General features: G+C 49.9%; 1 protein-coding gene across 1 annotated transcript; it reads right to left on the bottom strand.

Annotated features, from left to right (window-relative positions):
* Positions 1 to 42,075: 42,075 nt before the first annotated feature.
* SNTA1 (syntrophin alpha 1) lies at positions 42,076 to 108,825 on the bottom strand. Its single transcript, XM_054045560.1, has 8 exons — positions 108,437 to 108,825; positions 103,122 to 103,307; positions 56,524 to 56,725; positions 53,627 to 53,834; positions 51,083 to 51,213; positions 46,031 to 46,227; positions 44,349 to 44,536; positions 42,076 to 43,016 (listed from the first exon to the last, which is right to left on the bottom strand). The coding sequence occupies exons 1-8, from the start codon at positions 108,702 to 108,704 to the stop codon at positions 42,924 to 42,926; spliced, it is 1,473 nt and encodes a 490-aa protein (XP_053901535.1). The 5' UTR covers positions 108,705 to 108,825; the 3' UTR covers positions 42,076 to 42,923.
* Between the last annotated feature and the right edge of the window lie 35,354 nt (positions 108,826 to 144,179).

Genomic DNA, 144,179 nt, shown 5'->3' with positions numbered 1-144,179 from the left:
CTTTCAGGGCCCCCCTCAGGGCCCCCTTTAATTGCATAGATTTCAGGTGCCTAACACCACCACTGGCTACTGCTACCAGCTAACAGAGATGCTCCTTTAGCTCAAGAGATGGGGGTGGCCTGTGCTTCTGGTGACGATGGTCCCAGGCTCAACATGCACTGATAAGCCTTGGTGGCAGCCATTACAGCCATAAGGTAAGCGGCTCGATGGGGCAGGAACCCCATTTTGTTCAGTGTGGGCACAGTGCCTTGCCCAATGAGGTCCCCGTCCTGCAAGCACTTGCTCCCGAGCATAACGTTCAGTACTGGAAGGCTTCCTGTTGGCGTCAATAGGGTTAATCATGGGAGTAAACTAGGGTTACCATATTTCAACAATCAAAAAAGAGGACGGGAGGAGCCCCGCCCTAGCCCCGCCCCTGTCCTAGCCCCACCCCGGTCCTGTCCTAGCCCCGCCCTTGCCCCTTCCACTCCCTCCCACTTCCTGCCCCCTCAGAACCACCAACCCTCCCCCCCACTCCTTGTCCCCTGACTGCCCCCCAGGACTCCACCCCCTCCCTAAGCCGCCCTGCCTCTTGTCCCCTAACTGCCCCCTCCTGAGACCTTCCCCACATCCTAACTGGCCCCCTAGGACCCTACCCCCTACCTGTCCCCTGACTGCCCCAACCCTTATCCACACCCCCACCCCCTGACAGCCCCCCCCAGAACTCCTGACCCATCTAAACCCCTCTGCTCCCTGTCCCCTGACTGCCCCCTCCTGGGACCCCTGCTCCTAACTGCCCTCCAGAACCCCACCCCCTACCTAAGCCTCCCTGTTCCTTGTCCCTTAACTGCCCCCTCCTGAGACCCCCCCACACCTGTACCCTGACTGCCCAAAACCTTACACCCCCAACCCCCAGACAGCCCCCCCCCGAACTCCTGACCCATCCAACCCTCCCCCCTGCTCCCTGTCTCTTAACTACCCCCCCCCCAGAACCTCCCTGCCGCTTCTCTGGCCCCCGGCCCCCTTACTGTGCTGCAGAGCAGCGCGCTCGGCAGGGGGAGGGGAGCAGGGTCAGAGCTCCAGACGGCGAATGGCCGGTGATCTGTGAATGCAGGGGGGAGGGTGAGGGAGGGAGAGGAGGGGAGTGGTGTCAAGTTTCAGGAGAGAGGAGGGGGAAGTGAAGGAAGGGCTCTGGCTCTGGTTGTGGGAGCCCCAGCTGCTCTGTAAGCCGTGCGCACGCTCTGTATGGGGGGGAGGGAGGGGAAGTCCGGACATTGACAAATTCCCCCCGACGCTATTTTTAATTCAAAAAAGCCGGACATGTCCGGGGGAATCCGGACGAATGGTAACCCTAAGTAAACACAACTGTGGCAGGAAGTATTTGGAGGATTGGGCTCTTATTTTGCATAACGTCTGTCATCCAAAGCACACTCCTGTAATGATCTTGGGGTTCATTATGTAAAGCAGGGAATGAGACGGGAATAAAACTTTAATAAAACAAACAGGAGAGGTCTCTGGGGAACTGTTGCACACAGGCATGCGGTGTTCCCAAACCTTGCCTCCAGGGCAGGTTTCCAAATTCCCACACTCACAACACAGTCCCTTATGAGGGAGCGTCTCCAAATCACAGTCTTTCATAAACATCTCTCTATAACTCCAGCACTCAAACCAGTGACAGGGCTCTGGTGAAATGGCGGAAGGACAATCGAGGAAGGAAGGGAGCGAGGGAGGGCAGCTTTTCACTCACCTGGAGCTGGATAGTGAACAAGGCAGAGAGGCATAGGCCGTTTCTCCTGTCTGGCAGGAGCCGCATGAATAAACTCACTCTCAGCCATGATGGCACAATTATAAGCAGGGTCAGTGAGCAGCCACGGCTCTAGGTAAGCTGAGGGAGTAGTCCCTGGGCTACAGACATAACGAAAGATGCCTTAAGGTCAAATCTTCCTTTGGTCTCCCCGTGCATTTGGGGTAACATTCACCCTGTGCCAGACCCAGGAGAAACCTACGGGCTTCAGTAACACATGGGTTTGTGCTGGCTCTCTACACAGACAGGAACTGTGCCCTTTGGGTGTGTTTAGATTGGAAGCTCCTCAAGGCAGGAACCACGTTTCTCTCTGTGTCACGCCCAGCACCAAGCACAGAACTAGCATTTAACAATCCTTAGTGCCAAGTCCAGGTCTGTGAGAGAGGCTGGATCCAGTCCTCGGAGACTTTCAGCTTGGCTCAGTCGTGGTCATCATCTGGATGCTAACTGTGCAGCTATCCGTCCATCCCTCCACTCTGGATCTCAGCACCTCTGGGCTTTGGCAAAGTGTAGCCCCAGATCTGGACTCTGCAGCCTGGGGCCCTCTCTAGTACCAGTTGGTTCCCTGCCCTGGGCTCATTCTTATCACGGTAGATATCAATTAGCAGCCACTCAGGGCCTAGGCCTCCTCACACTGAACCCACTAATGCTGTGTGTCAGTTGCAATCACATATTTGAAGAGAAACAAAATTCAAGGGCAGCGCCCCAGAGTTTTACGTTTTGGTGACTTTCCCTCAAGCCAGTTCTACCAGCGCAGGAGGGAGCACACTAGGCTATGTGCCATCCTGTATAGAAGTCTCTGTATACACACAACTTGGGCCATTATTAAGTATTTGGGTGGAAGCTTGGCAGCTCCTCCATTTAAGTCACCATTAGGACCCGATATTGCTGAGTTCCTATGGGGATCTGGATGTGTTGTGGGATCTGAGCCTTATTCTCTTTCCCTCCCATCTGCTAACATTCCTCCTCACACAGCCTGTAAAATCCATTTTACCTGAGCTTGCTATTCACTGTGGCCAAATAAAATTACAGTTGCACTGAATGGACTTGATTTAGGAAACCTGTTTTTTATTCAGAGCCCATTACCACTATTGCAGTTATACAAGCCAAGTTGGTCATATTTATTTTAAAGTTGCTTTTAAAAAAATTATGACTAGTGCCATAAAAATGCCCAGAGTAATACAAGTCCCAGTGAGCAAGTATTCCTACCTGCCTCCCAAACAGCTGCACTGTGAAGTCACTAAATGGGATTATAACCATTTCCAGAGGTTACTCTGTATGGTGCTATCACACAGCTGTGGCCAATTCGTACATCCAACTACGTGATGTCATTTCAGGGCACCTGCAGGCTCTAAAAATGGTCTGTTCTTCGGAAAGGAGGAAATGGACTAAGCTGTCAAAACTGCTGAGTGTAGTTCTCTGGAAAGCCTGTCATGGATTGTGCTGGATGCACTGCCTGATTCCTGCCCATGTGAAAGAAGAAGGGAGAGTATTTGGGCTGTTGGAAGCTGATGACATCTGCAGAAGAGGATATCTTCATTAATGATCTGGAGGATGGCGTGACTGCACTCTCAGCAAGTTTGCAGATGACACTAAACTGGGAGGAGTGGTACATACGCTGGAGGGTAGGGATAGGATACAGAGGGACCTAGACAAATTAGAGGATTGGGCCAAAAGAAACCTGATGAGGTTCAACAAGGACAAGTGCAGAGTCCTGCACTTAGGACGGAAGAATCCCATGCACTGCTACAAGCTAGGGACCAAATGGCTAGGCAGCAGTTCTGCAGAAAAGGACCTAGGGGTTACAGTGGACGAGAAGCTGGATATGAGTCAACAGTGTGTCCTTGTCGCCAAGAAGGCTAATGGCATTTTGGGCTGTATAAATAGGGGCATTGCCAGCAGATCGAGGGATGTGATCATTCCCCTCTATTCGACATTGGTGAGGCCTCATCTGGAATACTGTGTCCAGTTTGGGGCCCCACAAGGAGGATGTGGAAAAATTGGAAAGAGTCCAGCGGAGGGCAACAAAAATGATTGGGGGCTGGAGCACATGACTTATGAGGAGAGGCTGAAGGAACTGGGATTGTTTAGTCTGCAGAAGAGTAGAATGAGGGGGGATTTGATAGCTGCTTTCAACTACCTGAAAGGGGGTTTCAAAGAGGATGGATCTAGACAAGATGTCAGAACAAGGAGTAATGGTCCCAAGTTGCAGTGGGGGAGGTTTAGGTTGGATATTAGGAAAAACTTTTTCACTAGGAGGGTGGTGAAGCACTGGAATGGGTTACCTAGGGACGTGGTGGAATCTCCTTCCTTAGAGGTTTTTAAGATCAGGCTTGACAAAGCCCTGGCTGGGATGATTTAATTGGGAATTGGTCCTGCTTTGAGCAGAGGGTTGGACTAGATGACCTCCTGAGGTCCCTTCCAACCCTGATATTCTATGATTCTATTCTATGATTCTATGTAAGCTCAGAGCTGATTTCCAGCTGCAGGTAAAGATCAGAGCATTAGTGATAGAGAGGTCTGGCCTAGGCTGCCCCAGAAACATTTCAAGACATTTGATGAAAATCCCACAATACAGGAACAAAATCTGGAAGCTCTAAAGATTTTTGAATGATACATTAACAGGGTGTTGTTGAGATGAAGATACTGTCCTGAAAGATAAGTACTATCCTGAAAAAGTCCTAATCCAACACTACCTTCAAATTGAAAGAATCACTGTGAGCTCAGCTTACACCTGGGACCATATGCAATCTCCCTGTAGGATAAGAAATAATTAACAATTACCCCTTTTGAAGAGTATGAGGATATGTGCACTGTTTTTTTTTAAAACTGTAGCTGAAGTGAACAGGAAAGGGGCCAGGGAAGGTTTGAGGCAGAAGAATCTCTGCTACGAAGCAGGGCCAGAGACAGAACTGCTTTAGGAATAACAGTTTCCTTTGTTTCCAGTGAAGTTCCTTGTTCAGTGTTAGAAGAAACCAACTCCGTGATATGTTCCCATTGTCACGTGGTTGGGACTTTTGTAATGGACATGGACAGCACACAGAACTCATTGGGTTTTGTTACAACATGGAACTCAGGCTGGGGTCAAAAAAACAATTTCAGGGAGGTTCCTGGAAATAAGAAAAGCTAAACTCTCAAATGTAGCTGCATTCCAAGGCCTTGTCTGCACAGGAAAGTATTTCTAGTATAAGCTAAGATGTGCGTTTAAACTGATATCATCGTACCAGTATAACCCCTGTATGGACACTCTTATTCCAGTAGAAAAGTACATTTTTATGGCTTAACTGATGTCACTTAGGAAGGGGTTTAAGCTAACCTGAAAAAAGTTATTCTTACGCTGGAATAAGAATGCTCACACTGGGGGCTACCCCTTTATAACTATACTGGTATAACTGGTAAAACGTACCCATGCAGACAAGGCCTAACAGCCAAATCCAGGGACTGTATCCAAAAGCCAGCACAGCACGGGCTGTTATGTGCACTCAGGGCTTGTTGACACAGCACGTTACTGCACGGCAAGCCAGAGCGTGCTGTAGATTCACACCCTGGCTGTCTGCGCAGTAACTCGCTGTATAGACAAGCCCTACGACTAACTCAGAGGCATAGCCACTGCATGAGGAAATCCCACCATTGAATGGCAGCAATCCATGCAGCTGTTGTTAAGGAACTAAAATGGAAGAAAATCCCGTGTAACGGGTTAAAAGAATAAATCCGCCGGCTTTTAAAAATTAGCATTATTTCAGGCTCTCTATATATCACAGGCAAAGCTGCCATATTTCGCAGGACAGTTGGAATTACCAACTAATGTTATCATTTCTTTAAAGTACTTTTCATTCTTTTCCATTCATATTATTGCACCAGTCTGTGGGTACGTCTTCACTACCCGCCGTATCGGGTAGCTCAAGCCAAAGGGGCGGAGAAGGTCAAGCAGCGGCTGCCCTTGCTGTATTCCATGCTCTGTCGTCCAGTCAATTTGCTACTGCTGCTTGTTTCTGTGAGAAACCTGCCAGTCTCTCTGTGCAGCATCCCAGGGCTGGCCCAGGTGGTGTGTTATGCCACCATTTCTCCTGCAGTGATGACTGAGGGTCAGGCTGTGGGGAGGTGAGTCAGAAATTAGCAGGTGGCACAGGTGCTGTAAGGTTCTGGCTGTGAGCCCTCTGCTGGCAGTGTCTCCACCAGGCAGTGTATTACAGGGAGCGGGGGGATTATTTCATTTAGAAAGCAAACCCAATGGGTTATTTCAGCCAGTAAAGTGCGAGTGGTGCTCGAAGAGAACTGAGGGAACCTCAGGCAATGGAAACAGACCAGGGCGTGTGTTCAGTCTCTGTGCTAAAGTCCTGCCCATTCTGGTTGAGCAGGTGAGAATAAAGGGAAGGGGCAGCCACAGATCTTTGCACACAAATAGGCCTCCGGAAACTATCGTGCTATGGCACACCCCAGGGTGCCAGCCTGGCTAACGTGAGGCAATGCGCACTGCCATCACAAGGTTTGCGCACAATCCAGCAGCACGTAGCCAAAGCAGGAGCTAGCTGACACATTAACCATGAGAACGTTGCTCCATCAGTGCTAAAGAAAGCATCAGTGTATTGTCCATCTGCTACAGAGAAATACCAGCATAGACTTAGTACAAGACGGACAGTCACCCTCAGATCACTGACATTTCCAGTCTCTTAAAGAGTTAATTCAACATGAAGTTTGTGATTTAACCCAATTAAAATAATATTCACCGTTCCTATTGCTTCCTCAGTGGAGTTCCTCACATGTATAAACACATCGATAATGCTAATCATAAGCACTTAGCTTTTCATCCATAGCTCTCCAAGCACTTTACACAGATGGGCTGTTAGCCAGCCCAAGGGAGCGGGGCCATTCATGACAGTGTGAGGATGGATTGTTAAGGCACAGGACTGGGAGTCAGGAGATCTGAATTCTATTGCTGCCTCTGCTAAAGAGTTACTGTCAGACCTTGGGCAATTCAAGTAGAGGCAAATACAGAGATTGCTCTTGGTGGGGCAGAACTAGGGCAGTTCCCCTGTGCAAGGTTGGAGTTGGATGTGGGGAAGGGGGCAGACTGCAGGGGGCAGGCGCTGGTGGATGTCAGTCCTTCATAGCTTCCGTTTCCATGCAAGTTAACTAACACAACGAAGGGCCTAGAAACGCTCTGATTTTTAAAGAAATAAGAAGAGGCCTATGTGACAGTCTAATTTACAGAGCCCTTTCAAGATGCACTTGTGTGCAAAGCACCCTATAAAACACTGGATGTCGGAGCAAGGATGGAGGCTGTAAATTGTATCCAAAGTGTCAAAACCAACATTTTTTAAAAACAGCCTTAAAATAAAATGAGGAGATGCAAAGGGAAAAGAATTAAAAAAATAAAATAAAAATAAAATAAAATCATCCTACATGTGATACCAAAGAAGCAAATATCTGCTCTCCACCAAACTGACCTGTTTTTCCCATGGCCTGGAATCTTTGATTTGAGCCTGCATTCACTTTCATAGGCACATGTCGGGAAGCCTCTGCCACCTAGACTTGTGATTCCCAGCTCAGGTAGCAGTGCACATCCTTAGCTCTGCTCAAGCTAAAACTAGCAGTATGGCCATGGTGACACAGGTGATGGCTTGGCCTAGCTGCCTGAGGGTCTCGGCCAGGATTGTGCTTGGTGGCTCGCATCAAACTGCCACTCACACCGCCATGCCCACACTGCTATTTGTAGCATGGTAGCTCGAACCCAGCTAGTGCATGTACATCTATCCTATGCAGGGCAGGTGCTACCATTAAGGCGAACTAGGCAGTTGCCTAGGGCACCAAGATTTGGGGGCGACAAAAAGCGGTGCCCCCAATTTTTTTTTTACAGCGTTCCTAAGCCCCCTCCCCGAGTGCGCAGTCGCCGCTCCACTTCTCCCACCTCCCAGGCTTGCAGCGCCAATCAGCTATTTGGCGCCGCAAGCCTGGGAGGGGAGGAGAATTAGAGCAGGGGCGGAGTGCTCGGGGAGGAGGCGGAGCAGAGGTGAGCTGGGGTGGGGAGGTGCCGCATGGCTCCCCAGGCCGGGGGGTTGGGGAGCTGCCGCGGGGGGTGCCTCAGGGTGGGAGCTGCAGCAGGGCTCCCCACCCCAGCTCACCTCTGCTACGCCCCCTCCCTGAGCACGCCATCACTGCTCCACTTCTCCCACCTCCCAGGCTTGCGGCACCAATCAGCTGTTTAGCGCCACAAGTCTGGGAGGGAGGAGAATTAAAGTGGGGGCAGCGTGCTCGGGGAGGAGGCGGAACAGAGGTGAGCTGGGGTGGGGAGCTGCCACACTGCTCCCCGGAGGGGGATCTGCCGTGGGGGGGGACACCTCAGGGTGGGGGAGGGGCGGGGAGCTGCCGCAGGGCTGGGGGGCGGGGGGGCGAGGTGGAAGTTTCGCCTAGGGCGTGAAACTTCCTTGCACCGGCTGTGACCCTGTGCCTGTGAACATGTGCAGCTTGTGGTCTCAAAGATGAATAGGAAATCTGCTCTGAATTGGGAGTGGTTCCATCTTTTATTGAAATAAAACTTAAAGAGTAATGGCAGTAGGACTGTAATGGGAAGCCAAATTACAGTAATCATATTTTTCCTTGTGCAGACATCCTTCTGACCACAAAAAAATACACCATCTGTTTCTAAATTACTTCTTGTATTGATTCGACAGTAACTCTTTTTTTCTGCAAATCCATATTTCAGGACTTCCTGGAAATTTGAAAGACAAGGTGGGTGAGGTAATATCTTTTATTGGGCGAACTTCTATTTGTGAGAGAGACAAGCTTTCGAGCCACTCAGATGGGAGTCAGCTCTGGGAAGCATACTGACACACACACACCTCCTCATCAATTACACTGGTCTACAATTTTTGAGACGTCATCTGCTTCAGAGATAAAATGTGCTATTTATTATGTATTTTGATGTGCTGAATTCAAATATGACAATTAAAACAACTGATTGGCTACTGTTTCTAAGATATTTAAGTTTTTACATTTTATGGCTATGTATATTGTGTAGATAGAGTTTTAATCATAAATTGTAAACCTAGGCCTTTTCATGTGTTTATGGTTGCTTTACATGATAATATTTCACCTGTCCTGTTTATGTAACACTTTAAAAATCAGCAAAAGGGTTATATAAATAAAATGTATTATGAAACAAAAGGCAAAAAACTATTCTGTACATAGTTTAGTCCTATTCGGTGTCTACTTGGCGCTTCTTGGCTTGTCTGTTGTATTCATTAAATGGAGCATCTCTTGTCACTGTCCAGCAATAGTCTGCAAGCATTGATGGGCTCCATTTGCCCTAATAGCGTTTCTCCATGGTTGCAATGTACTGGTGAAATCACTCGCCGTGCTTGTCGCTCACTGCTCTGCAGTTCGGTGGAAAAAAATCTAGATGAGAGTGCAAAAAATGTATCTTTAGTGACATGTTGCAACCAAGGCTTTTTGTATGCCTTGAGGAGGTTTTCCACCAACAACCTGTAGTTGTCTGCCTTGTTGTTTCCGAGAAAATTTATTGCCACTAACTGGAAGGCTTTCCATGCCGTCTTTTCCTTGCCACGCAGTGCATGGTCAAATGCATCATCTCGAAGAAGTTCACGAATCTGAGGACCAACAAAGACACCTTTCTTTATCTTAGCTTCATTTAACCTTGGAAATTTTCCATGGAGGTACTTGAAAGCTGCTTGTGTTTTGTCAATGGCCTTGACAAAGTTCTTCATCAGACCCAGCTTCACGTGTAAGGATGGTAACAAAATCTTCCTTGATTCAACAAGTGGTGGATGCTGAACACTTTTCCTCCCAGGCTCCAATGACTGTCGGAGTGGCCAACCTTTCTTGATGTAGTGGGAATCTCTTGCACGACTATCCCATTCGCAGAGAAAACAGCAGTACTTTGTGTATCCAGTCTGCAGACCAAGCAAGAGAGCAACAACCTTCAAATCGCCACAAAGCTGCCACTGATGTTGTCATAGTTTATGCACCTCAAAAGTTGTTTCATGTTGTCATAGGTTTCCTTCATATGGACTGCATGACCAACTGGAATTGATGGCAAAACATTGTCATTATGCAGTAAAACAGCTTTAAGACTCATCTTCGATGAATCAATGAACAGTCTCCACTCATCTGGATCGTGAACGATGTTGAGGGCTGCCATCACACCATCGATGTTGTTGCAGGCTACAAGATCACCTTCCATGAAGAAGAATGGGACAAGATCCTTTTGACGGTCACGGAACATGGAAACCCTAACATCACCTGCCAGGAGATTCTACTGCTGTAGTCTGGAGCCCAACAGCTCTGCCTTACTCTTGGGTAGTTCCAAATCCCTGACAAGGTCATTCAGTTCACCTTGTGTTATGAGGTGTGGTTCAGAGGAGGAGGATGGGAGAAAATGTGGGTCCTGTGACATTGATGGTTCAGGACCAGAAGTTTCATCCTCTTCCTCGTCTGACTCAAGTGAGAATGATTCTGGTGCATCAGGAACCGGCAGTCCTTCTTCGTGGGGTACTGGGCGTATAGCTGATGGAATGTTTGGATAATGCACAGTTCACTTTTTCTTCTTTGACACACCTTTCCCAACTGGAGACACCATGCAGAAGTAACAATTGCTGGTATGATCTGTTGGCTCTCTCCAAATCATTGGCACTGCAAAAGGCATAGATTTCCTTTTCCTGTTCAACCACTGGCGAAGAATTGTTGCACAAGTGTTGCAGCATATGTGTGGGGCCCACCTCTTGTCCTGATCTCCAATTTTGCAGCCAAAATAAAAGTGATAGGCTTTCTTAACCATAGTGGTTATACTGCGCTTTTGTGATGCAAAAGTCACTTCACCACAAACATAGCAGAAGTTATCTGCACTGTTCACACAAGTATGAGGCATCTCTGCTCACTTTGACTAAACAGAAATGTGTCCCTTTGCAAAATCAAACACTGACAAATAGGAGAGCATGACACTGTATGATTTCTAGAGCTGATATAGGGCAATTAGTTCAGCAGAGTGATGTAAGCTTCGTTATGATTGCATCATCCATGGCTTCTAGGAATAACATGATGCAATTCATATCATGTATGACGCAATACCAGCTTCAGATTGCATCATTCATTGTTTTGCCTAAAAAGCAAGTACTGTCCAAACCCAGTCATAGATTTATTCATAGATCCAGTCAAAGATGTATTTTAGTCATTTCTGGTTTAAATTGAGATCCCTTCCCTTTATAACTCACTTATCCTCCGCCATTCCCAAGTCAAGGGTCGTATATACTGACCCAATAGCATATCTTGAAAACTAGAGCTAGTCAACAATTTTAAGCATCATTTTTGTTCTCAGTGACCCAGAATTAGTAAAGTTTGACTACATTTATTTCAGAAGCATTTTGGCTGTAGAGCAGTGTTATTGGGAGTGGACCACATCCACCCTAATTGAATTAGCCCTGTCAACACTGGTTCTCCACTTGTAAGGTAAGTCTGTTCTCTTCATGTGTCAGTATACATATGCCTGCATCTGTAATTTTCACTCCATGCATCTGAAGAAGTGGGTTTTTTACCTACGAAAGCTTATGCCCAGATAAATCTGTTAGTCTTTAAGGTACCACCAGACTCCTTGTTGTTTTTGTGGATACAGACTAACAGGGCTACCCCTCTGATAAATAGTTAACACATATATGAAGGGACCATTCAAGGTGAAGTGACCCATTAACACCTCTCCATTCATGGGGGAAAGGAAGAGGGGGAAATTTGACATTTATTTGTAATAAAATGGAGGGTCCTATTCATCATGAAATAAGATTGCTGCTGCTGCCATAAGTCATGGAGGCTCGACAGGCTGACAGGACTAATATCCTCTCAAGGGCCATGTCCAGTGTATTCATTTCTCAAGCGCCATCTTGTCTTTGGGTTTCTCTTTGTAGGCCTTAAAGCCTGACATGCAGAAGCATGAAAAACCAACTCACGCTGATGGCTGTAGGTAACATTCACTTCTCGGCCTTTTGGCTAAGATCAAGTATACCCACTTCCTTCCCTGACGAACCAAGGGATACACCCCACCCAGGGCCAGCGCTTCCACTAGGTGACCCTAGGCGGTCGCCTAGGGTGGCAGGATTTGGGGGGCGGCATTTTGCCATCCTCGGTGGAAATTCGGCGGTGGGGGGTCCTTCCGCTCCGGGTCTTCGGTGGAAATTTGGCGGCGGGTCCTTCACTCGCTCCGGGACCCGCCGCCAAAGTGCCCCGAAGATGCGGAGCGGAAGGACCCCAGCCGCCGAATGCTCAGAGGAGGAGCGCTGCCGCCTAGGGCGCCAAAAACCCTGGTGCCACTCTTGACCCCACCCATGTACTTATTCGTGACACTGATACTGACTTGGACTCTTTATACATTCCATGGGTGGCATACCCGAGCCCACTTTTCCACTGATGCTTTAAAAACCCCTGCATCCCAATCTGGGTCTATGCTGGTTATGTGATATGTATGTATCTTGTGATCCTTGTAACTGATACCTGTAATCCCCCATAATTCAAGCCGGACCCCAGATGTACAGTACCTTCCCTCTTAACTTGTGTATATTTAATTTTAAACATTAACTTTCGTAAAAATTTTAAATCTCTTCTACAGAAAGCAATTTGGAGCCATTGGGCCAAATTTACCCTTGGGGTAACTTCACAGAATTTAATGTAGTTACATCAGGAATAGGGCTGTTCACAGAGCTTTGTTGTCTCTGGTAATGGTACAAAGGGGTGCCGCTCAGGGAAATGGGACTGTGGTGTATGTTGCTATGACACACCATTGTCCTTTGTTTTCTGTGTCCATTTCTAAGAGACTTGTCCAAAGTTCAGCAGCCATCTTGCACTCAGAGTTGATGCAGACTGAAGGGAGATACCCACTATGCTCTTTCCTGGAGACCTTACTTTGGTTCTGCTTTCCTTGTGGTAAGAAATAACGGTTGTTCTCACTGAAAAAATGTTTGCATTTTGAGTATGGAGAAAATTAATTGCTGAAAGGGAGTTAATGAACATTTAAGAGGAGTATTAAGGAAAAATCTTAACAATTAGATTTATTCAAGTAAAGAATAATCTCCCAAGGAACATGGTAAAATCCTCACAACCACAGCAGACACTTAAAACATCACAGGACTGCTTTCATTATTTAATTATGTATGGCACACAGGGTGTTAGCTAGTGACGGTTATATCCAGGGGGGTTATTAAGGGATACCTAGAAAGAGCTAGGATGGTCTTATGACTAAAGGACAGGCCCTGGGATCAGGAGAGCTGCATTCTATTCTCATCTCTTCTACCGATTTCCTGTGTGACTTTGAGGAACTCACAACCTCTTTGTTTAAGTTCCTTCATCTGTAAAATGGGCACAGTACCACTGACATGTGGATTTTAAGGGCTGGAGGTCTCTTGAAAAATCAAGCTAAACAAAGCCTGTGCTAACCTTTTGAAAAGTAGAATCCAGAGCAGCTTGTTTAGAGGAAAATCCACATTGATGAGAGTTTGTGGTACTAAGCCCAGGCAGAGGACTCTGGACTCCACCCACACAGCACATGAGACTGTGTGTTTATTCCTGCCCACTGAACAGCAATACATTTGAAGGTCAGATCACATCACACCACAATGCACAAAGGCGGCTCACACTTCATATTGAAAACTCTACCAGGCTGCTGGCTATGGGTGATGGCACAGATTTATTCAAACAGAGGCATTGTCAGCTAGGGGGTTAACAGACTGACTGTGCTAGTCAAAGGTTGTGCAGTGCCCTACTAACCTTACTGGTCAGTTATTCTAGCTGTTGCCTCTTCCAGTAGAAGGGTTCAGCTTCTTGAGTTATCTTTTCTCTTGCAAACTGATGGGGTTTGAATTACAGCTTTGCAGGCTGCTCACCAAAGAAGACTTAGCTGGATGTTCAAGGGAAACATTTAGATGTTTGCTCTAGCTGGATTCTGTGCTTAATGAGGTGAGAGAGTGTGTGCTGTGCTGCTTGTATTTAGTGTTTCCAGGTGCTGGTCATTGGCAGGAGGTAAGTGGCAGCTGCCTGGAGAACCAGGGCTGTCTGTTTCTCTTCTTCTTCTGGTCTGGGGCTCAGGCCTCCCCTCACAATCTGGTCTGCATCTGAGTAGCTTCCCCTTTTGGACAGCATCACTGGCAAAGATTACTTACCATGTAAGTGGAGTTCTTTGAGTTGTGTAGTCCCTATGGGCATTCACTGAGGGTGTACAGTCGCTCCATGTGTCTGGGCTGGAAGATTTCTCAATAGCTGTGCCTGTTGGCCTGTGCCCCCACCTGGCTCCTCCTCAGGCTCTGACTCCAGGGTATAAGGAGTGGAGTGGACCAACCGCCTCTCCAGTTCCTGCTCTACTGCAAATCAAGAGGTAATCTGAGCAGGATCTCTGAAACGAAGGAAGCAAACCCAACAGAAGCCTGAATTAGGGCATAATGCCTAGTGGGAGTGTGAATGGAACTCCAAGATGCTGCCCTACAAATCTCCAAGAGGGGAATTTTTTCTAGAGAAGCCACTGAGGCTGCTTGAGCTCTGGTTGAATGAGCCCTGACTGTCTGAAGAGGAGGGGCTTCCATACATCTGTAACAAAGGAGGATGCAGCTGGAAATCCATTTAAAGAGTCTTTGGGAAGAGATTGCTTCCTCATTCATCCTTTCAGAGATGGAGATGACTAACCTTGGAGACTTCCAAAAGAGTCTTGTCCTGTGCAAACTGAATGGGCTAGAGCCCTTTGTACATCCAATGAGTGGAGCTTTCTGTTCTCTCTGTTATGGTGAGACTTTCAGCATCTCACTGAAAAACCATGTGACTCCTCCATAAGGGTCCGGGTTCACCCACTCTCCTAGCAGAGGTAATAGCTGTCAGGAAGGCCATCTTCATAGATAGATGCAAGAGGGAGCAGGAAGCCAAGGGCTCGAATGGTGGGTTCATAAGTGTCCAAAGGACAAGGTTCAGAAACAGGTAGGAGCAGGTTTAGATACGAGAGGGAATGTCTTGATAATGCCCTTTAAGAACATCACAGTGGTGGGATGGGTGAAAACTGAGCAGTTCTCCACGGGGGAATGAAAGGCATGGATAACTGGCAAATGTACCCATAGGGAACTGAGGGATGAATACAATGTCTTCAAGGAGAAAAGATAGTCCAGGAGAAGAGGGGTTGCAGGCTCCATGGGAAGTAACTGGCACTACTGACCATACATAGAGATTCGATTCCACTTCCTTGTAGAGGGTCTCCTGCTATTGTTCAGGATGGCTTGGACATACTCTGACCATGATCTCAATTTGCTCATTGTCCACTCAAAAAATCCACACCACATGTAGGGATGCTGGGTTGGGGTGGTTGATCCTGTCCCTGTTCTGAGACATTTTTCCACGAACGGTTGTGGGTCAATGGATGGGATAGTGGTGAATCAAATTTGTTTTGGCTGCTATGAAGCTATCAGGATCACTGTGACTCTGTGCAGCTTAATTTTCCTGAGGATACAAGGTAGCAGAGGAAAGGGAGGGAAGATGTACATCAGCGGGTCCGACCATTGCACTAGGAAGGTGTTCCTTGGAGTTGAGTGAGTGGCTCAAGAGCAATAGATCACTTCTTGTGTCCCTGGGTTGTGGAGAGGTCCCAGGATGGGAAGTCCCATTGATGAAAGATGTACTGCAGTACTGAAGAATGGAGCTCCCACTCATGATCCTTGTGGAAATGCATGCTGTCCACTCAGGAGTTCATTACTCGGGAGTTTGGGAAATGAAGCTGTCCACTCTGGAGTTCATTACTCCTGGAGTATATACCGACAAGAGGGTAATCTGATGCTGGGTGCACTGGTTCCAGAGCTGGATTGCTTCCCTGAAGAATGGCGTGGATTCTTGCTCTCCCATTTGTTTATGTAATAGACAGTAATCATAGTCCAATCTGACCTGGACATACATGGACAAAATAAGGGGTAGGAACATCTTGCATGCTTTGTGGACTGCCTGAAACTCAAGAAGATTGATATGCAGCTTGGACTTCTGCGGGGACCAAGAATCCTGAGCAGTCTGGTCACCTAGGTGCGCTCTCTGTCCCAGCAAGGAGACATCAGTAATGAGTGACTTTGTAGGTGGGGTGGGAACAAAGGGAACCTCCACACAGACTTTCTCTCTGGTCTCCCACAAGGTGAACTATGTCAGGACGTTCTGGGGAAGCAAGACTCATTTATCCAGGGAGTCCCTGCTAGAGGCACAGACTGTCTGCAGACTGGCTTGGAGGCACCAAAGATGAAGCATTGTGAAGGGGGTTACGTAGGTGAACGTAGTCCTAGGACCAAGTAGGACCAAGTAGTACTGGACTGTCATCTTAGGGCTGAGTTGAAGCTGGGTGAGAATGTCCATCATGGCAAGGAATCTGTCCTGAGGTAAGTAGGCTCTTGCCTTGATCAAGCTCAGATTCATGCCAATAAATTCTATAACTTCTGTGGGGATTAAAGTGGATTCTTTTGAATTTACCTAAGTCCCAAAGCATGAAAGAGGTCAAGTAAGGAGGTGACTGCTGCTTGTCCTATGAGCAGCCAGATGTCTAGGCAGGGAACTATGGGGCTCCCCTCTCTGTGGAGATACACTGCTACCACTGACAGTACTGTACCTTTGTGATGGGCCGTCGAGAGGCCAAAGGGGAGCACGCTCTATTGACAGTGCTCTGGGACCACAGTGAAGTACGGAAATCTCATGTGTACTAGGTGAATGACTATATGGAAATAAGCAGCTTTCAAATTGAGGGGTGCAAACAAGTCATCTTCATTCAGGGAGGGGATTACTGAGACCAGGGTGATCAACCTGAATCTTGAATGACGTATAAAGACATTAGCTGTATAAGGTCCAAGATAGCTCTCTAGCCCACCTTCTTCTTGGGGATGAGGAAATATTTGGAGTAAAAGTCCAAATACAGAGGGGTTACAAGCTCTATTGCCCCAAGCTGGAGTAGAGAGTCCAACTTTTTTATGAGAATCCTCTCTTGAGAAGGTCCTGGAAGAGAGATGGGGAGAGTGGTCTGGGAGAGGGGGCTGAAGGGCACTACCCGGAGGCTCAGATTGAGTAGGTGGGGAGTGGGAGGGCCCAGGGCTCAAATGGGGCCTCTTGGAGAGCTCCATTAAGTGTTGACAGAGTCTGAACTCCTGAGACTGTCTGGTAGGCGGGGCAAGGAGCAGAAGATGTCACACCACAAAGGGATGTGTGCTTCCCTGAGGAAGCAAAGACAGCTCTTATGAGGGTCAGTCACTGGGAAGACCCAGGGGCAGGCCAGACAGGTCTCAAAGCCTGGAACTTTGGGCATGCTAGGTGCCCCGAACAGTGTGTGGCCTGGGGAGACAACACCCCAAATCAGCTCTGTAAAAATAACGATTTACAAATTATTTACATAGCTGAAGATTGAGCAGGAACCCTGGAAAGGCTATAGTCACAGAAGGGTTCTGTCCCAGACCGTGAATGATAGAAAGGACCTGGAAAGGTGGTTGGTCCATGCCACCCTTTATCCCCTCTGTTCAGAACACGAGGAGGGGAAGAGTGCTGGCACAGACCAATGGACACTGCTATTGAAAAATCTTCCCGTTGCAAATGCATGGAGCACATGCGCATCCACAGTGACTACGCACAGAGCCCAGCACTTGAAAAAGTACCAACAGGAATCAATGAACACTTGAATGTCCAAATTAGGCTCTTAAGGTGTCGAGGTGTCTTTAGGACTGATTCACTGGTGCCCTGCAGCCACTCTGCACTGAAGAGGGCTAAGAGGGGCCTTTATGAGATTCTAGGGAATAACTCAGAAGTTTTGCTGCTCTGGGGCATTGTTTGTAACTATCAAAGGCATTAACACAGTCTTGGCTCTTTTACTGGGCCTCTGTTGGGTGTTTGCTGACCCATCGACATCTCACCCTTATATAAGCAAAGACTCCTTGCACTGACCCTTTTCTCATCTCAGCCTTATTTGCTGCCTGATCTATCTGGTGTGTACTGATGTATCTAAAACCCAACCCCTCCAGAACCTCCCTAGATCCCAGATTCAACATCAATTCTGTGAACAAATGGCCCTCCAGAATGACCAACACCTCTTCCTGTAGCATACTGAGCCTTCCTTGGGAGTCTCCCATTTACCAGGCCCAACCTTAGGTTAGCTTGGGAGATAGACCACTACCCATGGTGCATTTCAGGCTCTCCCAGCTGTGTATATGTGGCTGGTTTTATTCCAGGTAGAATGACAGATTAATCTAATGATAGACATTAGGGGGAAACAGACACTCTTCCAGACCAATACTTACCTGAGTATAGTAATATCAGGCTACATGTCTGGAAAGAAAATGATTTTGTTGGCAAAAATGTCTTTCAGTGTGTATACATTAAAGTCAGTGCACAGCGCAGGCATTCTGAAAGTGCAGAGCGCCGATCATTTTTGGATACACTTTGTAAACAGAAAAAACAATACCATGGGTTATTATTATTATTATTATTCTGTTTAGAGGGATGCTGCAAAATCAACATCATCTAATAGTTTTTCCGAGCACAGAAATGGTATTGCCATGACAACCACTAACCAAAGGTTTGCGTCAGTCAAGGGGAAAGAGAATACATTGTTGAAGGAGCAGAATCAATTTCCTACCATTCCTGAGGAGCACCCTTCCTTATTTATTTAGGATACCTGGCACTTAACAACAAAATAAAACCATCTCTGAATTACCTATTTGCACATGTGAGTTGGAACTCTCCCCATCTCCCCTTCCTCTCCCCAGTAATGGAAATCTCCATCTTGGTACCCTGCTATCTGTCCCTTCATGGATGTTGACTGAGAATGTGGGCGGGAGTCCAGTGGAAATGCACACTGTGACATTTCACCCTATATTTTTCATAATAATATTATTATGATATAAGTATGACATAATTATGTATTTTGTGCAAGATAAGGTATGTGAGATATCATTGGAAAGGTTATGATTTACTGAATATGATTATCCTACTTGTATGCATGTATCATTTTAGTATCTGAAGTTAGGAATATTGTCTATGCATCTATTACAAATTTGTTTACATCTGGTGAATGAACACGAGACAGAATGCAATCAGTCTAGATGGCTGGCTGGGAAGGGCCATTGGGGAGAACAGTAGGTCTTAGAAGATGCTAATCTCCCACTGGGAGGCCTTCCTGGGGATGCTGCAAACAGCCTCTGGGGCCTGGCTGTGGTGGCCCTACAGGGACATGTGACCAAGTCACCTGGTACCAGACTCCATCATAATACTAGTGTTTTTCCACTGACCAGGTGTGAGAATCAAACTGGGAGACAAAGGGTTCCCACCACATGCTAAAGCTATTTAAGGCAGGGGAGTGACATCAGCTGTGGTTCTGGGTTGGATATGTGTTTGTGCTGTGACCTTATATTATTCAGGCAGAGGTGTTCGCGTGGCATTTCGACATTGGCAGGTTTGTCTGGTCTTTCAGGGGAGACATGTCTTTTTCTCATGGCCTGGAAGGTCTCTCTCTTCTTAAAGCTTGGCTATACTTGCAAGTTACAGCACAATAAAGGAGCCCAGGGCGCACTAGCTAACTACCCGTCCACACTGGCAAGGCACGTAGAGCGCTCTGACTCCGCGGCTACAGCGCTGCTGGTACTCCACCTCGGCGAGTGGAATAACGTTTGCTGTGCCCCCGCTGGAGCGCCGCAGCGCCAGTGTGGACGAGGTGTTGCATTACTGAGCTCTGATCAGCCTCCGGAAACATCCCATAATCCCCTTAAGTCAAGTGGCCACTCTTCTCATTGTTTTGAACTCGCTGTAGGAATGCGGATATGCTGTTTGAAAGCTCCGTTTCTGACCGCCAGCTGCTTATCTGCTCTGAGACAGATTAGGTTGGAATGTTGTGTGTGAGAGAAAGAGGCGGGTGGGGGGGTGTCTTCTGCTGTCTGAACTTACAAGACAGCATGCTGACATGCTCTCAGCCCCCCAAATACCCACTCTTTCTCCCTCCACATACACACAACACACTCCCTGTCACACTCCACCCTACCACCATTTTAAAAGCACGTTGCAGTCACTTGCATGCTGGGATAGCTGCCCATAATGCACTGCTCCCAATGCTGCTGCAAGTGCCGCAAATGTGGCCACACCAGTGTGCAAGTAGCTGTCAGTGTAGACAGACTGCAGCGCTTTCCCTACTGCGCTCTCCAAAGGTGGGTTTAACTCACAGTGCTCTACATCTGCAAGTGTAGCCAGGCCCTTATCTTGTGTTCCGAATACTGGATTTGTGGGATGTTCCTCTGCTATACCTTCTGGAAGCGTTGAAAATGCCATAAAATATAAGTTAAAACAAAGAGGACATGGTTCCATGGCCAGCTTACCTGGAAAGCAAAATCATATTCATTTTCTTGCTTAAGCTCCCTGAAAAAAGTGCTATTACTTGTCCACATATGGCACAATAATCTGTTCTGCCCAGGAAACCTATGACCTTGATTTTAGGGGACAGAATTTATAATTCCTATATAGTTTGCATTTTTATTACTTTATTTTTGCAGCTTGTGCATCCCTCCTTCAGGTTTGTCTTGGTCACTCAAGATTACTTTGCCTCTGGACAGTTCGTTCTTTGAGAAATGACGATACCAGTTTTCTGTTGTGAAGAATGAATCGTTTTTAGTTGCTTTATGCAGGTACCTCTTGTTGATTGTAACACAGTACCAATGATACATGGGCCTGAATCCATCTTGATCCAACTCCTTCCCCCTCACAGTGTCAGCCGTTTTTCAAATTTAGATCCTGATCTGAATGAACTTTGTCGTTAAAACTAACACTGTAATAGCCCCAAAGCAGCTCCTCAAAGCTGAACTCACCTTTAGGAAAGGTTGGGTTCAGGTCCCACTTCTGAACTCTTTCTTAGTAACAAAACACATCATAGACTCCAACCTACAATTGCACAACCGCTAAAGATGTGAGTTCCACCCAAGCTGGAAAAGTTACAGGTGCACATGGTCAGATTTGCACCCACAGTTCAACTCTGTTTTGGGACTTGATGTAACTTGATCATCCCATAACAGCAGAAACCCCTGCATCTAACAGCTGTATTGTCCCATAATGCCACCTCAGGTTAAGGAGCCATAGAATCATACAGATTAAGGCCAGAAGGGCCCACTAGATCATAGTCTGTCCGCTTGTATATCACAGGCCACCAACAGCATCAGCCAACTGCACACTAAACCTAACAACCAAAATGAAACCAAAGGAGACTAGATTGTTCTGTGCCACAGGCAGAGACTAGGAGGGACCGAGGTGCAGCACCAGTATCTGAGGCCCCCACAATTGCAGGGAATTGATAAGTGAGATATGCCCAGATACTCCTGGCAAACAACCCATGCCCTCACTACAGAAGAAGGCAAAAAACACCCAAGGCCACTATCAATCTGACTTGAAGGAAAATTCCTTCCCAACCCCACATATGGCGATCAAATAGACCCTGAGTGTGTGAACAAGAACCCACCAACTGAGCACCTGAGAGTGAGAATGCTTGGTGCCACCTCAGAGCTCTGGCCTAACCCACCCAGTGTCCCATCTCCAGCTGTGGCCATCCCTGATGCTTCAGAGGAAAAAGATAAAAAAATCCTCTCAGAATACGTTGGGGGAGAAAAATCCCTTCCTGACTGCTGCTGGTGGCCAGCTGAAGCTGTGAAGCATGAACTTTAGGAACATAAGATATAAACCAGAAGTGAATCCCAGGACTGTTGAGCCCTGCCCCCACCATCAACAAGCAACCCTATCGTATAATCACACTCAAATGTGTTTAGTTCTCTCCTAAAATTAAGTTGTTTTCCCCAAAAAACTCTTACAGGGAGGCTGTTCCAGAGTCTCACCCCTGTGATGGTTAGAAAGCTTCTAATGTACACCCTGAATTTGTTCATGGACAGTTTATATATATTTGTTCTGGTGCCAACATTGTCCTTTAGCTTAAATAGCTCTTCACCCTCCCTCATATTTACCTCCTTAATGTATATTTAGAGAGCAATCAGATCCCATCTCAGCCTTCTTTTTGCAAGACTAAACAAACCAGGCTCTTCCATTCTCCTCTCATAAGATAGGCCTTCCATTCCCCTGATCATCTTAGTTGCTTGTCGCTGCACCTGTTCCAGTTTAAATTCATCTTGGTTGAACATGCGTGACTAGAATTGTACAGAGTATTCCAAACAAGGTCTTACCAGTGCCTTATCCAAAGGCATTAGTACTTCTCTATCTGTACTGGAAATGCCTCGCCTACCATATCCTAGGATCACATTTGCCTTTTTCACAGCCGCATCACATTGGTGGTTCATTTTCACCCTATGATTGACCCACACACCCAGGTCTCGCTCCTCCTCTGTCGCTTCCAACTGATGAGCCCCCAGTTTGTAGCAGAAATTCTTGTTATTGTACCCTAAGTGCATGTCCTTCCACTTCGTACTATTGAAATTTCATCCCATTTCTGTTACTCTAGTCTTCAAGGTCATCCAGATCTTCCTGTATAATGTTCCTATCCTCCTCTGTAGTCATGATACCTCACAGTTTTGTATCATCAGCAAATTTCATTAGCACACCTTCTTTTTGTGCCAAAGTCATTAATACAAATATTGAATAAGATTGGTCCCAGAAGTAATCCTTGAGGAACTCCACTAGTAACCTCCCTCCAGTCCAATAATTCACCTTTGAGCACAACCTGTTACCTTCTTACCCAAACAGAAACAGTTCTATGGTTGGCCAGTAACGCTACCTCAGGTTGATTAGCATGTGCAACACTGACAAGACCCCGATCATCAGCCAGCAGGATTGAACCTGAAACCTCAGGAGTTTAGTGCATAAGCCTCAAGCCATATGGCTGGCACGCACTCTCGCCACACACCCCTTGGTGCCACTAGATGGGACAGAACACCACACCCAGGAGGTGTGGGGTTACAGATGCAAACAGAAACATTTTGCATGTACAAATGATTTGGGAAAATAGGCATCTAATTTTAGAACTAAACTTTTAAAATATTTGAGCATATTGTGGGTTAGACAATGATCCTAATGATCCTGTTGTGATGTGTTAGTGCCACTGCATCAACTTGTATCACATCATGGCAGGGTTAATACAACATAATGGGAAACATGAGCTGTTACCATGGAAATTAAAAACAAAAAAAATAATGATGACTTCTTTATTAATTAACTGATATGCAAGGATTAGTCAGTCTGCAGCCAGAATATTAGTCTTCTAGACTTAATCATTTATGTTCTTCTAGAAGACTCAGCCCCTCCACTCATGTGCAGAGCATTAACCTAATTTATATTGAAGCTAGGGGAACGGGGCATAGACATGCCATGAAGTATCAATAAGACAATGGAGACTTTTACATTACCATGCATGCCCTTGTGTTTGTAATTTGAGTGTTTGTGAAGCACTTCCAGATCCTTGCATGGATGGTGGCCTGCCCAAAGCATCCATAATGTTTCATATTAAGCAGCATTATCATTATTATTATTTAAAGCTATACTTTATATAAAGAATCAACTTGCTTCTGTCAGCGGCAACAGGAATGGTAAAAAAGCTTCACTAACACTTCTCTGTCAGAGAAGTCAGTTCATAGTCTAGCTTTAGCAAATGCAAAGCAACCATCTTTTCTGCTCCATCATGCCACAATGGGCCAAGTCCTGATGTTCTAGGTACTTAAAAGGTAAAAATCCTAACCTTCCTTACATCCCAGAAATGGTGGGTGAGAAGGAAAGAACCCAGCTTGATTTTCAGATCCCAGGTTGAATTTGTAGGGTTGACATTTAAACTCTCCCCTCAAACATCTTCTGATGTGTCAACTGGGGACATCTGATCAAGAAATTGAGATGCAATAAACAACCCAGGATGCCATTTGGACAGCATCACTTTCCAGAGAAGAATCACAGTTTAAAGGCTTGTCTGGATGAACAATTAGTTCACGGAAAGCTGGGTTGTGAAATCTAGCGTGCCAAGCACTACTGTGCACGAAAAGTTCCTTAGTGCTCTTTTATCTACACCAGTGTCAAGGCCTACTGTGGAGTCCAGATTCCTTGGCATTTCTAAGTTATCCAGTTTAACATCTTTGCATCTAGGAAAAAGTTTAGGTAAGAGCTGGTTGAAATTCTTCTCTGAAATTTTCTTTGGATGAAAAGTGGCCTTTTTTAAAAGAAATTTTGCTTTCTAAGGTTTGGGGGGATTGATGAAAAATCAAAATTTTAAAAATCAGTTTTCAGAACCAAAAATTACCAAATCCTCCTTGCCACACACATTTTAAAAATAAAAATTTAAACACTTTTCCCCTCTGCATTTTTTTTTTAACTAGAAGCAGAACTTTCCTTCCTGTAATAACTTGTTTTTGTTCTTACCTCCACCCCAGATAGGTCAGATTCCTGTCTTCCTTACTCCTGAGCCAGTGCCATTCTAAGAGTTAGGCAGCATCTCTTCAATGCAGGTCAGCTACCTGTCTTTGACTCTGCCATGCTCACTAACATGCCCTGAGTCCCCTGTGATGGAAAAGGGATTGGACAGGTGGTCCAATACCCTTGTATTTTATTAGGAGTTACAAGACATTCTAAGTGTAACCACAGAGACTATAATAGAAATTCCAGGAAACTGCAGAAATGTACAAATGTTTGTTTACTTTATTTAATGTAACAACTACTGAGATCAATGTGTCAGCAATTTTGTCTTGTCTTTGGAATTACTGGGTCATTAACCTTTAGCTGCCTTCCCACACAAAGAGTGATTTCATAATTCAGCATTTGTGCCCCACAACAGGCTTTTCATTCTTCATTAGATTATTGAGAGAAAAGAAAAAAATAGTTACAAGGACAAAGTGCAGGCCCTGGGTCTCCATCCTGCCCTTCAGATGGAGTGTTCTGTATTTGGGAATAGAGGTAAGAGAATGGGACACAGGACTCATGGCCCCAGCTGACTGTTTGACATTGGGAAAGTCGCTTCATCTCCTGGGGCCTCAGTTTGCAGCTATAAAATGGGTGTAATAATGTATCATAATTAGCCCATGGAACTCATTGCCACAAAATAGCTGCAGCACCAGAACAACATGGGCAGAAGCAATGCAAGCTTCTCCCACTCTTGGTGTCACCCAATAATAATAATAATGTTTGTGGTGAAAGGGCAGTTCAGTCTCTTGGGCACATCCATTTGCTGGCTTCACTGCTGCCATTGCTTACCAGTGAGCCAGTTAGTGCCAACTGTGGTTGTGTCTACTAGGAACTTGACTAATTCCACCACATCCATCCACATGGGATAACCAACTGGATTTCATCTGACAGCAACAACACTAGTTGCTACTGACTGGGCATGTAGTTGACCTGGCAGCCTGGAGGTAAGAGCATTTATATGTCCCATTACTACTTTTAAACATTAAGTGTAACTATATGGGGTTTTCCCACCAGGGGAGACTATGTCAGTATGACCTTGTGGCAGGGCAGTCAAGAAGCTTGGGATGTTGCCAGGGTTTGGCTTGGTTGCTTCATTTCTGCTTTTTCCTCAAGGTTCACCAGACAGCTTTGGGCCCAAAGACATGACTCTGGAAGCCAATACCTGGTCCTAAGGGCCATTAACTAGTGGGAGGTAGGCGAGGTTCAGCTGCAATGGGTTAGCACTTTAAGGTAACAGGTAACTGAGTTAGTTGGATAAAAAGGAGACCAAAGATCAGTGAAGAGGGAGGAGGCTAGTAAGTACCTACGTATGGTTGTGGAGCTGGCTAGTCTAGCTATGAATGCTGATAACTAGATCTAGTCAGAAACCAGAATTTCTGTTCCATGGGAAATTCCAATATTTTGAAAAATTCATTCCAAGTCCGAATAAAAAGTCCAAATTTCCCATGAAACAAAATCTGTCTGGGACCCTGAAGATGTTTCATGTTGATAATGTTGAGTTGTTACATTTCAGTTATATCTGAATATTTTGCTAATGTCCAAGGGTTTCATGTTGACCATCATTTTGATTAATTTTGTTTTGACTTTTATATTATATTAGCATATTAAATATATGCAACATTAAATCTAATATATAAACATAATTAAAATGTTGATTTTCATCTAATCTCAAAGTTGAAATGACATGAATTGCAAAGACATCAAAATGAAACATTTTTACTTTCTTTAAATGAGAGATTTTGACATTGAAACAAGAAAGTTGAAAGATCATTTCAACTTTTTCCCATTTAAAATTTTGTCAGCATTGACATGTTCCCACAAAATGTTTCAATTTCAACTAAACTGCATTTTCCAATGGAAAACTGTTCCATTAAAAAAAATGTAATGAGCTCCATTGACAACTAGAACTGCTTTGAAAACGCCCCCGGAATATTTTGACTTTTAGACAGAAGACCAGCAGCTTCTTTCCATCACCATTTTGGCTTTGTTGAAAACTGAATTTTCTGTTTAAAAATTTTTTTGATGGAAAATTATTCTGGCCCTTCTCCACGAAGCTGGGGAAGAGCAGAATAAATAATGGGACTTTAATCTTTACCTGACTGCCCAATGCACCGTTTGTGATACTTACAAGCCCACCTGCCCCCTGACGGCCTGCTAACTAGAGCCCTGCATGCTGCACTGAGGCAGGTGAGTGGGGGTAAGGGCTGAGGAATTGGGCGCATGGAGCAATGTAATTGCTTTACTTGTCAAGTGCTTTTTAAAATGCAAAATCAAGCCAGCAGACTATGGAGCTGCCTGAACATCTAGCAGGTCACCCATCATGTTGACCTGCCAGCAGAGAGAGCTCATTGGTGGAGCCAATATCTGGCCTCCCCACTACCTCTAGCACAGCAGAACCCCAAAAGGAAGGGCCAGTGCTGAACCTTTACCAAGCATGAGATGAGGGGGTTGTTCCATTATGCAGAGGGGAGCCAGACTGAACTTTGAGGTTGTCAAGGTTCCTTCCCCACTCTGAACTCTAAGGTACAGATGTGGGGACCTGCATGAGAACCTCTAAGCTTAACTACCAGCTTAGATCTGGTTTTGCTGCCACCACCCAAATTATTTATGAGTTATTTGGGAAACTCTGTCTACCTCCCCCCCAGAGTATCTCCCTCTCAAGTACTATAACCCTTCCCTGGGTAGCCTTGAGAGACTTCTCCACCAATTTCCTGGTGAACACCGATCCAAACCCTTGGAACTTAAAACAAGGAAAAAACAATCAGGTTCTTAAAAAGAAGGCTTTTAATTAAAGAAAGAAAGGTAAAAATCATCTCTGTAAAATCAGGATGGAAAATAACTTTACAGGGTAATCAGATTCAGAGAGCCAAGAGGAACCCCCTCTAGCCTTAGGTTCAAAGTTACAGCAAACAGAGGTAAACCCGCTACCAAAAGGAACATTTACAAGTTGAGAAAACAAAGATAAAACTAACACACCTTGCCTGGTTGTTACTTACAAGTTTGAAATATGAGAGACTTGTTCAGAAAGATTTGGAGAGCATGCATTGATGTCTGGTCCCTCTTAGTCCCAAGAGCGAACAACCCCCAAAACAAAGATCACAAACAAAATCCTTCCCCCCCACCAAGATTTGAAAGTATCTTGTCCCCTTATTGGTCCTTTGGGTCAGGTGTCAGCCAGGTTACCTGAGCTTCTTAACCCTTTACAGATAAAAGGATTTTGGTGTCTCTGGCCAGGAGGGATTTTATAGTATTGTACACAGGAGGGCTGTTACCCTTCCCTTTATAGTTATGACAGAGGTCTATATGTCCCCAAAGATCAGGGACATTTGGAGCTGGGGATTGGTTTTGGCCCATCATATGAGCGCTACGTGATGGCACCTTCTGCAGCTTTATATGCCAGAGGGCAGTGGACTGTAGCCCAACTGTCCACTGCCTGCCAGTGCTTTCCCTCTTTTACAGTTCCACAAGCCTTAGGAGTCAGTTTCTCTTGTACATGTGCTCATCAGGTATCCACTGAGCTCTCCCAACTCCCCAGCCTGGCAGCAGGAATCTATCAGCTTCAGTTACCCAGGCACCACACCACTGAGCCTGAAATAAAAATCCTTTCCGATTGCTGCCCCTGGCAGAAGGTGATGTCATGAGTCCCGCCCCTCAACATCTAACCATTTCACAGGTGGAGGGAGAAATCAATCCCCTACTTAATTCTAGCCTGTATTTAACAAAGAAAGGGCAAGTGTCCCCTATGGACATATCACCTCACTAGAGCAGTGATTCAGGGCAGGCCAGCTGAAGTGCCCTCCCCTTCTCCCAAGCTGGGGGCTCTGCAGACATCCTGAGCGCAGTGCCAGCTGAGCTGGAGCAGAACACTTTGCCAGGGAGACTGGGTTCGTTACTGTGAGGCAGCACCCAGCCTTTGATGGAGAAGACGAGAGCTGCCTGTCCCCGCTGAGCACAGGAGATGCTACAGTCCTGAGAAAGACATTTGTCTCCAAGGCCAGGAAGCTATGTGACCACTCAGCCCCCTTTCCACAGCTCCTTCATCCCACCCCCAGCTGCACTCTGGGCGTTGACCTTGTGGAGACATGTCATTAAATACCCAGGCAAGTATGACATGGGATTTGCATAGGTCTGAGTATGTGCTTCAAGTATGGAGCAGGAGAACCCAGCACCATGGTGAGGTGGGTCAGTGTTATGAGCCCTGTGTTATAAGAGTGTTATAGATGAGAAACAGAGGCATAGAGATGGGAAGTGACTTACATCATAGATCCTAGTGAGCACTCCTTCCTGGCCACCCCTGGGTTCTGCATCCTGGGATGGTTCTCAGGGCACACAGGACTGTGAGTCACCTTGTTACCCTCCCCACCCCCGCTTCCTGCCTGTGCTTAGCTAAGTGCCAGCTCCCTGACACTGCCAACCCGTCAGCCACCCAAGCACTCTCCTCTGAGCTATGCTAACCCTTCCTTTGCCTGGCAGTGGAACAGTCCCCAAGTCCCCAGGCACTTTGAATCATACTTGGTAGTGCCCAGCCCCAGCATTGGCGGCTCACAGAGCTAACAGGACACATGAGCATGTACGAGTCAACTCAGGATCTGCATTTTGCTTAGCACCACAGCACTTAGAGTTATGTTGAAAACAAGAATGTGTTTATTATCAGAGATTCGAGATTCAATAGTAAGATTCTTGGAAACACCTGGTTACACAAAATCATAACATGCTTTCCAGAGACCAAACTTAGCAAGTTACTCATTAAGACAAGCGAGTATCTCAGCCACGGGTCTCTTCAGTGTTTTTCAACCAAGCCTGGCTGAACCCCCTTTTCATGAAGCAAAGATGCTGTCCTTCCTCAGCGAATGGAACCAAGTGTCTTATTTGCTTCCTGGAAATACCCCCACAGGGCATTGTTTTTCAGAGACAGCATAACCCCCTGTGGCTTGTTTTTCCCTGTGTGCTCCTTTCCTGTTAACTTCACATCTTTTCATTAACATTTGACTTCATATGTAAATAGGCCATCCATTGTGTGAGCTAACAAATCCTAATTTATGTCCTGTCAGAGAAATACAATGGAGGAAAACCTGTTTTCCATCCTTGCTGGTGACCACCACCTTAATACAGACATTAAGAGCCATACACGCATAACTCCTCACATAATATCTGTACATACATTTCCCAACAATATTGATGACCAGTGCGATACTGGCGTTCATTTGAGATCTCACATAACATTCTTGGGTGGACACCAGACCTGTGAGCTGTCCGGAACCCCTCTACATCCCCTTGCCAGTTCGCATTAGGAGGTTCATGGGTCACACATCCCCAGGACATTTCAAACTCATGGAGGCTGTAAAGAGTCCAGCCACAGCCCCAATCTCGGGTTCCAACATGCTCTGAATGTTGGAACCTGCTATCCAGCTGCCCAGCACCTCTGGGTGCAGCCCTGATCCTTCAGATCCACTGGCACTTAAAGACCCCTCTCCCAGCACTCCACCCCAAGGTGTGAAGCATTTGGTTACAGTTTAATGCTCTTAGGGGCAGGCAGTAGTTGTGAATTAGTCAACACACATGCACGCACACACTTTAGCACCTTTATGTTCTTTTATATTTAATCATGCAAAGCACGTCACACAAAACAAGAACCACAACAGGCAATGTCCTCACTAGCGCGCCCTTCCCCTGGCAGTCCTACGGGACCAGTGATGTTCAGGAAAGTAGGCAGCCAGGATGTCCCCTCCTTATGTAGGCAGGTACATGGTACAGTGGTCTCTACCTCATGGACTGGAGAAAATGCCCCCCCCCCAGTGTCAGGTGACACCCTTGCCAGCTTCCCCACATGAGCACAAAACCCTGCCAGGTGACTTGGTTGCCAAGGCAACTCCTGTCCCCCTCCAAACAAACCAGTTCTTCTGGGCTGGGGTCAGTCCTTTGTCTAGAGTGACAAAGGATTAGATTTCCAAGGACTTGGTACTAGTATCAGCTACCCTCTATTTCAGAGTGATAGCTGTGTTAGGCCTTGGCTACACTTGCAGATGTACAGCGCTGTGAGTTAACCCTGACTTCGTGCAGCTGAGTAGGGAAAGCGCTGCAGTCTGTCCACACTGACAGCTGCCCAGCGCACTGTCGTGGCCACATTTGCGGCAATTGCAGCGGTATTGGGAGCGGTGCATTATGGGCAGCTATCCCACAGAGCACCTTTTCCCATTCTGGCGCCGTGGGTTGTGGGAAGGGGGCGTGGGTGATTCTGGGTCCTGTCCCAATGCCCCGTGATGCATTGCGTCGCATCCCAGCAATCCCTTTGTTTCCATCCACCTTTGGCGCCATCTTTCAACGGTTTCTGTGCAGCGCGATCTGTCTGCGGGAAATGGAGTCTGTGGCGTATGCTGTGGCGTATGCTGACGAGTCTCGCCAGCACGTCACATTTGGCTGTCGAACTATTCCTTAAGATCCAAAGTGACAGTGAGAGTGAGGGTGAGGAGTCCGACGATGCTATCGAGCCGCGTAACGCGTACGACATGAAATTGCTTGTGGCATTCACGGACATGCTCAGCACCATGGAACGCCACTTTTGGGCTCGGGAAACAAGCACCGAGTGGTAGGATCACATCGTCATGGAAGTCTGGGATGATGAGCAGTGGCTGCAGAACTTTCGGATGAGAAAAGCCACTTTCATGGGACTGTGTGAGGAGCTTGCCCCCACCCTGTGGCGCAAGGACACGAGATTGAGAGCTGCCCTGCCAGTGGAGAAGCGGGTGGCTATTGCAATCTGGAAGCTGGCAATTTGTGTTTGCAGTACTGCTCCTCTTTCTGCATGGCTACCAGCTCCTGGATAGCATCTGCTTGGCACTCCAGGATGCTTATGAACCTATCAGTGCTTTGCTGCCGGTGCGCGGTGCTTTGCCGCCAGTGCGCTGCATTTTCCTGGCGGATCCTGCTTTCTCTCTCCCTCCAGTCTGTGCTTTCTCATTCTCTTTAATAGATTGCCGCATCACTTCTTGCAGCATGTCTTCTTTGCTTTTTTGCGGTCTCTTCCTGAGTCTTTGCAGTCTCTGAGCAGGCGATAAGAGGGACGGCTGAGGTCTCAAGGTTGATGCAGCTGTATAGGTAAAATGCAACATTTAACAGAGGCAGCATTGTTTATACCAGACAGAGTAATGATTCCCCCCGCACTTAAGGAGTAGAAAACACACAGGGTCTACACAATAGCATAATTTTCCTGTCTGAAACAGAGCACACATATCCTACGGGAGTCTCAAAATGGTGAGTAAGGAGGACTGATTGTTTCAGGGCTGCACTGTCCTCTGGGTTTCTGTGCCTTGGGGAGAGCCAACAGCTTCAGGGGGCAGCTACACTGAACACTGTCCCAACATTTTCCACAGGAGTTCGTCCTGGACGATATCTCGCTGCTGAGGGTGACCTGGGAAGCAAGGGAGGTCTTCTACTGCAATGCGGCTTCCTCCCTGGCCCATATGCAGCTTGCCTTTGTGCAGCAATGGTCCCCCTGCCCCTCGCGGCACAGTGGCGTGGTCAGGTTAGCCTGGCTGGGACAAGGACCACAGTGGCTCTCCCGATAAACCTGCGCAAGTGCATTGCACATGTTCTGTATGAGACATTCGAGGAGATTACCGAGGCCGATTACTGCGATGTGATAAACCACATCAATGCACTATTCTGCATCTAGGCATGCATGCCTAACCCTCCTCTCCCAAAGAGCCCGCACCAAAAAAATTCCTTCCCGAAAAAAAAACAGCTTACCGGGGACCTGCTCTTCTGTTTGTCCTCCACCAAGTACCGGCCACTGCGACTGGCTACATTCCTCCTGGCTTGAGAAGAGCTCCTGGCTGCATGGCTCCAGGGATTCCGGGGTGTCTCCATCCGGCCCACCACCATCACTCCCATTTTCCTCCTCCTTCCCCCCCCCCCCAGCTCTGAAGTGTCCATGGTGGTGCTTGGAGTGGAGGTGTGGTTAACCCCAAGTATCACATCCAGCTCTTTGTAGAATCGGCAGGCCGCGGGGGGGGCACCTGAGCGGCCGTTTGCATCGCGGGCTTTGCGGTAGGCACTCCGCAGCTCCTTCACTTTAATCCTGCACTGCAGGGCGTCCCGGTCATGGCCCCTTTCCATCATGTCCTTTGATACCTTCCCGAAGGTATCGTAATTCCTACGGCTGGAGCACAGCTGGGACTGGACAGCTTCCTCCCCCCAAACACTGATGAGGTCCAGCAAGTCGCCATTGCTCCATGCTGGGGCTCGCTTGGCACGTGGAGCCATGGTCACCTGGAAAGATTCGCTGATAGCACTCCACACCATGCCGGGCTGAGCAAACAGGAAGGGGATTTTTAAAATTCCCGGGGAATGTAAAGGGTCGGTCACATGGTTGGTTACCTGAGGCCAGGGCAGTAGAGTTTGAACTGATGACCAGAGTGGCTAGAACAGGCATTGTGGGATACTGCCGAATAATTCTGGAGGCCATTCACAGCGCATTGGGCGGCCACACTGGCGCCGCAGCGCTGCAGCGGCAGCGCAATACTCGCTATTCCTCTCAGAGAGGTGAAATACATGCAGCGCTGCAACCACGGAGATACAGCGCTGCAAATGCCTTGCCAGTGTGGACGGGGAGTGAGTTACAGCGCTGGGGGAGCCTTTACAGCGCTGTAACTCGCAAGTGTAGCCAAGGCCTTAGTCTGTATCAGCAAAAAGAATGAGGAGTACTTGTGGCCACCGGCCTCCTGGATGTCAGCCTCAATAGGAAGCCAACAGACCTCAAAGACCTGAAAGCAAAGTTGGCTGCTCATTCAAAACGGAGTGTGCTGCCTGCCCCAGGCACACTGGCTTCATAACCTCACACAGGCTTCAGAAGTTGTACCGACATATGCCCAGTTCATCAGAACTTGCCCACACTCATCCAGGGAACCACTGGCCAAACCCCTGCGTTCTGATTCCCAGCTGCCTTGCTCTGACCACTAGATAACACTTCCTCCAAACAGGTTTTTCACACCGACATTAAGGGCATGCACAGGAGGGAAGCTCAGAGCACAAAAACTCCTCTGTTGGAAATGGGCTGGGAGGAAACTCCCCTGTCCTGGTCCTTAAGGGAGCCTCTTAGATCCTTCTTCTGCACAGCTGGAGGCAGGAAGAGGGTAACAACCCTTGCCAAACAATGCCTCCCTCTCCAGTGTCCCCCAAAGCAGGGCGGGAGCCAGCATGATGGAGAGCCCTGAAGTGACACTCACTGCTCAGACCCTGCCTGGCAGCCCTCTCTCTCCTTCATGGCTGAGTGTACTGAAACCTCCATCAGGGCTGGGGCACCGGGCTGTGAAAGGAGTTCCCTGCTTTTGGCATTAGGGTGATTTTGAGCCAAGCATAAAGCTGCTGGCTTCTATCAATCAAGGTGGGCGTTACCTGAAGATAAAGCTCAACACATGAGCCTCACAGCATCTGATTGGGATTGTTCTCGATCCTTTCACTGCAGACAGCCAATCAGGATCCTGGAGCCCTTTCTCTGCACCAAGGACAGGAGCAAACCAATAACAGCCCCTTGAAAACCAGGTTGAGTCAGGAGGGCTGATCCTCCCCACACCTCCCCAGCTGCTGGAATGGTTAGAGAGAGACAACGCGCCCAGGGGCCTCATGCGGCCTTCAGCCAGTCCGGCTGCATGTCAAAACAGGACCAGATGCTGCTTCTGCCTGAGCAAGGCTGTGGCCCCCGGACTCAGCACAAAACTAAATGTTTAAGGCCCAGGTCTAAAGACTTGAAATATAATCCTTCCAGGCTATGTTTTTAAAGCCAACCTCTGATTCTGTGTGTGCAAAGATTGGTACTGAGGTAGCTCGGTGCCTGATTGTGCCCATAGATCAGCCACTCCATTATTTTAAACGACGCCAATATCTGCCCTTAAGTTGACAGTAAGGGCAAAATTACTGGCACAGAACTGATTGAGGCCTCTTTTAAATACACGGCCCATAAATCTGGAGCTGCCAGTTCAATGGCCTGGTTATGGGCCCATGAGCCATTGTAGAAGGTGGATGGCTTGATGGCGACAGATGCATGTCAGTGACAAGGTTCAGCAGCAGTATTGTAGTGATTAGATGGTGATCAAGCACCCTATACACAGCACATCTGTATAACAGAGGCAGCTGATAAAGCTTGTAAAGGCAGCACAGCTGTAGAGCATTGGCTGGGAGATGCTGGAAATCAAGTGCAACCCAGAATTGCGAGAGGGCAAAGTAGCCTGTCCTGAATTGGGATGAAATGGCAAAATCTTGAAAGTTTTCATGAACAAACAAACAAACCCAAAATAAAAAATTCAGTTTGGCTCAGTTTGAAACTTTCATTTCGATTTCAACCTTTCACAATTTTTAGTACAAATTAAGTTGAATTTCAAAATGAAAAAAAGTCACTTTGAACCAAAACACTGAAAATTTTCATTTTGAAAATGTGAAATGGGACGCTGACAATTTTGAAACTTTTGAGTAGGGAAATCTGTTGACACCAAGCCCTTCCCACAAACAGTTTTGGTTTTGACAAATTGGAATTTTTCAGTGGAAAAAAATGTTTCATTGAAAAATCCTGATCAGCTCTAATTCTGACCTAGTGTCATTTGTTTTTTGCAGAGTGGACATGATTTACTTAAAATTCAGGTTAAAGTTAGACTGAAAATTTTACAGTTTTAGAGGCTTTTACCCTAAGGAGCAGCATGTCCAAGTGACTACAGCATGGGCTGAGGACACAGAAAACCACGGCTCTATTCCGGACACTAACCTATATGTAACTTTGGGTGAGTCACTTCCCCACTCTGTACCTCAGCCTCAGCCTCTGGCATTGGAATTATAATGCTATTTACCTTCCTTTGCAAAACAATGTGAGATCCGCCACTGCCTTGTTTGACCTTTGTAAACCAGAGATTGGAAAAGCAGAGTGTCTTGGATTGCTAAGTGTAGGGGATAATGTTTACTGCACTTTTGGAGGCCATCTGCACATATGGACCAGAACTCCACAGCTCCTTCCTGATGCCTTTGCTCACGAAAGCATTAAAATAAACAACCACCCAAGTGGTTTTTTCCTAGAAGGATTTCAAAGCACCTTATGAATCAAGGAAGCATCACAATTCTAATTCTCATTTTACAAATTGGGAAAGAAGAGCATGATGGGGTACACTCACCTTGAGTGCCTCCTAGTGGCTGGGTGAAGTACTGCAAGCTTTTCCCCCCACTTTTTGCACCCCCCTGTAAGTTGCTGACCTCACTTAGCAGGTGTACAATGACTCGGCCCTCCAGCCAAGTCATACAATTAGAACAAACCCCTTCCAGGGTAGCAAAGAGTTCACCAAACTGCCTACCCTCCCCAGCGTCTTCAGCCCCATCTCTAGACCCTTTAAATCCTGCCATTTACTTGGGCTTCTAAACATGCCTGGTCCCCTTCTCAGGGTTAGGCCGCTCGGACAGTGCAGGAGCCCAGCCTGCCAATGCTCCAGGCTCCCTGTAATCCTCTGCTGCTGCTGCTTTGGGGGCCTCTGCTCACCTGCCCCTTTTATCTTCACCCCTTAGCCTTAAAGTTCTCAGCATTCTCCCAGCAAAAGTAAATGCAGTGGAGTGGGTGAGGTGGGACAGGGCAGGCCCCCATCCTCACCTCACTGGTCCCAGCCAGAAACTGACCTGCTCAGCCCCTGCAGCTCCTTTTATCTGCGCCTGCTGGGCTCTGATTGGCTGCCTCCATGCAGCCTCTCTAGGCAGGCCTGGAGGACTCATCTTCCCTGCTCTTTTCTTGGGGCGGGGTGTAGTAGGACCACAGGGCCTTGAGCAGGGTCCATTAAGGGTCAGGTGCACCCTGTCACACAGAGGTTATGTGAATTGACCTGAGTCAAACAGCAAATCAGAGGCAGAACAGGAATACAATCCAGGGACCCTGGCTCCCAGTCCCTCTGCCCCACAAGATGTGCTACCTCTCCCTCTGTGACATACATGATAAAATTACATGTACGTCACATGTATGTATAATTACATATAATTAACCATAAAGCACTGGGACTGCTTTGAGGGTCAGTGCTACCATCAGCATTTGAACGATTGCGATGTCTAGATCTGCGCTGAGTAGGTACACATAGTGGCAACAGGCCCAGTGCTGGTGGAGTGCCCTCTCTTTTCACACACATAATCATCATAGTTAGCAATAAATAATGAAGGGCACAAAGGCAGGCACTAGCTGAGAAAGAAGCTGAATTAGTTCTAGAATCTAGAATTAATAACAACAGCAAATGAATTCAACTTAAATGCAATGCCCCGATCTAGAGAGAGAGAGAGAGAGAGAGAGAGAGTGTGTGTGTGTGTGTGTGTGTGATATCCAACCGTCTCTGGAGCAAAACAACTCTGTTTAACAACACATGCTGATACACAGCTTAAGATAGGAAGCATAATTACTTAAGTTAGGGAGTGAAACTGTAGACCAAAGCCTTCCCTGGCCTATTATACCCGCCGCCCATGGACCACAGCACAAGGAGAGATCGTTTGTTTCTAACGCTGATGTGAAGTGGCACTAGTGAACTGATGTATTTTCAAGCTTTGGTAAACGGCAGCTACAGATTCTCTGTTCCTGTTAGGATTGGGGGGGGGGGCGAACCAGCAGAGGGCAGCATTTCTCATTGACACCTCTTTCCCAGACTAGGTGCGCAATGGGTTCAAGGGGTCAGTTGCCTGAAGGGCTTGTCAGTCTTCTGCACACTGAGCCCTGCTCCACTTCTTCATCTCACCTGAAAATCAGACGGGGCATGGACACCTCGGCAACCACTGTCTGCATTTGCCATCTTGGAGGAGGGAAGCTTCCAGGCTGATAGCTGTAGCTCTTGCTCAGCAGGGCTCCGGAAAGCTGCTGTTAGAATTAATTGCCACAGTTGCTTCTTCTCCGTCTTCTTTTTTCTGGACATTTTTAAACATTCTCTCCACCCCACCCCCCCCCGCAAAATTTGCCATGAAACTTTTCCAGTTTTTCATCAGAAAATCAGAAACCCAAAACATTTCATAGCGCCATAGATTCCGAGGCCAGAAGGAACCACTGTGATCACCTAGTCTGACCTCCTGTGTAACCCAGGCCAGAGACCTTCCCCCAAAGAATTCCCAGCTCAGATCTTTCAGAAAAACAGCCCATCTCGACTTCTACTGCAAACCCAAACTTCTTAACAAACATTTCATTTGTATGGTTTTGTTTTTAAACCAGAGCCTTTTGAGCCAAATGAAAATTTTCCATGACCATTTTTGTCTTGGTCAAACCGCCATGTTTCATCCCACAAATGTTACAACAGAAAAATTTCAAGCAGGTGCATTTGTCTCAGAAACCACCCTCCTCTGCCATCCCCTGGTCCTGTTCAGGGCTGACTTTGGCAGGTGCTTCACAGTAGGGCTGTCAATTAATCGCCGTTAACTCACGCAATTAACTAAAAAATAATCACGATTAAAAAAATTAATCACGATTAATCACGGTTTTAATCACACTGTTAAACAATAGAATACCAATTGACATTTATTAAATATTTTTGGATGTTTTTCTACATTTTCAAATATATTGATTTCAATTACAATGCAGAATACAAAGTGTACAGTGCTCTCTTTATATTGTTATTTCTATTACAAATATTTGCACTGTAAAAAAGATAAACAAAAGAAATAGTATTTTTCAATTCACCTCATACAAGTACTGTAGTGCGATCTCTTTATCATGAAAGTGCAGCTTACAAATGTAGATTTCTTTTTGTTACAGAACTGCACTCAAAAACAAAACAATGTAAAACTTTAGCACCTAGTCCTACTTCCTGTGCAGCCAATCGCTAAGACAAATAAGTTTGTTTACATTTGCAGGAGATAATGCTGCCCGCTTCTTACTTACAATGTCACCTGAAAGTGAAAACAGGCATTCACAAGGCACTGTTGTAGCTGGCATTGCAAGGTATTTTTTTTCCAGATATGCTAAACATTCGTATGCCCCTTCATGCTTCAGCCACTATTCCAGAGGACATACTTCCATAATGATGAGGCTCATTAAAAAAATATGTTCATTAAATTTGTGACTGAACAACTTGGGGGAGAATTGTATGGCCCCTGCTCTGTTTTACCCACATTCTGCCATATATTTCATGGTATAGCAGTCTCAGATGATGATCCAGCACTTGTTGTTCGTTTTAAGAACACTTTCACTGCAGATTTGACAAAACGCAAAGAAGGGACCAATGTGAGATTTCTAAAGATAGCTACAGCACTCGAGCCAAGATTTAAGAATCTGAAGTGCCTTCCAAAATCTAAGAGTGATGAGGTGTGGAGCATGCTTTCCGAAATCTTAAAAGAGCAACACTCTGATGCGGAAACTACAGAACCCAAACCACCAACAAAGAAAATCAACCTTCTGCTGATGGCATCTGATTCAGATGATGAAAATGAACATGCATCAGTCCGCACTGCTTTGGATAGTTATTGAGCAGAACCCATCATCAGCATGGATGCATGTCATCTGGAATGGTGGTGGAAGCATGAAGGGATATAGGAATCTTTAGTGCAACTGGCATGTAAATATCTTGCGATGCTGGCTACAACAGTGCCATGAGAACGCCTGTTCTCACTTTCTGGTGACATTGTAAACAAGAAGCGCGCAGCATTAACGCCTGCAAATATAAACAAACTCGTTTGTCTTAGCGATTGGCTGAACAAGAAGTAGGACTGAGTGGACTTGTAGGCTCTACAGTTTTACATTGTTTTATTTTTTAATGCAGTTATTCTTTGTACATAATTCTTACATTTATAAGTTCAACTTTCATGATAAAGAGATTGCACTGCAGTGCTTGTATTAGGTGAACTGAAAAATACTATTTCTTTTGTGCAAATATTTGTAATAAAAAATAAATATGAAGTGAGCACTGTACACTTTGTATTCTGTGTTATAATTGAAATCAGTATATTTGAAAATGTAGAAAACATCCAAAACTATTTAAATAAATGGTATTCTATTATTATTTAACAGTGTGATTAACTGCGATTAATTTTTTTAATTACTTGACAGACCTGCTTCACAGACATCTGACTGGACAGTATCACTGCTCTACTTCAAGCAGAAATCTTCCCCAGACCAGGCCTTTGCCTTAGCTAGACACCACCTGAGGGCTTAGGCCCCTTTTAAACTTAACTATCAAAAATGTCCTGAGTGAGAGCTGTGGGTGCCATTTATTCAGGCACCTCTGTATAGCTCTTGTTGCCTAATGTTAGGCACCCAAGTTTGAAAATGTCGGTGCTGGTGCCCCCTCCCCCTACTGATTACAATGTCCTACAGAACTTACTAGGGGTGAACCCCAGAGATGACTACGGGACCTGAATAGGATTCTGTAGAAATGACTCTATGCACCTAGCAAACTGAATGGAGAATGAGATCCTTGTTGAGGGGGTAGACGGAGGGGTTGTAAACTTACAGAATTCTACAGAGGGCCAGAAGTCTCTAGTCAGTTGTCAGGGACAGTCCGCTGTGCATAAGACTTTAACACTGATCACCAGGAAGGCAGTGAGCTGGGAGAATGCATCTCTCCTCCAGGCCAACTCTCACCCTAAATGGCAGCTCCAAGCATGCTCAGCTGTCTGCATCTGGCAGTGTTGTTGTGTGCGTCTTTCCTTACACAGCCAGAGATGGAGGCTGGGACTCAGGCATATTTGAAAGCCAAGGAAGTGTTAAGAAAACTCTGCCGGGGAGCTTGATGGCAGCAGGATTTGTACAGGCTTTAATTATGATTCCTTACGCTTCACGTAAGGTGTTTTATTCACGTAAGGCTGAAATGCAGCCACTCCTGGAGTGAATTACTGCAGCTGCTTCCCAGGGCTCAGCAACACTGCACAGCTGTTTAGGACAGGAAGAGAACAATACCTTTTCCAACTGAAACCAAAAGGATTAGTCAGAGGCAGAATATAATTCCTAGCACTGGACTTGTCTGAGGTTACCCTCTATCTTTGCAGAAAGTGCTTTGGGATCCATAATGACCCAGGTGCTCAGAACTTGAGCTTGGTGTAACTCGTTGTTTGCCTTAGCCTTTCGGATTTTGTCCTCACATGCTTGTGCTGTTCTTTTATATGCCTCCGTAGCAATCAGTCCACATTTCCACTGTTTGTAGGATTCCTTTTTGATTTTCAGGTAATTAAAAAACTCCTGATGGAGCCATATTGACCTCTTACTAGTCTTCCTGTCTTTCCTTTGCATCAGGATAGTTTGCTGTTGTACCTTTAATATTGTCTCGAGAAACAGCCAGCTCCCCTGAACAACTTTTTCCCTTAGATTTTCTTCCCAGGGGACCTTACCTACCAGTTCTCTGAGTTTGTTAAAGTCTGCTTTTTTGAACTCCATTGTCCTTATTCTGCTGCTTTCACGCCTTCCTTTCCTTAGAATCATGCATTCTATCATTTCATGATCACTTTCACCCAAATTGCCTTCCACCTTCATATTTGCAACCAATTCCTCCCTGTTGGTCAGAATCAAGTCTAAAATGGCTGCCCCCCCTGGTTACTTCCACTACTTTATGAAACAAAAATTTGTCCCCAACACATTCCAAGAACTTACTGGAGATTTTGTGTTTTGCCATATTACTTTTCCACCAGATGTCTGGGTAGTTAAAGTCCCCCATTGCTACCAGGTCTTGTGTTTTGGATATTTCTGTTATATGTTCTAGAAATGCCTCGAGTCACCTTCTCTTCCTGATGTGGTGGTCTGTAGTAGACCCCTACCAAAGTCCCCCATTGCTACCAGGTCTTGTGTTTTGGATATTTCTGTTATTTGTTCTAGAAATGCCTCGAGTCACCTTCTCTTTCTGATGTGGTGGTCTGTAGTAGACCCCTACCATGACTCTCTATACCAATATTCCAATAATGAGACTTATTCCACCAAGTTTCTCAGATGCCAATTAAGTCATCATTTAGTTTATGTGCTAATACTTCCCGTTCTTTCTGTTTATTTCCTACAAGCCTTGCATTTGTGAATAAACATCTAAGATGCTGAGCAGATTCCTCCATTGATTTCTCTCTTGTTGATCCTGTTACCCTATTGTAATTTTCCACGCTCCAAACCTCCCGCTTGCCCCCAACATCTAGCCCTCTGTTAAGGTTGCATTTTTGGGGCTTACCTGTGGGCTTCTGTAGCCCGTCCCCTCTGAAGCTAGTTTAAAGCCCTACTCACTAGGTTGGTGAGTTGGCTACAAAGACGCTCTTCCCCTTTTTGGTCAGGTGAACCACTTCTCTTGTCACAAGCAACAGACAATGCCTCCAGCACACCCAAACACTATGATGTGCCACTGGTTCAGAGACAAGGACATCATGTAAAGAGCCACTAACAGCACCTGGGTGCTCTCCAGGGTTCTCCCATCCAAGGATAGCCATGTCTAACACTGCTTGGCTTGGCAGGCTGGACAAGAAGTCAGCCCAAGATAGTAGAGTTACAACTATTCATTACAAAACCCACGTTTGCCCATAAAGAAAAGGTCTGGGCAAGCTCCATGGGGCCAAAGCCTAAGAGAAAAAAGATTAGCAGAGCACAGCAATTACAATACAATCAGAGCAACTAATCCTTCTTCCCAAATCCTAAATAGGACCAGTAATGTTAAAATCAGAAATGTCCCCTCTGCTGAAATGTCTCTTCCTATCAAATCTAGAGCAAGCTGAAATGTTTTGAGTTTCGATGAACGTTGCTAGAATTTCAAAGTCTGAAAAAAGTCAATGACATTATTGCAGAACTTTCTCCTATTGTTTCGATCCTCTCCAGTCAGAACCAATCAGTCCTGTTGGCTCCCTTTCACATCATCCTTTGGCAAAATTAAATCAAAGCATCAGACCACTTGTGACTTGAAATACAGAATTGCTACTACTCAACATAAATCAGGAAACAAATATCGTCCGGCATTGTTGTGATGTTTATTTCACAAAAGAAAAAAAAAGATTTTCATGCATGAACTTTTGGTTCATAAAACAAATTGTTTTCCTGCTCCCTACCTGACAGCCCCTCCTCCGCAAAAAATTAAACCAAAAAATAAAATTATCAAGGGGCTGGGAGTTAGCAAAAGAAAAATAACCATCCAAATCTAATGAATAAAAAGGGTTTTAAATTATGGCTCTTCTAACTAGTTACAGAGTTGAATAAATCAGCAAATATACTTCATACTCTCTAGTTCACATCTGTCAAAAGAATACAAAGTTGGCTCAGGTCTCCAGACCAGTTGTTTCCAAAATGGGCCTCTGGGGAACAGAGATGTTTGTTTAAGTATCTAATCTACAGCTTCTTTTTATGATAAAGGGGGTTTAAAATATGGGGAGCCTTTGAACCGAGCTATATAAATATAAAACATTGATACAAACTGATTCTTTGTACAGAAAATATCATCTCACAAGGCACTAGAGTGACAGTGTATCTGGGGGGGTGTTTTGTTTTGCCTGGGTATTTTTCAAGCTTGTTTTGAGTGCTGCTGTCAAAGTGGGAATGTCGTTAGCTGTTGAGTGACGCTGCAGAGAACGCCCACTACAAACGGGCTGGGAGCAGAGCCTTCTGTCTCGTTGCTGGCAGGAGGCAGACCCAGCAGTGACAGGGATTATGTCAGGTGTCCTGGACATTGAGTGGTTTTCCTTGGCTGTGGCTGTGTTACCCAGTCATTCGCATCTTGTCTGAATGGCTTTCGTTTGGCGTTGGCCAGGAGGGAATTGCCATAGTGCATAGATCTTGTGGGGTTCGAATTCTCTCTCTGGATCCCTATGCCAGCAGCCCGAGCCGGGTCACTTTGGCAGATAGGAATGAGTGGATAATGAAGACGATGGTTTTGGGGCAGGAGTGAAGGTCCAGTTGCTGTAATAAAGGGAAATATTTGCAATGATCAGTGCTCTGCTCAGCCCTCTCAGCCTCCGCTTTGCAGGTGGAGGCTGGGGGTGAAATGTCCGTGAAGTCACGTGGGCGGGGCGAGAGCCCAGGAGCAGGGATTTCTCTTTAGCTGCTTCACCACCCTCCCCAGACGCTGTCTCCCAGGGGAGAGCAGAGCTCAGACTCACTGCAATTAAAAACTCGCGGCCGGCCCTGCAAGCTGACCCTTGCTCGCAGGGCTTGGGCTGCAGGGCTGTTTAACTGGGATGTAGACGTAGGCCAAGCCTGGGACACTCACAGAGCCTGGCCTCCAGCCCGAGCCCGGACATCTACACCGCAGTGAGACAGCCCCTTAGCCCGAGCCCCACGAGCAGGAGTCAGCGGGCCCGGGCCGGCTGCAGATTTTTAATTCCAGTGTAGACATACCCATCGAAGCATCTGGGTGAGACTGTGAACAGGGCTGGCTGGTGCTACTTGCTATTGGCTATTAATGTGAGGTGGAAGGAAAGGGTCTGAAATCACTGTGAGTACATCTACACTGGAGCTGGAGGTGTGGTTTCCAGCTGAGGCAGACACACCGGAGCGAGGTCTCAGTGAGCTGGAGTGTAGCTGCAGCAGCAGGGTGGGGAGCCCCCCGAGTGCGTGCATGGAGTCTCCGATGGGATGACGCTCAGGCTAGTGAACCTGGCCTGCCATGGCTACATGACCATGGTTAGTGCGCTACCTCGCTTGGAGTGCGCATGTGTACACCCAGGGGGCTGGAAATGACACCGCCTGCCTCGTTTCACAGCAACGAACCCAGGCATGGGGAGCTGAAGCCTGCGGGGATTTCTGGCAACAGCCTGCTTGCTGTCCCAGCACCACTCTAAGCTGCATGCTGCACTCACCTGCTGCCCTGCCCGACAGGATCTGGCCCCATCAGAACCCACACAGAGCAACGTTTTAAAGGAACAAAACTCCAGCCCAGGATCCATTCCTCGTTCCTTTCATCTCTTTCTAGACATAATATGGGTCTGACCACCCATCCCTCTGTCCCTGAGCCCACCCAGTACCTACTCCCTACGCTGCACTCCGTGCCTGGTGGAGGTATTGACAGCCCTGAATGCTACCAGCTTGGTTTATCTTTTCTTCAAAGAGTGTAAGGATCCTGCATTGCCCATTGCCTGAGCAGTGCCTGCCCTCTGAGATGGAGCCACATTCCCATGACCCCTTGTCAGAGGACCCACACGCCGCTGACCCCTCCCTCCTCCTCCTGGGGGTCCCGGAGGGAGCATGCAGCAGGCGATCTCAGCAAACAAGCAAAGCACCAAGCCAACGCACAATCTCTCCCTCTGCGCTGCCGAAGTCCAGGTAGAGCATCTTAGCCCCATCATCAGAGGACATCTGCAGCTTCTCAAAGGGCTGCTGCAGCAGGATGGTCCTGCTGATGCCGGGCTCTGTGGTGAAGATGGTGAAGCCCTTGTCGATGTGGATGGACAAGGTGCAGTCCCGCCCATTCCATGTGCAGGCTGAAAGAGACCAGGGCAGAATGGCATCACCCAGGTTCAGTGTTCCCTTTCCCCCTGAAGTCTCCTCTGCTCCTACAGCCCTCCGGGTGCAGGGCCTGGAGCTGCTACTCATTATAGGGCACTTTGGGGCAGCTGGGGTTGGAACCTCACTCAGTGGTGAGGGCCAGGTGAAATGCGGCCCTGAAGGGTACATGGGACAACGGCCCCCACTGGCTTCCAGCTGGGCAAACTGCCCCGCAAGCTCAGAACGAAGTGAAGCTGATATCACTGATGATCCCCAGGTGTGGGGTGAAACCGAGAGCCTCTGCTGGTGGGGAGTGGCACAGCTCCATTGCCCTGCGTGGAGCCAGGCGGCAGACATGGCCCACCGTGTGTTGCAAAGTTACAACTCCATCAGCCAAAGCCAACTCTGAAACGTGCCTGCCCCAGCCAGTCTCCTCCCCAGGGCTCTCTCTTGCCTCTGTCCCGAGTGCTGCTTTGCCACCCTGTCAGCTGGACACTTTCACATCCCATCTTCTTCTCCCAGCAAATCCCACTTGGGCGGGGCTGTGGCTGGATTCAGCCTGGGGCAGCCTTGCCTGCACTTGATTCTCTCGGGGCTGGTCCACACTAAGCCCCCAGTTCGAACTAAGATATGCAACTTCAGCTACGTGAATAACATAGCTGAAGTCAAAGTATCTTAGTTCGAACTTAAAGGTACTTACCACGGGTCCACACGCGGTAGGCAGGCTCCCCCATCGACTCCGTGTACTCCTCTCGCGGAGCAGGATTACCGGCGTCGACGGCGAGCACTTCCGGGATCGATTTATCGCATCTAGACAAGACGCGATAAATCGATCCCAGAAGATCGATTGCTTGCCGCCGAACCAGCGGGTAAGTATAGACGTACCCTCAGAGACCAGGGGGCCTGGAGGAATTGTCTGCATGTCTCTGATTAGACCTGGGCAGGGCAGGCAGCAAGCCACGCTGTGGTTCACCACGGATGCCCACATAGGGCTGGGTGCTCGCTGCACGATGCCCAGCTCCTGAGCTGAAGCTGGCAGGCTCTTCCCAGCCTGGCCGTCGAATATTCCCTGTGTTATAGCACCAGACCTCGGCATTCCCTGAGGAGTGTTACTCCCACTCCTGTGTCCCTCCCTCCAGATCCCCCCACTCGCCCCCTGCCAGGTACCCATTGCCATGTATACCACTGCCCACTGCCCACTGGCCATACCCCTTGTGCTATGGTATTTGGCGCCCCCTTCGCCCCACAGAATATCACTATTCACGACACCAGCAATTCCCAATGGGGGGAGGCCAGTGCCCTATGCTACTCACTCGGACTCACTCTGAGCCCCAGCAGATGGCGAGGAGAGGATCCCTGTGAGAACGGGCAGAGCTCTGCCTTTGGGGGGGTCTGGCCTCCCTCCCCCCACTGCCTAACCCTTGCAGGCAAGTCTCTGCCTCCCTCCCTCCTCCTGACACTCGCCTCCCACGGCCTCCCCAGTTCCTGACCCGCTGAGACTTCCTGCGTGAACTCGGCCGCACTGTGACAGCCATCCACCAGCATCCGCGTCCACATCGCCAGGTCCCGGTGTGTCTCCACGCTGAACAGGTGTGTCTCCACCCCCTTCTTGGTTCCTGTCCGCAAGGCGAAGGAGAGTTCAGAGTCGTAGAGGTGGGAGCCCTTGGATGGGCCAGAGTGCACAAGCCTACAGAAGGTGAGCAGAAGACTGGTTAGCGTGAAATGCAATCGTACAAAGAACCCCCAGCACCACTGTCCACTAGTGCAATGGAGAGAGCACCACCACCTGTCCAGGAAGTGTGGCCTAGTGGTTGGAGCGCTAGCCTCAGCTGCAGGAGATCTTCTCTGCCACCTGCTTCCTGGGCAAGTCACTTAATCCCTCTGGCCCAGACCCTCACAGGTGTTCAGGTGCCTAACTTCCACGGATTCCCAGGGGAGTTAGGATCTGGCCGCTGCCTTGATTCCCCATTGGTAAATGTGAGGGGGGCCCATGTGACTGATTGGCAGGTGCTCGGACACTGCGCTCACGGGGGCCAGAAGTACAGACACTCTCGGTAAGGTGGCAGAGCTCTTCCACACTTCATGCTGGTGGTTTCCTTGCTCTGCTTCACATGGGGTGGAATCTGAAATGTAACCTGGATTCGCTCATGACAGTTCACGATGCTCTGTCCTTCTCTAGCACCTTCCACCTAGGATCTCAAAGCACTTCACACATGGCAACGAACCCCCCCTCCCATTGCCCTCTGAGAAGGGATGGGACAGGGTGTCTGGGGCGGAGCCTGGGAGGAAATGCAGGTGTCCTGACTGCCAGCCCAGCAGCTGAGCTCCAGTCCCGCTGGCCCCTGCTGGAGCTGGTGTCAGGGTTTCCGTACCCTGGTCCCATCCAGCACCAACCTGGGTTGGCTGAGGTTTGTCTGGTGAAGGAATGAAAAACGATTCACATGCAAGTGGGTTTGCAAAAGGTGTGAGGCCTAAAATGTCTTGGGGGAAGAGGGAAACCTTCAGCCCCTTCTATTCCACACTGCAAACTTGTCTGTAACAATACCGGGCTGCCCTCCACTGGGAGAGAGTGCAGGGGCGTGCGATGTGCACACAGGCTCTGTCTCCCCGGAACGCAGTGGGGCATTGGCACTGTAACTCTACGCAAGCAGAGCCCTTCAAGCACACGCTCCATGCTTGCTCGGGTTTGGTGCTCCCCTTTCAAATGGTCCCAGATTTCACACATTTTCATTGTCCCTGCAATATGACATATCTGCCAGCAGAGGCCACTGCAGCACCATGTACATCTCTCTCTCCACACCAGCCCCCGTTGCTAGAGTATTGCTGAGATACACAGGAACTGACTTCTCTGGGCCCCTGGTCAGGGCTGGCTCCAGGCACCAGCCTGGCAAGCAGGTGCTTGGGGCGGCCGCTCCGGAGAGGGGCGGCCGCTCCGGAGAGGGGCGGCAGGTCCAGCTACTCGGCGGCAATTCGGCGGACGGTCCCTCACGCCTGCTGGGAGCGAAGGACCTCCCGCTGAATTGCCGCTGCAGATTGCAATCGCAGCTTTTTTTTTGGCTGTTTGGGGCGGCCAAATCCCTGGAGCCGGCCCTGCCCCTGGTACCTCATGAGCGCTCCTCTCTGGGGGGCACTTGCCTCTGTCCCACCCAGACACCCTCGCAGTCACTCCATCTGGCTGGATTTCAGAAATGTGGAATCATTAACTGAAATTCCAGGAACCTTTATGGCCAAGTGACAACCCTCAGCAATGGCTTAGGCCCCAGATGCAGAATCCCTAATAAAGCGCGAGGGTTTCGCAAACCTTAAAATGAGCAGCACTTTTAACAAATGTCAGAGACGTGCTTTCATTTTTTTTACATGCAAGTGGTGTGACTGGCCGAGGGGGCGTGTTCAGTTTCTGAGAATCAGGCCCCTTTGACTTGACAAAAGTTGGACAGTTAAATCACTAGTCCCCTTTCAAAACCCTGGCCCACCTTAATTCCCTGGCTGCATTCCCAAACTCTCAGTGAATGCCTGAGAGTGACCCTGACTAGATACAGACGGGGACAGTGACAGGTCTAGTCTCACTGTATAAGACAGCATTGCACAACTTGTATCAGGGTGGCCTGGCAGCCCCCCATCAGCTCCCCTACACACACACCCAGTGCCTCCCGGCCGCCAGCAGACCAGTGCCTTCCCCCTCCCTCCCCTGCCTCCTGCCCGCAGCAATCAGCTGGTTTGCAGTGTTCAAGAGGCGGGGGGGGGGGGAGGAGGGGAGGAGCGAGGACATGTTGTGCAGAGTAAAGGAAGGGGCAGAAAGAGTCAGGTTAAGGGTGAGGGTTTGGGGGAAGGGGTGCAGTGGGCGGACCAAGAGTTAAGCCCCTCGCCCCTGGCAAAGTCGGTACCTGTATTAAATTGTTTGTTTAAAATTGTTTAAAATGTACATAATGCCTTTTGTCTGGCAAAAATAAAATTCCCTGGAACCTAACCCCCCCCCCTATTTACATTAATCCTTATGGGGAAATTAGATTTGCTTAACATCGTTTCATTTAAAGTCGCATTTTTCAGGAACATAACTACAACGTTAAATGAGGAGTTACTGTAGTTAAAAAAAAAGGCAGGTGCGGCCAAGGTCGGGGTTACTGAGTGGAGACCAGGGGAAGAGGTCTAAGATGCACCGTTTCTCACTGCTGTCCCTCTGGTAGCATTTCCAGCTCCTAAACCTGCTGGGTTTGTTCTATCCCCTGTCCCAAACCCTGAGTCCCCCATTACACGGTCACTTGGTGGGAGACACTTTGTTTCTCTCCCTTAGGGTCCAGTAATGATTTTCTGTTCTCTTTTCTCACCCGCTCGACAAGACACTTAAGCCCAGGGTCGCTCTGGTCCCCCTTGCCTTCCACACCCAAGTGCCCAGGCTGGGAATGTTTTAAGCAGGAAGTGAAGATTTGTTTGTGGCTCCCTAGGCTAACAGCCCCTGGAGGGAGAACACGGCTCCCGGAAGAAATGATTATCACTCATTCTGGCAGCACAAAGGAGACTCCACACACAGCGGACTGCAGAGCGTTACCGAGGCCTTGCCGTGCTCTGTGCTTTAGCTCATTTCGGCGATACCATATCGGCGGGGAAGGACTTGCATTAGCAGGGAGCCATTATCCTGGGAGCTGACTCTGGGGTTTGAGAGGCTGCATCATTTTACTCTAGGGAGAATGGCCCAGATCCTCAAGGGATTTAGGCTCCTAACTTCCACTGATATCAATGGATCTGGGCCAATACTCCTGCTTAGGAAACTGGCCAGCAGGGAGCAGCATAACCTTGGGAAAGTGGTGTCACTGCACCGGGAGTGAGGGCAGATTTTGGAGCGCTGGCTACAAGTCACATGGATCTTGCTGCCCATTGGGCTCTGGAACCCTGTAGAGATGTTCCTGCAATGCCATGTGGGTGCTGCTGAGCAGGCATGCGGGCTCCTAGCAGGCGAATGCCCCATGCGGCTGCACAGAGGAATGTGGAGCCGGCTGGTGGGCTGAAGGCTACGCAGAGACCTATTCCAGGGGTCCAGCTGAGGCTTCCCAGCTGCGAGGGACTGGGAAGTGATACCACCTGCAGAGGGGGCAGTGTCTCGAGTCATGCTCAAATGAGCCCCGCTAGCTGCTCCCAGCCCTCCTCTGCAGGTGGGAGAGAGGGGAGATCCCAGGGGGCCTGTGGGGGATGCAGGGATCCCAAAGCGGGACAGCGACCTTTGCTGCCTGGTTTCCCAGCTGCCTAAACCAGGATTTCTCAAACAGGGGTCGCCGCTTGTGTAGGGAAAGTCCCTGGCGGGCCGGGCTGGTGTGTTTACCTGCCCGGTCTGCAAGTCCGACTGATCACGGCTCCCACTGGCTGTGGATCGCTGCTCTGGGCCAATGGGAGCTGCTGGAAGCAGCGCGGGCCGAGGGACTTACTGGCCGCTGCTTCCAGCAGCTCCCATTGGCCCAGAGCAGCGATCCGTGGCCAGTGGGAGCCGCAATCAGCCAGACCTGCAGGTAAACACACCAGCCGGGCCCAACAGGGGCTTTCCCTACACAAGCGGCAACCCCTGTTTGAGAAACCCTGGCCTAAGCCCTGGTGCGCTCTCTCGCGTAGGAGAAGGGATCAGCTGGTAATCCAGGCTGTCACGCTGCACCATCCTGCTCCGAGCGCCTCCTGAGGAACTGATCTGCCACCAGCAAAGTGTCAGACGCTGACAGCTGCCCCAGCCTGCACACAGCTGCCAGAAACATGAGCTCAATGCCAAACACTATGGGGATCTGACTGCCTACCCCCAGCACACACATCTGGGGAAGGTCCCCCTAGATTCACAATGGCGCTAGTTAACTCTGCTTCATTGGCACTAACCAGTTCTAACATGGCCCACTTCTGGCCACAGCCTGAGTCACCCCTTGCTGGTTTCACACCGAACCCAAACCCAGGTCTCTGCTCCACTTTGCTTTGCTGTTCAGGCCTTGTCTGAATCTGGACCTTCAAGCAAGACCTGGCCAGTCCCACAGATTGTGGCCATTCAGACTGATCCGTGACACTGCGCCCAAGGATCACGGCTCCAGGGCTCCGTGACCAGCCCCACTGGCCATGCCTGAAGCCCCCATGAACACACTCAGCCCGTCCCCAAACTCACCCCTCCCAGCACTGAACACCGCAAACCACACTCCAGGCCTAACTGGCTGTGGTGCTGCCATGGGGACAACCAACCCTTTTACTGCTGACAAATCTGTCACCTATGTGGGGCAAAATAGCTCCAGTAATGGACCAGATGAGGAGCAGAGGCGGTGGTTCTACCACTGGCCGGCTGCATGACCTGGGCAAGTCACTTCCCCACTTTCTGCCTCAGTTTCCCCATCTGGAAAATGGGACTAATAGCACTGCCCGAGCTTAGAGATCTAGTGATGAAAGGTGCTAGACAAAAGCAAAGGCTTGTTGGGTGGTGACTGCCTGGGGCTTTGTCCCAGCACACGTTGCTTGGCTAAGGCAGGGCGGCTCCCTGCACCAGTGCACTACAGCGTGAGGCAGTGCAGCCAGCTGGCTCATGGCACCTGGTAGCGATGAGAGGGTAGCTGTGGGTTGGCTTATTCAGGGCATCCCTGGTCTGTGGGAGGCTGCCGTAGAACAGAAGATCCTTCTCCGTGAGGATGGTGAGGATGTTCTTCGTCCTGTCACTGGGGAGCTGGAAAACAGAGGGCACGTGATTAAATGGGCCCCAGAGCAGAGGGCGTCTTCAGAGGAGAGCTCCCTTCCCCCTGGCCAGAGGGACCCCTGTTGTGAGTGGGGCGAGGCTGTACAGAGTGGGTACAGGGGAATGGAAGGGAGGGAGCCCACTGGTCAAGGAGTGCCGGGAGGGGGGGCAGGAATGAGGGGACAGGCTGTTTCCCACAATGCCCCACTGAAGGGGCAGTGCCCCAGGCCAGGGCTTGGTGGCTAGTGCTAAGTGAGTGGAAAGGGCATTTCTCGGAGCCAGGACAGGGGCAGAGAAGTGTCAGAGCCAATGAGGAGAGAACTCAGCAAACGCCTCCATCCCACCGCACAGCGTGAGCAAAGCAAGGAACATGAGACCAAACCGGAACCCAGCAAACCTCCCTCCAAGCAGGGAGTGCAGCCACGATGGTGGGGTCTGTCGTGCGTGCTGGGCTGGGGACTGGCAGCCCGGAGAAGCCAAACTCTCTCCGGAGGTCTAGAGCATGGGCTTTCCTGCCAAGCTACCTCAACGTTGGCCTGCTCCGGCTCCAGGGCCTGGCCACTGCTTGGCCTCTCTCTCTCTGAGACGCCTATTGGGGGCCCAGTCGGGCCCACGGCTGCAGTGGTCTTGGTGACGTGAATACGTCCATCTGCCAGGGCACGGACGGAGAGGCACCAGCTCATGCGCCTTTCACTTACGCCACCGCACGATGTCTGCTGGTGCCTCTCCTCCGCCCCCTCCCCTGCACTGAGCACCCAGCCAGCTCCTCCCTGCCTCACGGCCCAGAACGACTGGGCTCAGATTAAACTCCTGGAGCAACACAAAAACCCCCTCCTCTCCCTCCCTCCCCGCGCTGGCCTCGGGCGAGCACCCAGTGGGGTGACGAGGCTCCGGCTCAGCAGCCTCCCCGCCCAGGCATTCAAACAACAATGAACATTGTGTTAGAAAATGAGATTCTGTGTAAACTCAGCAGATCCCGGCCAGCACGAGGGCTACGCGACCCCTCCCCGATTGAAAGCAGCCAGAGGCTCAACTCCCAGAAAGCAGGAAATAACAACCCCTTGCGCTTGCAGAGTGCCGTGTCGCCGAGTGGCATGGGCCAGTCTAACGTTACAGAGGGCAGCTTTCCAGGGCAGCACGGGGCCTGCAAGAGGCAGCGTGGCCCGGAGGACTGAGCCCTGGGGTGGGCAGTAGGATGCCTGTGACCTTGGACAAGGCATTTCATCTCGACTCTCGCTTCCCCCACCTGCCAAACAAGGCCAATCACTTACCTGCTGCAAGGGGGAAGCGCTCTGTGGCTCACTCTGCAGAGCCTGGGATACGTGCTGGATGCAGGAGTGACGCCTGCCTCCCCCCAGTGTAACTGAGATCAGAGTCAGGCCCTCCACTCACCTTTCCGGTCTCAAAACTGAAGTGCAGAGTTGCCCAGGATTACATGGTGACTCTGTGGCACAGCCAGAAAGAGAACCCAGGAGTTCAGGCTCCCAGCCCTGTGCTAGGCAATGCTGTTCCCACCCTGGCCCCCAGCAGCTCCTCATCCTGGACCACTCTGGAGAGAACCACAATCTGTATGCAGTGAACTGAGCCCCTCAGCATAGCAGAGCTGTAGGAGGTGCCATTCCAGAACAGGCCATTAGTGCCTCTACTCTGATACTCACCTCCTGCCAGACCCCCTGACATCCAGCCCCTCTGGCTTAGTGCCTTTGAGCATGTCCTGCTAGTCCAATATCCTGCAGACGGCCACCCCAGATCACACCACTGACGCACGGAGCCTGCCACTGGGCATGATCCTTCCTGCCATCCAATACCACTGAAGTCAGTGGCACTGGCTGGCACAAGCCTTGTCTCCCGCACTGACAAGATGCTTCGAGGAAAGCAGCCACAATCCCCAAATGCACCTGACTACCTGTGCAGTGCCCCAGGAGTAGAATAACAGTGCATGTGGCAAGCCAGGACTGGGTGCATCAGCAGAGCATTGTTGAGGACCCTGTACTGGAGTAACAGGACAGTACTGCAATACCAGGATGGCAGGTCAGGAGTGAGGGGCATTGGCAGGGCTGTGAGGGGCCTGGGACTGGACTAGCAGGGGGCTGTGGGTTGGGAGTGAGGGACATTAGCAGAGCGTTGAGGGGATTGGGACTGGAATAGCAGGGGGCTGCAGGATGGGAATGAAGGGCATCCCCAGAGTTGTGAGGGGCCCGGGGCTGGAATAACAGGGGCGGGAGCTGCAGGTCAGGACTGCGGTTCACTGGCAGAGCTGTGGGAGAACAGTGGGAAGCACAGAGGGTGCTAGTGACAAGGGCTGAGCTGCCTGGCCAGAGCTGTGAGGCGAAGCATGTGCAATCTCTTAGCAGCAGTACAATTCGGCACCAAAGGACCGTACACACCCGAAAGGCCAGGCTACCTGCTCAGTGAGCCAGCCGATGTGCTTGATCTCTTTGCTCCCTGCAACGCCGGCTGCCGCCAGCAGGGCTCTCAGCTCCTCTTTGACTCTGGGCACCAGGGCGTTGACGTTGGTGTGAATGGCGTTGAACCAGGACTGGGCAGTCACTTCGTCTTTCGCTCTCAGGAAGAGGGGAATCCGCCCATCCGCCGAACAGACTTCCAGGTACCTGTGAAGAAGGAGCCCCCCGGCAGGGCTGGTTTGTGGCCAGGATCTGCGCAGCGGGATGGAGCACACGTAGCTGGTGCAGCAGGAGGCAACTGGGTTTGCTCCAGTTCACGCTTTCCTGGCAGAGTCCAGGGCTTCAGCTTCTGCCTTGCAGTGACCTGAAGTGCTGACGTCTCTAGCTGCGCTGCACTGATGGCAGGAATATATGCAAACTGCAGACCAGTCAGCCACCCCATTCTACTGCTGCCCACGCGCCTTCAGCGTCAGGCAGCAGCACAGTGCACAGGGGCAATCAGCCTAAACCTGTACCAGACACAGGCCTAGGAATCCCCCCAGGGCCACGTTCCCAGCCAAAAGGGACTGCCGTTACCACGGACTGTATTCGCTCAGACGGCAAGTGAATTCAGAAGCCACGTTCTTTGCCACGCGCTGGGGATGATGCTGGGTGCTGGGACACCGCGCAGGAGCATGAGCCCGAAAGGGCTCATTGCTCGGGGTTGTTTTTCTGCTCACTAAGCCAATCAGAGAGGAGACTCGACATGCCATGGCTGATGTGACCAATCACTCCCCTGCGTAACACAGGGGAAGGACCCCGCTGGCAACGGCCCCAGCTGACAGGGGTGGGTCAGGTGTGTCAGCCAGGGCAGGGAGACAATTGAGTCAGATTTGATGAAAATGTTGATCAATAAAAGGGCAAAAAAGCTGAATTTTCTCCTGCATTCCCACTGGCTCCTTGTCCAGCAGGAATAAACCCCTGGGAGTAACCAGCCCAGCCCAGAGACTCAAGCCTTGCTCCTAGCACTCGGCTGGGCCAGACGGGCTAACATGAGCGGGACACTCCCAACAGGCAGCTCTTCTCCTCAGCGCCAGCCTCACCCCCAGCCATTGGGAAGTGACGGCTCCGGCTGCTTCCTACCCAGCCCATCACTAACATCCAAGAACTCAACAGTTAGGGCAACAGCAGCGGTTTGAAGCTAAAGCCCAGCGTGAAAGGCCCCTGAGTTGTAGGCTGTCTGTCCCACGTACCTGCAGAGCCCGTCACCAGAGCACCTCACGGTCAGGCAAGAACTGAGGCACACGTGACTGGGATTTACCCGAGGAGTCTGTGGCAGAGGCTGGCACTGAACCTTGGTCTACTGAGTGCCAGGCCACCAGCTCAACCACTGGGCCACCCGCTCGCTAGTAGGAGCCCAGGGTTCCCGTGAGCCCCATGGCAATGGGCAGGCGGGGTGCTCCAAGGGGGTTGGGACAGTTTATTAGTTCTCCTTGATTTTTCTTTGCAGTCTGGAACAAGCCCAGCAGATGCAGGGCCACAATACCCTTGGCTTGCCCGTGCTAATGACTTTCCTTCTGCTGTGCATTTGTGTGCGTTTAATGGCAGCAGCACATTCATTCTCCTGGACTGTATCCTGTGTAAGGGTGTCCCCTCTCAGGCATTACCCAGAGAGACCCCACACCTACACACGCTGGTCTCTGCCCATTAGCTGGGCAGACAGAAAAGCATCTGCTAGGGATTCTCGTAACAAATTGTTTGGTGGCCTTAGAGTACGGCCACCAACTCTTGCTGGAGGCCGCTCTGACCATTTTTCTAAGCAGGAGCCCCACCGCCTCAGGCTGAGGCCCAGAGCCCGCCACTGGAGCCCTGTGGCTAGAGCCAAGGTGGGGTGGGAGTGGGGAGGCTGAAGCCCAGAGCCCCGGGGCTGAAGCCAGGGAGGGAGGGGCGTTGAAGCCCAAAGCCCACTCCTGGAGCCCCAGCAAGCTGGAGCCTGAAGCCTGCCCCCAGAGCCTCTCAGCCCCCAGGAAGGCGAGTTGGGAACTCACCAGCTGCCTGCGGAGTTGAAGGTTCCTCCCCCAGCAAGCACACATACGGGTCCCACAAGTCTGCAGAGGCGCTGCCTGGAGCCTCTGGGAGGCTGCCCGGTACGTGGTGCTGATCCCCTGCTGGTGGCACCAGCAACACCAAGGCAGCACATCCAGGAGCAACAGGGAGACTCTGCAGGGAGGGGCAACTGTTTTGCCCCTCCCCCACATCTCTGCCCAGATGTCGTGGCCACAGAAAAATCCCCTGGTGGCCACATGCGGCCATGGTGGCTGCATTTTAGAAATGAAAAGATAGAGCCTAGAGCACAGCAAAACTTGGGTCTCCGTCCACGAGAAACCAAGGGCCAAGGGCACTGTCCCACTCGAGTGCAATCCCTGGGATCTCCCTCAGATCGGATCACACCAGCCTGGCTCCACTGACTTCACAGGAGTGACTCTGGATTTACAGTGACTTCAGTGGGATCCTCGCCAGCTGTGTGCCAGGGCGGCTGTCGAGCACAGCACATTGAAGGGCTGGGTGAGGCCAGAGGCCAGGAACACTGACTGTATGGGCCCCGCATGGCAAGGGACAGGACTCACTGGGGACTGCACATGCAGCCTGGCCACACTGGCCCATGTTGGGCTGCCAGGAGAACAGCTGAAGATCTGCAGTCATCAAGTGTGTGTGTGGGGGGGATGATCCGTCCACTCCCCCAGCTCCTCCCTAGCTATTCCTGAGAGACCATCTAAACAAGGGCCAAGTCTGCCAATCCCTACTCCAGCCAGGGGCAGTCCCCTGCCATGGGTTCGAGTGGGACACAGTCCCCTGGGCAGAGAGCACCGGGGGGCCTGCGGGGTCGTGCTGTGAATAGGGGCACGGGCTGGGTTACCTGTTCTCTGGGTCACTGGGGAGACATTTCCTTGACACGTAGCACATTTTCAGGGGCATGTTCTTCCCTTCCTTGAGGTCTCGCAGGGAGAGGATGGGTGAGGCTTGCTTCTGAAGGGAGACAGCCGGCGAGGGGTCCCAGCTGACGGTCGCCCCGGACGAGGAGTTCTTGAAATACGGTGAGATCTCCTTCATGTATTTCACTGGAACGCAGAGAGACACACAGGGGCCAATGGAACAAATCCCTCCCAATTCAGTGCACTTCCCTTCACTGCCCCCCTCCAGGGCTTCCCCAGCGCCTGCACTGCGCAGAACTGCACAGCTGCCTCAGAACCCCCATAGACGTGGGGCGGCAGAACCAATGTACCCAGGCACTCAGAGCTCCCCGGGCCTTGCAATCCCATCAGCCACACCCTGCCCCACAGCCACCCACTGACAAAGGCCCCTTTGTAATGACGGGGGTTGGCCTCTGTGATCACACTCAGCCTCTGTTGTCCCAGCCGCTGGTTCAGCACCAAAGCAAATACAATGCACATCCCCAGCACATGACCACATTACCAGAAACCATTCCAAATGAAGTGGCCGATGAACACCTCTGCAGTCCCAGGATAAAGGAGAGTTAGCAGGTTACACGGTGGTGTAATGAGACATAAAACCAGCGTCTCTGCTGAGTCCATGGGTTTAGGGGTCCATGATTTTAAACTCCCAGGCTCCTCGTCGAAGGTACTGGGCAGGTTTCCTTTGTGGATGAGGACTGAGAGGTCACATATGGAGTGACAGTCCCCCCCTTCAATGAGGAGGCTGGCTGGCAGCAGGAGTCCAGCGGGGGGGCTGATCCCCAGCCACCTCAGTCTGCCCCCATCAATCCGGGCTCCTGGGGACAGAGCTAACCCTTCCCAGCAGTATGTGCGCTCCCTTTTGTCCATGTGGGGAGGAGGGAGGTGTCGTTAGCTTCTGCCACCAGTGGGCTCTGGCTATTGATTGGACAGACAGACACACAGATAGCTAATGTGCCTCTTTATGTTAGAAGAATAGCACAATGAGGCCCTGACCTGTGACTAGGTCGCCTAAGAGCTACAGTAATACCCACGGCTATAACAATACCGCTCACAATGCTCGTGCAGTGAAACACATGCTGTGGCTGCTGGCGTGTTTCATTCTTTCCTTCCCCTGACCTCCCTCCCCCCACACCCGAAGAAACAAACTGTGTTTTCTTTGGCTTAGGGAAGAATCCCGAGCCCTGCGCTTGGCCCCATCTGACCATCAGAGCAGGGCAGCATATGCCTCACCTATCCAAGCAAATCCCGAATGTCCTTTGGGAGGGATTATACGCGTCCAGGGAATGGGTCGAGAATCTGGAACTGCTTCGGGACAGGCAGCCCTAGAGACCCAGGATGGGTTTCATCGGGGACGGAAAGTTATCATTTGTTTGGAATTTTTTCATATTGCCTTATTTCCTCCTTAAAGAACCAGCAGCATAGAATCATTGAAGATTAGGGTTGGAAGAGACCTCAGGAGGTCATCTAGTCCAATCCCCTGCTCAAAGATGGACCAACCCCAACTAAATCATCCCAGCCAGGGCTTTGTCAAGCCAGGCCTTAAAAACCTTTCAGGACGGAGATTCCACCATTTCCCTAGGTAACCCATTCCAGTGCTTCACCACCCTCCTATTGAAATCATTTTTCCTAATATCCAACCTAGACCTCCCGCACTGCAACTTGAGACCATTGCTCCTTGTTCTGTCATCTGCCACCACTGAGAACAACTGAGCTCCATCCTTTTTGGACGCCCCCTTCAGGTAGTTGAAGGCTGCTATCAAATCCCCCCTCACTCTTCTCTTCTGCAGACTAAATAAACCCAGTTCTCTCAGCCTCTCCTCATATGTCCTGTGCCCCAGCCCCCTAATCATTTTGTTGCCCTCTGCTGGACTCTCTCCAATTTGTTCACATCCTTTCTGTAGTGGGGGGCCCAAACTGGACGCAATACTCCAGATGTGGCCTCACCAGTGCCAAATAGAGGGGAATAATCACTTTTCTCAATATGCGGGCTATGTTCCTACTAATGCTGCCCAATATGCCATTAGCCTTCTGGCAACAAGGGCACCCTGTTGACTCATATCCAGCTTCTCATCCACTGTAATCCCCAGGTCCTTTTCTGCAGAACTACCGCTTACCCAATCGGTCCCCAGCCTGTAGCAGTGCATGGGATTCTTCCATCCTAAGTGCAGGACTCTGCATTGTCCTTGTTGAACCTCGTCAGATTTCTTTTGGCCCAATCCTCCAATTTCTCTAGGTCACTCTGGACCCTATCCCTACCCTCCAGCATATCTATCTCTCCCCCCAGCTTAGTGTCATCCGTGAACTTGCTGAGGGTGCAATCCATCCCATCATCCAGATCATTAATGAAGAGGTTGAAGAAAAACAGCCCCAGGACCGACCCCTGGGGCACTCTGCTTGATACCGGCTGCCAACTAGACATTGAACTGTTGATCACTACCCGTTGAGCCCAATGATCTAGCCAGCTTTCTATCCACCTTATAGTTCATTCATCCAATCCATACTTTTTTTACTTGCTGGGAAGAATACCATGGGAGACAGTATCAAAAGCTTTGCTAAAGTCAAGTCAAGTCAAGCATGAGCAACCACATCACAGAGGGCAGGACAAACAAAGCCACGTGTGGCATGTAGGATGCCTCGCATGTCCCCTGCTGTAATGCGTGTGCAATGGTCCATGTGTAATGCTCTGGAGCTGCGGGTCCAAGGAAATCTGCTCATCCTTGTATCTCCAATGGGTAATGTTGGTGACTGGTTGCAGGCATTGCCTAATGCTGCTTGGATCAGGTCGGGGTGTCCCAGGGGAGAAGACCCAGCAGCCTGTGCTCACTAGTTCTCCCAATTCTGCCAGCAGCAGTGGCCTGGCCATCGTGGGAGAAAATCACAAACCATTCAGCACAGGGGCACGTTTCTGCAGTGTCTCTTGCTGCTCCAAAGCCCATGGGAGTTAGCTCCCACCCTGGCTGCAGTGCATCTGTGTGCACAGTTGGAGTATGCAGAGGAGGTGAGTTAGCTACTGAACTTGTTCACAAACTTTTCCCCTGTAAGATTCACTTTTTAAGCAGCCCTAGGGCAGTCTGCTCTAGGCAGCTCAGCTGGCACAAGCAGGCGTCAGCTGGGTTTATTTTTCCCATTTGAATTCCTCTCCTTGCCCCGATCTCCCAGTCTCTCCTAGGCCGCCTGCTGCTCCCACACAAGAAGCATTTCAAAGCCATGACAGTCGAGTGGCCAGACCTTAGCCAAAAGGGGCTCGCCTGTCTCTTGCTGGCAGCCCATGTAAGTAGCACCTTTGTGTGTTAGCCGGGGTGTGCTTGTGTCTGGGTATGGTGTGCGTGCAGCATGCCGGTTTGACACCTGTGTGTGCGTCTCAGCACAGTGTGTGTACCGTGTGTGTGCGCGTTCCCAACTGCTGTCTGTGCGGCAGGACGCTGTGATGCCTGTGACATTGGAGGAGACGCGCTGGGCTTCTGCAGCCTTGGGGGTGAGGGGAGAAACATGATACAAGCTGAGTAGAAACTATTTCAAACCAAGATGCAGCCCTGCTTCGCCAGGAGACAGGACTCGCAAACTTTCCTTCGCCGCCTCTGTGATCCTGGAGCCGCTGAACCGGTTCAAAGCTAGGCTGAGAAGGAGAACACTGAGGAAGTGGGGCTGGCGTCCGGCACGCCAGTAACTCAGCTATTGCTGACACTCATTCCCAATATGTTTGATTAATGTTCTTGCCTACGCAGGCTGTTCTCAGACCACCAGCCAACAGGCAGTTCAAAGGCACTGGGACGCCAGCCAAGATTGTTCCAAGTATGGCCTAGCCGAGCCTCTCAAACCCTCCGATTGACTGGCCTGGCTGAGACGCAGGAAGAACAGCTTGTGGATGCAGAGCAGTACATCTGTATTTGCTTTCACTGGCAAAGGATGTTAGCCGGGAGGGCAAGAAATTGGGTGGGGGGGTTGCACATTCAGCAATTGGGATAGATCAGGGGGGCTATTTCAAAAAGCTAAGGGATTTCCATGGGCTGGCACATTATAATCATGTCAAAAGAAGTCACCAAGGTTAATAGCATCAAACACCGTCCCCCTTCCCCCCCAAAGCCAGGTGGAATGCTGAGCTGCTCATTGGGCATGCGTGTCTAGTGGTTACAGTGGTGAACTAGGACGCCGCATACTTGTTCTACGGTACCCTTCCTGCCACTGACTTGCTGTGTGACCTTGGACAAGTCACTTCACCTCTTGATGTCTCTGCTTCCCCATTCCCAAAACGGGGAGAATAATACTGTGAGACTTCATTCAGTCATGTTTGTAATGGGCTTGGAGAACCTAGACTGGAAGGCGCTACATAGGTGCAAAGAATGGCTTTTATGCAAACTCAAGGACAATAACAGGATGGTATCAGGGGCTTTTAGGGCAAGAAGACAAACTAAATGACAATAGGCAATAGCGACATTAATAACGCTCCCAAAGAACAGCTCTGCTCTTCGGATGATACAATAGGTTTTCTGATCAGTAACTCTTCAGGTTGAACTCCGCAGGAGAGGAGTTCTGGGATCACCTTCCCACCTAGCCTCAGCCCCACCTTTTGCCAGAGTCTGGGAATGGGCAACAGGGGATGGGTCACTTGATGATTACCTGTTCTGTTCATTCCCTCTGGGGCACCTGGCATTGGCCACTGTCGGAAGACAGGATACTGGGCTAAATGGACCTTTGGTCTGACCCAGTATGGCCATGCTTATGTTCTCACAACTCCCTTAACATCATTATGCCTGTCTGCTCCCTGCTTCATGTGAGGAACAAACACCACCCCCCAATTCCCGATGCTCCCTCTGTGTCCTGAAGCTCCTATACCCTTCACCCCCAGATATCAGCTCCTCTGGGCACTGCCTTCCTGCAGAGCTGAAACAAGACTTTTCTCCAAAGTCCTTCCTTGGTGCCTGAAACTCTGTCTCCAGTCCCAGCAATAGAGATCTGAGGACGAACACAGAGCTAACCATGAACTCTAGTGATTTAGCTACTCTATGGAGCTGGTCCTGATAAAAATACCGTGTCACTCTTTCAGGGTAACTGCATCTGTATCCTCCCCCTCACCCCAGGTGCCCACTTCAGGAGGGCCCAGTCAGGTCTCAGGTCTCCAGCCATCAGGTGTCTCTGAGCAAGGGCCCTTGTCCGACTCCCTTCTGACCGGGAGGTTTGAAGGCTGCATGGAAGGCCTGTCCATTTGAAGACTGAGAAAGAAGGTTCTGAGTCAGTTTGAATCCAGCCTTTTTTCCGATCCAGCAAACGGACAGGACCTTCTCTCCAAGCGGGTCCCAAACCTTGCAGAATGGCTGGAATGCCGTGGCCTATGAGGGCTCCATAACCCTGATGCATATGGGATCTTTTAGTGCTCTGTATGTGTTTTCTCTGTGAGGCTTTTACCGTATGGATAAAGGTGCTTGCTCATAAAGAGCTGAGTGGTCCCTTGTAACTGCGAGTGATACACTCTGCCTGGAGAGAAAGCAACACACAGGCGCTGGCCTCTAGGCAGACTGCCTTGCTGTGGATATCACAGTGAAAGGCAGGGAGCTGGGCAGCCTTAAACCCCAGTCATGACGGGGGAAGGCAGCTCTCCACCCAAGAGAGGTGACGGTTGGGAGCCAGAAACCTCAAGTGGGTGCCCTCGAGGGATCACGGTGGGGGAATTCAGGTGCAGTAACCCTGAACTAGGACAGCCCCCAGTAGAGGAGCAGCGAGGGCATCCTGCCTATCCTGGCATAAGCTCCAGCATACTGCTAGTGTGGGCACACAGTGCCAACCAGTAAAGCACTGCCTTCATGGGTCAGTTGTTGGCAGGGTTGGACGGGCCACTGAGAGGATGAACAGACGGCGAGAGCTCATTTGTTAGCTGGGAACAATGGAGTTCTGAAAGAGCGAGACCGACAGAACGATCAAAGGCCTTAGGAATTCTGAGCACACAGTCTAGGGGAGACATTCTGCTCTTACACCAGTTGGCGTGACTCCCCTGCCTCCCGTGGTTACTTCAGATTTACTCCAGTCTGATGGAGAGACGAATCAGACCCGTCGCCTGTCAGACTTTACACGCTACACTGAGCTGCTTACAGCACCTGCCTATGGTGGATCATTAACTAGACTATAACCAGCAGCCTGGGAAAGAGAGGGAGCAGAAACTCCCCAAGAATGACTGACTGATCAGAGCAGAGATGTCATCGCTGAGAAAGTCTGCCGATGACACAAAAATTGGGGGAAAGGTAAATAGCGACGAGGACAGGAGATCACTTGGTAAACTGGGTGAGAGCAAACAATGCACATTTTAATAGGGTAAATGTAAACTCGGATCTAGATACAATTCAGCTGTGGCCTCATTGGCGGGTTTTCTTTGCTTGATAGGAAGCATGGCCCAGGAGAAGTACCAAAGCAGTGGGGCTCAGTAGACCTAGACTCTTACTATTCAAGGATGAAAGAATCGAGTAGAGTCATGAATCTACAACCCGGAGGGTGGAGGTGGTTGTATTTTTTATTTATTTTTTGTTAGCGATATGGCTGGCCCGTGAATCTGGATGCTGGAGAGATTTCAGTGGTAAACCATTGGAGCAGCCACGTGTCACACCGGATCTGGGTTCATTCACCCTAATAATAATGGCGTGTTTGAAATAATGGGGATTAGGTGGCTGATTCAGGCTCTCCTGAGGTTCACCCAGACACGGCCTTTGGAGTTACATGGTTTCTCTAATTCCACCAGAAACTCCCCCTCCAATGTGTTTTTAATGGGGAGCAGCAGAGCTGCCATCTCGCTGATGGGAAGGGAGAGGAGTGGGGCTGAAAACAGCTTAATTGCAAAGAGCTGCTGTTGGCACGTACTGTTGAGACATGCCCACTAGAAGCCATGTTCCCAGCCTCTCTCCCCTCATGCCCACTGCTCATTTGATTTAGTCCGTGTCTAAGGGCTTAGACAGCTATAGCGCTTCGGTGTAGACACTACCTACGCTTCTGTCTGCATAGCTAATCCGCTTCCCCGAGAATTCTTCTGTCGACCTAGCGCTGTCTACACGGGGGTTAGGTCGGCCTAACTACATCACTCAGAGGGGTGGATTTTTCACACCCCTGAGCGAGGTACCTGGGTCAACCTAACTTTTACTCTAGACCGGGACATACTCAGCTCCGGCACAGTGCAGGTGGTACATGCAGAGGACACCAGAGGAATGCTGAGACCTCAGCCCTCACTTCAGAGGACACCCCTTCTCCTCTTTACTTTCCACATGAATTTAGTGCTGGTGAAAGGTGCCAGCCTATTTAATTCCTGGGACTGGTGGGCAGAGCCTGCTGAAGGGACGCAAGGCCCTGCTCCCTTGGATGAGGGAGGAGGCCCAGAGCTCAGGACCTAAATAAGGGATGAGAGTGCAGGCCAAAGGGTCAAAACAAGGGGCCCAGGAGGGAATGCCAATCAGAGAACCCTGGACAATGCCCACTCCGAGAGGGAGGTCCAGGAGTCAGCGAATGCCGCACAGAGGAACTCTGCCCAGCCGTGTGCATGGACATGGGAATGAGAAAAGGCCCAGCCATCACAGAGATGCCCATGTCCAGTTCCCTCCTCCTGGACTGATGGATGGCTGTCTTGGCCAATGCCAGGAGGAGGTCTCGGGACTTTGCGGGGCCACAGTGAAAGACTGTCTGATCTTCATCCACAGTGGAAGCAGAGCACAGGCAGCAACAGGCACTAGCCCCTGCCTGGCGGGACGCCTGTAGGGGAGAGAAAATGGTTCAGGCTCCGTGACCATTCACCCCTTCTGCTTAGACTATAGACCAGGGTGCCGGGTTCTGCAGTGACATGGCTACCTGGCCACGGGCCCCATCTTATTTCACACAGGCCACCAGCATGTGCATGTTGGGCCCCAGATGGCATTTTTAGGATCCCATGTAGCAGCCAGTCCTGGAGAACCCAAACACCCCACACACTCTCTGACCGCGCGGCAACTTGGTTTCGGTTTGCTCTGCAGGCAGGGAGCAGCAGAATCATGCTTCCCCCCCACGTTTGCAAACCCCCTGAAGCTGCATCCAGAGGCTTCTTTTGCTCGCTCGCTCTCTAGATAGGCACAGTGTAACACTGACAGACCCCAGTTGTCGGTAAGTGGGATTGAACCTGGGACCTTTGGAGCTAAATGCGTGAGCCTCTACTGCATAAGCTAAAAGCCACCTGGCCCTTAGCTAAGGCTGTAGAGCAGACTCATTAATCTCTCTCTAAGTGGTCTCGGCGCCACTACATGGGACAGACCACCACACCCAGGAGGTGAGTGGGTTACAACAGCGCACCGCAAAACGCAGTGATGTGACTGCACCTGGCGTTTGAGCCGTGAAAGCCGGACCCTGATGTGTTCTCCGGTAATCCCGACGGGCTGAGCCAGCGACGCTGTACGCCAGCGACGCTCACCCTGCTGTGGTCCACGGGCCGCAAAATGGCTGAAAAATTCATGCTGTGCCCTACCATATCCCACAATCCTTGGACCACCAAGACTGTGGGATTTGGGTCCTGGGGAGTTTTGGGGTGCTGCATGGGGGTGCTGCTGCATCAGGGGATTCTGCTGGAGGCACGTGGCTACTTCCAGAGGCTCCAAAGCCGGTTCCACACAGTCCCTGGGAGGCTGTCTCTCCTGCCCCACAGCCAAGCGTAGTGTGGACAGGGAGACGGGGGCTGAAAAGCTGCTCAGTGATGGGGTGGGAGGGAGCAGAGCAAGAGGGGTAGCCAGGGAGGGAGCTGCTCCCACTGGGCCTAAGGCACCCGAGGATTTGGCTGTTCTCAGTCAGTGGCGTGCCCCTTTGCGTGCCCCTTTGCAACCTCAACACCTGCGGCTTTACACTGAAAACTGAAATGGACCACCTCCTCTGTGAGGCCATTGTGTTTGGTTTTTAAGGAAATCCACAGGGAGGCTGTTGGTCTTCTTATGTTTTTCTTGGTTTAGAAAAACAAGAGAAGCTGAAGTGAATTCTACCAATTAATTCGCTCCTCTCCTCAAACTAAACAACTCCAAGACACACCCAGGTGGGCCCCACCCCAGCACAGGAGCAGGGCTTGAGTATCAGGGTGGCTGTGGGGCAAATGTCTTTGGGGAGCTCAGCTCTGCACTCAAGCCTTACAGGAGTGGGAGGAATCCCAGGCTGGGGGCATTTTTCCTGTTAATTTTCCTTAACTTTCCCGTCTTGATTTCTGGCCAGGCACCATCCCTGAGCAGGGGCCTCTGAGGGCTGCCGCCCAGCAGCTTACGGAGCCCTTCAAATTGCTGCTGAAAAAAAACCCGACAAGTTAGCTTAAAAAATGTAAAACACAAACAAAAAGTTTGCCCACACACCAGTCAGCTCCCTCCAAAGCCTGATGTCCTGGCATCAGTGCCACCACGCTGGCATGACGTGGCATCGCCGGCACAGCTGATGGAGAGGCCAGAATTAGCTGAACGGAAGCAGTGCTCAGCACTGGTGCTGGGCAAAATTGTTCGTCTGAAACACTTTTTCAACGAAAAATGCAGATTCGGGTCAACCGGAACATTTTGTGATGAACTCCGACTCAGCAAGCTGATTTGGTCAAAACACAAAAAAGAAAAAACAATTCAGAAATGTGGAAACCAATTTTTTGCTTGAATCAAAACATTTTGGAGCCATTTGACAATATCGAAACCAAACACTCTGATTTTTCGGGCTAGAGTCACAAGGAGATTTAGGCACCACTCTCAAAATCATGAAGGAGAAGGTGAAGGTACTAATGCCCAATAGCCGTGTGGCTAGGGCACTCCCTGAGGATATGGGAGAGGCAGGTTTGAATCCCTGCTCAGAATTTTTAAGGGTCTAACTCAAGATTTTTTAATTATTGGGGTCAGCTCTATTGTGTCTTTGACTTGGCCTGTCCTCCAGCCCCCCAGCTCAAGACTGTGTCTAAATCTCCCGTCACAACACCTTTAAGGCTTTGTCTACATGGGGAAATAGATCGTCACAACTATTCTGGCATAGCTCTGTGTGTGCACACTCCGTTCTGGAATTAAAGTGACTTTATTCCAGAATAATTACTCCACTCACAAACTCACGTTTGTACTGGACTGGAGCGTGCACATTCTGGAATAGCTAAATTACACCGGAATAGTTATTCTGGAGGAGCTATCCTGGTCAATTTCCCTTGTGTAGACATGCTCTAGGATCCAGTCCTCCTGCTCCGTCTTCACAGCTGAAACTCTCATCATCTCACATCTTCATTATCCATCCATCCAGGAACATGTATGGTCCTTCTCATCACAGTAGCCCAGTTCTCCCAGACTACTGCAAGCTCCGCTCTGGTTTTATTACTATTCATTTATAGGGGTCTCAGCTTAGACCAGGGCCACATTTTGCAGGGCACTGGACAGACACCTGGGCCTGGGGCTCATATACTGACCTTGCTCCCCTCAAACCCATTCAGAAAGCTGCTGTTCAGGAGCATCATGTTCCTGTCCATCACTATGACAACATTCCCTCTCTGCTCCCCTCCACTGGCTCCCCCCTTCCTCCACTGCACCATGCACAAACTACTGGTCATTGTCTTTCAGCCCCCCGCACAACCTAGCCCAGCCCTACTTATCTGTGGTACCTACCGAACTGCAGCTCCTGCCTCTGCTCTGCTGACAAGGCCAGCCATCCAGTGCTGTGCTTCCATCCCATTTCCTCCCCACACGCCCCTTTGCACTTCCGCCCATACTGCCCCCCCCCCCCCCCCCCCCCCGTGTGCAGATGGGGCTGCCTATAACAATCCACTCAGGGGAGATATTGTCCTGCAAATCCCGCCCTACCGCTCACCTCCGCTCTGCTACATACAACTCCCGGGCAGCGCTGGGCAGTGGGACGTGCTAGCACTGCCTGCACCATGTTGCTCAGGATCGGTCATTGGTTACTTCATCCTCTTCCGCTCCCTATTAGTTTGTTGTTTCCCTGTTGTCTCTCATCACATGCATCGATTAGAAACTCTGTGGGGTGAGCGCTTTTAATTCTATCTGCATGCACCGTGCCTAGCATGGCCACTAGACCCCACTGTCCCAGCAGCACAGCTGGCCCAGGAAAGTCTCAATGGGTCACCTTGGGTTACTGCTCTCTGGGAGAATCTCTGGCTAAAGAGCAAGAGAGGCCATGGAGGGCACGCTGACCTTTTCTCATTTAAACCAGGGCAAGTTGTTCCCTGTGTGATGCAGACGTTCCCAGCAAGGCATGCGTGCCAGGCACGGCACCTTTGGGAACGACACGTCCAACCTGACCCTCCCACACATAGCCAGAGACATGGACAAGCTATAAATGGATAGGATCCCAACCAAGCTGGTGGATTGAGTTACACAAACCTAGCCGTCAAGTCCCACTGCCTCAGGGGGAGGAGGTAACCAGGATGGGATCCTCATGTTCTGTGCCTCCTGCTATAAATAGTAGGCTCCCTCGCTCAGACATTTGAGCTGTTCTCCGATTTCTCCCTGAGTCATTAATCTCGGCAGAGACTACCTGCCAACAATTACAGTGCCTGGGAACTAACTGGGTTTCAAAAAGATAGTACAGATTCCAAAACGCAGGCTGGATTTCTGAGCCTGCTCCCAAGAACAGCTTGGCTTCTGAGGAAAACTAGTGCTTCATTCTGCCTTATACTGCCATAAATCAGGAGTCGCTCCACTGAGGCCAACAGCGGTACTTTGGTGTGAGACTAGAATCAGGCTCCCAGACAGGAAAACAAAGGGCAAGACCCAGTTATTGGGATATGATTTTCATAACTGTGTGCTGCCGTTTCATGTGCAAATATGCCAGCACCACTGCCTACCTCCATTTGCACATGCAAATGCTACAGCTGAATGTGCCAACAGCCATTTGTGCAGCTATTTGAGCAGGCAGGTGTAGTAAGTACATGTGCAAATTAGGTGAACTACGAAGGGCACAGAGAGCAGCACTGAGGGTGGCACAGACTGGATAGATGGTCACACAGAGAGTCGTTTTGGAAATAGGCCCCTTTTGTGTTTCCCGTTTCAGGCCATGATCAGGAAGCATCCTGTGAGTGGCTGAAGGATAGTTTTCAGGTTTACCATTAACCAGCTCATCACTGTCCTCTGCTTCATGGTGTTCCCATCCTCAGGAGGACTGAGGACTCAATATTTTCTGGCGCTCTTTATGGCTTCCATTACTGGTACTTGCAAAAAGAGCTCTCTTAAATCCACAATAAAGTTGAGGGTGACAAACAGGACTGTAAAAATGGGACCTCACCACAGCTGGCTCGTGTGTGTATTCATGTCAGAGCTGCTGGGTCTGGCTTTATGGACACAAGCATGTTAGCTCTGCAGAGCAACAGGCGAGGGACCTGGTGTCTGTTCTGGGTCTCAGAGGTCTGGCAGACTCCGTTGGGCCAGGCAGGGGTTCCAGCATTGCTGGGCTAGGGTGCTGAGTTTAAAATATTAGCTGAACCTGTCAGAAGAAATATCTGAGGAACATTCAAATCCTCAGTGCTACTGGTTGCTGCAGGACACCCGCTTACACACCAATTCCACCTAGGTGCTCCTTACTATTTGATCAGCACGTGCCAGAGTCTGCTGCACCTTTCAACAGCTCATTGTAAAGCAGGTTAGAAAACGCACGAGCAACAGATCTCTAAAAATGATTCCCTAACCAGCACATAAAGAGCGCTCTGTCACCGGGAACGGCAACTGCTGATGTAGTTAGATCAATGCGTGGGCCTCTCGAATGCAAGCTGTTAATGATTGAAAGCAGCTTATAAAGTGCCATGTAGTTTAATAAATAATCAACTATTTCTAAGTGGAAGCCTCATCGACGTTAGCCATCGACGTCCGATAGTGAGGGACACGGACCAAGGGCCGCAGTGAAAGCTGCATTCATTTCCCAGTGCAGAGTCACTGTAAGGAGACAGTGGGATGGCAAAGACCCCTAGAACACCTTATATGTGCCCCAGACCCAATTCTGCAGGGTCTAGGGGCTGGTACTCCAGCCTCCTCCCTGCCCTTAAAGAAGAGACTATGCTGGGCCCCCACGGGACCCCGGTATCCGTCCGGGCCCATTCTAACCTGCTCTGGAGATGGAGAACTCACCTGGCAGGCCTGGATTGGAGAATGCTCATTCCACTGGAGGGAAAGGGGGCATGAGCTAGCAGTGCCCCCACCAGGCACAGTGAGGGATGCTGAGCAAACCAGGAGGAAAGGGAGAGACCCTCCCTGCCCCCAGTGAGAGAGCGAGAGCCAAACTGGGGAAGGGGTTCAAGGACAAAGCCGAAGAATGGGTCTGTTCAGTGCGATTGCTTTGGCTTTCCCTGCCTGTTGTCTTGGGAACAGCCACCCTCCTCTCCCCCCTCCCCCCCCATGTGCTGCCCGTGTCTGGCCGCATGCACACCCCTTGCTCAACCCCCATCCCTCCCTCAGAGTGTTCAGGAGAACACCGAAAGCCAGACACCGGACCCCAGGCCAGAGCAGGGGCATACCCCAGATGAGGGCCCCTGGCAGCAGGATCTCAGCATGATGGGGCAGCACGAGACACCCACATCCTCCCCTCTGCCAGGGGGCTCCCAGCTGCCGGGCTAATGGGCAGGGGTGGCTGACGAGGGGGCATGACCAGGGTATCACTGGTTTTGCACCTGTTTTCTGCAGCTCCTAGAGAGCACCAGGGGATGTTCACACTGCTCCCTTCTCGGGGAAACCCCAGGAGGGGGTCGTGATGGAAACATGACCTGCCCTGGTGGGGCACATCACCCCTGGGTGCAATCACTGATCCCCTTGGCGCCAATGTAGTCAGGGAAAAGCTGATTTCCAAAGCGTTTCTTGGTAAGTTTTATCTGAGCTGGCACGTTGAGGGCTCCCAGCCCTAGCCTGGCTCCCGCCTCACCATGACCCATCTGCAGAGACCTGTGTTACAGTGAAATCTGTCTGATGGTTTTGGGAGAGGCGGAATCACACGTGGCAAGGGCAGACCAAGTCACTTAGCGTTGCTTTCCCTTTGATACCCCAGTTTTCCTTTGGGCGGAGATTTCTGCTGGGGGGAACTGGCCTTCCTGTTTGCCCTGAATATGTGGCGGCTGAGCGAGATCTGCTGCTGGGAGTTTGTCGTTTACACAGCCTAGTTCAAAGGAAACTATAGAAGACACGTGGGGCTGTTGTGAACTGACCCAGGAAAACTGGCCTCCTGCTCTGAAAACCCCCACACTTGGCTTGGGACTCTGCCCAGTTTGGGGGAGGGGGTGGCTGCGTATCTGCAAAACAATCCCCCCTGAGAAACCACCAGGAGCGTGACCTGGGATGCTGCAGCCTGGATATGAAGCTGGGAACACTGTGGCTGCTCGGACGTGCACTCCCAGAGGCATTTCTGGCTGCCTCAATGCTAAGGCCTCCGGAGCCGGCTGCTGCACCCCTATCATGCTTTATAGCTTTCACCACAGCCTCAGCAACTTGCCCACGGTCATATAGGGGCAGTGAAGCAGCGCTGAAACCAGAACCAAGCTCTCCTGGCTCCTAGTCCTGTGCCTCCATCACCACCCTCTCTCCTGGGGGTAATAGGTACTGTATCAAAGCGACGCTCAGAGGGCAACCCCTAACCTCCATTCTGCTGGAAGCAGCTCCCCCAGTCCACGCCGCATGGGGCTCTGTGATTTGACAGAGAGCCTTCTGCAGGCACAACCCCAGCAGCAGGGACCCCTCTCAGATCACGCAAACACAGAGCTTCTCGTGAATGCTTAGCAGCAGGCTGAGAACGCAATGGCCAAAATGTGTTTCCCGGCCTTCGGCATCTCTGTAGCAACGAGGGCTGCGTGGAAATCATTGCCCATTAGACTGTTATTTGTTAGCAAGCAGCCCGGGTCGATGCGTCTCACTGGGACACACACTAAGATGAAGTGACATGAGGAAGAGCCTCTCTCCACACTGACCGTGTTTGCGCAATATTGTGCACAGCCAGAAATGCCACTGCTACAATGTGGGAATGTAGCCACTTGGCATGCTGCCACTCCTGGGAACCAGGGGCTGGGGCTGTCTCTCGCTTGCTCTCTCTGTTACAAGACAGCTTACCCCGACCTGATTCCTGCCTCACTTTTCCTTTGGTTGAAACACAAACTTCTAGAACTGTGCTGCATTCTAAAGAATCGGAATTAAGTCGATTACTGGGTTAGTTGTAGTCCTCTCTCATAAAACACACATACCAAGCACAAAGATTTGCTTCTGTCTCTCATCCCAAGCACAGTCTGGTGCACAATTCCCTAGTGCTGTTATATAATAGGGTTGTCCCTTCCAAGCTACAAGCCAAAAGCTCTGTTAGAATACAGGTGCCTCGGATGCTGTTAGAACATGCACTGGCCCCAGACTTATACCGGAGAGGGCCCCCAGCTCCCTGTCATACCCCAGGCTGCCTTAAGTCTGAAAAGTGCTATGGAAAACCATAGCCTCCTCCAGCCAATATTCTCCCTCTTTCTCGGGCTCAGAGCTAGCCGATCTGTGAGGCGCGTGGGGATAGATGTGGTTGCACTCTCCACTCTCTTTGCTAAATCTGTTCTGTCAGATCCCAGGCTGGCTTTGGGCTAAGGGTTAATCCGTCGCCCCAAAGCCTTTGAACATGTGGGCTCTGCGGTGGTTGGAGGGGGGAGCCAAATATCCCTCCCCAGGCTGTGCAGTGCCAAACCACTCTGCAGTTACTACTAACCAGATAAACTCAACTGTTTTTAAGTAGAATTAAAAAATGATTGGACTGGGGTTGGCACACTATAACCAGATTTCAGTAAAGGATTTGATACAGTGTCTCATGAAATTATCATTGAAAAAGGCTTGCCTAGGGAAACTGTCATGTGGGCCACAGACAGTGCACAGAGCACCATCTCCAGGGGTTAGCGGTGGGACCCAGGGACCAGCACTAGGTCTAGATTTATTTAGCAGCTTCATCAATGAGATGGTGTGAAATGAATGGCAATGGCAGGGGAGCACGAGCAGCACAGTGGTGACGTGTACCGCTGCTATGAAGTTGGGAGGAGTGGTGAACACCAGGGTGGACAGAGAGGCAATGCAGGGCATGTCTACACTGCATGCGAAGCCCGGGGTCTGACTCAGGTTTGAGTCCAAGACCTCTTTCACCCCCACACAAATCAGACTGACTTGGAGCAGCAAGCACTCGGGTCCCAGGGAGCGGGTCAGAGCCTGGGTCCCGCTGGGCCTCGTGTGCAAGCCCTGTTGTTCGCAGAGTGGACACAGGTCGAGCCGCAGACCCATGTCAGAAGGTCTGCACAGTGCCGTACGGACAAGTGAGTATGGCTGAGAGACCTGGGGCCAGCAGTTGTAAACCCACGTGTGGATGCCCAAGCACAGGGTTGGAAACGCCGTGTCTACATGCCAAGGTCCCACAGACCCAGTTTATAGGGCATGGCAGCTGCACCTCCAAACTGGAAACCCAGGGCTCCATCCATTACTGAACTCAGTGAGAGTTTTTGCCATTATTCTAAATGGGAGCAGGAGCAGACACATAATCTGTGAACTTTAACCCACCGTGGAAGGGGAGGAACTATTTCATGTGGTCCAGTGGGTACAGCTAAGAGCCCTGGGATGAAATGGAGAAAGGAAAAATGACATGGGCTGACGAGCCAGAATACCTTCTGGGGTGTGAGATTAGGCTGCGGGACAGTCTCCCAGGGCAAGTGGTGGAGACCCCGTCGCTTGGGGCATTTCACGCTAGCATGGACAAAGCCTTAGAAAACTAGGGAGTGACCCCCCCATGGGCAGAGAGGAGCTAATCCTTCCTCCCAGCTCTCACTTGCATGATTCTGCAGCAGCTAAAGCCCCTTCTGCAAGAAGCTTTGGCAGAGGGATCTGTGTCACCATGGATCCATAGGGCACAGCTCTAGCCCACCCCTAGACTCCTCCATGGGGATGTGGCTGGACTGCAGAGCCCCCCCTCAGCGCAGGGGTTGGGGGGCCCGCTGTGTAGAAACATACCCCATGCGGAGGGAACCCCAGCGGGTTGTGCGCACTTGCAATGGTGCATCTGGGGGTTGCGAGGGGCAGTGCAAACCTGCCACAGGGCAGAGCCTGCCAGCCGGTGTTTGCCAACATATGGAGGGAATATCTGGCATGTTTTCAGTGATAATCTTGCATCTCTCCTGGGGATTTATTCACCGTGTATCATAGTAAGGAATGAAGAAGTATTCGCAGGTGTCTGAATTTAGGCCGAGATTCCAGACACCACCACAGTGCAGCGCTCGCTCAAGATGATTCGTCGATAGGCCTACACAGCCCAGCCCTTGTTTTCCTATATAAAATACTAGAGAACGTCACACACCATGTTTCTGTTTTGCAGCAGATTAATTTAAGCCTCTGCCAGTCCTTTTTTCTCCACTGAAATCATCTGTTATTGAACGGATTAATTAATTACGCACAACTCATTAAAACAAACGACTCCAACCACATTATGCAGCTTCCTTGCTACTGGCAACTCAAATTCTTAAACTGGGGGGGGGTTTAATGACAATTGTAGAACACTTGGATTCTTCGGGGCAGGCCTGGGCTCTGACTCATCAGTAACACTCAAAGATCACGCAGCAGAAAGAGCTCGTCAGTGCTCTTGACTGAAGGTCTAACCAAGCAGAAAGCAGCCTTCTCTGTGGCTGCTGGCCCAAAGCTCAGCAGTCGTCAGGAGCTCCGGCGCATGCCTCCTATTACGAGGAAATACCTCCTCCATGGCAGCAGTGTCGGAAGACCAAACGCGGCCTTCCCTACTTGCCTGGGCTCATCCCCTGTTCATGGGTGGAGCATGTTACTCCACCCCAGCCAGCCAGCCAGGTTCAGGGGAACAACTGGCCCCCAAACAAACGAAAGATTTGGAGTGGGATGTTAATTTTAAAAGGATCCATCTGTCTCTGTTCTTGGGGTCATAGACAAGGGTTGGGCATTTGGGCAGCTCCAGCCCAATAGCAATTGCAGCGGGAGGATAAGGAAGGAAGGAGATGGACAGAGCTGAGACTTGTCATCTCCAGGGCCAGCTCTAGGATTTTTGCTGCCACAAGCAAAAAAGATTTTTGGCCACCACCCCTTTTTTTCATGCCCCCCAGCCCCGCCCCAACTCCGCCCCTTCCGAACCCCTTCCCTAAATCCCCAGCCCCACCTCCTCCCCTGGGGGTGCCCCATTTCCCCCCCTCCCATTGCTTCCTGCGGCCCTCCCCCGCAACCTCCCACCCTAGCTCACCTCCGCTCCGCCTGCTTCCCCGGGCGTGCCGCCACTCCGCTTCTTCCCCCTCCCTCTCAGGTGAGGGATGGGGGAGAAGTGGAGCAGCAGCGCGTTCAGGGGAGCAGGTGGAGCGGAGGTGAGCTAGGGTGGGGAGGCGCAGGAAGTAACTGGGGGGCACAGGAAGTAACGGGGGGTAGAGGAACCACTCCCCACTCCAGCTCACTTCCGCTCCACCACCGCCGCCTCCCCCGAGCGCCCCGCCGCTCAGCTTCTCCTCCCTCTCAGCCTTGCTGCGCAAAACAGCTGTTTTGCACCCGGCAAGCTTGGGAGGGAGGGGGGAGAAGCGGAGCAGCGGCAGGCACTCGGGGGAGGCGGCAGTGATGGAGCGGAGGTGAGCTGGAGTGGCGGGGGCACTTTTTCTCCATGCCACGGAGTCGGTGCCTATGATGGCCGGCGCCAGAATGCCGCCCCTAGAAATGTGCCGCCCCAAGCACCTGCTTGTTTTGCTGGTGCCTAGAGCCATCTCCTTCCTATCCGCCTAGCTGCACAACTCCCTACATGCAGAGATGGGGGAGCTGTTCCCCCACTCCACCCCCTTTCTGGCCTTCTACAACACGGCAATCTGTCCCACAGGCAGGGCAGCCAGCCACAACACCTGTGGTGCAGGCCATCCAGGGCATGTGTAGCTCACAAAGCTGCAAACCTTTCCCACTGAACATGGCCTGTTTGTAGTGACCCACCCCTCACCCTGCCATCATGGCGGAGTAGCTAAGAATTTAACACTTGTCTATAGTGCAGTGGGTCTTTTCCAGCCAGATACATCCATAGCCTCTTGTGGCACAAACGCCCCTGCAGGCCAGGCATGAGGGCTGCGCACTGGGCCGAGATACTCCGGCTGGCTCGCTAAATACAAATCTCAGGAGGCGGCTGTGAGCGGAAAAGACTAGCGCCTATCCAACTTCCTCATTGTAATCAGCTCCCATATCAAAGGGTCGGAGCACCACACAGGAGATTCACCATGCAATGCAGCGATCTGGCATTCTGAGTGACAGTAGAATTAATGGTTACAGCTAGTCAGGCTAACTGAGTTGCGAATTATTCGGAGGAATAATCCAATGTAAAAGAGAATGCAGCCGATGTTTGGAAAATGAAGGGCTTGTCACTGAAACAAATGTCTCCTTTCCAACTGCGTTCTCCAATCCCCCAGCCTCGGCTGCTGAGCAGCCCCAGATTCACAACGCTGGTGTGACAAATGGGGGGGGGCGCTCTTTAATAGTGATCAGTGATGTAGTGTCACTAGTGCGGTGTTTCTGTACCACACACAGGGATGGATATTTCAGCTGACGAGTCTGAGTGACAGCAGAGACGGTCTGCCCACCTAGGGGAAAAGGGAGGAGGCCCTTGGTAAGAGTCTTCTAACAATTTACATGTCACGGTCATTAGAAGACAATGCCACAGTATAGGCTCAGTGGCTCTATCCCAGTGGTAGGCAACCTGCGGCCTGCACGTGGCCCGTCCGGGTAATCCGCTGGCGGGACACGAGACAGTCTGTTTACATTGACCGTCCGCAGGCACAGCTGCCCGCAGCTCCCAGTGGCCGCAGTTCACCATTCCCAACCAATGGGAGCTGCAGGAAGCGGCGGCCAGCACGTCCCTGAGGCGTGTGCCGCTTTCCGCAGCTCCCATTGGCCGGGAACGGCAAATCGCAACCAGTGGGAGCTGCGGGCAGCCGTGCCTCCGGATGGTCAATGTATACCAAGTGTCTTGCAGCCTGCCAGCAGATTACCCTGATGGGCCGCATGCGGCCTGTAGGCCACGGGTTGCCCACCAGTGCTCTACCCACTCTCCTTTGGGGGAGCCCATTTTGAACAGGGCGGGTCAGACTGAGAGTTCCAGGGTATGTCTGCACTGTCCCAGAGACTGTGCCTGTGTCTACACTTAAAATGTTACAGTGGCACAGTTGCAGTGCTGCAGCAAGTGTGTCGCTGTCGCACATCAGCGCAGACACTATCTACGCTGATGGAGGCGTTTGCCTGTCGTTGTAGTGAAGCCACCACCCCAAGAGGTGGACAGAATTCTTCCGTCACCTAGCGCTGTCTACACTGGGGGTTTGGTCAACATAGCTAGGTCTCTTAGGGGTATGGATTTTTCACATCTGGAGCAACGTTAGGGTTACCATTCGTCCGGATTCCCCCGGACATGTCCGGCTTTTTGAGCTGAAAATAGCGTCCGGGGGGAATTTGTAAATGTCCGGACTTCCCCCCCCCCCATGCAGAGCGTGCGGCTAACAGGGCAGCCGGCCGGATGGTGTCACTTACATGGGGCTCCGACAGCCAGAGAGAGCACGTCCTCCGCCTCCCCTGCAGCAGAGCTCACTCCCTCCCTCCCTCCCTGCATTCGCAGATCGCCTCCGGCAGTTCGCACCGGCAGTCTGAAGCTCCTCCCCTGCTCCTCCTCCCCTGCCAGCCAGCCTGCCGGGACGAACGGCTCACAGAGACGTTAGGAGAAGGCCAACAACAAGGGGGCCAGGGGGTCGGAGAAGGGACAGGGAGGTTTTGGAGGGGGCAGTCAAGAGACGGGGGGGTCCGGGAGTTCGGGGGGGGGGGCTTTCTGAGGGGGGTGTGGATAAGGTTTTGGGCAGTCAGGGTACAGGTAGGAGGTAGGGTCCTGGGGGGCAGTTAGGGTGGGGGGGGTCTTAGGAGGGGGCAGTTAGGGGACAAGGAACAGGGAGGCTTAGGTAGGGGGTGGGGTTCTGGGGGGCAGTTAGGAGCAGGGGTCCCAGAAGGGGGCAGTCAGGGGACAAAGAGCGGGGGGAGGGTTGGGGGCTCTGAGGGGGGCGGAAAATGGGAGGGACTGGGCGGGGCTAGGGCAGGACAGGGGCGGGGCTAGGGTGGGGCTCCTCCCGTCCTCTTTTTTGCTTGCTGAAATATGGTAACCCTAAGCAATGTAGCTGGGTCAACCTAACTTTTTACTGTAGATCTTTTTACTGTAGGCCTATAGCTGCACAGTTACGTTGGCCTAGCTAAGCCAGTAGTGCAGACGCAGCCCACACCAACAGAAGGTCTTTTTTCCATTGGTGCAGGAACACCACCTTTCTGAATGACGGTAGCTAGGTCAAAGGCAGTGTTCTTCTATCAACATAACTGAGTCTGCACCGCGAGTTAGGTTGGCAGAGCTGTCCGTCGGGGTGTGGGTTTTACAGCCCCCTGACCGATGCAGCTCTGCCGATATCACTTTGAAGAGTAGACCAAGCTCCACAGACACACAGGTGCTTGGCTGGCTAGGAGAAAGTCAGCTAGTTCCTATAGATTAAGAAGAACCCTATCTAACTTAAGGCATGTCTACACTACAGCTGCATAGCTACAGCGCCTCACAGTGCAGACGCTTCCTACACTGACAGAAGGTGTTTTTCTGTCAGTGTCATTAATCCAGCTCTCCGAGAGGGGGCAGTTAAGTCGACTACAGTACTGGTTACAGGCTCCTAGAGGTGGCCGAAACCCAGCGGACCTGCAGGGTGATAAGCATTAGCTATAGAGCAGCGTACTTGGGTCCCAGTCTGAGAGTGGAATAATCGCAAGATTCCTTCCTGAGACAGATACGGGCAAAAGGCCCAAGAGCTGAAAAAGGGACACTCGGGCCGTGGAGCAGCGAGCCCCCCAACTGTGAGAGCAGCTCTTGCCATAAAATAGGTTTGCTTTCCCAGAATTTGAAGATATTCTGTATAAATCCCACCACGACTTCTTTAGCTTGAACATGAATCAACACAGGTGGAGCCTGCAATGCCATTTCCTACCCATCTGACTTACACAAGGGTTTGTTTTCATTCTCAGTTCCTCAGAGAAGACCTGATGAGGGGTCCAAGATCACACTGCATATTGTACTTGAAACCAAATACCATAAAACTAGCACAAACCAAGGGCACAATGCCCCAGAAAATCCGGTGTATGGCTAATGCGGCATCCGGTCACCTAAATAAATAAATGCTCATAGTTAATATGTTGGCATTGGCTTCATGCCATAGTGATCTTTATCATCAAAAACAGCAGGCGTGTCACAGTCAGGAAGGGCAGTGGGACAACTTCAAGGACTGTCTCTTTGCCTGAGTTTCGAACATTAATCCCGTTTCCTGCTCTCCACCTCTTCCCCCATCCTCCCCCAGCCTATTCTCCCAGCCCATGGAAACCTGGGGCTGTTTGTCTGAGTGCCTCTGCCAATCTCAGTTTCTGCAGCATCAAGGAGAACAGAGCTAGCCTCAAGGCAGCCAGGACCCCAGTCAGTCAGGGCTTGCTAGGTTCTGCGGAGGGCCATTTTATTTTAGATTATGGGAGAACAATGAAACAGGGAAGAACTTGGGGCATCTTTTGTCACTGGCTGCATGTGAACTGAACACGGCAGCTCCATCCAGCAGAGAGCTCACAACAAGGCATTTAAAGGTACAGCACACACACAAAAATCAGACCTGTTGTATAGCTATGTATGCAGCCTTGTTGTAGCCATGACGGTCCCAGGGTACTAGAGACACCAGGTGGGTGAAGTAACAGCTTTTATTGGACCTTTCGAGCTACACAGCTCGTCTCTCTCACCAACAGAAGTTGGTCCAATAAAAGCTATTACCTCCCTACCTGGTTTCTTTAATATAGCCATGTACACCATGCAATCCAACAGTGAATTGCCCCTGGAAATGAGCTGTGAGCCAGCACACACTGCAGACTGATCGTTATAGTAAATCAAAGGGCTTAGATTTGTCTTGCCTATTGCATTGCAGGCATCATTTTTTCCCTCTGTGTTCCAGAAAAAGGAGCCAGAGAACACTAAAATTCCATTCGTGTTGCCAGTTAACGTCTCTCGGCTAATCAAACCTTTGTAAGGATATAAACACAAAAGACTCTTCTCTTCTGCCCACTCTCTGCAAGAGGTTAGCGGCTGGGATGGGCAAAGGGTGTCCCATGGAACAGAGTTGAGCATTTCCTGGTCAGGAAAGAACCTGGATCAGCAATTCTGTGGGGCCCGAGAACATCTGGAGGCTTGGGTTTAACGGGGTCTGTTTCCAGGCCCCAAAGCTGCACTTCCTGTTTCCAGCCAAATTCCCAGAGCCACAATTCTCTTTCAGCCCCCCTGCCCTGGCTGCAGCTGGCCTGGGAGCTCCTGTCAGGGAATACCCATGGCTCAGGATTCTCGGCTGCACAGGGAACCCTGATCCATTGTCGGGGGGGGGGGGAGGGAGGGAGGCACAGACGCTGCAGCAGTGCTGTATGTATAGACATGGTGTAAGTCTCTTAGGCACTTCTGAAAATGCCACCTCTCGACTACAGTAAAACTACCCATATCACCAATGCTAGACACTCCTGTCGCAGGCCGGCAGTGGATAAACAGATTTAGGGGTGAATGAAGTGCCATAGACACATTTTTTCATGAAAGAAAGAAGAACTTTGGAACAGTTGGGGAGACTCAGCCCATGTCAGCTAGTAGGGCTGTGTGCTTTGGAGTGCCTGCTTTTCTCTTCCCTTGGCAGTAAAACCTATTAACAGAGCAGTCTGCCTCTGTGACTAAAGCCCCAGAAGCCCAAAATGCCAGCGCCCAGTGAAACAAAGTAACCACAGGACTCCCTTAAATCTTCTTTAATAGCTTACTTAGCAGTTAAGACCAGGTCTACAAAATAAACACTGCCAGGCTGCTAACAGGTGAGTCCAGGAAGCCCTCTGGATGAGCTGAGGTACCTTTAGGTAACACTTGTCATGCAGGGAACACATCTAAACTCAATAATTAATCAATGATCAATGGAAACCAATCTTCTTAAATCAACAGATGAGAGCCATTATACCCTGGAACAGCGACACCTGTAAATCATTCTACAGGTGCCTGCACCTGTTACAGGGCACTACGCAGACATGCTCACCATAATGCAGCTTACCATTGCTGAGCCATAAAGAAAGCGCTGTTAATCTGGTTGATGAATTATTCATAACGTACATAGCAATATGGCCTACAGGGGTTTCCAAATAACCCACGTTTGGTCAGGTGAACAAGAATCCAGCTGTCAGATGAATTAAAAAAGCCCAAAGCGCCGATGTTCAAAGCAGTGGGTATTTCTCCTGGGCGGGACTGCTGCAGACAGACCCCAGACTCCTTTGGCCTAACACGTTGCTGACCACGTCCCCAGCGGGACGTGCTTCTCTCTACTAGAGCTAGAGGAAAAGAGTGGCTGGGTGGCAGTCACCCTCTACTGCACCAGTACAAGAACCTGGGTTCAAATCCTGCCCAGGGCCGGCTCTGGCTTTTTTGCCGCCCAAGGCAAAAAAGCCTCCCGCCACCCCCACCCCCCGCCAGCCCCCGGAGCGCAGCAGGGGAGGGCGCCGAGCACGGCCGCGAGCCGCTCTCCCCAACCGGCCGGAGCGCCGGGGGGGAGGGCAGCGAGCCCGCCGCAGCTCCACTGGCGACCGGAGCCCCGGGAGGAGGGCGGAGAGTCCGGCCGGGGCTCCGCTCTCCACGGCGGCCAGAGCACTGGGGGAGGGCGGCGAGCCCACTGCGGCTCTGCTCTCCCCAGTGGCCGGAGCTGGAGTGCCACGCCGCGCCGCCCCCCTCCAGGTGCCACCCCAAGCACAAGCTTGGTGGGCTGGTGCCTGGAGCCAGCCCTGATCCTGCCTCAGGCTATCAGCAGACGTGAGCTTGGCAGGTCTCAGACAGACCCACAAAAGCACCTTGGGGAAAGCACATGGCTGTTTCTCTGCCCCTGAATGCAAACCAAGGTTCAGGGCTGTAGAGTGACTTTGTAAAGCACAGGCCTGGGGGTGCTGGGGAGGGGAGCACTGCTCACTAGGGTTGCCAACTTTATACTCACACAAAACTGAACACCCCTTGCTTCGCTCCTGCCCTGCCCTTCCCCTTCTCTGAGGCCCCGCCCCTGCTCACTCCATTCCCTCCCTCTGTCACTCGCTCTCCCCACCATCATTCACTCACTCATTCATTTTCACCCGGCTGGCTCAGAGAGTTGGGGTGCAGGAGGGGGCTCTGGGCTGGGGCTGAGGGGTTCAGCGTGTGGGAGGGGCTGGGACCGAGGGGTTCGGAGGGCAGGAGGGAAATCAGGGCTGAGGCAGACTGTTTGGGCACAAGGGAGGTGAGAGTTCCGACTGGGGGCGTGGGCTCTGGGGTGGGGCTGAGGAGTTTGGGGTGCAGGAGGGGGCTCTGGGCTGGGACTGAAGGTTCGGCGGGTAGGGGAGGATCCGGGCTGGGGCAAGGTGCTGGGGTGCAGTGGGGGGTGAGAGCTCTGGCTCAGGGTGCAGGCTCTGGGGCTGGGGATGAGGGGTTTTAGGGTGCAGGAGGATGCTCCAGGCTGGCACCGAGGGGTTCGGAGGGCAGGAGGGTGATCAGGGCTGGAGCAGGGTGTTGGGGCATGGGAGGGGGTGAGGAGTGCAAGTTCTGGGCGGCGCTTACTTCAGGCAGCTCCCAGAAGCAGCAGCATGTCTCCCCTTTGGCTCCTATGCAAAGAAAAATCAAGGACCTATGCCTAGGAGCTGAAGTGGGGACATGCCACTGCTTCGGGAGTCGCGCGGAGTCACGGCAGGCAGGAAGCCTGCCTTACCCCCGCTGTGCCACCAACCAGACTTTTTAACAGCTTTAGCGCCATAGAGTAGACATGTGCTACCGCCATGGAAGGGGTCTTTCCAGTGCTGTGGTTAACCCACCTCTCGAGAGGCAATAGCTAGATTGATGGAGGAATTCTTCTGACACCCTCGTGGTGTCAACACCGGGGCTGAGGTCGGCTTAACTGCATCTCTTAGGGAAGTAAATTTCTCACACCCCAAGCCAGGCAGCTGGGTCGACCAGGCCTCATGCCCTGCAATCACTGGGCACAGCGAGAGGAGTGAAACATAAAGACTCAATGCCGCATTCACCTGCTGTAGGTAGGTCAGGCCTGGCAACTGAACTCTATTTCCTCTGTTTGCCTGTCAGGTGCTGTAGGATTTCACACATCTAAGTACACCTTAAAAACCTCTGGTGCTCCCCAGGGGCTGGGCCCTGCACTGAGAGGGACCCCGCTGAGCTGCTTCCTATTTGGGGATGGACAGGTTTGCTGTTTAAGCCAGGCCAGGACCTAGTCTAAAGCACCCTAGTTTCAACCCAGTCACAGTTTATTCGGGGACTCAACCTTTGCGTGGATTTGGTGGATGCAGGGGACCAGATGGCAAAAGCTCACACATTCACCCAGCCTTGCAAAACTCGCAGACTGCTCCTTCCACCTTATAGGCCAGATTTTCAAAGGTGTTTTGGCACCTTGAGGCATTTTCGAAAGCATCTAGACACCTAACGCCCATTGATTTCTGCCCCAGAACTTGGAAGACCCGAAGAGGAGACTGTGCCAAAACATCTACCCAAAGGTTTTACACTATGCCCAGAGCATGCTGGGCCAGGACTTGGGCACTGCTAGCACAATATTCACACTGTCCCTTTTGAAAATTTGAGCTATAATTTGGGGGTGCCTCTGTTTTTGTCCCTCACCCTCGGACAACCAGGTCCCTTTCAGGTGTCTGACATTGGGCACTTCAAATCACCAGTCACTTTCAAAGTGTTGGCCTTGATCAACACGGCGTGTGGAAGAGGAACTCGCTCTCCCATCTCTGTGTTTTTATGTAAAAGCCTCCAGCCACCTGGGATAGAAGATGCAGCAAAAACTGCCCTGGAAGTGGCCCCTGGTTAACTTCTTCATTCCAAGTAAACAAGCTCCCCTGTGCGGATGTAAGTAATGAAGTGCAGTGTTTGCAGCTGGCATGGATGTTCACAGGCATGGAAAAGCACAGCCGCACATCGGCACAAACAGCCCTGGCTCCTCTGCCGGGAAAACGCAGTTCGGCTTTGACTCGGAACCAAACCGACTGCAGGGAGTGAGCCCTTCCCGGGATGAGGGTTCCAGGGACAGGTGCATGCCGCCTTGTGGAAAGGAGCACGCAGGCTGTCTCGGGGGAGAGGATGGAGCCATGACTGTCGCAGCACGGGCAGCCTCTCCAGTGCTCAGCAGCTAGAATGAGGGGGTGCAGGCAGCCGGGAGTGCCGGCTTTAACCCATTCACGAGGCGGCTGCTCACGCTCTGATTAACAGGGCTTCTTCCAGGCTGGCAGGGGCACACGAACTAGAGGGGAAACATATGTCACACTTGGGGAAGTGACAATGGAAGAAGGCTACAGACAGTAACCCTTTCCATGCCGCGCCTTGCCAGGCTGCCAGCCAGATGGGCACTGAGGAGACAGACAGTGAAGCTGAGTCCCCAGACAGGCAGCAGCCAGGGCCTCCTGCAGCACCATCAATGTCACACTGTGCAGCAGCGACACGGCGAGGGAAGGACCAACTTGTGCTGGTGACAGAGACAAGCTTTCGTGGCTCTGTGCAGTGTCTTTCACCAGCAGAACTTGATCCAATCAAAGCTATTCCCTCACATGCCTTGTCTCTCAAATAGCCTGGGACCAACACGGCTGTGACTACGCTGCAAACTGTGCAGCAGCCTGTGGTTCTCCCCACGGGCACCGCATGCAGCCGAGGGGTTTAGGAGTCTCTGTGGAGCTTCTTATTGCTCTGCCTGGGGCACACCGCTGACCGCAGGAACAGTGCCAGTGTGTCGCTACCCAATACACCTGCTGAGACATCAGGAACCTTCACTGTCTCACCAAGCAGCCAGGGAGGGAGGGAAGAGAGAAAGGAGAAACCTCCCTGCCCCTAGCAGCCAGATGGGGGGAGAAAGAGAGAGTCACTTGTTCAGTGTTCGAAGAAAGCGACTCATTCTGTAATTCTTTACCAGTTTCACATGACCCCACTCCCACCTCTGCTGCCCGGCACAGATGCCAGGACTAGGCAGCCATCCAGGAGAGGAGGGAGAGATCCTAACCTGGATCAAAGGGGAACAATCTTACCTTCAATGCTAGACTATATTAACATAGGATAAAATATAAAAACTCAACAATCTGGGAAATCCCCACTCAACAACTTTCGTTACAAGTTGTCAGAGGCTGAAAGGTGTTAACACTTACAGCTAACGCCCAGCTGCATAGTTTTAAACCTCCCTATCTCACATATACAAGTCTGGAGGTGCTAAGTAAGGAACCCACCAGTCAATATCCCACTTTCAGTTACTGACTATTACCAATCTAATCCCAACACCCCTTCAGCCTTAGCTCCGTGCCTGGGTTTGGTAGTTTAACGGAGCAATGGTGTTGGCCGCACAGACGCGAATACGTGTGCTGGCTGTAAAATGCATACTGTAGGTTTTTAAAAATAGGGTCTCAGAACCCGACTCTTCTCCCAATCACATCAGTGGCAAAAATCTCAATGACATCAGTAGAAGCAGGAGCAGGCCCTTGGCATTCAATATTTACATGAGTTTCATTACCCAGAGATGTGCCACTAGAGGGGAAGGCAATTCCTGCCGGAGTGAAATTGGAGTATTTAATTTGATCTCCACATTACTCCATTTGGATTGTATCATGTCCCAGGTGTGATAACATAAGTACTGGGTCACAATGGATTGTGTCTCATCAACATGTTACACTGACAATGTATTCATGGCAGTGTTAAGGTGCATCTGCATTTTATCCTGTGGAAATTTCCATCACCAAAAACTTTGCTGGCTTAGAACTAAATCCCTGAAAAACCAAGGATCTGTCCAGTTTTGGGAGTCTTCCTTTTAACCATCACAGACTGCATTAACTGCTCTCCTCAGGAAGATCCCTTGCAATTCCACTGGATACAAACACACAGTGCACATACCAAACTCCTGGAATGCAGGCACAAAGCCTGGCCTCCTAGCCCAGCAGCTGTACCATGTCTCTGCTGTGGGTGCACCTGCACTGCTTAGGGATCCGAGGGGTCATATGCACACGGGGAAGGTTGGGGTCAGAGTTAGGGATCTGCATTAGAGCGTGGCTGTGTTTGCTGGAGGAATAGATAGTGCATCCCTTTCAACCTTAACCATCTTCTAAGCAAGAATTAGGTGTGGGGGTTTTAACGACTCTCCTGTCTCCCAGCTTCAAAGGGAAGGGGCTCAATCTCTTCTCTAATGGCCTGGAGATTCTCAGAAACCCTAAGAGCAGCCAGAAAGGAACCAATCCACAGGAAGAAGGCAGCACACATGGAACATAAACCAAAGCTCTTTCTATACCAACCCAACTGTGTGCCTGGAAGGGCCGGGGGTGGGGGGTATTGGGTGAGTGGGCTGGGCCAGGACAGCTCTACTTAGGAGCAGTGCAGAGGACTTCCCCTGGGTGAGCAAGATTTGCAACGAGGCACCTGACAGTAGCCCTCACTCACAGGAGAGCGAGTGCTTCAGGCCTCACCACGGACATTCTGCTCTATCTTAGGGCATGCTCCTTTGCTGGACGAGCTGGGACAAATGGAGTCCCCTTTCCAAACGGCTGCCCAGCTTGCCAGAGCAACAACAGGCATATACGAGCTCTTCTCTGGATCAGAGATCAATACACCAGAGCTCCCCTACCCTACCAACTCCCTGCCCTGGCCTAGTGGCCCCTCACACTCAAGTGACTCGGCAGAGAAAGGAACATGTGCTGGACTCTGTATAAACAGCACTCTTCGTTCAAAGGCCAGTGCCTCCCTTTCTCTCCTAGCCATGACGGTCAACTCTTCCTTACAAGGAAAAATACCAGAAGACTGTAACATTTCCTTATTACTACATCAAATTACAAGGGAGAATAAATCACTGAGCAGAAATTATTAATAAACAGAAGAATTAACAATCACACAGGAAGCAGCTAACTTCAGAGTTCAGTGCTGGAGTTCAGGGCATAGCCTGGCACCTCAGCATTGGAATACGTGTGAGTGGAGTCCATAGAGATAGCTTTAGCATTTATTTTACTTAGCACTAGCGCAAAGCACTTCCAAACCTGTCTCCTGTAAGACACTGGCTGCAGTAGTTAGCATAAGGCTTGAGGCCTATGAACTTTGGCACAGATAAATGGACCAACAGTTATCCCTGTGTTTTGGGGGCCTGGGAACAGAGTGTTTTAGGGGGAAGTCTGTCCATAACGACACCAGCCAGCCACAGCAACATGAGCTAACACCAGCTTTTGGATATTTTAGGATAGGAACATCTGCAGTTGTCTGACCACAAGAGTGCCATGGCAACAAATTGACGTATATGGTAATAAGTTGAGATCATTAATATACCAGCCTATAGGAGAAGGGCTCCCCAATGTTAGTAGGGTGAGAAAATACAAATAAGGAAGAGAGGAGAACCCCCTACTGAATACGCATTTGGCATAGTGGCGTCAGCGTAACATATTCTAAAAGTTGTATCCCAGCCAGTATGCAGGAGGAGAGAGAGGTGTAGCGTTTGGGAGGTGCCAGAGGGATGGCTACTGGTGATGACGAGGAAGGTGGTGGTGATGAGGAAGATAACGGGTAACACTCTGCAAGGGGTGGTGTGAGTATAGGGATGTTCAGATGTACGTTCTGTATTATCTCTATCTACCTGGCAGGGTTACAGGGTTTGTGACTTTGCTAAATGTATTAACAAACTATTGTAAATACAGTAGGGTAACTGTGCACATCAGGGTTCCCAACTGAACAGTAATTTTAATCATACTGGGCCTGATCTTGGGACAAGAACCTGTCAACCCTCAGAGTGATAACTGGGAATTCTTAAGTATCAATATAATTAATACATAATCTATAGATCACACTACAAGAGGTGGGAAGTTTCAGAGTGGAAGTATGGCAAACGCACCGTTTCATTTGGGTTTTTTTAAACAAGGGATTTACTTTCTTGACAGCCACTTTGAGGACCAAATCCAAGGCAGAGGCCTGAGGTCCATACACAAATAATTAGCATACACAATGCATCTGCGATTGTGCAGACAGCTACTGCAACCGGCAAACTAACTAGACACCTGCACTTATATTTGTCATTGTGCACATGCCTTTACAGGTGTGTTATTCTGAGCACATGTGTATGTGTTCAGAACCTGGACCTCTACCCCATGACTCATGGAACATGGTCTGAAAGACTCCTGCATTCTGCTGGCAAGTCGCACGTCGGGATTGCTCAGATCCCGCTCTTGGACCAGTGGTTCATTCACCGGCTGCGTAGCCAGAGAGCAGTCTGCACTCTGGACATGTCTTGCTTTCTGATTGCTCTTAGTGTGTAGGTAGTTACCTGATTGCTGCACTCACTTCACCTCTACTACAATACATCTCCACGGCCCTCTTACTGTTCCCTGGTATGAACACTGATCCCAGGAGCCAGAGCTCCCTTTCCCACGGAAACCCCTTTCTACGCTTAGGCTGCAGCCACTTCACCCACCCGCCACCTCGCCTGCACAAGGCCAGCAGCGTGCTGAACCTGCCTGACACCCAGCGAGTACAGCTGCAGCTAAATTAGCGCAAGCTGAGCTTCCGTGTCTTGGGCAGCGAGTCCTTCAGGGCCAGGGATGCACCCACCAGCACTTCTGCCAGCACCCCTTCACTTTCTGGGGGGCTCCCATGAGGAGGCCGCTGCCCCTGGGAGGCCCAGGAGAGGCAGAGACACCCCACTGCTGGCAGGTGTCAGGGCCTGGGGAAGTGACCACGCAGCTAGGGCACAGTGTGGGGCAGGGGGAACTGGGCACCAGGGCAGGAGGGAAGCTCTGAGAAGTGGCCTGGCGCCACTGGCAGGGTCCCGCTGGGGGAGTAGGAGCAGGCACATGGAGCAGTCGGAGCAGGGCGCACAAGATGCACCAGGCAGGCAGGTGGCTCTGTACTTCGGCCAGGGGATGCTGACCCCCATGATACCCGCGATCCTGGCTGCTGCAGCCCCCAGCAGCAGACATACTTGTTGCGGAGGAGGGGTGCTGCCCAGCTTGCCCCCTGCAGGGGAGCCGCACCAGGAGGAGGTGAGAGCTGGGCCCAATCCTGGACCCCCTTGCGCAAGGGATGAGGTGCTCTTCCCCTCCAGGGGATTCCAGCCCCGATCCAGGCCAGAGCAGAGCGATCTGGGTTCAGGTGGCCCGCAGCCTCACTGTACAGGAGTGATGGATCGGGCGGGGCAGAATTTTAACACACCCACTCCCCGCATTGAGAGAGCGATGGGAATGGAACTCCGTACACTCCTCTGAAAGGTCTCGGTGCAACAGAAGGCAGGAAAGCAGGAGTAGCTGCTTCACCTTGAAACCTCCTGGCTACTCTTGGTTTAAGTCACACCTTGTTGTTTCTTTCAATGAAATCTGTATTCAATGTGTATTTTAAATTTAAAGACACATGTTCCCCTCTTTTCTCCATGAAACCTGGGATCCCCAACCCCACTCCAGTCAGCCAGGCAGAGCCGAGTAACCTGAGAGATTTGCACTCTCACCCACGCTTTGAACTTTTGACCAGCTAGCACTTGGTGGAGATAGTCACCGAAACCTGTGAGCAATCACATGGAAGCCTGAGTAGGGAGAGCTGTGTTGCTGCAGCACATTTACAACAAACAGATCCTGTGAGAGGGACATTGAGAGCCCCAGTTTCACAAATAGACACAGAAATTGGCAACAAAGAGCATGCAGTTGCTATACACCTCCAGAGATCTGTGCCTGCAAGTGGCTGATTGCATCGCAGCCGGCAAACATCCCTCCTGTGAGCAGTTACACAGTCTGCACAGATCTCACAAGCACGACTCAAACACCCATCTTCGAAAAATTGCTCCTTACATTTATTCCACATTCAGTGCAGTTTGGAGGCATGTCTCCAAGCCTTTCCACTGCTGCTAAGGCTTTTCGGGCACAATGCAAGACACCAAAATCACGGCAAAAAATGAAGTAAAATGATGCAAAACCAAAAGTAAACAAACCTTTACAAACTCTCTGAGAGCAGCAGGATGGCCAATTTGCACCTCCAGGGTAGCTAGAGGTGCAGTTTCCCTCCAGACAGACACACTTACGCTAGCTCTCATTGAGTGGGCACACTAAAAACACAAGTGTAGTCACGATGGCGGGAGTGGCAGGAGGGGCTAGCCACCTGAGTACGTACCTAAGGTCTCAGATAGGGTCCTAGCTGGGATGGCTGCCCCCCACCCTGCTCTTGTGCCACCACGGCTATGCTGCTGTCTTTAGCGCTTTAGTTCGATCAGAGCTAGTACAGGTATGTCTACCTGAGCTGGAAATTACACCTCCAGCTCCAGTGTAGACACACCCACAACATTCTTGGCAGGGGAGGGGGAGAGGTACTGTTTACACACACACACACACACACACACACACACACACACACACACAGGCTCATATATATCTCAAGAATGGCTTGGCCTAAAAACTTCAAGTCTGAAGCTGAATTCAACAGTCTAGGTCAGGAGGAGGTCTAGTGCACAAGGATGTTGCTGGTAAGATTAGGTGTAAAATTTATGGCTGTGCCAGGAGTTCACAAACAGGACAGCTATGCGGCTCGGGTTCACATGGATCGTGCACTCTGCTGAGTCACTCGGGGCCAAATTCCATGAGTGAAGCACCTGATTTGAATACTTTGTGGTCTTGTGTTTCATGGAATGTAGGTTGTCTTTTGATAGACCTAAATACGTAATCTCCACATCAGAAGAGACAATCATCTGTTGTTACCTCTTGAAAAGATACTCATACAAAAACTAACAAAATTCTCCAAAAAACAACTTTGCTAAGACAGAATCAAGGCTGTAAATAGACATCAGTTAAATGAAAACATTATAAAAATTTTGTAGTTATTAAAAAATGGAAAGCCCAAAAATCTATAGCTAAAGTTTCACAAATCACCTTAACTCTGACCCCATACCAATGCTCATCCTCTGCCTATCTACTATTAACCCATTATACCCAATCTGACAGGGCTTTGGAGCTGTGCTCCGGCTTTGCTCCAGCTCCAGGCAAAAACCTGCAGCTCCACTGCTCTGGAGCTATTCCGCGCTTCAGCTCCGGGCTCCGCTCCAAAGCCCTGCCCAATCACCATTCCTCATCCACACTTCTAGTATGGACTACTACAAACCTTTAATTATCACACATAGAGCAAAACCAGCAAGTACCGAGAGAGATTGCCACAATATGTCGGTTATGGTTACCTCAGGCTGGAAATACCATCATCTATAGCACACTGTAAATACAAATCTACAAATCCACCCACTTCTGGACAGAGAGGCCACTGCCCTGGACACCCCTACTTCACCTCTGCCACCATGGATAGCAAAGAACACAAACACGTCACCTTTCACCCCTCCCCATGCCTAGACACAACATTGTCTAATAGCCACTTTGTGTCTGAGCCTAATGTGCTTCGTCCACAACCCAAAATATACACAGGCCAGAACTCTCCATGTTGCTGCACTCTCTGAATGTGATGCAAACAGAGAACACAAGTCAGGGAGGCAGTGGGCAGACACATGGGGTCAGAATTAAGATTGTTCGTGGAAATATATCTGTGAATTTCCTACATTTCAAACACCTTTTTAAAAATATATGACGGCAGCGTTCTAAGAATGTTATATTTACCTACCACCTTAGCTCACTCAGAATAAAGTTTTCTACCTGGAAAAATCATGCCTTCTTGTATGACTGCACTCAGAGAGAGAAGGTCTATGCTGCAAGCACATGTACACTCTGTCTCTTTAATGGCAAGAGGCTGGTTCTGAGCAGGGAGGCAGCGCTGTTCCTTAGTGGTCAGGCTCCCTGGTGTGTGGGCTGACATGATTAGAAATTGCAGAGAGCTGATTCAGCCTTATTTTTGCCTTGGTGCATATCATTATGGAGACGCTGTGGTCTTGGATGCCTATGGAAAATTTTCAAAGCTAACTGAAAAAACATGGGGCTGGCACAGGAGCAGCACAGTGTGCTGGAGAGAGGGTTCGGGAGTGTCCTCTTGGAGCTCAAAAGGTGTGGAAGCTGGAGGCACACAGCAGGAGAAATTACTCCAAGAGCAGCCACCTGTTAAAAACAACAGAGCAGCCTCTTCAAAGCAGCTACCTGAAATTTTAACACCTAGGTCAACTCCATGGCCACAGCAGGGAACTTACAGTCCCTGACCCAGAGCCACAAGCCAAGGGGGCTGCCCAAGAGAATCCTGGCCCCACTTGAAAGGTACCAGAAGAGTCAGGTGCTTGGCCTTACTATCTAGACAAGAGGCTGTACAAAGAGCCGCTCCCAGAAGAGTCAATCTCATTGTGGTTCCTGCCGTCTCCGCCAGGCGAGGGTTGCCCCTACAGGTCCTGGTTTCCCTCTCAGCTGTGGTGACATGGAGGGTGCCCACACAGCAGATCTGGGTACAAAAAGAGGAATGCCATTTTCCAACTGGCTAAAATCCATGTCAGTGTCTGGCCCCCCAGCGAGGAGCCGTAACTGAGAGCTCAGTATGTGATGAAACGCACTGCTGGTCGCTGCGTGGCAGTGCCCAATCCACAGAAGATGTGTGTCTGTCAGCCCCAGCTAGCGGGACCCGGCTCCTCAGTTCAAACTGTAGCAGCTCACACCCTTAGCTCTGGAGTCCCTGAGGTCACCCCAGATGGTGGTGCTGTTGGTGTCATTAGGCATAACCCTAGGTAACTCGGGAGGGTGGAAGACCACAAGTGTTGATGAAGCATTTCTGCACTAGGCCTAAATGGCGGCAGGGTTACCTTGAAGGGTGGTCCCCCAAAATTGGTCAGATATCTGCTGGGGGTGGTTCAGTAGGGGAAAAAAATACCTTGGGTACCCCCTTGTCGCAAAACTGTACCATTGAATCCCAGTATGCATTAAGGGACGACCCCTGGAAGCCGCAGGCCAACTCAACACATCTCCCTTCCCCTATTAGGCTGCGGCCAGTGGCCCCCGGGTTGGTGTGCTATCGACAGTTCAAGTCTAGCAATCACACCTGGCCCGCTGGAAATAGCACCTGTCAGTATTATTTATCCCCTGACAGTGAAGCTTCCATCCCTGTCTATGTTAACGGCAAATCCGACTCTACCGCCCGGTTCGGACCGTTTAGTGACACCCAAACAAGTAGGTGGAGTAGCGGTTATAATGGCTTGGTAGGGAATGGCCAATCCTTTTACATTTGCGGTACCTCTGCCTATAAGTGGCTACCGCATCGGTGGTATGGAAGCTGCTATCTAGGATATCTTGCCCCTCCCCTTTGTGTCCTCCCTAAACTGTCCCCTGGCCGCCCCAGACAGCGTAGATCTTTGTATGCCATCCCAGAGCCCATTACAGAAGGAGACAAGTTGGGTATGATCCTCCTCCCATCCTATGGGGTGGGACGGCTGGCACAATTTTATCGTAGGCTCTCTATGTTTCTCACTAAGTTCTCCAATGAAACCTTAGCCATAGAGAAAAGCCTTAACTCAGAGCTTTACCAGCTCCGGTTGCTGTCCCTGCAAAACAGACAGGCCTTAGATTATGTTTTAGCCTCCCAGGGTAGGGTGTGTCCCCTTATTGGGAGTGAATGTTGTACTTATGTCCCGGAAAACTCAGAGGACATTAACAAGCACGTCCTGTCGGCCAAATAGGCTTTCAAGCAGTGGAAGGCCCAGGAAAGGAAACCCACGGTTTTCAATTCCCTTTGGAGTTGGTTGCCCAACCTGGGAGGACTGGGGGGGTGGCCTTGTGCGTCTCCTCCTCACAGGTGTGGTACTGTGCCTGGTCACTCTCCTCCTGATTGCTTATTTTAAAATGCTCCTCTGTAAGCTTTGTGCCCCCCGTCCCCGAAAAGTCCCGACATACCCTCTCATTGATAACCCCAGCTTCATAACACTCAATCGTATCTTGTCCACAGAATATGAAAAAAACTCAGCCAAAAGCTTGTTGAGTATTCTCAAAGGAGGGAGTTGTTGGTGTCATTAGGCATAAGCCTAGGTAACTCGGGAAGGTGGAAGACCACGAGTGTCGATGAAGCCTTCCTGCACTAGGCCTAAATGAACCAAACTCTTTCCATGTTTAAACTCTAATCGACCTCAAAAGCCAGATGCAGAAATTGAAATGTGTAACTGCCAGTTATCAGGTGCAACAGGCTGCATACCAGTGCCAAGTGGTAATAATGAGGCCTGCATACTTCTGGATGAAAGGCAAAATAACAAATCAAAGGAAAGGGACAAAATAATAATTCCAAGAGAAGTTACTAACAAGATGGACTTATAGCCGTCAAGATGATTTAATTGCTTAAATGTAATTGCTTGCTACTTGCTTAAAGTAAACTATTATAGGAGGAAGGGGGGAGGGTTGAAGAAAAAAGCCTAGCTGCAAAAAGAATAAAAAGGGAAAACTGCTTGTCTCAGTGTGCTTGATCTGAGACGTGCCAGTCTCCTTGCACCGCTTTGAGATCTCAAATAAGCTTTGATTGCTTCTCCACCCTGGTGTGTTCGTTGGCGCGAAGCACACCGGGCAACCAACCCCGCTGTTGCTTTCCTTGGGCACTCTGTGCCGGCAACAGCATCACAATGACACAGGCAGTTTTTGTATCGCTTGATAATCAAGAAATGGCTCCGTGGGACATCTGCTGTATTTGTAAGGATGGAATAAGAGCGAAACAGCCAGGTCCTGAGCAGTTCTACCATGGCAGAGAGGACATCTGGCCCCCCAGTCCACTGGCTGGTATAGGACGTGTCCTGGTACTGGAGGAGAATTAAAACTGCTGGCGCAAGCAATGAGGGGCCAAAGCAGTAGAGAATGACTAATGCAAACCTAACAGAGCCCCAACCCTGGGCAGGGAAACAGCTCTGAGACAACAACCCTTCGCTCAGAACTCAAAGGGGAACATTTCTGAGGTTCCAAAGAGTCTGGTTAATTTTTATTTCTGCACAGCCCTGACCTAGGGAGAAGCGGCACAAGAACGGTTCTGCCAGCAGCGCTGCCAGCCCACACAGGAACAGCCCTGGGCTGGTTCGTGATTTTGTTCTACCCTCCAGCACCCACTTGTTTAAGCAAGTTCAGCCCTGCGGTTAAACTGAACCCCAGCCTTCTTGCCCCATCCCCTTCTGCCCGCTCTCAGCATTCGCAGTTATCTGAGCATTCATGGCCATGGCCAGCCCTTCTGTGCTCCGTGAGTCCAGGCTGAGCAGGTTTCCTGGCAGTGCTGACTGATTCAGCAGCTTTCCCTCTTGAGAGCAGCAGACAGCACTCTGAACTCTGTCTCTGCACAAAGGACACCTCTGAGAAGGCTGCCAGCTCCCAGCTGTGAGGCTATGGCCGAGGGTGGCTTGGAGGACCGAAAGCACTTACATGATATTAAACTCACTGTCACTTTTCTTTGGGCCTTGGAACGAATACAGGTCACAGCTGTAAAACCAGAATCCTCCCTGCTTCAACCCTCGTCTGTCCACTGCCGCTCACCGGCCCTTGTGACTGCCATTTGAGCCAGTCTAGCTCACTGCCCCCGCTCTGGGCATCCCTCCCCCGCATGTTGCAGTTGGAAAAGGGGGCTACTTCATGGCACAGGCCTGAGCAGAGCTGCCCTAGTTGGTGCCAGCCCAGGCACACTTCTGAGGCATGGCCAGTGACACCACCAGAACTTCACCTTCAGCGGGGTGGAGAGAAGCTGCATGGCCTAGCGCTAGACTCTGCCTACAAAGCACAGCCCATGCTGCAACCCGCGTGGATGGGGCTTCCCTGCTCTGATACCCGAGCGAGCCAGACTGAAGCTAGCTGAGGTATGTCTGCTCACCCTGCAGTTCCACCCCACATCGCAGGGTAACCACCCCCACAGACCCACCACAGCTGGTATAGTCTGGTTGGGGATGGGCATAGTGTAGAACGAGCCAGCTGTCTCGCTTCTGTTTGTTGTGGGCAACAGAAAGTTCATGAAATGCTTGGAGATCCTGGGGGGGCCGAGTTACAGAAGTGCCAAGTGCTTTTCGTTGGGGTACTCTAGTTAAGGGTGCACGTGGGGCCAAGCTCTCGTTGGGACTCAATGGAGTCACACCAGCAGAGCATCTGGCCCCACTGTGTAGAAGCAAAAAATTGCTCCCTGACTAACCCTAGTGTATCAGCCAGATTAGCAGAGACAGTCTCTCAGATTGCCCAGAAAAATGTCCCTGGATGGACCAGGAAAATCCCAAATTTCAAGCCACCTACTTTCAGGTATCCAGGGAGGAGACTGACTGGCAAAAGACTTCAGCTCTGTCTACAATCTCAGCCCCTTTCCTTGCTTCCCACTCACTGCCCAGGGACTTAGTGCTCACCCACCTGCTTCCAGTTAACATTTTTGGAGGCAAACCAGAGCGCATGCATAGGTCAGAACCCCGGGAGAAGCTGTGCAGCTGGAATCAGTTGAGAAAGGAGGCAGGGCCGGGATACGTCTGAGGCACAAGGATGCTGACCCGAGCGAACCAAGCCAGACAATGGATTGGTCTTTTTGTGAAATGCTCCAAGTCAGGGTTCCAAGTGGCCTGCAAAACAAATCACAGCTGGAAAAGGAAACGGGAACGAAGCTGGAATCCAGGCTCCCAGGCTTGTCAGAGGAAAGAACCCCCAGAAAGCTGAGGAATCGGAGAGACCCGAGCTGGGAAACCCGCAGCTCACCCCGCTGTCGATGCTGGATGGCTCCCAAGAGTGCTGTCGAGCACAGCTGGAGCACTCCGGCCACCCAGCTGCTCAGCTGTATGACTCAGGCCCTTGCTCAGGGGACCTGCTCTTCAGCAAGAGCCAGAATGCCCCCCACCTCTCCCACCTCCCCAGCCTTTAAGGGCCAGTGGAACAAAGATACAGAGAAGAGAATTTAAAAAACAACCCCACCTTCTTTGCTTAACAATGTTCTGTCTGCAGCCACATCAGCTCAGGCTGCAATCAGCTAAGCAGGGATGTGTTGCACCAGAGCATGGCTAGGAGAGCCTGGAACACTGCAGGTGAGGAAAGGCAGGTCCTGACCCTCGCCTCCCTGCCACCTCCCCCCATGCCATCATCACTGCTCAGTGAGGAGCAGAGCTGCACAAAGGCTAGGTACCATCCCAACCCCAAAACCTGAGAGCCAGACATGTTTATTTAGTGAACTCATAGTGCTGGAGCCGTCACGTCTTGCCTTGGTATCTCAGCAACGGAAACAGCCAAGGAAATGAGCATGTGCCGAGCTAGGACATCTGAATTCCTTTCAGTTTGGCCCAGACACCTGAACTGGCTTTCCTGCAATGAAGCGAACAGGGCCCTGCCACGCTCGAGTGAGGTTACCTGCACCCAGCCACACTGAGCAATGGGAAGCCAGTACTTTCTGCTGCTTAACCCCTGTGAGGCTGCAAAGGAATCAAACGAAGTCCCCAAGTCTCTGAACACAGGAGCAAACCTTGCCAGCTTCCCTTTGGAGTTTACCTGCTGGAATTTTTAATTTATTAAAGAAGCCTGCTGGGTCTCATCTGAGCCCCAGCAAACTACAGCGAAGCCCTCTCTGCAGATCCGTGTTCTCAGTACTGCCCTCTAATCAGCAGGTTGAGTAAACAGTTCAGGTTGGGGAAGAGGGGCTTCCTCTGATCTCTCTCCCTAGACACAAGGCAGCTCATCCCAGCCTCATCCAGAATCTTTAGGAGAAAAGGAAACAAACCCAGGCCAAAGGAAAGAGAGAAAAACAAGCAAGCGAGCGAGAGGTTTGAGGAAGGAATTTCACAGGCCTGGCGAGAAAGGAGTTCTCGCATTTCTCTTTGGTTAAAAAGATCAACTTCCAGCAACTGTGCAGAGGAGCACATTCCACAGGATGATGTGTGGTTCCGGAGGCTCCGGAGAGAGGAGGAACCAAGCCACAGAAAGGGCTGAGCAAAGCTAAAAAGAGTTTAGAGACAATGCAGTTTGGGGCAGGGGGTGGGGGAGGGAAAGCCCTTCAGATCCAAAGAAGAGGGCAAGGAAGCATTTGGAGCCAAAGAGAACAGCTCTCCTGTTCACACAGGCCAAGTCTGCAGGGCCACAGTACTCCACGGATCTGAGTCGCCTTTGGGCTCGCTGATTAGCAGAGCTGAAGGGGAGGGCGAGTTTAGCTGTGCCTGAGAAAAGGCCCCTCCCTCCCTCCTCACAGCTGAGGCAGTTGCTGCTCTGCACTCGTAGCTGTAGGGCTGATGGGACACAGCAATGGAAACGGTGGAGTTTAGTTTATTGTTAGTGGATTGAGAATCCGCAAGAGAACGGCTCCTCCCTCCTACAGAACCCTTAGCAAAGACATTACAAAATCTCCCTCTACTCCCCCTCCGCAAGGTCTCCAGCCCTTCCCTAACTGCTGTGATGTTAGACATACCAACTCCACTGCCCGTCTACCCACTCGACAGAAACCAATTCTCAGTTACGTCATTTGTGCGCTAAGGTGAAAGCACGTGGCTGAGAGTTAGGACTCCTGGCCTCTATTTCCAGCCCTGCCACTGAGTCATTGCACAACGCTGGGCAAATCACCTCTGTGCCTCCAAACAATACAGCAGAGATAGAAAAGGCACAAGGAAGTGTCGGAGAAGTAGTGGAAGGCCTGGCAAGACTCAATGTGAAGACAGATTTAAATGGTTAGGACCACTACTTAAGGGAGGAGAAAAATATGAGAGAGAGAGATAGTGCACTGTATAATGAATGTAAATCGGGGGTTCCTAGTAACCCTTTCTGAGCATACAAGAACAAGGGCGACAAAATAAAATAAAACAGGAATCGTTCTTTTACACAACACAATTAGTCAGTGGAACTCTCTGCCACAAGCTATTGCTCAGGCAAAGAGTTTAGTAAGTAAGATTCAGAAAAGGACTGGACACACATATGAATAATAATAATAATACCCACAGTTCCACTAGCTAGGATTAAAAAGGTATCAGAGATATCAGCCTCCATGGTTCAGGACAGAAATCAAAGACTAGATACCCAGGGTTAGGGAGAGATTGCCTTGAAGGCCAGTCATTGTCCGATTGTCCTTTATAGAGGCACAAAACGGAGGGGATGAGGTTACACCATCTGCTGAAGCAACTGGTACTGGCCACTGCCAGAGTCAAGGTGCCAGGCTGGATGGAAGTTAGAAGTTATTATTAATCAGCCTCATGCTGCCAGCTTGTCCCTGCTCCTGTGACACCTTGCAGGGTAGGGGTTTTGTGTCTGAGCATGACCAAGTCTGCTGCCAGTTAAGGCAGCCCTACTCGGGCCAATGGCAGAGAGGGGGAGGGGAGAGACGCTCCTCCAACGGGACGCCCCAGGCCCTGATGGATCCCTGGGGACCCACCGGATCTTGGCTGTGACCCCTCTGCCTGACCCGCCCTTTGAAGGAATGATCTAGTAGGAAACTCCACAAGGCTGTCCCCTGCATGGGTCCTCCTAGCTGGGCGACAGCCTGGTCCCTCAGGACTAGCCATTGTTCTACAGGCTACATGGAGGGTTGGTCTCAGGCCAGGGCCTAGCAGACTGGTGCGCAGGCCACAAAAACCTACACAAAACAACTTGTCCCCTTCCCTACAGGGCCCCAGCAGAGAGGCCAAGGCCTGTACTTGTCAGTGGGGCTTGGGGGCGAGGAGAGCACTCTGCTGTCACCCCGGAAGGAGGCAAAAAAAAGAACAAGAGAAGTCCATGAAGGACAGCTCCATCGCTAGCTGTTAGCTAAAATAGCAAGGAGGCAACCTCATGCTCTAGGTGTCCTTAAACTCCAACTGCCAGAAGCTGGGACTGGAGGGCAGGGGATGGATCATTTGATAACTGCCCTGGTCTGTTCATTCCCTCGGAAGCATCTGGCACCGGCCACGGTTGGAAGACAGGATACTGGGCTAAGTAAACCATTGGTCTGACCCAGTCTGACCCTTCTTATGTTCTTCTGTCTCTGAAGCATGCTGGTGGGAGGCAGCATGGGGGGAGCTGGTACTGCCCAGCTGTGCTTCCGTCTCATGGGATGTCAACTCAGCACCTCTCACCAGCACTAAATCCAGCCCGAGGAATGCAGGATGTGTCCAGCTAAGGGAGAGCGTTAGCATTTACACCCAGGGCCGGGCCTCAGCTCTGCTCAGCGACTCAGAAATCAATAGGGTATGCGGCTATCCGCCAGCTGAGCCTCTGCCCTGGCTTTCAAACTAAACACTGGGGAGATGCTAAACCATTTGCCATTGGCCGACTGACCGAGAGAGGCTTCTCTGGGGGTAGGGCCAGAACCCAGGGGGATCCCGGGCTGGCTCTTTCATTCTCGTGGCTGTTCTGGCAGAAGGAGGAGGAGAAGACAGGTCACAACTCCAGGATGTTTGCGCTCCCCACTAAAACTTGACGTTAGCTCTCTAGCAGTCTGCCCTTCTTGTGCCAGTCCACCTCCGCTCTACCCGGGGTTGATAGGCTGGCAGGGCCTGCTCGGGTGAAGCAGGGACTCGGGCAGCTGAGCGCAACGTCAAACTCTCCCGCTTGTTGGACAGGCAGACCAGGCTAATTGATTCAGAGCACAAACACCACTAATCTCCATTGTCTCATCTCTCCCACCCCAGTCACTGTGACTCTCTCCTTTGGCCAGTTACGGGTTCTCCTTCAGTACAGCATGACTGGCCTCTCCACTTCGCAGAGGACGTAGGAGTTCTCTCACAACAGAGCAGTCAGGCCACTAACATGAGCCTCTCGCCAGTGACTGCAGGGTCAACCTTTCCCAGTGCCCAGCAGTTCAGTCTGCTGGCTCAGACGCAAGGCAGTGTGAGAGTCTCCTCCCAGGCGTCTGGATTGAGTGGGTCTCCTGAAACCTTCAGACACCTGCAGTCCTTCACTGCCAGCTCACCTGGCCATAACACTTAATCTCTCCTATAGCTCTGAGATGTGCCAGGCAGTCACAACTGCAATCAGTGAAGACAAGACACCTCTCATCGCCCTGCTGGGAGAGTCCCTAAAGCTTTAATGGTTCTCACAATGTCTCTGCCGTTATTCAAGTCAGTTGAGTTTTACAGATCACTCAGATTTGTGATCCTCGGAAACAGCTTGGTTTAAAACTAACATCTTCCAAAACCACCAGATCAGTATTCCCAGATCTTCCCTCTCACTGGGACCTGGGTGATGGGATTTTTTTAATGGTCATTATTTTTTTCAGGCACCAAATCTAGTCTGTTCATGCTGCTGTAGGGGAGGATGAGTCCAGGAGGAAAGTTGCTGGATAAGTACTAGGCTACTCTGACGTCCATTATTAAACTTTGGCTTTCAGGGGTTTAGAACTTGACATATTTACACCCTATGCCCCAGAGGCTCAGGGTTACACAGAACAATTGTCCATGTTGTCTAACTGCAAGCCAGATTCCAGCCCCTGCTATGGCCCCTTTATGCTGCTTTGGTAGCTTACAGGGGCCAAAAAGGGGGCAAATCATCCCATAGGGGAGCTGCCCCTCCTGTGGGCAGGGGAGGAGGTTCTCAGCATGCCAGGAGTGGGAAGAGATGTGACCGGAACACTCTGTGCTCTGGCTAGCCTGAGCTTTCACTGGAATTTCAAACACAAAACAAACAACATTACAGCTTAAAATCTCTCTTTTAGTACTTAGAACAGGGAGCTGAACGGATTTCCCAGCTCACTGGATTTTCATCTTTGAATACCTGGGTTCAAATCTCAGCAAGACACACATGAAGATTAATATGATGGCCTCAGCCAAGTCCTGAGTTTAACCTCCGCTACCTGTTGGAAATTATTTTCCTAATACGTTTATAAGGTTTCACAGCACTCAGTTTCCTTTATTTGTGCCAAAGGGCCACTTGGTGCTGGTTGCATCCCAAACACCAATATAACCATATACACTCTTGTATTTTATACACTAGCAGCAACACAGTTATAAACATTGGCCAAAAATCTTGCAACAAGTTCAGGCCCAGGAGACACCTTCCTATCATGGCACGGCTCCTGAGGGGTAAGGAAAAGCTCTGCCCAAGAGCCCTAGAAACCCTTGCTCTTCACACTCAATAGCAAACAACGGATGTCGTTGCCGATTAATGGACTTCAGTGAAAGACAAAAAAGGGAGTTTTTGGGCTAAACCCTGAACCTGATGCCCAGTTAACCCTGTTTTCTATATTTCTATTACTTCAGCCCAGATGTTCAATCAGGTAACACTGGTATTTCCAGGGTCACTACGAATACAACACAAACAACTCTTCTCTCTCATGATCTTATTGGTTTGGTCCATGCTTTGAGCACACGGCTCATGCTAAGATCCAAAATCAGTCTAAAACCAGCGATCACCCAGGTCTAACGTGGGCCTAGGTTCCTACACTCTGACACTGACTCCCTCCGAGACTAGTCATCTCCACTCTGCCTCAGTGCATCTGGGGGTGAAATGGAGAGCGCAGTCAGAGCCTAGTTCCCAGGGCCCTCCAGCGGAGGTCTCAGTGCATGTCCGTAAAGCATTTGAAGCTGAAATGCGATATCATCACTCCCCACATTTATCTCTATCAGAAAGCACCAGTCACACTCTGTTAACAGAGTCTGATCAGACCAGGCCCTTCACTGTAATACCAGGGGTGCTGCAGGCCAGGACCGAGCCGTGGGGGAGACCCAAGCGTGGAGCTGAAGGAGAAACACAAGTGAGAATTGTGGTGAAGACGGTGGCAGAGCCCATGGGGAAGAAAGCCTGCACTGCACCTTCGCCAGATCTAGCCAGTAGCATCAGCATTGTGATCCCCAGAATGCGAAGTGACGCACACTAAGATCTGGGGTGAGCCGGGCAATGCAGAACTGAACTGAAATGCCACATTTAACCCAGAGTGCAGCCCCAAGGTGGCTCAGAGTCCTGCCCCACAGCCACCTTGGAGACTGAGCAGAACAAGCAGGTTCTGTCCATCTATGTAGGGAGATCCCAGCAGCTATTTCCCATTCTCAGAATGAGCGGATGAAATGGTTTGTGCCTATTTTGTTTTCAATTAAAAACGGTATGTAAATGTATATGCAGATTTGGATCTCAGGCTTCTGGCGAACTGCCAGCGCAGGCCTCACTATTGCAAAGAGCAGGCACCGCGGATGCCTCCATATTGCAGCCCATCTAGCATGTAAAATCCCTTGCTGGTCAGACTGGCTCCGGTGGGCATCCCCCAGCAGGGAGCCTCAGCCCGGGCCCTCATGGCTTTGGCAAGGCTAAGCAGAACCCTCGATGGGATCGGGATGGCAAAGGGGACATGTAAACTTTCCTCAGCATTAAGAGTTTCCGAGTGGAAACTTCCTTCGCCGTGGTCCATCATTTGGTCACTCTGCCTTTGTTACCTGATTCAGGCATGGCCCAGCTGAGCCCCACATACCCTGCATTTTGGACACTTCTGGCCCTTTCCAGGGCACCTGGAGGGGAGCCCCCAGAGAACCCTCCGTGGCACCTCCCAGCACTGAACCTAGATGCACTGTGCAGAAATAAAAACAAACAGCAAATGCCATTTGGTAGCAGAATGGCCATGTTACAAGCCCAGCAGCACCTCTGGGGTGAGGGAATGGGGTCTGTATTTCAGCCATGGGGAAAGCACACACAGTCTTATTGGCAATGTTCGCCACATTCATACACAGGTCTGCTCTGGTACTTACCCTCCAAGACCACCTCCTTGCCAGTCTTCTTCAGTGCCTGCACTGCCTCATCGTGCGTCGCCTCTGAAAGGTCAGCCCCATTGACGGAGAGGATAGCGTCTCCTACATACAGCGCCTCTGTCTGATCTGCAGCCAGCCCCTTAAAGATCTTGGAAATCAAGATAGGCATTTTATTCTCTCGGCCGCCTGAAAAGAAAAGGAAAAAGGAAGTGGTTAGTATATAACTATTTATATACAGAAGGCGGAAAGTACTACTTAGATAGCATCCTGCTTAAACAAATCTGAGTTCCAATATATCAAGATTTAACTCATTTTCCCCAGTAATGCATCAGATTCGCAACCACTGGTGTCATTTTTGGGTAGAAAATCATTTTCACTACTTTTATCATTGTGCAGAGGAGCATGAATCAGAGGAGGTAAGCATCTGACCCCACTTCCGCCCAGAGATCCTAGCAACTGTCCTTTTCTTGCTTGAATCTCAGAAAATACATTCCGCCACATAGCTCATGGAAGAGAGATGTCCAGATACTGGCCCCCTTCTTGGAAATATGAGATTCCTCAATTTCGGTTTCAGCCAGTTGCTACATGTATGATTGATAGAGATGGCTCTTAGTCTTAGCTCCGTGCAGCAGCAGCAGGACAGAGCAGCTCCTGCCACATGGATGAAGCATCTGTTAGTCTCCCAGCAGTGATACTTGCTGCTTATTCCACCCCAGTCCAGGCCTGAGACTGAGAGTTTCTAGAGGCTCTTCTGACTAGACATCAATAAAGTGAAATGCAAAAGAAAGGAAGCACAGATCTGCTCCCTACACGGCTATCTCACGTCCGGCTCTCATCAGAGTCTCTTTAGTGGAAATGCCACTGCTACCATGTCTGTGGATGACACCGAAATACGAAGTTTAACAAATACACAGGTGGCCTGGGTCAAACTGGGAAATGACCAAGAAAATTTAGAGTACAGACGGCTGCAGGCATCAAAGAGCGACCCTGCTGGACTGCAAGAGACTGCGTCTTGCAAATAGCTCTCAATCCCTAAGAGCCATGGGCTGAGTTCTTCCACCGTGAACAAAAGCCCAGCAGGAGCTGGAGGGGAAGAGAGGTTAAGGCCCTAGCCTGATACTTGGGACCCTGGATTCAATTCCCGACTCTGCAACAGGCTGTGTGACCTTGGTCAAGTCACCTAGTTTATCTCTGAGCCTCAGCTCCCCACCTGTACAATGGGGATAACAGTACCTCACAATGGGGTTGGGAGGGGAAATACATTTCAGTTTGTGAGGCACTCCAGCCCTGCAATAAAGGAGGCTAATACAGAGGGAGGCGGGGATTGGAAAGGGGCATTTCTGTGTTTGTTTGGTAAAACTTTTAAGGCACTCAAATCAACAGGATTAACTCAAAGTCAATAGGAGTTAGGTACCTACCTAGCTTTGAGAATGTGGGCCTGGGCTCCTCTGGTGAGAAGTGTGGCAACAGTACCTAGCCAGATGGAGTAATAGTCTCCAGCTCTCCACTCTCGAGCTGGAAGGAGAGGGGCTCAGGAAGCGTCACTGTCTTAGGAAGTAGTCTACAGCACGAAAAAATGTGAGAACCACTGGGATAAACCTAGGTGTGCGCTTCCGGGGAGGTTGCTGGAGTTCCACTTGTTTCCTCGGAGAAATGGAAGCCACCTAGAGATTCCTGTCAGTGTTCATTCTTTTGGTAGGAAAGTCTGACGTTCAAATATGACATTTATTGCATTTGAATGGAAAAGTGTCACTTTGTAGTGCCTTCCCGCCATGCCTTCTCCACCCTCCGAGGTGCTAATGGTCACCTTCACATCTGCATGACCAGCTGCACCGGTTTATGGCTCCCAGTTTGGATTTTTATTACTTTGCTAATGCACGTGTCATTGCAAAAATGAAGCGTTAACTGAATGGAGTAACATTTCTCCTAGGAAGGAGCACCTTAGTGCTAATGAGGGCTGGGTGAGAATTTTTAGACAGAAATTTTTTTGCTGGAAAGTGCCTATTCCTCGATACCGAATTGATTTTCGGATACCCTCAGTTTCAACAAAAAGGTTTCTCAGGTCCAGGATGGAAGAGAGCCAGTGAAACCCACCCCAGAATAGCCAAAGAGCTAAAATTCATTCTAAAATTCAGACAAGACACAGAAAAGGGAGCAGAGAAACGGTGGGACTGGAATAGAGGAAGGGAGGACAAAGGTTACAAAAACAAGGCCATGTTGATGCTCAAGATTTACAAAAATGCACATCTTGAAGGTTTTAGTGGCTTTTTATTACGATTATTAACTATCCCTAACTCTTAAATAGCACTTATATATTTCATCAGTAGATTGAAGGCAAAAGGGGAGTCCCGTAACTGGGCAACATAAAGGGATCAGAGCACGTTTCTGTGCAATACATGGTCTTTGCATGGTATGCTCCAGAAAGAAGCCCCTCCAGCAGTGGGGAAAGCATGAAGAAGAAGGCACAGAAGAATCAATTAGATCAGCCTAGACGCTCTAAACAGATGCTGGTTATGCTCCCGCTCCAGCAGACACATTTTCCAAAGAGCTCATCTCCCATCTGGCAGCCAAATGAACTCTTGAGTATCTGGAGCTAGATGTCCACATTTTTTGCCACTGGTAGCATGAATAGGAACATTTCGGCAAGGACTCAGCCGAGACAGAACAGGGGCAGAGCTCTAGACTTCACTGAACCAGACTGAGCTCTGTTAGTTTTGTGACTATATCGAAAGAAGTTCTGTTTTTGCTTTGCTGTACGGATTTTATTGAACAAGGGCTTGTGGGATGCCTGGATAAAGAGTCCTCCCTCAAGAGACTGAACTCACAATGTGGGCCCAGTTCCATATTTCTATAATGAGGAATCTCCTCAGCATCCCCCCGCACCACCAACATTAAAGATCTGTAATTGGAAAAGATCAATATACGGTAACAGCTCTCTAAGGCTGGCGTCATCTCAACTGCAAAACAGAGAGAGGGAGAGGGGGATGTGGATTAAGAGCAAAACAGATACAAAAGAATCCGATTATTATTAGATGTACAGGCCACTTAAATTAAAGACTTCTCTAAAGAAAGAAATAGGGGGAATGGTGCATTTGGGCCAGTTGCTAGCTTTTCTCTGCTTTATTCAGCTCCCAGATGTGCCCTGTCCTTTCCTCTTCCCCAGCCCACGTAAATTCTAGAGGCAAGAACATCAACTCTTTAACATTTGAAAGAGACCGACTTGGCTCCTGCGTTGGCTTTAATTCGGTGGAAATGTGAACCACACCCAGTATGTATTAATGGGCCAAAGCCAGCCTGGCAATAGACCAGTTTTCCAACATCTCCTCCTGTCAACCCTCTCTGAGTTCACTCAGATTCCCCACAAGGTGCATTATCTCTGTCTTGGATTTTGAAGGTCAAAGCTGTCTGTCTGCCAGGTGTGGCTTGTGAAGCATCAATTGTTAAAATAAACAACTGGGCCCTACAGCTGCAAGAAAATTATACCTTCACAGCCCCGTTCATTTTGTGCTAAAACTGTCTATTCCTCAGAGCTTCTTCCAGCCACTGTGCTGACTTCCTCTGAGCAAAAAAGTTGCACAAATGAGGTCGTTTGAGTTGTGCTGATCATGAGGATAGCAGTGCGTTTACAGTACAGCCTTCACTGAGATTAATTCAATAAGTGCGGTGGACTGCAGATTTTTATTTAGATATATTTTGATAAGACTGATGGTATTTTGGAACAAAACTCTGTTGCAGGCTGCAGGCTAATGTGCAGGAATGCCAATAAAAGAACAGGAAAACACCCTTTCACATCAGTGACAGGACGATACAAATGCAATGCCAGTGCCTAGCCTGTGGGCAAATGCAAACAACCATCAGAATTCACAATTAAAAGACACCGAATATGACGTGAACTGAATTATGTGGGACATAAGGGGAGAACAATTCTCAGCTCTTTTTACGCTTTCATGGAATAATTTATTATAGAATAACTCCCTCCCCTCCCCATCCAGTTTAACCTTTCTGTTCAATACCACCCAACCCTGCTTAGACACATTAGACCCACTCACTTTTTCTCAAAAACAACGAGGAGTCCGATGGCACCTTAAAGACTAACATTTATTCGGGCATAAGCTTTCATGGGTAAAAAACCCCACTTCTTCAGAGGCATCACTTTTTCTGTATGCTCAGGCTAACCTAGGGTTAGGTAGGCACAGTGCAAGTGATGGGCAATTTCAGGTTCACAAACTGATCTCACGTGAAGAACAGGAGTACTTGTGGCACCTTAGAGACTAACACATTTATTTGAGCATAAGCTTTTGTGAGCTAAAACCCACTTCATCGGATGCATGCAGTGGAAAATACAGTAGGAAGATATTGCATTCTAGATTTACAGTATGCACACACAGCACATGTAAACCTGCCAGCATACAACTCACATAAAAAAGCACTTTAAAGAAACCATGGCTCCAATCCTGCAAAGGTTTATGCACATGTTTAACTTCATGCACTGTGAGTAATCCACTTGGCTTCCATGGTGTTGCTCACCACATGGACATTGAGTATGTATGTAAGTCTTTGCAGGAGCAGTGCCAAGTTATATTTGTATGTAAAGGTAACATTTTAACTGGGAGCTGATGCAACCTGTGTAACTGATATAACAGACCTAAAAATACACTGCTAGAAGACTGCAACTTTCAACCACTGCATATGACAGGGCTCTGTAAAATCATGACATTTGGAGTTTAGAAATTAAGGAGCAGAACCTGTCACTCTTGTCACTCCTCTGCATGGGTTACATTCCTAAGGCCTAACCCTGAAAACACACACGTGAGCGACTTCACTCTGCTCCTCCGGGCAAGTGCAGGATGGGGGCCTCCGGTGGATTCGCTTGTCCATTTCCAACTTCCCCAACAGGCACAAGCGGCAGTGACAGGTTGCTTCCCGGCAGCTCAGCCGGAGCCGTGCTAAGCGCCCCTCCAGCTCAGGGCGAGCGGGAGATGGGGGCCTGGGGCTGTGGCCACCCCCAGGGCATCCTCCCCAACCGCTTTAGCAAACACGGAGTTGGCACCCGGCCGCGCGCAGAAGTTGGTCAGGCACCAGCCAACTCCCCGAGGTGCCACAGGGCACCGGCCGCCTCCAGCTGCGCCTCGGCGCTGGGCGCTGCAAGGTGCCCACCAGGGAGAGCCCGGCAGTGCCGTCGCTGGGACCCTCGAGCCAAGCGGCAGGTTCAGCCCACGGGGCACGGACCCTGCTCTCCGGAGCAACGTGGACAGGGGGGCGAGCGCCCGAGGCCAGCAGCGGGGCGAGCCCTCGCCCTCTGCCGCGCCCCTTACCTTTGATGCTGATCCCGAGCCCCCCCACGTCCTGCTTCACGATCCGCACCGTGCGCTTCACGTTGGTGAGCGACTCGGGCACCTGGGCGCACGGCTCCCCGCCGTTCAGCTGCGCCGGGGCAGGCGGCGGCTCCTCTGCCCCCGCGCCCTTGCCGGGGCTCACGGTCAGGAAGTCTTCGGCCAGAGTGACCAGGACTCGCAGCCACTGCTCGCCCGGGGCTCGCAGCTCCAGCAGCCCGCTCTTCGGGGCTCTCCTGCCGGCCGCCATCTTCAGCGCATTCCTGGGATAGCTGCTGCTGCGCCGCCTCCCGCCTGCCAGGGGCCGGGGCGCACGGCGCGGAGCGGGGGCACCGGGCACTGAGCCACCCCCAGGGCGCCGCCCCCGGGCCCTCCCCCGGGAGGGACAGCGGGCTGCCGGGCACAGGGGCAGCGAGCCGCCGCCCCGCCCAGGGAGCCGCCCCCCGACACGCCTCTCCTCTCCCCGGGGCGCACGGGGCTGCGGCGGACACATGGGCACCACCCAGACCTTTCCCTCGGAGCCGCCTCTCAGCGCCCGCGGGCATCAAGGCAGGGACCTGCCCAGGAGCCGGGCGCAGGGATGGGGGCGCCAGCTGCGGAGTCGGGCCGGAACCTCGGCTGCGGGCCAGGAGCAGCCTTCCGTTCGCGGCAGAAGGGGCAGAGCTCCTAGCCGGGCCAGTGCCTGCCGGTCCCAGGCTGGGGCGCCCTGCAGACTTTGGAGATCTCTTTCCCGGTCAGGAACAGCGGGGTTCATCCCTGATCCACGGCAAGAGGCCCAGTTACTTCTCTTTCCCCAGCACATCAGATACACTTGCCCCCATCTTCCCTCTCCCCATCTTCCCTTCCCATCAGCATGTGGCCACTAGGGCTAGATGAAGAAATACCCAGCCCAGCTTGTCCAAATGTTGCAAATCAATTAAGCAGGCAAAGGATTGCCAGCTCTTCAGGGAGAGGGGTGGTCAGAGTAGGGGACTAGGCATTAGGATTCCGAGGACCTCATGCCAGTTCTGCCTCTAGCTCCCAGTCCAGCCTTGGGCCAGTCACTTCAATACAGATCCTTAAAAATATGTAGGAAACACTATCCACTCCCACTGATTTCAGGGGACCTTAGGTGCTGTTGTCATAATTGGGCCAGCAAATTTACCTTAATTGTAAACTCAAATGAAAAAAGGAAGTGAAAGTTGATGGCAAGTATCAGAGGGGTAGCCGTAGCCGTGTTAGTCTGTATCCACAAAAACAGATTCCTCATTGTTTTTGTGAAAGTTGATGGAGTGTCACAGTAACCTACGGCAATAAATGTCAATGGGAAAAGTTGCAAAAGGGAGACAAAAAAAAACTCAATACAAACCAAAAGGCCAACTAATATAGCTCAAGGACTGTATTAAACTCAAACCTAGTAAATAAGACAGTGTAAGACCAAAAAGCAATAAGCCAAAATTGGTGTGTCAAAAGTTAGGTCTATTGGTGAACAAAATAATAAAAGAATGGGCTATTCACCCAGCGCTCCCTTGGGGGGGCTTTTAAAAACGGAGACTTTGGGGAAACAATACAAACAGATGGAGGCTGTCGCAATGCTGGCAGATTGAGAGATGAGAGAAAGGCAAAAAATGAGCTCCACCATGACTGCCACCCCCCCATGGTCACCTGCGACCCGGAACTTCTTCGTCCTAATCCTGAAGGATGTCCTGACCAGATGGGACCAGGGAGAGGAACCCAGTCCCAGATGACACCACCACCTCCAGCTGAATCCCAGCCAACACCTGGAATGGGAGACTGTCTCTCTTCCCCTGCCCCTATGTGTCCTTTTCCTTTCCCACCTTATTTCTTCTCTTTCCTGTCCCTCTCCTTTTTCCTTCTGTCTAATAAGTGTCTGGCTTCGTCGGCCAAGACTGCAACACTGCTGTAAGCCTGCGACCAAAAAAAGGCAGCTAAAAGCAATGATCTAAACAGCCCGATGCTGGTGCAAGTTTGCCAGGCCTCGGAGTGGCTAATAAGATTGTGTGCTGGGCCTCTGTTTCTCCAGCAGCAAGGTTGCAAGTGAAAGTCAACACCAGAGACAGAAGCTGTATTTTCTATCTTGGCTGTTCTTTCTCGTCCCTTTTGTGTGTGTTTGTCTCCTTTTGTCTGTTATGAAACAGGATCAGACTTTAACAACAGCTGCAGCCCATCTTCACTAAGTTCTTCTCTGTTCCCCCAAAGGACATTTATTGCCATTTTTAACGCCATCTAAAAAACTCTGACACAAGGAGGATTTCCCTTCTACAAATTCTCCACAGATTAAAAAGAAAAAACAACAACAAAAATGGTTAAAATAAAAGCCTTACTTTATATTTCAAATACTTTACGTGGTTTTCTTTTTTTCTATTTCTCTAATAAAAGATTTTAAAAGTGTTTACTGGTGTGTTTGCCAGGGTAGGAAGCAGGCTAAGGTCTGTGTATATCAAACCCCAAACCTTGTCTGAAACTGTTTAATGTTGGACAGTGAGTGGGTATATTAACACCTTTGGCCCATATATTCCATCTAAATTAATACAACAGTGCCTAAATACCTTTGAGGACCTCGGCCTTCCCCTCTTTGTATGGTAGTTTCTCCATCTGTAAAATTAGGTTGATAATCACCTACCTCACTGGGATGTTATGGTTAATTCATGTGTGTTCAGTGCTTTGAGGCCCTTGGACAGGAAGCCCTAGGGACCAACCTTGTATTTAGAAAAATGCCATGTGCATGTGTTGGTCTGGCCACTTCTCTATGCCTGTCCCCAAGGTGTCTGTACATTGGAGGCCTGCCCCAAAGCATGGAGAGAAGAGAGAACCAGATGTGGAGGAGCAGAGATTTCCCTCTTCTTTGGATGCAAATCTTGGCTCCACAGGAGAATCTGCAGGAATCATGAACTATGCCTGAACACAAATAGGAATATCAGTAGGATCCTATTGCTGCAAACTGTCCTCTCTGCCCCCTTAGCAGATCCATTTAACTGGAAAACAAAGCAGAATAAACTTGGGAAGTAGGAAGCGCAGGCCAGGGTGTGACTGTATCTGGCTTTTGTGTCTTCCATAAAACTGTGTGAGAACTGGAGAAATCGCTGGACAAGAATCCCACAGAGACTGTATAAACCCAGGGTGCATTTAAAGCCAACCACCTTTGCAAAAGGTGCAGTGAACATGTAGGTGGGGAAATGATTCTGAGAGAGCCAAAGCGATAGCCTCAAGTGGTCCTGCCAAACAGCCATAATTCCCTGCCATAGTGCTGCTCACCAGGTGTTCTCTGAACATCTAACCCTAACCAGGTCAGGATCCACTTGCTGCCGTGAGCAATGTGGTGGCAAGTGTACTTTTAACAAAGAGCAGTAGCAGGTGTGACTTCTGGGTGGGACAGACGGTAGGTAACTGATTTCCCTTCCTGTCCCGCCAGGTAGAAAACCACTCCCAGTCAGGGCTCGGGGTGCATGGATGGATAAAATATCAGAAAGGAGAGGGCGTCATCTGGTAAGAGAGAATTACACATCATGGGCCATATTTTCAAACAGTTCAGCTCCCATTTAGGCACCGAAGTGACCAGATTTTTATTTTAAAGGGTGCAGCTTGGGTGTTGAGCAATTTTGAAATTCTGGCTGTTATGTAGGTGCCCAAATAGGAATACCCCCCTACCCCCACCGGGTAAGGCAGGGATGCCCCCCATATAGGACTTTTTCCGAGTGCATTGTTGCATGTAGTGTCTAGATCAGCGGTTCTCAAACTTTGGGTCGAGACCCTGTTTTAATGGAGTTGCCAGGACTGGCGTTAGACTTGCTGGGGCACAGGGCTTCAGCCCTGAGTGGTGGGGCTCAATCTACAGCTCTGGTTACCGGCCCCCTGCCCGGGCCTGAAGCCCTTCAGCTCCAGGTTGGTCCCCCTGCCTGTGGCAGCGGGGCTTGGGCAGGCTCAGGCTTCGGTCCCCCATCGTGGGGTCATGTCGTAATTTTTGTTGTCAGAAGGGGGTTGTAGTACAATGAAGTTTGAGAACCCCTGGTCTAGATTTACTTTATTTCAGCCACAAGTTATGGATATGGGGAAAGCAGTGGACATGATATATCTTGACTTTAGCAAAGCTGTTGATACAGTCTCTCACAGTATTCTTGCCAGCAAGCAGGGCCGGCTCCAGGCACCAGCCTGGCAAGCAGGTGCTTGGGGCGGCCGCTCCGGAGAGGGGCGGCACGTCCAGGTATTCGGCGGCAATTCGGCGGACGGTCCCTCACTCCCGCTGGGAGCAAAGGACCTCCTGCCGAATTGCCGCCGCAGATTGCGATCGCGGCTTTTTTTTTTTGGCTGCTTGGGGTGGCCAAAACCCTGGAGCCGGCCCTGCCAGCAAGTTAAAGAAGTATGGATTGGATGAATGGACTATAAGGTGGATAGAAAGCTAGCTATATTGTCAGGCTCAACAGGTAGTGATCAACGGCTTAATGTCTAGTTGACAGCCGATATCAAGCGGAGTACCCCAGGGGTCAGTCATGGGGCCGGTTTTGTTCAACATCTTTCTTAATTATCTGGATGATGGGATAGGACGGAAGAATCCCATGTACCACTACAGGCTGGGGACTGACTGGCTTAGCAGCAGTTCTGCAGAAAAGGATTACAGTGAATGAGAAGCTGGATATGAGTCAACAGTGTGCCCTTGTTGCCAAGAAGGCTAACGGCATATTGGGCTGCATTAGTAGAAGCATTGCCAGCAGATTGAGGGAAGTGATTATTCCCCTCTATTCGGCACTGGTGAGGCCACCTCTGGAGTACTGCATCCAGTTTTGGGCCCCCCACTACAGAAAGGATGTGGACAAATTGGAGAGAATCCAGCAGAGGGCAACGGAAATGATTAGGGGGCTGGGGCACATGACTTATGAGGAGAGGCTGAGGGAACTGGACTTGTTTAGTCTGCAGAAGAGAAGATTGAGCGGGGATTTGATAGCTGCTTTCAACTACCTGAAGGGGGTTTCCAAAGAGGATGGAGCTTGGCTGTTCTCAGTGGTGGCAGATGACAGAACAAGGAGTAATGGTCTCAAGTTGCAGTGGGGGAGGTGTAGGTTGGATATTAGGAAAAACTATTTCACTGGGAGGGTGGTGAAGCACTGGAATGGGTTACCTAGGGAGGTGGTGGAATCTCTGTCCTTAGAGGTTTTAAGGCCCGGCTTGACAAAGCCCTGGCTGGGATGATTTAGTTGGTGTTGGTCCTGCTTTGAGGAGGGGGTTGGACTAGCTGACCTCCTGAGGTCTCTTCAAATCCTAATCTTCTATGATTCTATGATCAATGCAGGAATGACTGGGTGAAATTCATTGGCCTGTGTTATGCAGGGGGTATCCTAGATAATCACAGTGGTCTCTTCCAGCCTTAAAATTGATGACTCTATTAATGATGTTGTATCAGCACAAAAGACAAGTTTGGAGGTGTGAGTATAAATTCATGAAGTCTCGTTAGTCTGTGTTATGATTTGTTTATGTAGAAAAAATATTCTATGGAGATCTTATTCTTCACATCCATTCATCAAAAAAGCCAATGCTGTGAAGTGTTGCCAGCATGGAATGACCACTATGCTTCACCCTAGAGGTGGCTGCATTTCAGTGACCAGTTTTAAATCTGAACATTAAAATGTGAACAAGGAAGCCCATTTTTAATTAAATGTTATTGGCCCTGATCCTGCAATGAGAGCCATGCTGGTGGGCCTCTAAGCCCCTGCAGAGCTCCGTTGATTGACAAGTGGTCAAGGTCTCTCTGCATGGATCCAGTTGCAGAATCAAGTCCTTATTATGTACCAGTTTTCTCTGTAATGACTTTGGGATGGACATCTCTGAATAATGCCAGGAACAACCCCTGGGACTGTGGGTAACTTTGCTCCCGTTAGAGGCAGGATAAAATAAAGAGGAATGTCAGAGAGAAAATCAAGGATTTCTCTTGTTGATTGGCTTGATATAAGGTCTCCAAAGAGACACTATGTGTTGTTATCTCTGATTAATTTTCTTTCTAATTGTGTTTTGCTGAGATCTTAGAGTGACAGCAATTAGAAAATACCTCTTAGCTTATCCACTGTATTTCCGGTCTATGCAAGGAAAAAATTGTTTGTATTTTCCACCAAAATTTTTGAAAGAAATGAGAAAAAAGCTTCAAAACTTTTTGTGAAAATGTTCCAGGTTTTTGCAGAAAAACAGAAAATTCAAAAACGGATGATTTCATTGAAGAAAACTGGAAAGTTAAAAATGAAACAAGATTTTCATTTAGATAAAACAGCAATTTTTTTGTTAAAAAAAGTGTTGATGGAAATTTTCTACAGCTCTACTAGCAACTTAGGTTATAAGTTCCTTGGGATAGGGACAGTTTTTGTTGTGTGTGTGTGTGTGTGTGTGTGTATATATAGCACGGAGCACAATGTAGTCCTGGTTCACAGCTAGGTCTCCTACAAGCTGCATAATATAAATAATAATGGACTCTTCTTTGTGATTAGATGTAGTGATTAGAAAAGCTTTTCACATTACAGTGTTGTTCCTCTTTACCACTGATTTGTCTTATAAACATATCTTACATATTTATACCGAGTGGGGCAAATCCATCCCTGGTGAATTGAAATCAGTGGGTAGGTTTACCCTGCATTGTAAACCCAGGTCTGTGGGACCCACACATGTGGCTGTAGTGGTCTCTCACTCTCAAGCTGGGAGGGAGGCCACTCTGCCTCCCTGTGTCAGACAGCAGCAGTCGGGCTCCGGTCCCCTCCCAGCTAAGGCAGCCAGCAAAGTCTATCAGAGCGCCGGCCAGCCGGGCAGGGCAGAGCAGGGAGCAGTTTAGGGAGCTCAGGCACTCAGGGTAGGTCTACATTTACCTCCGGGTCCGGCGGTAAGCAATCGATCTTCTGGGATCGATCCCGGAAGTGCTCGCCGTCGACGCCGGTACTCCAGCTTGGCGAGAGGAGTACGCAGCATCGACGGGGGAGCCTGCCTGCCGCGTCTGGACCTGTGGTAAGTTCGAACTAAGGTACTTCGAATTCAGCTACGTTAATAACGTAGCTGAATTTGCGTACCTTAGTTCAAAGAGGGGGGTTAGTGTGGACCAGGCCTCAGGCAGGGTGGAGCACCGAACAGTCTGTCGTTCTAGCTCTGGCAGATGGCAGACAAACACAGGCTCTTGGCCTAAGGTGGGGAGGCTGCCACCCAAGGGTCAAGTTGGCAGCAGGGGGTAGGGGGACCCAGGCCCACCCTACTCCACTGAGTCCCAGCCCAGCATCTTAACAGTGGTGGAGGGTTCCACCACTGGGTCAGCGGGGATCCAGCCGCAACACACTGACTTGGGTTCTGATAGCAAAACTGAACCAAAGTCTGGTTTCCCTGGGCTACTTCCTACCAGTGTCCCAGCGAGGGGTTCCGTAGTCCATGGGTCCTCTGTCTCCTCAGGATACATGGCGGACGGCAGTCCTGGCAACTCCTCTCCAGGGTCGGTCTCTTTTGGGGGCAGGACATTGCTCGGTGCAGGTTCAGCTCCAGAGTTCTGCAGCGAGCTGAAGACATCCGTCTTCTTCTCTGGCTCCCGCTCAACTGAGCTGCAGGGCCCTCCCTTTATACTTCCTGTCCCACCCCGGTACCTCTGGCGAGGGGGACAGGGTGGGTTTGTCTCCACCTACCAGGAGTAGTGTAATGGTCCCTCACTCTCAAGTCCGGAGGGAGGCCACCCCATCTCACTGCAGTGGACATGGTGTTTCCAAGCCACACTTGAGCATCCACACTGCATTGTCAACCTGAGTTTACAGTTGCTGGACCCAGGCCTCACAACCTGTGTTAACATGTTCATACTGCACTGTGCAGGTCTTCTAACTCAGGTCTGTGGCTTGAGCTTTGTCAGCACTGCAAAGTAACAGGACTTGGACCTAAGTCACAGAGACACAGGCACAGACCCCTTCCACTTCTGGGTGAGTCCTAGGATCTGGGTCCTGTTGCTTACCTGAGTCAGACAGATTTGTGTTAGGGTTGTCAATTTTGGTTGGAGGTATTTCTGGAGAACATAAGAGTGGCCATATTGGGTCAGATCAAAGGTCCATCTAGCCCAGTATCCTGTCTTCTGACAGAAGCCAATGCCAGGTGTTTCAGAGGGAATGAACAGAGCAGGTAATCATCAAGTGATCCATCCCCTGTGGCCCATTCTGAGCTTCTGGCAAATAGAGACTCGGGACACCATCCCTGCCATGTGGAGGTTTCATCACATGACATAATCTTTAATTTAAGATTAATCTTTAATTCCTGGAGACTCCACGACAATGTTGAGGAGTTGGCAACCGTAATTTGTGTGTGGATGGTAGGGGAGTTTGGGCTCAAACCTGAGTCTGAGCCCAGGTTTACAATGCACTGTAGACATACCAAGTGGGATTGTGTCTGTTTACATGGGGGCTGAATTTGGCCTTTTTGTCCAAAAGCTCAGGCAGGGATTTTTTTCCCCTTTAATTTATGTCCCAGTTGTGCTGTTAGCATTCAAAATATTCACTCTTTTAGCCAGCTGGCTAGGATCTGTGGCTTGAATTAATTATTTCATTCCTTCCCATTCTCATTATTTTCAAGAGCACTGAATCTTTAAGGCCACATCCAAGCAGCTGTTTCACTCTTTTGGGGACAGTGCTGTTGCCTCAAACAGGAGGAGTCATAAGCACCTCTTTACTGTTGCATAATGTCATGAGGAGTTCTTTCCCCTGCTTTTTTGGTCTTCCCTTTGCCTGGCAGCAGAGATGCCAGTGTTAAAGGACTAATATGCCCTTTATGGAAGGAAATATTTGGACTCTTGCAGCACCACAAGGGCAAAGTTCTGGCTCTCTTTTCCCTCTCTCTAACACTCAGGTGGATAAGTCAGCAGCTGCTATCAGAGCTAGGATCAGGGCGTATCCCAGGTTTGGCTGGGAGTTTGCAACCCATGGAATAACTGCCACTGCTGTCTTTCCCACAAACACACAAGAGTTTTGACAGGCTCATATGCACCTATAAGCCATGCTGCCACCCTTCCCCCAGCAGCAGCTTGCTTCTAATCAAAAGAAGGATTTATTCACCCTTGAGTAATGACGTTTTCATAAACTCCACCGAGACAAACAGGGAGCTGTTCTGCCCTCAGATGAGATTGCTCCATGTCTGCAGACATTATTGTCATGTTCTGTTCCCATCACTCCCCGCCCCCACCATTAAATCTTTCCCAGATGCTAGCTCAATTAGGTTTTAGTCAATTTTTGCACATCTGTGTTAGCACTGAAACATTTACACGTTCGAGGATATGCAAGACCCATGGCACACATGACACTTTGTTGCATAAGCCTTGCTCACAGAATCGCAGTGGCTGCAGGTGGAAAAGACCTGTTAGTGCATCCGGCCCATCCCTTGCCCAATGCAGCATAGTTCCCAACAGGGAACTTGTCATCGTGTCCTCATATGGGTAGAAAGATTGTCTCATGGAAACCTGCCCTCCCACTCAAGATCACATGCACCACCCTTTCTCCCATTTGCAATAACGTAACAACCCTGTGGCAACCGTACCAATTGTTTGTGTGAGAAAGTAACATAAGGAAAGTTTCCCAGGTGAGTTATCTTCTTCTAATGCAACTTAGGAGCTGGTAACAAGAGCCCCAATTCAGCAAAGTGCTTAAACAAATGCACACCTTGCAGTGCAGGCTTGAGTGGGGGAGCTGAAAGGGCTGATAATAGAAACTACCATTGATATGACACAATTTGTCCAAAGATCCCAAAGCACTCACTGTACAAAGCATATGTCAAGGATCGCTTCACCCTTTCACTAAAATGCAGCCACTTCTGGGGTGGAAGGTAGCAGCTGTTTGTCAGTGTACAGCAACATTATACAGTAGCTCAGGTCAGAAAATGAAGAACACTTGCCTCCAGTTGACAATGGAATTTTTAGAGGCAGAGTTTAATTACCTAATTGGACCTCAAGAGTCAGAAGTAGGATGCTTGCCAAAAGTGCCGATGAATTTTTAATGGTCACATGTGGTCAGGGCTAAACCCTGCACCGATATGACCTAGAACAAGATACAGAAGGGTAGATGGGAGCTCGATAGACAGCGAGCAAAGTCATCCTGCCTCTGCTGCTGTACAGTCATGGCTAAAGTCTCTGAATTTTGCAGGCAAAGTAACACCAGGACAAGCATTTTTACAATTGCCTCTCACTGGCTACCAGGGTAGTACAGCGTAACAGCAGCCCCGTCTCATTACTGACAGAGGAGAAAGCGAAGGGATTGCTAGGGTGGGACCTTCCAGTCCCAGGTCAGTGAGGCCTTGCTGTGGAAATCCATTTTTGAGATTCAAGCTGCGTGCTAACAGCTAACTCTAGCTCATGTGGCAGCAGGGGCATGAACTGTATTGGTGCTGAGAGTTCTGGGCTGCGTCCCCACTGGTGTTTGGCTTCTGCTGGGGATGAAGCCTGGGTCACAGAATCATAGAATCATAGAATATCAGGGTTGGAAGGGACCTCAGGAGGTCATCTAGTCCAACCCCCTGCTCAAAGAAGGACCAATTCCCAACTAAATCATCCTAGCCAGGGCTTTGTCAAGCCTGATCTTAAAAACCTCTAAGGAAGAAGATTCCACCACTTCCCTAGGTAACCCATTCCAGTGCTTCACCAGCCTGCTAGTGAAAAAGATTTTCCTAATAGCCAACCTAAACCTCCCCCACTGCAACTTGAGACCATTACTCCTTGTTCTGTCATCTGCTACCACTGAGAACAGTCTAGATCCATCCTCTTTGGAACCCCCTTTTAGGTAGTTGAAAGCAGCTATCAAATCCCCCCTCATTCTTCTCTTCTGCAGACTAAACAATCCCAGTTCCCTCAGCCTCTCCTCATAAGTCATGTGCTCCAGCCCCCTAATCATTTTTGTTGCCCTTCACTGGACTCTTTCCAATTTTTCCAGTGTGGGGCCCAAAACTGGACACAGTACTCCAGATGAGGCCTCACCAATGTCGAATAGAGGAGAATGATCACGTCCCTCGATCTGCTGGTAATGCTCCTACTTATACAGCCCAAAATGCCGTTAGCCTTCTTGGCAACAGGGGCACACTGTTGACTCATATCCAGCTTCTCATCCACTGTAATCCCTACGTCCTTTTCTGCAGAACTGCTGCCTAGCCATTCGGTCCCCAGTCTGCAGCGGTGCACGGGATTCTTCCGTCCTAAGTGCAGGACTCTGCATTTGTCCTTGTTGAACCTCATCAGGTTTCTTTTGGCCCAATCCTCTAATTTGTCTAGGTCCCTCTGTATCCTATCCCTACCCTCCAGCGTATCTACCACTCCTCCCAGTTTAGTGTCATCTGCAAACTTGCTAAGAGTGCAGTCATGCCATCCTTCAGATCATTAATGAAGATATTGAACAAAATCGGCCCCAGAACCGACCCTTGGGGCACTCCGTTTGAAACCGGCTGCCAACTAGACATGGAGCCGTTGATCACTATCCATTGAGCCCGACAATCTAGCCAGCTTTCTATCCACTTTACAGTCCATTCATCCAACTTATACTTCTTTAACTTGCTGGCAAGAATACTGTGGGAGACTGTATCAAAAGCTTTGCTAAAGTCAAGGAATAACACATCCACTGCTTTCCCCTCATCCACAGAGCCAGTTATCTCCTCATAGAAGACAATTAGGTTAGTCAGGCATGACTTGCCCTTGGTGAATCCATGCTGACTGTTCCTGATCACTTTCCTCTCCTCTAAGTGCTTCAGAATTGATTCCTTGAGGACCAAAGAGAGTTAGGCGCCCAGCTCCCTCTGAGAATGTAGGCTGAAGAACCCAGTCTCTCTGAGGCTGATCTGCCTTTGGAAAAGCCCTGAGTGCAAAAAGCTCTTCCTAGTAGCAGCCGCACCAGTGTTCTGGGTAAGCACAACTGTGCTGTCAAGACTCCCAGAGACTCCTTTCAAGGCTTATTTTCCTCCCCAGGGTGAGTCTGGGCTGACATTTCCTCTCCCTGTCACTACTAGATAGTGTCATTGTAAACAAGTCCTTATCTCCCCCCCACCCACCCCCTCCCCCCCCCGGCAACTTCACCTCCTAGCAGATATTATTAGACTCAGCTCATTGCGGGGCTCTTGGCATGGAGAGGAGCTGTAGTGAAGCCCAGGGGTCTATTTATAGAGGTGTGATTAGACGTTTTGTTCAAGTCGCATTAATTAAATTAATCACCACTGAAGCAAAATAAGAGCCCGACAAAGCTCGTGCTCAGAGAGTGGAATAACATTCCCTACCTGCGGGGATTCAGATAACAATATACAGGGCTTTGTGCATGCAAAGAGCAATTCATTCTCAGCACACAGCTAAGCGTTCCTGGGCCTTCCTGTCTGCCCCAAGCAAATGCACTGGAATCCGAGAGGCCCAGATAAGCACAAGAGAATGGGGTCTGTTACTGGAAGCACTGGATGGGGGCGATTAGTATGAGGAGGGTGCAGAGAAGGATTCACGTCCGCAGGTTTGTGGGTTTGGCTCCAGGGTTCAGCCCTAGTAGTGCCTGGGTGTAGCAAACCACAGGATCCACCACTAAGCACACTGAACAGCGTGCCCGTCTCGGCTTGGCCTTAAACAGGAAGCAAGCAGCTCCTGGCTATCAGGTGATGAGTGAGATGCTGACACCCTCTCTCTCTCATCATGACCCCAGCTTGACCTTGGCCCCACTTTATGGTCTGCACCAGTGCGATTGCTAAGCCAGGGCTATTCCTGAGCACAGGCAGGCCTACGGGCTGATTGTGGGATGTGCTTAGCTCCTCCAGCAAAGGGGACTATGGCTCTGATCCTGCTGCTATTAAAGCCAGTGACAATATTCCCATTAACACCAGTGGTGCAGTATCAAGCCATGTAAAAATGCTGAACTGGATGGCTAGGAAAATTGACAAAGTGATTTAGACTTTCAATAAACATTCAACTGACTTAGGGTGACCGATTTCATGTTCCCAAATAGAGGACGCTGCCAGGGGGAGGGGGAGTGGAAAGGGAGGGATACAGTTTCTACTGTACAGTTTCTTTCTACTTTGAATATCTAACATTTATAAATAATAAGTGTAATGGCCTCAAAAATTTATATATAAATCAAATTTAAATGTACCTTCTTACATGCCGTCAGTCCTTTCCTACTGTGCTTCTTCCTGTTGTTTGTGCCCATGCATATTTCTCTGGAGAGCATGTCTTTCTCAGCAGTGGTTGATTGCTCATTAACTAGCCATGAAAGTCTTTTCAAGATGTTTGCCTGAAGTTGTACTGTACAAGCAGGATCCCTTTCAGCGACTCAACAGTCAATACCAGGCCACCCTTACTTCTGCTCTGCTGCTGACGGCGATGCTGCCTTCAGAGCTGGACACCCAGCCAGCAGCCGCCGCTCTCTGGCTGCCGCACCGCCAGCAGCAACCCAGAGGTAATTGTGGCAAACCAGTAAATACACACACCACTATTAGGCCACACCGGGAATTGCAGTTGTAGCAAAATCGATGTTGGAAAAAGGACAAGCAAGGAAAAATCACAGACATTTGTTCATATTTCAAAGATCCGCCCGGATGGAGATTGGAGGACCAAAAGAGAGGTTATGTTTGGGAAAACCCAGACATATGGTAATCCTAAGCTGATTGCTTGGTTCATCCTGTGTTATACCGGAAGTCAGACTAGATGGCCCCTTCAGGCCTTAAATTTGATTACATCTATGAATCTATTAATTTGGACAGAACTTGGTTTCCTTTTGAGGATAATTTGTGCTCGTAAAGAGTTTTCTCCCTCCCGAATTAGTTTCTCCTTGTACTGGATGCTGCAGTGAAGTCATTGATGTCACAGAGACAGCGTGATGGCATCAGTGCAGGGCGACATTCGTCAAAGACGAGGAGATCGGATAGGGAGAAGATAAGCCTGTGAGTGCAACTAGCCTTTGTAATGGAAAGAGCTGAGTGATGCAACATTTCATTGTTTATTTTCTATTTGTGAATTATCCATTATCAGATCATGACATTGTAAGATTCATTTGCTATTCAAATGTAGCTGTTAATTTCATCAGTGAATAATTCTTGGCCTGCATGTCATTCAAACGTCACATATTAAAATCAAATATGCAGTTCGGACTGTAATTAGGACATGATCCAAAACCCATTGACATCAATGGAAAGATTCCCATTGACTTAAATCAAGCCCTTATGTAATTTAGGTGACCTCAGTTACATGAGTTAGTTACAATAAGTTAGTGTATAAACTGCAAATTGTAAAATCCACTGTCTTGTTTGTCGTGTGTGCTGCAGGGCTGGTGCAAGGATATTTTGAGCCCTAGGCGAAACTTCCAGCTTGCGTGCCCCCCCCCACTCCCAGAGCATCGCAAATGAATACAGTAGAGACACAGGGGGTTATGCGGGGGTTAGGTTCTAAGGTCAGCGCGTAAGAGGAAAATCGCGACAGTGAAAATTACCATAAAGTACAGTACACACAGTATACACAGTATACACTAGAACAGGGGTCTTCAACCTATGGCACGCATGCCAAAGGTGGCACACAAGCTGATTTTTTTTTAATGGCAGGCTGTGGGTCCCGGCCACCGCCGAGCCCACTGCCGGCCTGGGGTTCCATTCACTCAGCCATCAGCGGGCTGAGCGGGGCCGGCAGTAGGCTGAGCAGGCCGGTGTCCCCGCTCAGCCCGCTGCCAGCCGGGGTCCCAGCCGGCAGCTCTGTTCAGCCTCCTGCCGGCCTAGGTGAACGAACCCCAGGCCGGGATCCTGGCTGCCAGGAACCGGTCTGGGGTCCCAGCCGCCGGCCCTGCTCAGTCCGCTGATGGTCTGGGGTTCTGTTCACCCAGGCCAGCAGGGGGCTGAGCGGGGCCAGTGGCCGAGACCCTGGCTGGCAGGAGCCGGCAGACGGAACCCCAGCCAAACCACTTTTTGGCACCCCCCAAATCTTGGCACCCTAGGTGGCCGCCTAGTTCTTAGTGCTAGTAATTGAACATGGAAAGAAGAATGCTGAAATTGTTTACTTTTAAGCTTCATTTATGTGTTTTAGTCAGAGATATTTGTAATGATCAGTGCAGACAGCACCTTCACCAGTGAGTGGGGCATATCCTTATCTTAGTGCTAAGTTATTGTCTTGTATGTCGTTATGTTGTTGATCTGACCTGGGCGGTCAGCAGCAAGGTTAGTCCTGCCTGTGTGCACGGAAGTTGGATACTTGCAATGGCCCAATAAATCTCTGTGTGTGATTCTATAAGCAAGTATTACATCTGGTGTCAGTGGCTTCAAAGCACTTTTACCTGAGAAGAAATTTCCTGGCCACGCGGCTAAGACTGGGATCTGTGAGCACTTGCTAGACCTTGAGCTGCTGCTCTCAGCGAATGAGTGGTCTGATGAGAAAGCAGCACAATATGTAGCAGTGTTTCTGCATAGTGATGCCAGAGCATTTCAGCAGCAGCTTCCCAGTGTAGATCATGCGTTTTATAGACAGTGAGACAAATACTTACACGACTGCTCTGAGCGGGGATGGGCCCTTTTGAACTACCAGAAGGAATAACAAGCCAGGAGGGGGCAGAAAGAGAAACCCCTACATAGTTATTTGTGTGCATTAAAGAGACTGTTTGCTAGGGCTTTCCCTGGACCACCCTGTCCAGGAGATGGCTCGAGAGGAGCAGAATCTGCTGTGCTGACTCTGGAACTGGCAATGCAGAGAGGGCATATGCCTGGTGGCAAGCCATGAGAGGATGCTATATGAAAAGTCAGGTTATTAGCCATTCTGGCTTGTTTAGAATCAAAGAATATCAGGACTGGAAGGAACCTCAGGAAGTCATCTAGTCCAATCCCCTGCTCAAAGCAAGACCAATCCCCCAACAGATTTTTGCCCCAGTTTCCTACATGGCCCCCTCAAGGACTGAACTCACAACCCTGGGTTTAGTAGGCCAATGCTCCAACCACTGAGCTATCCCTCCTCCTTAGGGAACCTGCTGGTGATGGAGGATAACATACAGGACAAACCAGTAGGCCAGATTATACACAGCATTCAAAATGTGGAAGCAGAAATTAGGGTTTCCTGAAAGGTATCAGTTGCTAATTCCCAGCCTCAAGGTTCCTCCCTTATACCAGATGCAGCACTTCAAGAAATGATTGCTAGGGAAGTGGCTAAAAAAACTGGAGGAGGCCCAAGTGCAAGGTGTTCACAGAGGCCCCATGGGTCAGAAGAGAGAGAGAGACTGTCTCCCAAGTGGGTCCCAGGCCTGACACCTTTTTCAGGTGATGCAGAGGCAAATGCCATTGGAGGTGGAATGGCCCAAGCAGAGGGAAGGCACACCAGGGAAACTAGAAGTTGTTGATGCAGTAGGGCTGCCACCAGCAGCTATTAGAATGCTCCCTGTGATGAGCTGCTCAGATATCTATTATCATGTGTCAGGAGACACTGACAGCTGGAAAACCACTATGCTGTTGGAGTCAGGAGCTGAAATAAGTCTGATCCCTGATGAACACCCAGGGCTGAAAGGGAAGAAAATGTATACATCAGAAGTTAGATCAGTGGCTATTAATCATCAGTCTCTGCAAACAATAGAAGAAATCCAGCTACCACTGAACCTGGGGTCTCTGCATACTAAATGGACATTTGTTGTGGTGACTAGTATTTCTACTGCCGTTGTACTGGGAGTGGATTGGATCTGAAGCCATCACGAGAACTCCTGGGGTGTTAATAGAACACACTTGTCCATGGACAGCATTCAGGTCCCCCTGCTGGATGTAGATAGGAGGAAGTGTGGACCTGGGGTGCAACTCCTGGCGCCTAAGAGGAGCCTCTACTGTGGCTACAGGGTGATGGATATGAACTGTTCCCTGGGGTGGGGGTGAAGCCAGGTCATCCTGCAATAATACCCCTAGGATAAAGGACAGACGCAGCGAGCCTGTGGGAGTGTTTGATGCTACCAAGATCCAGTCAGGATTGCTGGGTAGCAGAACTCTGTGCAAAGCTGGACCAAAGAGGGGAGTTCTGAGTAAGAGCCATTCATGTAACTGGGAGGCAGTGCAGCTAGTGAGACATCAGACCCTGGGGACAGTGTCCAGTGTAGATGGTGACTCAAAGCCTCTCATGGAGCAAAGATCAAAAACTGTGAAGCAGCCCAGCCAGTAAAAGAGCTAACGGTTGACTTGATGGGAGATGGAGGAACAGATGAGCCAGAAGCAATCGTGCTAGGCACAAGATGCTGGAAAAGAGAAGAATAACATGCTCATTCAGGAAGGAGAGAAGCTGTGGCTATAAAATTGGAAAAAGCAGCCTGGCAAAAATCCACAATGTACTCCTCTTTGGAGGAGACCTCACACAGTGATTAATAAACTAAACAATTTACCCTTGCTGAAGCAAGAGCTCGCTATGACATACCAGGGCGCAATCCAGACGAATGAGCAGCTGTGTCACCCCTGCCCAGCTAGCTTGGATGACTTATAATTTTTTGGTTGAAGTAGCTCCCACCTGGGCTGCTCACAGCCTTCCAGCATGCAAGCCGCACTGGACTGTTTGTGTGTAACTGCAGCGTGACAGCTACACCTGGGTTAACTCTGGCTCTCACCAGCCTCAGTTATACTGCAGGGTGACCCCACCACACCCCAGTCTTAGATTTTCCCCAGAAATGTATGTCCTGTACTGCCCAGACATCGCCGTTATTTCTTTAATAGAAATAATATGCACACAACTTGCCACCCCCAGTGGAGTTCCCAGACACTTCAGTTTAAAAACACCGCCACCGAAGACCCCAGGCCCCCTGAATCCTCTGGGCAGCCCTATGCAGAAGAGGAATGGGAGGTATCCCAGCAGGTTCCTCTGGCTCGTAACAGGGGACTGATTGTGGAGGAAGAATTGCTGGGGTGTTCTCGGGACCTCCACACACCACAGCCTTCAACAGACAGGTTGTCCACAATGGATAGGCCTGACCTAGAGGACATGAACTTTGCATGCTGATAATCTAGATCCAGCTACAAGAGAGGTATCCATGATTGAATACAGGCCTCAAGTGGGCAGACAAACACGGAAACCTGCGTGGAGGACAGACCGTGTGGATTCCTAGGTGTTACTGTTTAAATTCTTATTTAGGGGAAGGGAAGGAGGAAGTTGTCACATTTAGTGTAGGCAGCATCTTAGCATAAAGTCTTGTGATGGTTCTCAGGGTACCCAGGACTGTGATTCACCTTGTTACTCCCTGCTTGCAGCATGAGGGAGTCTTGCCAGTGCCTGACTGGGTATCAGATCCCAAACACCAACAGACTGTCAGTCGCACAAGCACTTGCCCTTGGGCTACGCCAGGGCTGTCTTGGCTTGCAGGTTAATAGTAGTGGCACCCCAGTCCCCAAGTCCCTTTGAATCATTCCTCTGTGATATCCAGCTCCTGACACTAGCTGCTCACAGAAATCCCAGAGCCTCACAGGTGCAGTGTACCCCAGTTTACCAGTTTTACATTGAACCACAGTTCCTGGTTAAACACAGCACTTGTGAGCCCTTATAATAAAACAAAAGTAGGTTTATTTAACAAAGAATCAAGATTTAACTAGAAACAAGAGAAAGTGGTGGTCACAAGTGGTTACAATACAAAACAAAATCATAAACCATAACCCACTAAGGAACAATACGTCTCAGGGATGGCCCATTCAGCAAGAGGGCGTTGTCACCCTGCTCTGTTTAGCAGGTGATGCAATGCAAGGCTCAGTTGTTTAGCCTTGCTCAATCCCCAAACTTTCCATGGAAAACCACAGAGACACCCGCAAACAATCAAAATCTCTTGAATGCAAAAAAAACAAACATTACAACAAGACAGGATTTCACCCAGTCTATGACAAAAGACTGTTTCCAAATACTGCAGAAGAGGGTAAGATACTCCGTATTCTTTCACCGAGGAGATACCTGGGAGAAGAGACGTGTTCTCATGAAAACTTGGATTCTGGTTCCTGTGAAGCCAGCCAGCTCTGCAACAGCCTTTTTTTTTTTTTTTTTTTGGCGGGGGGGAGGGTGAGTTGCAAACCTACCTATTGATAAGGTTGGACAAACACCTGTCAGGGACGGTCTAGATAATACTTAGTCCTGCCAAGAGTGCAGGGCACTGGACTAGATGACCTCTTGAGGTCCCTTCCAGTGTTATGATTTTATGATATGTTCTGGAGGTTTGGGTCTTCTGTCCCTTGGAAGTTCTGGGACAGTACAGCCCCCAAGCCTACAATGGACACATCTGTGTGCAGGATAAATGGTAAGGAAAAGTCGGGGCATCAGAGCACTGGCTGCTGCCCCAAATTGTCTTTTATGCTTTGAAATGCCACCTGGCGTTCCTGTATCTATAGTACCATATTTGGTGCCGACGTCTTGGTCAGGTCTGTCAATGGTGCCTCTAGTGTTGCAAAATGGGGGATAAACCGACGGTAATAACTGGTCAGGCCTAAAAAGGCCCAAACCTGTTTTTTTCTTTCTGGAACTGGAGTTTTTTCTAGAGCTTCAGTTTTATCTTGAGGGGACTGTATCTTCCCGTTCCCTACCAGATACCCAAGGTATTTGGTCTCTTGCGTACCAAACTTACATTCTTTGGGTTTGCTGTGAGCCCAGCCCCTCTCAGTGACTGCAGAATGGATGCTACATGTGTTAAGTGTGACCACCAATCTTCCCTGAAGATCATTACATTGTCTAAATAGGCCACTGCAAATTTCCATGGTGACGTAGTACCTGATCCATTAGGTGTTGGAAAGTGGCTGGCACCCCATGTAATCCGTTATAAAATGGAACAGCCCTAGGGGGGCGGCAAATGCAGTTTTTTCCCCAGGAGTCTTTTGTAAGGGGTATTTGCCAATAGCCCTTGGTCAAGTCCAATGTTGTTATGTATCTTGCCTTTCCAAGCTGATCCAAGAGTTCGTCAACTGTGAGGCTCCATTTGGGCCCTGAAATCCACACAGAACCACGTGGCACCATCTGGTTTGGGCACTACGACCACTGGGCTGCACCAAGGGCTTTGGGATTCCTCAATAACCCCCAGCTCCAGCATCGCCTGAATCTCTTGTTCTAGGGCCTCACAGAGCTTTTCGGGAACTCGGTAGATCTTGTGTTTGGGCTTGGCCGTCGGATTCATCCGGATTTGATGGGCCATTAGATGAGTCCAACCCAGCTGAGAGGAGAAGAGATCATCAAAGTATCCCAGAAAGTTCCTGGCCTGTCATTGCAGGTGAGGAGGGAGGCATTCTGCTATGGGTACATCTGCAGTGCCAGCTGGGGATTGCACCTCTGGTCCCAAGTCATCCAGCAGGTCCCAGGAGTCTATAAACAGACCTTCCTGTGCTTTCCATGCTTTTAACAAGTTTAACAAAATTTGTTTTCTCCTCTTCTTATCTGGGCAATGGATCTCTTAGTCCAAGTCCCCTATTCATCTTATGACCTTGAAGGGCCCTTGCCATTTGGCCAAGAGCTTACTCTCAGAGCTGGGTAACAATAGCAAGACCCGGTCACAAGACTGGTAGACTTTCTCCCCAGCTCCTTTATTAGAGTAGTGAGCCTGGGTCTATCGGGCCCGTTCCAGATTCTCTCGGTCAAACGTGGCCACCTGGTTTAGTCGCTCACACATTTGTAACACATATGAATTACATTTTGGACTCAGAAAGGTTGCTTTTCCCACGTTTCCTTAAGAAGGTCCAGTATTCCTTGGGGTTGCCGGCCATAAAGCATCTGAAACGGGGAATATCCTATTGAGGCCTGCAGCACCTCTCGTACTGCGAACATAGGATAGGGCAGGAGTTGGTCCCAATTGCAAGGGTCAGTGTTTACAAATATTTTTAACATGTTTTTCCAGGTTCGATTGAACCTCTCCTCCAGGCCATCTGTTTCGGGGTGGTACACGGAGGTCCTGAAAGGCTTAATCTTGAGAAGTGTCCACACCTCCTTTAACAATCGGGACATGAAATTTGTCCCTTGGTCAGTCAGGATTTCAGTAGGTAAACCCACCCGAGAAAAACGTTGAACTAGTTCTGTTGCTATAGTTCGTGCTGTTATTGAGCACATGGGGATCACTTCTGGATATCATGTGTCGTAGTCCACCACAACCAGTATGGGTTGGTGGCCCCGGGCACTTTTCTTTAGGGGGCCCACAATATTGATCCCTATCCTCTCAAAGGGCATACATACTAGAGGTAGGGGTATTAGAGAAGCCCGCCCTGAACCCTTTGGTGCGACCTGCTGACAGTCTGGACAGGACGCACAGAAATTAGCAGCCTCCTTATGGATCCCCAGCCAGAAGAATTGAGCCAATAAGCGGGCTAATGTTTTTTCCTGGCCAAGATGGCCAACTGATGGTATTGAATGAGTCAGTCGCAAAACTTCCCTCCTGGCCTCCTGGGCACCAGGAGTTGGTAGCAGGTCTCCCTTGTTTTTAGGTCAAGGTCAACACGATAGAGCATATCATTCTTTAGTTCAAAATGGGGAAACTGGACAGTTCGGCCTCCTGGGTAACCATCCCGTCAATCACTGCTATCCGGGCATACGACTCGCTTAAAGTGTCATCTTCCTTTTGCCCACATATGAAGTCGTAGTCTGGGTTAAATGGGCTAAGTCTATGTCGGGAGGACAAACCTCCTGGAGAGGGTCTCCTGGATCAGAAGGCACTTCTCCCCCTTTGGATTGGGCATCGTTCATCTGCTGAGATGGTTCCCCTGGTTCTGTTTCCCCAGCCAGATGGGTCTGTAAACAGGCCCTCCCTTCTTCTTGGTGTTGCCTTTGGGACTTCCTAATCCTCTGGGTTTGGGTAGATCCCTCCAAAACGTCAGATTTCAGTATTGGAAATATATCATCCAGCTTTTGGGGTATCGGTTCAGCTGGAGTAGAAGGTCCTGATCGGGGGAGGAGCAAGGAAGGGAACTGTTGCCAATCTCTCCCAATTATAACCTTCAAGGAAGGCATTTTGTTATGCCGACCCGAATTTTTGCTTCATGATCACCCACCTTCAGTTGTACCCAAGCTGTGGGGTAGAACTGGACATCCCCATGCACACACATCACCTTCAAGGGGCGGTCATATTGGAGGGTGCTACGGTCAAGCAGGGACCCTTGAACCAGGCTTTGGGAGCATCCTGAGTCCACCAGCCTGGGCATAGTGCACCCTCCCATGGTGACTTGGGCAACATAGGCCTTATGCCGCTGGTCAAGCCTGGGCTCAGAGCTGCTACATGTTTCAGTGACCCCCACAGTCTAAGAAGTCACATTCCATGAAAATCCTACAGCAGGAAGATCCATTCCTTGCTCTTTTGATTTACAGATTAACACCAACAGCAGCTAGTGGATCTAGTCCAGCACAACTCCTGATGGGAAGACAACTCAGAACTATGGTTCCAACTTTGGAAAAGAATCTATCTTCAACGTGGCCAGACATGATTGAGAGTAACCAAATTGGATAAAAGAGCAAATGAGCTTCTGAACAATTTTACAACAGACATCACTCAGTTAGAGCACTGCTGGATCTAGAACCTGGTGACTGTTCATGTCAAAGTGGATGGAAGGAAAGGATGGACAACTCCAGCTGTTCTAAAGAAAAATAATTCAGAGCCCAGATCATATGTGCTCAAGACTGACGGTGAAGAGTTCAACAGAAACCATCAAAATCCACAGTTTGTTCCTCAGAGAGAACAATCAACAGAGCCAGCTCTACAGATGGAGATGCAGGATGAGAAGAAGATGGCTCAAGGATTCCAAACTGACCACACCCAGTCATGGCAACTAATGGACAGCCAGGTGACCAAGTTGTTACACATGTTTGAGGTGTGTAATTAGAAAACCAATATGATTCAGAGACACTAAACAGACTGATATATACTGGATGTCAAAGACAACATGATAGTGTAACAATTCATGCTTGAATAACAAGAGTATAATAGTAGGGGTATACTACTGATCACTGACCAGGATGGTGATGGTGTCTGTGAAATGCTCAGAGAGATTACAGAGGCTACAAAACAGAAAACCCAATAATAACAGGGTATTTCAACTATCCCCCTATTGACTGGGAACATGTCACCTCAGGACAGGATGCAGAGATAAAATTTCTAGACTCTGTAAGTGACTGCTTCTTGGAGAAGCTAGTCCTGGAACCCACAAGGGGAGAGGCAATTCTTGATTTAGTCTAAGTGGAGCACAGGATCTGGTCCAAGAGGTGAATATAGCTGAACTACTTGGTAATAGCAACCACAATGTAATTAAATCTAACATGTTTGTAGGGGCAAAATACCAAAAAAACCCACCACAGTAGCATTTTAACTTCAAAAAGGGGAACTACACAAAAATGAGGAAGCTAGTTAAACGGAAATTAAAAGGAACAGTCACAAGGGTGAAATGCCTTGAAGCTGCATGGAAACTTTTTTACAACACCATAATAGAGGCTCAAACTAAATGTAATCCCAAAGTAATAAAAAACATCAAGAGGACCACAAAAAAAAAAAAAAAAAGCCACCATGGCTAAAGAGCAGAGTAAAAGAGGCAGTTAGAGACAAAGACATCCTTTACAAATTGGAAGTAAAATCTGACAGGAGATTAGAAAGGAGAATAAACTCTGGCCAGTCAAGTGTAAAAGTATAATTAGGAAGGCCAAAAAAGAATTTGATGTATCTGAGGTACTTAACTTTTTTTTTTTTTTTTGCTGTTAGTTTTTCTAACAGCAAAAAAAAAAAATGTTAAGTACCTCAGAAGCAGGTAGCCTGCCAAACAATCAATGGGGCCATTGGACGATCAAGATGCTAAAGGAGCACTCGAGGAAAAGGCCATTGCGGAAAAGCTACATGAATTCTTTGCATCGGTCTTTACTGCATAGGATATTAGGAAAATTCCCACTCTTTTTAGGTGACAAATATGAGGAACTCTCCCAGATTAAGGTGTCAGTGGAGGTTCTTTTGGAACAAATTGACAAACAAAAATAAATCACCAGGACTAGACGGCATTCACCCAAGAGTTCTGAAGAAACTCAGATATGTTTAAATCAGCCTCTGTACCAGGTGATTGTAAAATAGCTAATGTAACACCGATTTTAAAAAAAGGCTTCTTGACAATTACAGGTCAGTAAGTCTAACTTTAGTACCAGGCAAATTGGTTGACACTATAGTAAAGAACATATTTATCAGATACATTGATGAACAAAATATGTTGGGGAAGAGTCAACACAGCTTTGTAGAGGGAAATCATGCCTCACTAATCTATTAGAATTCTCCAAGGAAGGGCCGGCTCCAGGGTTTTTGCCGCCCCAAGCGGCGGAAAAAAAAAAAAAAGCCACGATCACGATCGGCGGCAGCTCCACCGCGTCGCTTTCTTCTTCGGCGGTACTTCGGCGGCAGGTCCTTCCCTCCAAGAGGGACTGAGGGACCCGCCCCCGAATTGCCGCCGAAGAGCCCGACCTGCCGCCCCTTCCCCTTGGCCGCCCCGAGCACCTGCTTGCTGAGCTGGTGCCTGGAGCCGGCCCTGCTCTGAGGGTGTCAACAAGCATGTGGATGAGAGTGATCCAGTGGATATAGTGTATTTGGACTTTTGGAAAGCCTTTGACAAGGTCCCACGCTAAAGGCTCTTAAGCAAAGTAAGCAGTCATGGGATAAGAGGGAAGGTTCTCTCATGTACAGTAAAAGATAGGAAACAAAGGGTAGGAATAAATGATCAGTTTTCACAATGGAGAGACATAAATAGCAGGGTACCCCAAGGATCTGTACTGTTCAACATATTCATACATGATCTGGAATAAGGTGTAAACAGTGAGGTGGCAAAATTTGAAGATGATATAAAATTACTCAAGATAGTTAAGTCCAAAGCTGACTGCAAAGAGTTACAAAGGGATCTCACAAAATTGGGTGACTGGGTAACAACGTGGGAGATGAAATTCAGTGTTGATAAATGCAAAGTTATGCACATTGGAAAACATAATCCCAACTATACATATAAAATGATAGGGTCTAAATTAGCTGTTACCACTCAAGAAAGAGATCTTGGAGTCATTGTGGATAGTTCTTTGAAAACATCTGCTCAGTGGGCAATCAAAAAAGCTAACAGAATGTTAGGAACCATTAGGAAAGGGATAGAAAATGAGACAGAAAATATCATATTGCCTCTATATAAACCCATGGTACACCCACATCTTGAATATTGCGTGCAGATGTGGTCACCCCATCTCAAAAAAGATATATTGGAATTGGAAAAAGTACAGAGAAGGGCATCAAAAATGGGTAGGATAATGGAACAGTTTCTGCATGAGGAGAGATTAATAAAACTGGGACTGTTCAACTGAGAAAAGAGATGACTAATGGGAGATATGATAGAGATCTATAAAATAATGAATGATGTGGAAAAAGTGAATAAGGAAGTGTTCTTCATCCCTTCACATAACATAAGGACCAGGGGTCATCCATAATAGGTAGCGGGTTTAAAACTAATATAAGGAAGTTGTGAGCCTCCGTGTCCGCGTCTGAGGGAGGCCACGCCTCCTCGCAGTTTGGTCTGCTAGAATCTTCTCCACACAAAGAAAAAAAAGGGGGGAATTAGCGGTTCTCAGTGGGCTCCGGCCTTTAAGCAGGGCAGGGCAGTAAACAGTCTGGGCTCTGGCCTGCAACCAGGCAGAGCTGTAGCAGTTTATTCAACCAGCTGTTAAGCAGGGTGGGGCAGCAAACAGCCAAGGCTCTGGCCTGCAGTCAGACAGAGCTGTAGCACCAGCCCAGTCTGTGGGGCTCTGGCAGGGGTGAGCGCCATGCACAGTCCATGGGGCTCCAGTAGGGATGCCCGAGCAGCACAGGTGTCCTGGCCTAAGGAAGGGGAGTATGGTCACTGCAAAGGTAGGGTGGCAGGGGGTTGCGGGCCCACCCAACTCCACCATATCCCAGCCCAGAGCCCTAACAGTGGCTCAACACACTAACCTTGTTTCAGGCCAATTCTCAACCAGACTGTTGCCTGGTTTCCAAGAGCTGCTTCCTATTTTCCCCCTCGAGTGTACCTGCATCCAGGGTCGTCCTCTGTCTCCCCGGGATATTCTGCCAAGGGTAGCGGTAGCAGCTCCTCAGCGTCATGAGTTGCAGGGCCCTCTGGAAGCTCAGGCTGGTTTCCAGGGCAGCAATGGTTCTCTATGGCATCCCACTCCAGCAGCGGGGAAGAAGCATCTGTCTCCTTCAGCAGCTCCCTCCAAACTGAGCTGCTGGGCCGGCCTTTTATACTTCCTCTTCCTGTTCTGCCCCTCTGCTTCCGGTGTGCTGGGCATGGCCCTCCTGGCTCCACCCACCAGGTGGCTTGTGATGCTCCCTCCACATCTGCGTCTGAGGGGGGCCACGCCCCCTTGCTACAGAAGTACTTCACACAACGCACAGTCTATCTGTGGAACTCGTTGCCAGGGGATGTTGTGATGGCCAAAAATATAACTGTTCCAGAAAGAATTAGATAAGTTCATGGAGGCTAGGTCCATTAATGGCTGCTAGCCAAGATGGTCTGGACGCAACCCCATGCTATTGTTGTCCCTAAGCCTCTGACTGCCAGATGTTGGGACTGGATGACAGGGGCTGGATGACTCAATAATTGCCCTGTTCTACTCATTCCCTCTGAAGCATCTGGCACCAGCCATTGTCAGAAGACAGCATACTGGACTAGTTGGACCATTGGTCTGACCCAGTATGGCCAGTCTTATGGTAAACAGTAGGAATGTAGGAGGAGGGGATGAGGATGGAACTGTGTTATACAGCTCAGCCACTAGGTGGCACTGTGTTTAAAATACTGCATTAAAACCAACTATAGCCATGCTTGGCACAGCATTAAAGGATCTTACAGTGGGCACTGCTAGTGTCTCTCTCTCTGAGGAGTAAGCTCTGTCCATATCTGACACTAGCGTTACCATATTTAAACATTAAAAAAAGAGGACACTCCATGGGGCCCTGGCCCCGCCCCTTCCCCGTCCAGCCCCGCCCCAACTCCGCCCCTTCCCCGCCCCAACTCCACCCCTTCCCCCAAAGTCCCCGCCCCAACTCCGCCCCCTCCCCTGAGCACCCCGCATTCCCCCTCCTCCCTCCCAGCCACGCAAAACAGCTGTCCGAGCGCTACCAGCTTCACGGTTTGCCGGGCAGCCCCCAGACCTCCAGACCCTGCGCCCCCGGCCGGGCGCTTCCCCTCCCAGGCTCCGGCTGCGCTGGGGAAGCACCCGGCCGGGGGCACAGGGTCTGGAGGTCTGAGAGCTGCCTGGCAAACCGTGAAGCCGGTAGCGCTCGGGCAGCTCGGCTCTTCAGCTACACAAAGCTGAGGTGTCTGGGGGGGAGCAGCAGCAGCTGCCGCCGCCACCAGGAGGAATCCGCCTGCAGCTCGCAGCCTGCCGGAGCCGCTCTAAGGTAAGCAGGGGACTGGGGCAGGGATGCCGGCAAAACAAAGCTGGGAGTATTTTCCCGGACATGTTCGGCTTTTTGGCAATTACCCCCGGACAGGGATTTGAGGACCAAAAAGCTGGACATGTCCAGGAAAATCCGGACATATGGTAACCCTATCTGACACAGCAGCCTGACCTGCTGGTAGTAGCCCTGCAACCTATCATGCACAAGGAGTACATAACACCCACTGCCTCTCCCTGCCCTACAGTGATCTCAAGGGAGCAGTACCGCCCCATCACCCTCCCCACTCTGGCTGGGGCAGTGAGATCTCCCCCCACACACACCCCGCTTCAATCTACTTTAGCCAATGCACTAATCCTTGTACCCCTCCCAACCCCGCCATGAGACAGGGCAGGATCATCCAAGGAGCCTTTAACTATCTGCATCTTCAGGCCCCTAACTAGCTTTAAAATCCAGCCCAAGTGACTTGGCTGAGTCTGCACAGTGAGTCAGCGGCAGAGGCTGGGAACAGACCTTGCACTTGTCGTGAGCCCCCTTCCCCTGGGGCCATGGTTGGGCAGGCCATTCTGCTGCTGCGCAGGTGATCACACACAGTGGAACATATTTCCCGTTTTCCCAGAAGAAGGGAGGGGCTGTAAGCCCCATTTGGAGCCTCAACGATCACCTCTTGTTTAATGTATTTATTTCGAGGCTTGTTGCTGGCACCCATCACTGTGGCATCAGACAGTCATTAACAAAGGTAGCCACACAACACCTCTGTGAAACAGGCAAGTGTCAACCCCTGTTTCACACCTGGCGAAACCAAGGCACAGTTTCCTCGAACACAAAGCAGGGCTGGATGTAGCCCTTAGCACAGTCCATTGGCCAGAGGAGGCTTGTACAGCATTGGTGAAAGGGGATCCCTGTGTGTGCAACATTCACCACCATCTCAGCTCCATTGTGCTCTGTTTCTCTGTACACACAAAGGGCAATCATGCACGTTCAGTGGAAAATGACTTATTTTACCTTAAGGAACAGACCAAGAAAGCACAAAAGCAAAGTCTCCCAGGGAGAGCACAGTGTAGCCCTTCTGTAGCAAGCTGCAACAACTCTGAGAACAATAGGGATGCTGTTTCTTCTCCAAAGGCATTCCGTCTGCAGTGCTAAGGTGCAGTGCCCAGAAAAGCAGAGACCTCACAGTTTGACAGCTGCATCCAGCCCTCGCAGGCCAGCACTGAGCTTGTGGTCTGGACTCATGGATCCCAGTTAGATCAGCAGCTATATGAGGACACATCAGGCTGTGTGGAGCTAGAAATTCTTCAGTTGGGATACGACAGGTCTGCGTGACCACAGGAGAGTGCGGGCAGAGACTCACCCAGGCTGCTTCTTTAAGGCTCAGTTTAAAAACCTCATTGTCCAAAGTTCATTTTTAACCAGTTCCCACCTCCGCACTAGAGGCTGTGATGGTTTGTGCTTGATCCTGGGCATTATTTGGAGATATTTCCATGAAAGGTGACAAGTCAAATTCTGCCTTTGGGAAACAAACCTGCTCCAACTTTCTCCAAACCTGACAAGAAAGGAACAGAAGGAGGAACGAAGCTCTCCCCGCTCCTTAACTCCCACTCCCAGTGGCAGTGTTCCCAAAGCAGACAGCTGGGAAGGGGAAATAGTGGCCGAGCCCCACAAACCCATTTAAAAATACCTAAGGGAGAAAACTGTTAAATTAGAGGCAAAATGTTCTCTGCCCAGCCAGGTGGCCTGCCTGGGAGTTTTCGGCAACCCCAATGTCCCATATTCATTGTAGCTTTGAGGCTCCCTCTGCTGGCTGAGAGTTGGCAGTGCATTATTTCAAGAGAGCCGTCTGGGCTATGAAATTCCCCTAACAATACTTTGGTTTGTTCTGCACCTGTGTTTTTCAGCAGAGCAAGTGACAATAGTGGCTCCTACAGTTAAAGTTACTAACCAGCTTCCTTTACAACCCTTTTGTTCATATGCTCATGCCCTTTCTGGGGCTGGAATTTCCCACGTTACATCTCTGCCTGAAGGCGGAAAGTTTCAGCTAAAACCTCTCTATGGTTTTGGAGTTCATGAAACTAGGGAGCATCAAATAGACTTCATATCCTGAAATCTAAGCTTCTTTTTTTTTTTTAACAAAGCTGACTGATGCTCGAGATGTATTTTCTGGCGTGGACTCAGAGCCAGATTCTGCAAAGGTTTCCTGTGGACCATAGCCCTATTGACTTAAAAAGAACTACACCACTACCACTACACCCAGCAGAACATACTTATCCTGTATAGCAAGTATGGGTGGTGCTAAGTTTGGCTGCAGTTTACCAAAGCTAGCAGCATCTGCTGATTGCACAGTGAAAACATGCAGTGGGTATTTTCCTCAGTTAAATGTACTTTTGAAAGCAAGTTGCGAGGCAGGATTTTGGCTTTGCCCAACTATTGCTCTTCAACCTTCACCCCTGTGCCCCCTGGCGATTTGAGTTTTCCATCTGCAAAGAGCAAATATCCTTTCAGTTAGAATGGCTTGTATGGATTAAGGAAAAAACAGAGCAAGAAAGAACAAAAATAAGGTCTCTATAAGAGAGCATAGCATGAGGGGGCATCTCTTCTAAACCGTCTGCACTGAACTGAATACAAAATCATGCAATCATAGGAATGTAGGGCTGGAAGGGACCTCAAGAGGTCATCTAATCCAAGCCCCACACTGACATAGGACCAAGTATCCCTAGACCAGTGGTTCTCAACCCACACTCCACGAGCCACTTGCGACCCAATCAGCATACGGCTGTGGATCATGTGACATCCTCAGGGCCATACAGATAGTATATATATTGTGTGGCTGTGGCCCACATAACACATAGAGAGCTGCATATGCGGCCCACAATGGTAAATAGGTTGAGAACCTCTGTCCTAGACCATCCCTGACAGGTGTTTGTCTAATCTGTTCTTTAAAACCTCCAGTGACGGGGATTCCACAGCCTCCCCAGGTAACCTATTCCTTATACTTCAAAAGATTTTCCTAATATCCAACCTAAATCTCCTTGGTAACTGCCTCCAGCAGACTCCTAGAAATGTAGAGTCCAGTACTCAGACAACACTGCCATAACTATTACAGAGCTACCTTGTTACACTGGCCCAGCCCTCTAACCTCCCTCCCCCAAGTGTTTTGTCCTGGCTGTCCTGCAGAGTGCATTGGGCCGGGGCACCATGTTACAGTGTGGTGTGGCCTTGCCTGTGAGAAGGGCACCAACCGGTGTTGTTATAACTATGCTGAAGCCCTGTAAATACTTCATTAAGGTACTGTAAAGAAATCCATTTCCTGACACCTTATATTGTAGCTATGCAGCGTCACTGGTGCATGGAGGACAGGTCCATCAATGGCTGTTAGCCAAGATATTTAGAGATGCAACCTCATGCTCTGGGTGTCCGTAAGCCTCTGACTGCCAGAAACTGGGAGTGGATGAGAGGGCATGGATCACTCAATGATTGCATGTTCAGTTCGTTCCCTCTGAAGCACCTGGCACTGGCCACTGTCGGAAGACAGGATACTGTGCTAGATGGAACATTGGCCTGACCCAATATGGCCGTTCTTATGTTCTTATTCACATGGTGGTGTTTTGTATTTAAAATTGTTTTAAACATCCTGTTTCACTGGTGTCAAAGAAAGACCTGGTTTGCTGGTTTGGTTGCAAGCATGGGAAAGTCTGTTTGCTTCCTTCACTTTTTGCTTGGCTTGGACACCATGAGAAACGTCAGCCATCCCTTGTCAGAACCTGCCTTGTGGCTCACGGTCACTGGTTCTTTTTGACTCGTCCAACTGAGCCTCATTCCTAGGATAAATATAGCATCTTTCGCCTGCCGCCTTGTCTGTACCAGACACTGGGAAAAGGCAAATGCAAGAGAAAAAAGGTTCTTCCGAGTGGTGCCTAGATCTCATTGACATTAGCTGCAGCATCATAGAATTGTAGTGTTACAGCAATCAGCTGTGAACGGCTGCCTGCTCCCCTGGGGGAAAGCTTTTTATCCCCAGGGCAGAACAAGGAATTTCATGGAGAAAGCAACCAGAGGAGTAGGCTGGAGCTACCAGTATGCCGTGGAAGAAAGCTTCGTATGGGCCCAAAGCGAAGTGGGATCTATCACCACAGATTTGTGCGATATGAAGGATTTCCATGTGCTCAGACTCCGGGGAGAGCAGGGAAGGTGCATCCCCCCACCGAGGCAGGCCCACTGCAAGTCAGTGCGCACCAGAGCCGTAACCAGCAGGTGGGGGCACTCAGGAGTCTGGCACACAGGGGCTGTCTTCACAACTGGGTGAAGTTGCACCACCAGGTGCCCATGGCAAGTGAGAGGTCCCTTCAGCATCACTTGTCTGTTACTGCATAAGATTCGAGCTCCTCATCCTGACCTAGCAGGATCTACAAGGCCATGCTTCCAAGTTCCTGACCTATTCCCTAACCTCTCTCCAGGCCATCCCCATGACTTCTCTCCCATGTGTAGCTCCAGGCCTTCTGCCACGCTGCCCCCAATCCTGGAACACTCTCCCTGTCGAATCTGCTGTGCACCCTTTTCTCCTCCTCCAAACCCTTCTTAGACCCACCCCTTCAAGCAGACCCTGCTCTCTCTTCTCCATCAGTGACCCTCACACCTTTCTCTCCCGAGCTATGGTCATGAGACCCATCTTACCTTGGGCCAGAATCTGCTCCCCTCACTTCCCTTGAGCAACAGCTTCCTTCTCGTCTAGCACGACTGAAAATCTCACCCCCAGATCCCAGGTAATGAAAGCAGAAACCATTTGCTGATGGAGCCCCCTCCCCCTCTCAAACTCAGTATCCACTCACAGGGAGCAAAACCCCAGGTTTCTGGCATTTCAGAGCATGGTCAAACAGGTGCTGGAGCCAGGGCCGGCTCTAGGCACCAGCAAAGCAAGCAGGTGCTTGGGGCCGCAAATTTGCAGGGGCGCAAGAATCTAGCATGGGACCTGAGAACCAACAGGGACACCTGCATCTCTTGCCACCCCAGCCCTGGGCTCTTCTCCCCCCCCTGCACCCGCACCTCCTGCTGCCCCAGCCCTGTGCTCTCCCCCAAAGAAAGAATTGGGTGGACTAAATGGACAGTGCACCTCTCTATCTGAAGCCTAGCAAGGCAGGTACGTGGATCCCACTAGAATTTAAAATGAAAAGTAAGGGAGAGGAGGCTCTACTAGACTGGGCAGCTTTAGATACAGTACCAGGCACGTAGGAGGATTTCCACTTCTGAGCCATGGAAGCAGAAATTGACTTTTCTTTTCCAGATTTAGCTAATATTCAGAAAGGGAATCCAGCACCTGCCTTCCAGATTTGAACACCTCAAAATTCAGGAGTGCTCAAGCTCAATTTGGGCAGCTGTTACTTCATTTCTCCCAAATCAAATATACTGATCCACTGTAACTTGCTGTAGAAAAAGTAGAATAAATTGAGCAAGAAATGCTTCCCTGTGGTTATTAGGACTGGAATTGCTATTTTCAACAGCCATTGCTTTTTTTATTATTATTATTATTATTATTATTATTAAGTTTTAGTTTTATTTGTTTAAAAGGAAGACAGTGATATTGCATTGGCAAATTCCCCATAGAAACAAAAAATGGAACAAAAGAATAATAAAGGCATCTCAACTTTTCCTCATTTATGTAGGACAGTCTTATAATATGCATCCAGATATCCTCCAATCACACAAGCTGAAAATTGTTCCACTTTACTGCAGTCCTGTAACCATATGGGAACCAATCCTGTCTGTGTTCTGTGCACATCCAAAATTCCTGCTGAATGACCCGCCCTGGGCGCGAGTTACCAGTAACCCAGGGCTGGGGCAGCAGGAGGGTGCAGTAGGGGGGACAGCCAACATTTTTTTTTGCTTGGGGCAGCAAAAAAACCTAGAGCTGGCCCTGGCTGGAGCACGTGTTTATTCTGGGTCGCTGGGGTGGATACAGGAGGGGGCATCTGGCTGCCCGTTGTCTCCTTGTGTGTGTTTATGTGGAGTCTGATTTATGACATGGGCCCAGATGCTGCAGTGATAAGTGCATGAAAAACTCCATTAAATAGCTCTGCAAAGCCTTGAAACAGAGAAGTGGCAACGCAGTGCACCCTCACTCCGCTGTTCAAACCTTGGCTAATGTCTGCTTGGATTCGTTTATAAAGTTAATTACACACTTTTAGCTGGTGTGTTCTCCTTTCAGACAAGCGCACTGCCTATGTCGGGAGGAGGGGGGAACTGTTGGGCATAATTACCTTGAACTTCAGCCAGCCAGCGAGCTGGGATTTGTCATGGGCTAGAACCACTTGGACTTCACGTGGAATTTTCATCTAGGTGATTAAATTAGCAGGCCTGGTTGTTATGCCCTGGTTGGCTTGGATTCTGATTCTGATCCATTTCCTGTTGCTCAGAACCAGCTTACCCCTTTGGGGCTCACATCTCATTCCCCGCTATGCAGAACAAGGAGCAGCTCTTATCAGAATGATTTATACTGGGGATTTTTAAAGACACGCCCTGGTCCTTTCCTCCAGCACACAAACAGACCCAGGCTGGACTCTCTTTCCCCAGTGCCTACCAGGATTCATAAATAACGACCACTGCTGGCCCCAGCATAACCCTGGCCCCTTTTCAAGAGCCAGGCAGGACAAATGGGCATTGGCCAGGTCAGACCATGGGGTGAGGCGTGTTCCAGAGCAAAGAGTCCCTCACCAGCCTTTCCCTAGTTAAAATAGGGGACCGCTACCTGGAGCATCACTGCTGAGCTCCCCTGGGGAGGAGGGTCTCTCTGGCAGGCAGGCCGGGCGCAGGACCAATAGTATTTAGGGCTTTAGAGATTAGAACCAACACCATCATCTGCACCTGTAAATGAACTGGAAGGCAGTGCCGAGCCCGGAGGCTGCCTGCTGGAAGGGCCACTAAGACCTTGTCTGCGTGGTGAAGTAGTCTTGATTTCAGCCACTGGTGCAGCCCCTCATGCGGGCAGGGCACACAGCCATTTATACTCCCGAGCTGCCCTGCAGGAGCGAGTTGCCCTGGTGCAGAGGTTGGCTTTGCCTGTCTGCACTAGGATCTCCCTCAGGGCAGCTACCCGGAGTCTGAATTTGGAGACAGTTGCCCATGTATACAGTAGGGCCTCCAGAGTCTGCATTAGCTGGAGTTTCAAGCGGATCATTACTGTAGACCCACACAGAGCTCTTTGCACTGATCCAGTCTCAAGCTGCCCAAACCATAGACAAGTGTGCTGGGGCCAGGAGCTGTATGAAATGGCTTTTGTGCAAGTGTAGATGGGACAAGCCATTGGCAAGACCTGGGCAGAAGCAATATGGAATCTAATAAGATCTACCATAAGTCTCTGAGCCCAGGGAATGAGCAGGGCAGTTGTCCCTGAATTTGTATTTCAGGAGGTATATCAGCCAGAGCCTGAAGCAACGAGAAAAGTGCATGGACTGGGCTCTGCACGTTGGTTTGTTATTGTAGGGTTGCTCCTGGGTGCTGGGGTACACGCAGTGGTTTGTTATTGTAGGGTTGCTCCTGCGTGCTGGGGTACACGCAGTGGTTTGTTATTGTAGGGTTGCTCCTGGGTTCTGGGGTACACACACTGGTTTGTTATTGTAGGGTTGCTCTTGGCAGATGGCTGCTGACATTTATTGCAGTAAAGCAGCCACTAAAGTGTTCTGGATGGACTATTGTAAACCACTCCGCCTCCCTGCCACAGGAAGCCAAAGATGAGTCCTACAACTTTAAAGTTAAAAAAAAGTCTGGCCCGTATAACCTTTGGCAATGTCCAGGAGATGTTCTGCCACAGGCCACAGATGACAGAAGCTCCAGGAATCCTGCACTTGCTCTGTCTGCATTAGCAGGCAAAGGACAATCCAGCTACATGTATTTATTATTGATGTACTACGGAAAGGCAAATGCATAATTTAAACTGACAGCAGGTGCCAGCAAAGAGCTGTTCTGTGGTGAGCAGAAGGCCTGGCATTTGCATCGGAGTGTTTGTTACCCTGGGAGTCGGGGCCATCTGCAGGATGCTGGGCATCTCCTGCAAATGCTGTGCAGAGTCTGCTCACAGGAATCTGAGGGATGTGTGCCCAATAGAGAACAGACTGCAGAGTGTGGTCCAACAGGCAGAGTCCCCTTCTGGGGGCCAGAGATGGGTGTGCCCACAAGGACTGTGACATGCACTGGGGAGCTGAGAACATGGGGAAACTGGTGCATTGCAGGCAGCAGCTCTAAGGGGTGAGCCCTAAAGAACGTGCCTTGGCCCAGTCACGAGGAGCTGGTCTCAGCTGGGAGGACGTCCCTGACCAGACACTCACAATCAGGCTCTCAAGTCAGAAGCATTCCCTTGATCAGGGGTTCCTGCATCCAGAGTTGGAGTTGGGCCCATCAGGGAGACAGGCTACAATTGTGCCAAATGCTCC

The sequence above is a fragment of the Malaclemys terrapin genome, chromosome 12 (genome assembly GCF_027887155.1).
Source record: "Malaclemys terrapin pileata isolate rMalTer1 chromosome 12, rMalTer1.hap1, whole genome shotgun sequence".
Taxonomy (NCBI): domain Eukaryota; kingdom Metazoa; phylum Chordata; order Testudines; family Emydidae; genus Malaclemys; species Malaclemys terrapin.
Note: the sequence above shows the minus strand (reverse complement) of the source record. Positions and strands in the feature narration are given on the sequence as shown.

Excerpts from the sequence above, each read along its gene's own strand:
- SNTA1 (XM_054045560.1), bottom strand. The coding sequence starts at position 108,704 with ATGGCGGCCGGCAGGAGAGCCCCGAAGAGCGGGCTGCTGGAGCTGCGA. Across the intron at positions 53,835-56,523 it reads CCCAGTGACCCAGAGAACAG|GTACCTGGAAGTCTGTTCGG; the intron begins GTAACCCAGCCC and ends CCTTCTTCACAG. Across the intron at positions 46,228-51,082 it reads TACCCTCTCATCGCTACCAG|GCTTGTGCACTCTGGCCCAT; the intron begins GTGCCATGAGCC and ends CACCTTCTGTAG.